The 111,815-nt window shown below is 41.6% G+C and overlaps 6 protein-coding genes across 10 annotated transcripts; 5 read left to right on the top strand and 1 right to left on the bottom strand.

The window, feature by feature from the left end:
* The first annotated feature begins 9,603 nt into the window (after positions 1-9,603).
* On the top strand, positions 9,604-12,014 carry LOC147332057 (uncharacterized). The gene is made up of 4 exons (XM_086288469.1): positions 9,604-9,766; positions 11,078-11,194; positions 11,351-11,640; positions 11,750-12,014. The coding sequence occupies exons 1-4, from the start codon at positions 9,719-9,721 to the stop codon at positions 11,934-11,936; spliced, it is 642 nt and encodes a 213-aa protein (XP_086144595.1). The 5' UTR covers positions 9,604-9,718; the 3' UTR covers positions 11,937-12,014.
* Positions 12,015-12,290: 276 nt separating this feature from the next.
* On the top strand, positions 12,291-17,376 carry LOC147332056 (WW domain-binding protein 11-like). 2 transcript variants are annotated; one of them, XM_086288465.1, is made up of 12 exons: positions 12,292-12,588; positions 13,117-13,203; positions 13,314-13,345; positions 13,453-13,546; positions 13,807-14,003; positions 14,313-14,446; positions 14,556-14,713; positions 14,809-15,042; positions 15,174-15,299; positions 15,405-15,686; positions 15,837-16,022; positions 16,116-17,376. In XM_086288465.1, the coding sequence occupies exons 2-12, from the start codon at positions 13,140-13,142 to the stop codon at positions 16,805-16,807; spliced, it is 2,199 nt and encodes a 732-aa protein (XP_086144591.1). In that variant the 5' UTR covers positions 12,292-12,588; positions 13,117-13,139; the 3' UTR covers positions 16,808-17,376. The 2 variants fall into 2 exon arrangements, with proteins under 2 accessions (XP_086144592.1, XP_086144591.1); XM_086288466.1 differs by having other exon boundaries at positions 12,291-13,203.
* A 136-nt stretch (positions 17,377-17,512) lies between these two features.
* Positions 17,513-22,967, top strand: LOC147332055 (putative ATP-dependent RNA helicase DDX47). The gene is made up of 12 exons (XM_086288467.1): positions 17,513-17,673; positions 17,886-17,979; positions 18,843-19,031; positions 19,112-19,183; positions 19,331-19,449; positions 19,919-19,990; positions 20,143-20,259; positions 20,367-20,513; positions 21,107-21,244; positions 21,338-21,408; positions 21,588-21,717; positions 22,607-22,967. Exons 1-12 carry the CDS (start codon positions 17,548-17,550, stop codon positions 22,772-22,774), a joined length of 1,443 nt encoding a protein of 480 aa, XP_086144593.1. The 5' UTR covers positions 17,513-17,547; the 3' UTR covers positions 22,775-22,967.
* A 392-nt stretch (positions 22,968-23,359) lies between these two features.
* Positions 23,360-90,754, top strand: LOC147332054 (myosin-10). Of its 3 annotated transcripts, none has more exons than XM_086288460.1 (42): positions 23,360-23,735; positions 25,401-25,778; positions 32,506-32,662; positions 60,279-60,306; positions 62,532-62,634; positions 64,112-64,141; positions 67,567-67,659; positions 69,697-69,760; positions 70,260-70,358; positions 71,623-71,766; positions 71,883-71,978; positions 72,154-72,272; positions 73,353-73,505; positions 73,692-73,865; positions 73,951-74,124; positions 75,429-75,543; positions 78,104-78,297; positions 78,649-78,770; positions 79,529-79,598; positions 79,759-79,919; positions 80,002-80,110; positions 80,224-80,355; positions 80,450-80,656; positions 80,811-80,948; positions 81,043-81,166; positions 81,279-81,450; positions 82,288-82,500; positions 82,575-82,719; positions 82,814-83,020; positions 83,578-83,682; positions 84,349-84,501; positions 84,580-84,828; positions 84,930-85,142; positions 85,251-85,463; positions 85,544-85,705; positions 85,788-85,916; positions 87,581-87,669; positions 87,838-87,961; positions 88,395-88,603; positions 88,694-88,802; positions 88,909-89,081; positions 89,251-90,754. In XM_086288460.1, exons 2-42 carry the CDS (start codon positions 25,434-25,436, stop codon positions 89,405-89,407), a joined length of 5,973 nt encoding a protein of 1,990 aa, XP_086144586.1. In that variant the 5' UTR covers positions 23,360-23,735; positions 25,401-25,433; the 3' UTR covers positions 89,408-90,754. The 3 variants fall into 3 exon arrangements, with proteins under 3 accessions (XP_086144586.1, XP_086144588.1, XP_086144587.1); XM_086288461.1 differs by lacking the exon at positions 23,360-23,735 and adding an exon at positions 23,822-24,024; XM_086288462.1 differs by lacking the exon at positions 64,112-64,141.
* A 1,352-nt stretch (positions 90,755-92,106) lies between these two features.
* Positions 92,107-94,430, top strand: LOC147332053 (serotonin N-acetyltransferase-like). The gene is made up of 4 exons (XM_086288463.1): positions 92,107-92,248; positions 92,691-92,933; positions 93,235-93,389; positions 93,483-94,430. Exons 2-4 carry the CDS (start codon positions 92,780-92,782, stop codon positions 93,849-93,851), a joined length of 678 nt encoding a protein of 225 aa, XP_086144589.1. The 5' UTR covers positions 92,107-92,248; positions 92,691-92,779; the 3' UTR covers positions 93,852-94,430.
* A 3,595-nt stretch (positions 94,431-98,025) lies between these two features.
* On the bottom strand, positions 98,026-111,337 carry LOC147332052 (envoplakin-like). Of its 2 annotated transcripts, XM_086288459.1 has the most exons (22): positions 111,184-111,337; positions 107,901-108,000; positions 107,553-107,707; positions 107,240-107,363; positions 107,012-107,143; positions 106,890-106,931; positions 106,630-106,791; positions 106,404-106,511; positions 106,215-106,310; positions 106,028-106,138; positions 105,214-105,360; positions 104,967-105,121; positions 104,777-104,874; positions 104,479-104,648; positions 104,207-104,385; positions 103,317-103,455; positions 103,020-103,213; positions 102,781-102,931; positions 102,589-102,672; positions 102,337-102,477; positions 101,966-102,058; positions 98,026-101,803 (listed from the first exon to the last, which is right to left on the bottom strand). In XM_086288459.1, the coding sequence occupies exons 1-22, from the start codon at positions 111,222-111,224 to the stop codon at positions 98,303-98,305; spliced, it is 6,123 nt and encodes a 2,040-aa protein (XP_086144585.1). In that variant the 5' UTR covers positions 111,225-111,337; the 3' UTR covers positions 98,026-98,302. The 2 variants fall into 2 exon arrangements, with proteins under 2 accessions (XP_086144585.1, XP_086144584.1); XM_086288458.1 differs by lacking the exon at positions 111,184-111,337 and having other exon boundaries at positions 107,901-108,098.
* Between the last annotated feature and the right edge of the window lie 478 nt (positions 111,338-111,815).

Here is a 111,815-nt window from a genome sequence, read left to right as displayed (position 1 = left end):
ATTGGGGGGTTGGTTTGTTCCAGCCAATAGTGGAGAAGGGCAGAGAAAGACCGCAAAGCGAGAGCCCAATCGCTTCTAGGCTGCATGTAGTGGGTGTGCAGTGCCTAGATATTTGTGGGATAGATCTTAAAAGGTATCCACCGCAGCATAATGCCCGACAGTGTATTCATTATTGCTGCCTTCATTAATGCCATTGAGGGGATTCTGACAGGCGTGAAGGCACGCACATAAAAATTTATTAGCGGCTGAATCCTGACAAGAGTGCGACAGTGTGGCGTATTGATCTGCGCGATCACTTTCTAGTGCGCACAGTCCACCGTAGGCGGGAGCAGCGGTGGTCAAGCCTGCTCTCTTTAGGAGGGGCCCCAGTGTGGAGGCAGCACTGTGCACTGTGGTGCATACCGAAGCCCAGATACATGCCTGCATTTCTCTTGTGGCTAGCAGCTGTATAGTTGCGTTCAGGGTCGAATCAGGGGGAGCTTTGTGAACAGGTTCTGACTGCTGCAGGTAAGTTTGCTCGCGCCAGCCGCGAGGGCGAAGAACGATGGGGCGCGTGGTGATTATTACGGCGTCAGTGAGTGAGCAGCCTCCGGGATAGGGGATGGAGGTCGCTCTGGAAACTTACTTTGGCTGTAGTCTTTATTTGAGTAGCGGGGTTCAAAATCCACCGCTCGGCGTCATAAGCGCTCTGGTTGACCTCGAGGACTCTTTCTCTTTTTTCTCTCACCATAGAAACGTGTTAATTGGTAACACCTGAACTCTTAATACGTAACAGAAAAAGTGCAGACTGTGGTAAGCTAGCTTTATGACTCTTTCTTTTGGCTCATGACAATAATTTTCCAGCAAGTACCAGTCCACAGGAGGGGTCTCCAATAACCATGGGGGAACCACAGAGAACACTACTGCAGGACATATTTTAAGTTCATACACCTGACACTCCTTAGCCCACTGATTCCCCACCTTTCCAAAATGAGCCTTCTGACTTCTTCCATACTCCCAGCATTCCAAAAGTACCTCCTTTGTGGGATGTGCGTCACCATGACCACCAAGATGAACCCAGTAATTCACCGACACTTGCTTCCTCCTAAGATTTAGGGGCATTTCTCCCATCTCCACCTGTAGGGCACCGACTGGAGACGTCTTAAAAGCTCCACAGCATACTCTAAGGGCTTTCAATTGCAGAACATCCAAACGTCTCAACACAGAAGGAGCTGCTGAACCATATGCCACACACCCATAATCAAAGACCGACCTAATTAATGCCTGGTAAAGTCTTTTCAAAGCAGAAGAGCTCGCTCCCCAACCCCTCCCAGCTACACACCTCATAACATTAATAACTTTGTTGCATTTGGTTTCAATCCGATCAATATGCTCCCACCATGTCAGTCTCGAATCAAACACAACACCTAAGTACTTAAAAGAGCTCACTTTCCCAATTACCTTGTCATACAGTGTCAATGTGAAAGTCTCACTCACTTTTCTTTTGGTAAAGAACATCACTTTTGTTTTTTCCACCGAAAACCTGAATCCCCAGTCAAATCCCCACTCAACCACCATATTCACAGCCTCCTGAACCTTGCCCACTAGGTGCTCAATATTTCTTCCTTTTTTCCATAACACACCATCATCAGCGAACAAAGACCTCCCAATTCCCTCAGGAACATCAGAAAAAACATCATTGATCATTATAACAAAAAGCAGGGGACTAATCGCACTGCCCTGTGGCGTTCCATTCTCAACCATGCACTGATTAGAAATTGTAGACCCAATTTGCACTTGGATCTTCCTACCAGATAAAAAGTCTTGGACCCAATTGAATGTCCTGCCACCAATACCCAACTTATGCAACTTGATTAAAAGCCCATCCCTCCACAACATATCATATGCCTTTTCTATGTCAAAAAACACTACCAAAACAGACTCTTTATTGGCCTGCGCTTTCCTAATGTAGAGAGTTGAGAATAGCTCTCTAGTAGAATCTGGTATCAGAAATAAACTGGGGAAAACAGCCCCCCCCCCCCCCCCCCCCCCCCCAAAGGTTTTTGTTGTGATTGTATTTTTGTACCTGTCATTTAAAATGCTATCCTACATCCAGCCGCTAGAGGGCGCATTACGCGCAGTGGTATCGAGTAGCGTTTTGGGGCACAGAGGAAGAATAAACCTTCCTGTTGTGAAACTGACATCAACTCAACCTGTGTCCCTTTTTCTATTCTTTATCACAGGTTAGTAAATGCATTTAAATGAATGTATACTGCAGACCTTACAAACGGACGATGTTGTTTATGTGGGTAATGAGCGCAACTCGCTAAAGAAATGGATTCGTTCTGAGTTGTGTCTGAATTGTGGGTTAAGGCTGCAGGCTAAATGATGCTAATGCTAGCGGACTTGGCTAATGTGGAATACTGAGTGTGTGTGTGGGGGAGCTAATCTGACCTGTGAGAGACTTCTGGACTGTGAACTAGTAATGTATTATGCACTCTGATAAATGGGTTTTATACTATGTTTTATTCTTCTGGTTGATGTTGTGGTTTAATACAAAGACATTTATAAAGTGTTATAAGGAAACTGTTTGATCAATGCTGACTGCATAGTAGTAGTGAACGCTGTTAAAGGAGCATTGCACTCTATATAGTTGTAGGTTGTATAAGAACAGTGAATATTAGGGGTGCAACGATACACAAAATTCACGGTTCGGTTCGATACTTTGGTGTCACGGTTCAATATTTTTTCGATACAAAAAAAATGTTCATGCCTTTTTAATTTGTCATTTATTAAAATTATAAATATATATTTTAACTCAAAAGTACAGTTTTTAAATTTAACCCTAACCCTTGTGCGTGTTTTTTATTTTGACAGCGAATGCGCACCTGCGGACCACTTATGTGCAGCCCCGGTTATATAGCTCGTCATATTGCAGCCACAGAAATTATTTTGTCCATGAAACCATAAAGCTGCACTTTCTTTTTGCCTTATAGTCTGATTTGTCATAACTTCTCCGTTTTGTGGTAAGCTTTTCTTTGGCTGTCACTTCTTCACCCTGACCTGTCTTATTTGGCTCAGCAGAACTAAAATATATATCCTGCCGCTTTTACACGCTCACTCACATAAGCTCAGCGATTCTCTGCGCGATCAACCTCTCACATGTTTAAGCTTGCTGCGGGAGATTTCACTTGTCATGTTTGCATAGTAAGCTAACGATTGATAAGACGATGTCAGAGGAATTGGTGCACAAATTATCATCACTCACGGATCAGTGCTGTCGCTCTCTATACACAGTTCGCACGATTGCAAAGTGAAAGCAAAAAAACAAGCGCAAATTCAAACGCGATTTCAATATGTCACATATTGACAGTGGCTCACCGATGCCAATGACATAATTACCCAGCTACATTTCTGAAAGAATGCAAAAGCATTGACATATATTTTCCCTTCCTACAATAGCCCGACGGGCAGGGAAGAGATAGATTTTGGTAGCCCGACTGAAAAAATCGCTAGCCCCGGGACGTCGGGCTAGCGATATTGCGAGCCCTGTATCTGATTGAGGAATCACTCATCTTTGGAAAAGAGAGTTTATTACAGAGAAATGTCTCTTTCCAAAATAAAAGCTATACTATCCACTTCTTCTGGGCTATATTCTCAGCAGCATATTAAACAGCTGTCTAAATGACTCGGCTAAAGTTAGTAGCATGCTTGCTTGTTTTTGTCTGCTTCCACTTGTCTTTGCACTAGGATGATGTCGGCGTAAATGTGCAGTCATATTCGTTGTGTTCCCACTAGTGCTTTCAGGTTAATCTCGTTGAAATGACCTTAACGCCACAACACGGCAAATCTCCGTTAACGAGCTACCGCCGATCGCCCCGTGCATGGGGCTAGACGGCCAACACGTTAACGAGCTAACTGCGCTAACACACTAGTTCCCACCCATGTAATTGAGCATTGCATGGCACATCCAACATACTGTTTTACTTTAGTCCATGACTCGCTTACCTTCAGGGTCATACGTCACATGAAAACCAAAATAATTCCAAACGCCAGATCTAAATGAGGGTGGCGGAGGTCCATGTTGCAAGGAGAGCTTAACTTCTGTCTCGCTAGCTTGCCCTGCGCTCTTCCTTCTGATGATGCTGTCTGTGTTGAGCGCTCAGTGGATCTGCGCTCGACAGTGCAGCCTAGGCGGAGTAGTCGAACGCAGATTCACTGAGCGCTCAACACAGACAGCATCGTCAGAAGGAAAGTTGATAAAATAAATTACAAATGTTGTATTGTTCGATACATATGCGTACCAAACCGAAAGCACTGTATCGAACGGTTCAATATCGATACGAATATCGTTGCACCCCTAGTGAATATGTTTGTTTTATGTCAAAGACATTATTTTCTTGTAAAGAGTAAAATAGCTATATTTTAAAAAACAGAAGTTACATTGTCAGTACAGTGGAAATACATTTCACATAAATAATTTAGTGCTGAACAAGAATTAAAATGTTTAAAAATGAGTTAATTTTATGATGTTTGTAAATGTAGTTAAAAATGAAGTACAGAGTACACTATTGTGTTTTGTTTATCTTTGTAAAACAAATGTGTTTATTGTGATACATTGTGGATCTGATATTATCAATGGATTTAAGCAACATTTTGTTTATGTTTTGTCAAAGTTGTATTGAGAGATTTATACAGTCTCTAGCTCAGGGAACTGTGGCCATGTATGGTAAACCGGACTGAAGCATAAGGCCATTTCTTTGCAGTTAGTATGGTGATATCTGAAGCTGTTCTAAGCTGTTGTGAAGAATAAACCTTCCTGTTGTGAAACTGACATCAGCTCAACGTGTGTCCCTTTTTCTATTCTTTATCACAGCACCACACATTGTTGAACAGGAAACCAGTTGCCCCTCTGGTCATCATCTTAGGGAGGCAACACAAGCAACGTGCCGTTATCGATCACATCCACCCCACTAAAAAGCTGAGGATCTGCAGTTTCTGCTACAAGAATATTAATGAAGAGAAGTTTCGCGACAGGGGAGACAGCGCCGGGAAAAGCAGCTCAGAGGAGGAAGAGTTTTGTCCTTCTGAGGAAAATGAGAAAGTGGAGGAAGGAGAGATAGGGATCTATTCTCCCAGCAACTGGCTGGACACCAAAAACGGGACTTGGGAACGGCTGAGCATTTATGATTACCCAAAGTCAATACCATCACAGTAGCCAATAAACTGCAACAAAGACGCTTTTGAATGGATTCAGATTACACAAAGTTGATTTTCTTACATGAAGTTACATAAATGTAAAGATAAATGTGACGACGTATTATTTGTTTGTGTCTATTTGTGTTTTAATCTTAGGCTGTACACGCAACAATTTGCACTGTAAATAACAAATCAGGAGTGAGTCGAAAAAATCATTTTAAAAAGACAAGAATATATCATCTTTGTACATATTCAGTGCCATTAACCATGCTAGTTAAATGAATAATGCTCCATCTGCCTGTCACTTTGCTGCTGGAACAGCTGAATTTCACAATAAAGGATATTTCTATTCCAAAAAGCACTGTCTTCTCCCTGTGCATGTGACTCTGAATGCACGTTTCTTTGTTTGAATGCATGTAAAGTATTTGCATCCAGTATCTGCTCTTTTGCTGCTCCTTAACCTCAACAATAAAGTGCAGATAATCAATTTGTGAGAGATGTTATTACAACACTGAAATCTCATCATTTAGTAATAAGTCCTCTGTTTAGCCCTCAGAGTCTTATTGGAGCATATTACAGTGTTTTCTTTTACTTCTGTGACTTTTTGGGGTTTTTATTGTGCAAGTCAAGGTCAGTGAAGTAACCGTATATAGTTCCTCACCCACTTAGGGTATACATTTTTCCAATAAGCATGTATATAAAAACCATTCGGGAAAACACACAGAACCTTTACAGCACCATTGATTTATCATCATTTTTCTTCTCACTGGCATTTTTCATAAATATAACATACAAACATACATATCAAACTGTAGCACGTCCTAGTGTTACAGTACTTGATGACGCTGCTATAATAATGCGGTAATAACAGAATGTGGCTAAACATTTACACTTCTTTTCAAAGATTTAAGTTCATTCTAGTTAACTCTCTGAATCGAGCACATCCTAATACAGTAGACAGCTCCAAAACAAAAGCGAGTACATTTTTGAGTCAGTCAGCCAGTTTTGAAAGAACAGTAAATCGACTGAAAGCAAAATACTGATGTAGAAATTGTAACTATGTAACAAGAAGTAGACAAATTGCCTTCTAACTAGTGGTGGTTTCGTCAGAAATTTACTGACGTTACTTTACTGACTGCTTATTTTCAAAAGTAGTTAGTTACTCAGTTACTTAGTTACTTTTTAAAAACATGATACACAACCTGAATAGGCAATAAAGCAATAGACCTTTCAGCCCAATTCTACTTTTTCTGCATAATACATCATACAAAATGTAATCAAATAAAAAAGTCTCTTTTCAAAACTTGTTTTATTAGTTTTAATCTTTTAACTTTGTGCACATTGCATCAAGCAAAAATTAAATTATATGCAACAGTCTTTGACAATTAAACCTATTTTCTGCATATTCCAGAATATAAAATAAGATATATTTTTTTCTGTTTACACTCACTCTTTCAAATAGATGCAAGTAAAACACTCCCTTACTTTACTCATTACTTGAAAAAAGTAATCGGATTACAATGATACATTACTTGTAATGTGTTACTGCCCATCTCTGATGATGACAAGTGTGTGAGTAGCTAAGGCCAAAAACACCCAGTTTCCTGAATTCTTGAAGAACGCTGAAGTTTGAAATACTTCAGGCTGATCGAGCTGATGCAGTGATCTCACTGCATTATCTGCCACATAACCTGATCTTTGCTGATTGACTGGAAGAAATTCACCTGGTTCTACGAAATCACAGTGAGTCATAACGAGGTCAATGTTGATGTCCATTTAAGTTACCAAAAATGGCTCCTTGTGCAGTGAAGGGTTTATTAGACTGAGAGGCAAACTGCTTCTCGCTCAGTCACGTGGAATGGTTTCCACAGAACCCATTTAATATCAGCACTAGTACTGATATACTGGTCAACACAGAGCATGAAGTACAAATAAATACTTGTTGGTTTAAGAAAAAATACACGAATCCCTTTTGAGAAGTTTAATAGAAGTACAGCCACAAAGACTAGAACACCTAGTGTTCAAAAGTAAAATTACCACATTGTCGGGATGCTTGGGGCTTCCCATGCTTTAATTACAATATGATCAGACACATAGAGCTATTTGTCTGTTTGTATATCTGTCAGCGAATTTCCTGAAAGTGGGTGAAGAGGTGGAGCATGAGGAAATGAAGATCTTGGTACAGATTCAGACTGCTTACTTGAAATATGAAAAATATGCCACTGGCTTTGGCAGATGATGTGCTGCTTTAACTGTTGAAAGCATATCCCCTAACCTGTCAGTATCTTGGATATATGGCCTGTCTGTCTGTCTGCGAGCCAACAATGATTAAATGATAAATGGTAAATGGACTGATTCTTATATAGCGCTTTTCTACTCAAAGCACTCTGTCATGTCATAACATGTCATAGTTTCAGGTTTCTAGTGTATTTGTTCTGTTTGATCCTTGTTACATTGGCTGTGTTTATGGTTTTTCCAGCCTCCGGCCTGAACGTTTGTCTTCATGTGTTAGTTTTTCATGTTTTTGTCATTTCCTGTTTTAGTCTGTAGGTTCGGTTTTTTTCTGTCTTTTTCAAGCCTTTTTCCTGCTTTTGTTCCTCTCATTTTTGACTGAAAGCCCCATCGTCATTACTCTCACCTGTGTTTCATCGTATAATTAGGCCCGCCAATTTAATGCAGTTTCCTTGTATTAAAATATCTCTGGGATTAAATGTTAAGTTAAAGGTAGTAACTTTCTTTAAGCTGACAGAAAGAGTCTGACCCCTTTGAGATCAGGTACGCTGTATGTGACCCACAGTGTAGTATAAGTTTGACATCCCTGGTTTAGATCCAGTTTGTAGTCTGGATGGGAGGAGTCATTTATGGTGTTGTGAGCCTTCTTCGAGCTGTTATTCCAGGGTATGTTGAGAGTGGAGGAGAGCTGGGCATACAAGATGCCCAGCTCTCTGTGATGTGGACTCATAGAAGCTTAAAGATAGCACTAACAGCTGATTGTTGTACATGTAGGACCAAAGAAATTTCACAAACTAACAAACTAACTTGTTGCAACTGTTGCATCCTATCACACTATCACACTCAAATTCAGTGAACTCTTAAGAACAACCCGTTCATTCACAAACAATATGTTATAAAGGCAGACTGCATGGCTTGGTACTACATTTTACACACCTATGGCCACAGGACTGAAAACATCTAAATTCAAAGATTTAAAGAGTTTGGCCTAATACTTTCTAACTAAATGGTGACACCGTCACATCTTTTGTAAACATCCAGCTCTTTCTTAGAATGAAGAGCAACCTGTTTATGACCACATGGTACAAGGAAATGTTGCCTCTTTTATACACTTACTGAAATCCACATTGCACATTCCAGTCATTGTTTCTCTCTTGTTATGTAATGCCATTCGATTTTTTTGTTTTTGTTTTTTAAACCATCTGGGTTCATGTTGCTTAAGCAAAAGTTATTTTAGTGATACAACAACAAAGCAGATACTGTATGCCATAAACAGTATAGAGTGAGAATGCATGTCAATGTTATTTAAAAAACACTACAAAAGGGTATGAATGTGTGTGTGAATGGGTGAATGAGGCATGTTTCATAAAGTGCTCTGAGTGTGCAAGTGGAGCAGAAAAGTGCTGTATAAAAACAGACATTTATGTATTATTATGTATTATATAATTGTCCCTTTTTGTTTTATTTAAAATCTTCTTTCAGATGTAACTGTTTTCTGTTTTCAAGACCGCAACAAAACGAATGTCAAAAACTGACCACAGGGTGATATATCAAACTAAAACGTCTTAAATCCATTTCTGAGGCTGGGACAGACAGTGCGTTGCATGTGGATTCATGAGCATGAGCCAGTAAAAATGTCACCACAGACTAAGGCACTGCAAACTGACAGAGCATAACAGAGATTTTTATACAGACACCTTTTGGAAAGAAGTTATTACTGCAACAGATCTCTCTAGCGATTGACTTTGGAGCTGTACATAGCTGGTTCCACGGTAAAAGGGTGACACCTATTGGTGAAAGTGGGTAGTGCAGCGGGTTCAGTACAGTGAGTAGAAAGAGAGAATTTGCTACTCTCCGGGCCATTTATAAAATAAGCACAACTTATGAAATCCAGTAGTTTTCAAATACAATGAGCTGCTGTGATATGCTGTGGCAAATAAAACCACTTTTGCTCTGTTTTGACGTATTTTCGTATGATCATTACGCACCACTTTGATGGAGTAATTATGTGGATGCCTAAATATTAAAAAAAGCCGCCATAACTGAGGTTGAACTGAGGGAAAAACTCACTAAAAACAATTATTACAGTGATTTTTAACAGTAGGTACAAAAATGCGTGATTTAAAATGACAGGTTGCGTGGTTGCTATGCGTCTCCAGGTTCTAGTTGCATTGCATCTTTTGGTATAGTTCAGACAGATTTCACTCGGCGTGTTGTGCAAAGCTACAAGGGATTTCTGAAAATTTCTGAAAAAGTAAGACAACTTTCTGCTCAAGACTTCTTGCAGCCTTACAAGTGTCCAACTCCCATGTCACGGAGGAAAGCGACCCAGCAACCATCATCCATCATGGAAAATGTGAGATTTTATGACCGTTTTCAATAAGTTTTGAATATTTACTCGACGGCCAGAAAGAGTTCACTTTGCAACAGGGCAACATGAAAATATAGACGACATAAATGTGGATAAAAAGCATTAAAAACGTGCCTGTGCACGTGGGAGTTATACCTGCATGTTAGACTGTTGCACTGTAGCTGTAAACGGGTAAACTGTGCATAAAGTCATTTATGCACAGTTATGTTACCTATAATAACGTTTTCTTTTGTGTGTATTAAATGATCTTGTGGCAGACATGTCACCAAAGATTGCAGCTGGGATAAAAATGTTCAGTTTTTGCTAATAAGTAGAGTATCTTACATCTCGAATTAACTCAAGTGCATAATGATCACCAGGCCTGTTTCTAGCTTTTTTTGGGGGGGGTGGGGGTGGGCTGTGCATGTTCCTGATTGGGGGCCTTTATTTTGTATTTAAAACTAAAATCAGGGAATAAAACAAGTAAACACTGAGACTTTATTCACTGTAGAAAAGCTAATCCCCAAAATGTTTATTTACAAATATGCAAGCCATGTTCTGCAGCATCATCTGAATTTTCAAATGTACACACACTGTCACATGTTTACAGGAGCCACATGTAACTGTGATCATCTTTAAAATCCTCAAAGCTTCTGCTTTTGGGCTTTTTTAACTAAAGTTTTAATCTCCTTCTTCATTGTGGCTTATGCTACAATTATTCACCTGACAAGACAGTCACCTCTGGGTAGAGGTCCCTCATTACACCACAGCCTAATGATGATCTTGAACTCATTACCCCCCACACACAAGGCAGGGCTCTCCTATTATTGCAGCTTGCTTTTCTTTATATCCTACACGTAATTTTAAACCATATAAGTGCCACACGTGACCAAGCTTAGCCAGTTACAAAGGTATTTTGTGCATCTGCATTGTTCAAAAACGGCAATAAGCAGCAATGATTATAACAGAAATTAGAGTTTAATACAACATGGACTTTGGTGTTTGTTTAGCTTATGCAAATTATTATTTGACATGTCATTTGGGGGTATGCAGCAGTGAAGCTCTAACACGACGAGCCCATAAGTTGACACGTCTTTTATTACACTGACCTTGATGCATTGTCCTGGTTTTAGTTCTTATGATTTTATGTGAACATGTTGGATATTTTTTGTCGTTACAATCACTGTGGACAAGTTATTCAACCATGCGAGTGGTTTAAGTAGTTTATGGACATATGAAAGGGTTTGTTATTTTTTAAATATTTCATGAACTACTAACTGATGTCTGCATTACTGTCATTTTTGTGTATACCTGCAGCTTACTGTGCCTCACCTCAAAGACCATAATTATTGTAAGAGAAACACTGCATGCCAGGCCCGTGATGCAATGAAACCCAGAGCCAGCAGGAAACAACCGTGCTGCAGCAAGGACCAGGTTGGATGTGTAAAATTTCAGGAACAGAATCATTTGAGGGTTTTGAAGTTTGGACTTCATTGTGGTTCATCAAATTTAGATTTTTGTCTTGTTTGAAAAAAATGAGGTCGCTATTAACTACTGACATTCCCTTGTGTGCTTCTGACCTTTCCCCAGGTTGTTAATTCAACCCAGAGGCCCCGGCGCCGTGACAGAACAGTCAGTCAGCCCCGGAAAAGGAAGCGAAGCCCAGCATCCAGTTCTTCCCGACCTCCAAAGACCTCAGTGCCTCCCTCTGCAATCTCCCATGATGACCTGCCAGTGTCAAAAAAATTGCCCCCCAGACCCGAGCCATGCAGTACCAACCACCAGCCAACCAGCTCCAGTGACAGCACTTTAAAAATCTACAACTTCTCAGTGGAAGATTATCAGCGAGTCTACCATGAGGTGGTAGATAGCATGCTGACGTACGTTTGTCTCCAAATGTCCTGTCACTTTTTAAAATCACCAGCTCTAAAATGGTTACAGTATGGTTTTTGACCACATGCATCATTTTGATTGAATTTCTTCTTGCAGGTCCAAGCATGGCCGCAAACGTCCCTACAGTTTAGAGATGGGGAGAAGCATTAAAAAAAAGCTGTGGGAGAGACTGAATCGTCCTATGGTGGAGACATCAACCAGCGAGGACGGACTTGAAGAAATTGACATTGTGTATGGGCAAAAAGTCAAAATCCCACAATATGATTTTGACATTTCGAGTTAGCCAAATCCTCAACATCCACCGAGCAAAAGAGCAAAGGAGAGGTGAATGTAGAGCAGCAGGAGCACTGCTACAAAACATATAACATATAACCCATTTTTAAACTCTGTTTACTGCAGCCTATTTAACAATATAAGCAACTATATAAAAACATAAAAAGAGATCTAGACATAAAAAAAACAGGCAAAAAGTGATTGGCATACGATCACTTTTTGGCACATCAGTGCAGCGAGGTTGTAATTGCTGCTTGTAACCATCAGGGGGCAGTATCGCTAGATTGCAGTCTTGGAACCTGTAACGAGAATCACCCTTCATTATCATTAGAGTTACATTGCGCCACACAATATGAATATGATAAAGTCCTAGTATATGTACAAATGCTATGAAGTGAAGTTTTAAATAATACCGTTCGCCCAGTTAGTTTTATTTTTCTTTCACTGCTCGCTTGTTTTGATGACGTCAAAATCGCCTTTCCGCTTTCATTCGCGGCAGTAAACATGGCGGACAGTTAGCGAAGCCACGGTGTGATATTCAATCCTGGGGGGTTTGGATTTCTCTTTCAGGACGTACGCAAAACGTGTTGCATTGCTTTTGGCACACGGAGGTGTGCGTGTGTGTAGGGCGTTGTGCCCTGTGAGTTTTTACTGAACAAAAGGTACAGTGAATTTTTCCCTCCTGTGCTGCTTTCGTTGCTAACGCGGGCCTAGCTATAAGTGCAAGCTAACGTTAGCCGCTAACCTGCCAGGCAAATGCTTTTGACCGGCATGATTTAACATATGTATGTATGTGTTACAAATGTTTGATTGGCTCTGTGGTGTTTATCAGCTCATTCAATAGTTTAATTGTGCAAAGAGCTTAGATAGTTTGACTCGTGCGTTGATTGTCAACTTTCTTATCTTCTTTGCTAATAATAGCTAACAGTAAAATTCTTTAAGGCGTGTATTGTAGATAGTTTGGTTAAACTGCCTTGATATCGAAGTTAGAATTAACAAAAAGGAGGCTGCAATTTGTCAAAAATGAATTCAAACATTGTTTAAAGTCTCAGTGATTCATAAATATGAGCTAAAAGTGTTATTTTTAGGTTGTGACAAAATCCGACTTATTCTTGAACGTACCACAAAATAACAACGTAAGGTTTCCTTTACAAGTCACTTCTCTTCTGTTTTGCTGTATTACATGGCAGCGTGAAGGAGACCTACCGTCACAATGGGGCGACGTTCAACCTCCTCCACCAAGAGTGGGAAGTTTATGAATCCCACCGACCAGGCCAGTAAGTGCTGATAACAAACTGACGCTAATTCAATCATGAATTGATCTGCTGGATATTGCTCAGTTGCTGATTAGATATAAAAATGGTCATTTCTTCCCCCCCTTCTACAGGAAAGGAGGCCAGAAAAAGGGAGTTAAAAAAGGTTAGAACCATTCACTTAAAAAAAAAAAGATATTTCTAAATATGCAATACAGGATAACAATACTGTGATAATATGATGGTAACATCGTTTTCATTTGGAAATATTAGAACAAGAAGCAGAGGATGATGGTGAGAGCAGCAGTCCTGAAGATGAAGGATCCCAGACAGATCATCAGAGACATGGAGAAGCTGGATGAGATGGGTGAGATGACAGGGCAGAGTTTATGCAATTTAGATGTTAGAGATATATTTAGTTGTAACTATTTAGTTGTATGTTTGCCACTTGTAGAGGACCTGAGCTTGTGGAACACATGTATCAGTAGATTAATGCTATATATAATTAGTGTGTGTATTTAAGTATTTCAGGCCTTTAGGTAACAGCAGAAAATCACAGTCAAAATCTGAATTCTACAATTAATTTGCTGCTTTTCTAATGAAAATAATTACTTTGTTTCTGAACAGAGTTCAACCCAGTTCAGCAGCCGTTGCTGAATGAGAAGGTGTTGCGGGACAAGAGGAAGAAGTTGCGTGAGACATTTGAGCGCATTGTTCGTCTGTACGAAAGAGAGAATCCTGAAACCTACAAAGAGCTACGCAAACTTGAACTGGACTATGAGACTAAAAGAGGGCAGCTGTCTCTTTATTTTGACTCAGTCAAGGTGTGTTGGAAACTACATGACAGTTTTGGGGGGCGGGGTTCCTCAGTTTATAATAATTCTTGCATAAATTGATGCAGGAATGAGAGGTATATTGTATGCACATTGTCCTACAGGCTTGTGTACGCCTTGTTGGGCTGCAAAAAAATCTTAAAAGTCAGGATTATGAATATTTTGGGGCAGACACCAAAACCCATTACTCGTCTTTTATTTGTCTTGAGCTTGATTGCTTCAGATGTGTGCTCCATTACCTTATTTATCCTTTGTTGTGCTCTCTGTTTACTCTGTTGTGTGACGTTTCCTCTTTTTCAGAATGCAGAGTTGGTGGAGGTTGACAGTATCCCTCTACCAGACATGCCTCATGCCCCATCCAGTATCCACATCCAGGACATCCCACTACCAGGGGCTCAGCCTCCCTCCATATTGAAGAAGAGCTCCACTTTTGGGTAAGACTCATTCAATGAGTAGTAAAAGTTTCAGCAGTTAAACTCCGTATGTGACATTTTAGAATTTTAATGGGCAGTTGAGTTAATTCTGTTTTTATGCATGTCTTAGTAAAGGACCATCGTCCTCCGGACCAGCATTGGCAACAGTGCCAGGTGTCCCACGCTTACCTCCAGGGAAGAAGCCCCCTGGGCCTCCACCTGGCCCCCCACCTCCTCAGGTCCTGGCACTGTATGGACCTGCTCGACGCGGTTACGGCACAGATGCAGGTGAGATACAGCCAGTTTCCCTCTGATAATCAAATGATTTTTTTCCACCTATAATTTAACATTTCTTCTTGTTACACTATTTCTCCTTTGAACAGAGCCTTCCATTCCTGGATTTGAAAAGGACTCTGCAATGGATTTGGGGAGAGATCGGGACAGCGGGAGTGAGAGCGACAGAGATCAGGACGATATTGATGACGACAGCGACTCTGAAGACATCAGTGAAGAAGAGAGAGATGAAGGGGGAGATGGTGAACAGAGAATGCGCTTGGACAGGCAGGACGATGAGAGAGAACGAGAAGAAGATAGAGACAGAAGTGAAAGACATGGTGGTGAGTGTTTCTGACTGCTTCAACACATTTAAGCCTCAACTCACGTCTTTGTTGCCTTTATTTATCTCTTGATCTTATAACTGTTTCTATTCTGTTGTATTCCTGAATTTGTTATTATTTAACTACTGCAGGTCGTAGCGTACGTTTCGCAGATATGCCTGCAGAGGCACCCCGTGAAGGAAAAAGGAAGAAGAAGAGGGTTGTGAAGAAGACCAAGGCCATTACACCTCTGCAAGCCATGATGTTAAGGATGGCAGGTACTGTTAGTGCTAAGCACTTACTAAGCTAGTGCTCCTCACAGTGTCTTTTCTTTGTATGATGATATGCTATGCCATTTTTATTTGTTCATTTTTTGTCTTCAGGTCAGTCAGTTCCTGACGAGGAGGAAGAAGAAGAGGTAGAGGAAGAATACACAGATGAATCAGACAGCTCTGACATCGAGGACAGAGGCCCTCCAGGGGACAACCAGTCCCATCTCATGGCCAATCAGCGACTACCCCCTCCAGCTGGGACCACGGGACAGCAAGGGCCTCCACACATGCAAGGGCCACCGATGACAGGACCTCCACCACTTGGTCCACCTCCGGCACCACCAATGAGGCCTCCTGGTCCACCATCTGGCCCACCTCCTGGCCCCCCACCAGGTTCGCATTCTGATTAGCTAAAAGATTGATTGCTTCAACTCTGAAGTCATACTAGAATAATTTCCTGTGCCTGTTCTGTGGGGGTCTTCTACTTCTCTAAGTGTGAGTGCTCTGCATCGTTTTTTCAAAGAGATCTTCTGTTATCTTCAGGTGCTCCTCCGTTCTTGAGGCCTCCTGGCATGCCTGCAGGAATGAGGGCTCCAATGCCTCGGCTTCTGCCTCCTGGGCCTCCACCAGGTCGACCACCTGGTCCTCCACCAGGCCCCCCTCCTGGCCTTCCACCAGGCCCTCCACCACGTGGTCCACCTCCCAGATTACCACCCCCAGCACCACCAGGTAGGCACGTGTGTGGAGGCAATCTAAAGATATAAAATAGTGAGAACTTCTGTTGAATGCATTTCTCATTTATGTTTTTTTTTCTCCTTGTAGGTATCCCGCCTCCTCCCCCAAGAGCTGGAGGGCCTCCGCGTCCTCTTGCACCACCTCTGTCTCTCTTCCCTCCACCTCTCAATTCCAATGTGCTGAGTGCTCCTCCAAACATTGTTCAGCGACAAAAAGGCTCAGGATCCAGCCAGGACGGTTTACAGACCAACCTGCAACCCCCTGCCATGCCCATGCGACCTGGTGTCATGCAGATGCCCCCTCCGCCTGGGACAGCTGCTGCCTCCACAGGCACCAATCCGGGCAGCAATCCCCCCAGCCATCACCACCCTCCCACCATCGAAAAACGCGCAAACATCACCTCTGTCGCAGCTGCAGGAGGCAACCTGGCAGCAGGTGCCGGTGCAGGCGGGGCTACCATCTCTGCCAAACCTCAAATTATCAATCCCAAGGCAGAGGTGACCCGCTTTGTGCCCACAGCGCTGAGGGTGCGTAGGGACAAGGTTGGAACAATGCCAGGAGCAGCACCTGGGCCCATGGAGAAAGCAGGGGGTTCTGTTGGAGGAAGGAGGGGAGATGAAGGTGTGGGAGGAGGCCAGTGGCAGAAACAGCACAGCACAGCAACAGCTCCTATGGGCGTGGCCAATCCATCACAGATGGGTGCTGTGTCTCAGCCCAACATGAAGACTAAAGACCAGGTGTATGAAGCCTTTATGAGGGAGATGGAGGGACTCCTCTAAGACTCGGGAGCGTACTGCCGATAATGATGATCAGTGTGGCAAGCTGAACAACAGCAGTGTGTTTGTTTTGTGTTTTCTGTGCAGAGTTCTAGAGGTAGCCGTCTTCAAACTTTCAGCTAGAATCAGTTTGTCTGTCACCTACCAGTGAAAGGCCACTACACCCTCACCTTTGTTCTCTACAGGCTCATATTCATTTGATCTGGGTTAGATTTTTGTTGCATCAACAAGAATGTGCATTTCAAAAAGAGTAAGAAATCTGTTTATTTTACTGGGTAACTTGCATAGTCAATTCAAGAGAAGAACACTATGCTCTGCACAGAAGTGCTTTTTCACATCCAGCATATTGTTTTGTTTTTTTGTCTTGTTTTTTAACTCTGAAATTGTTTTTCTTCCAACCACCTGTTTGCAACTTGACCTTAGAAGCAATCTTGTATTACTTTTTTCTGTTTTTTTTATTGCAGATCTCCTAACATAAAAATAGTTATAGAATGTTTTCCAACCACTGACAACAGTAAAAGTGTAAAACTGTTTGATCTTCAGCCAAATAAAAACTCAAAAAACTGGTTTAATCTTGTTTCAGTGTGAATCAATCCGCGACAGAAATTCCCATGTCGTATTTTTAGCCAATCACTGGCGTTTTCGGTCGTAAACACAAACTTCCATCATCCACTGCGGCTTAAGCTTGAACTCGTTTCCGCATCTGCGCAGTGCGGAACTGACGACACGTTGGGGCGAAAAGCATGGCGGACGAGGAGAGCGTGAAGCCAAACACATACGAAACACTCGAAATTTCGAGCAGCGATGAAGGAAGCGATCACGGTGATGGCGGAGAAAACGACGAGACGGTGAAGAGCTTCAAGGATCTGGTAGGTTTGCTTCAGCGAGTGAAGGAAAAGAGTCAGGCACATTAACACGGAGAGACCACTGCTGTTCGAGTTAGCTACAACTCCGCTGTGTTATGTAAACCTCATTTTATCCTTTTAAATATGAATGGGATATGTCTGTGAGACATATACGGCGCTAGTACACAATTACGATCGTGTTACAAAGATTTCTACCTTTTGTCTGCTTCCGACAGGGTGTTACTGATGTCCTATGCGAGGCTTGTGATCAGCTGGGATGGAAGAGCCCCACGAAGATCCAGATAGAAGCTATACCGGTGGCTCTGCAAGGTGAGAAATCACGCTTACCTCTTTCTGTCAGTTTTACTCAAGTAACAGTACATGATCACACGGAACAACCATACGCACATTTTTGGACATCAGGAAAAATACAACCCTTCTGGAATAAAATTCTTTTCGCTCTGCGGGAAATATTTAGTTATGTAATTCCAACGATTGTTTCAGATCCTCTATTTGGATCATCTTAGAGGCCATTTGCGTCCATGCTGTTTAAGTCCCCTAAGGTTTTAAACAATGAGCTGTAGACAATGGGTGGTTGTTGTTGAGGAGATCCTTGTGATGGACAAACTCGCATACAGACAGAAAAAGAAAGAAGAAAACTTTCTACAAGACTGGGACAAATGTTTATTATACAAAGTGAAGAAAGGACATGAATAAATTGAATTATTAAAAGAGGCAGATTTACTCCGACACTACCAGCCCCTGAATGTTCAAATATTCATGAACTTGTTTTTATATGTTTTTGTATGGCTACTTTTCAGCTTTGTTTTGGCATTAGCATAGCCACCATTTGTGCATCATTGTACTAGACCATCAAAAAAACAAGTTGAAGTAACAATGACAGCAAATATCCTGTTAATCAGAGATGATGGGCTAAATGCATGGCCCAGGGATTTGAAATCTGAAATCTCAGCAGAGGATTGGAAATCAGTTTGTGCTCAAATTCATACCGTGATTACACACCTCATATCTGTACGTGTAACATATGAAACTTCTCCATATTTCTCTGTGAATCATTACGATTTAACATGGACTGAAGCTAAAGGAGCAGCGCTTCAGTCTGAATCTCAGGACTTGTTTAAATCTCTAAAGGTTAAAGTGCGTAACATTTCTTGTCTCCTTGTGACCTGCAGGGAAGGATGTTATTGGCCTGGCGGAGACTGGTTCAGGAAAGACCGGTGCCTTCGCTCTGCCTATCCTCCAGTCGCTGCTGGCCTCCCCCCAGAGGCTTCACACACTTGTTCTCACCCCCACTAGAGAGTTGGCATTTCAGATCTCTGAGCAGTTTGAGGCCCTGGGCTCCAGTATCGGCGTTAAGTGCGGTACGTGTCCTTGAAAGGTGAGGCGGCTTGCAGTAGTGCGGGAGGCTCTGTGCTCTAAATCCGTCTGTCTTCCGTTGCAGCCGTGATAGTTGGTGGAATCGACATGATGTCCCAGTCCCTGGTGTTAGCGAAAAAGCCGCACATCGTTATTGGTAAGACTTTACCTTTAAGAGCGTTGCATATTTTTCACACTTCACACGTCTGCTTATGTTCACCCACTGTTGTAATGTTTGTATCCTTTATAAACTGATTTTGATGATATACTTTTAAGTAAAAAAATCGTTTTGTTTTTTTTCCAGCCACGCCCGGTCGTTTGATCGATCACCTCGAGAACACAAAGGGCTTCTCTCTACGAGCGCTGAAGTTCCTGGTCATGGATGAAGCAGACAGAATCCTCAACATGGACTTCGAAACTGAGGTCAGTAGCTTCCTATTGGTAGGAGACTCACTATAGCACCTCAGCCACATCCTCCTCAGTGTGCTGTTAAATGGCAGGCTCAAAGGTTATTGATGAAAGCATTTTAAAGTGAATGTGACAACCTTTATGGCAGTTTAAATCCAAAAAGTGAAATTTACCTAAACTTCGCATTACTGGCCGTAAGCTGGTAAAAACCCAAGTTGACGTATATTTTTTTGGTTGACAGTGGAGCATTTTGAAAGATTACAAATAGCTGATAGGCTGAGCTTTAAATTAAAAACCTGCTGGCTACGGGCTCCACACCTCCAACGCCTCAGGCTAGATTTGCGCCTGTGACGTGTCCATTTGTGAAGCTCTTTGCCTATAAACAGAGAAGGTTTTCGAGAATTTAACCTGTACAAATTTCAAGAAGCATGTAGCTCATGTAAACTGTCATTTTTATACCTATTATTATTTATTTTTTTACCAGGTGGATAAAATCTTGAAGGTGATCCCAAGAGAAAGACGCACTTTCTTGTTCTCGGCTACCATGACCAAAAAGGTATCTTTGTGTTCTTCTCTCTTTGTCGACTCTAGATGACGGAGAATGTTAGTCGCGTTTCTTTTAGCCGTCCTTGTCCTGCACATTATGGGGGACAGTAATAAGCAGCTGCCAGAGTAGCCTTTGCCTGACCTTCTGTCATATGTTTACAGGTCCAGAAACTAGAGAGAGCAGCTTTGAAAGATCCTGTGAAGTGCGCGGTGTCTACGAAATACTCCACAGTAGACAAACTGCAGCAGTACTACATCTTTATACCATCTAAGTACAAGGTAGGGTGCACACGTGTACATGTGCTGACCATGTGCTGACAGTTGTGTTTGTGACCTGCTGAAGCTGTTTTATATTCAGTAAGTTTAGCTCTTGGTTTTGCCAACAGGACTGCTACCTGGTTTCCATCCTGAACGAGCTGGCCGGGAACTCCTTTATTATTTTCTGCAGCACGTGTAACACAGCCCAGCGGGTGGCGCTGTTGTTGAGGAACCTCGGCATCACTGCTATCCCTCTACATGGGCAGATGAGTCAGGTAAAGCTTCAGAGACTCGGTTGAGTATAAGGATTTAACCTGAGATGTTAGCATTCATTATAGTGCCTGCTGCTCTGTCAGCATTACCTACGCATACTATAAAACCCTGTAAACAGTTTGGTTTACGATCACACTTGCAACACATGCTAAAGTCATGCTTAATTAACTTTACATGCAAGTTAGTGTACTTTTTGTACCATTTGGAAACATCTGGAAGTCATTGTCATGGTCTGCAGTTTACCATAAGCAGTCTACAATCAAATCTACATTCAAATCAGGCTGCAGTTCACTTAAATGTTTGAATAGAGCTCTTTGCACCATCTAAGATGCTGTTTTTGTAGACCAAGAAAAATTTCTTTCACTCATGAATGAAAGTGAATGTTGACCAGCTTTGGTCCCGTTTGGCTGGATGTCAGCCCTCTTTCTGGTTTTGTGGCATTACAGCAAATGTGACCTAATGTATGATATGAGTTGTGTGTAAATATGCACACAGACATTTATCAAATGGAGTTTTTAAGGAAGTGAAAGTTTTCCCTTTTTCTTTCTGGTGGATACTGTGATGTGGTCTGGATCTTCCTTCCTTCGCCGTGCAGAATAAACGTCTTGGAGCTCTGAACAAGTTCAAGTCCAAGTCTCGGTCGGTGCTGCTGGCGACTGACGTGGCATCCAGAGGACTGGATATTCCTCATGTCGACTGCGTCATCAACTATGACATTCCCACTCACTCTAAGGTACCGAGGCGCTGATAATCATGTTGGTGGTGCGTTTGATGATTTATTTCACTTCACCGATGAGCTGATCTGTGGATGTGTTTGATCCTACAGGACTATATTCACAGGGTTGGCCGAACAGCCAGAGCAGGACGATCTGGAAAATCCATCACTTTCGTCACTCAGTAAGAAGGGCCTTTTTATTGTCACCAGTCATTCCATATACAATAACATCTCTGCTTTGTTTCCACTTATTGCCATTTTTATACCATTTTGACATGGTTGAGTAAGTTGTGCAATACTGTGGTTTGGAGAGGAAGGTCACTGCAGCAAGTAAATGTGTCTGGTGTCCATATAACCATAGGTATGATGTGGAGCTTTTCCAGCGAATTGAAAGCTTGATTGGGAAGAAACTTCCAGCCTTTCCAACCCAAGAGGAGGAAGTGATGATGCTGGTGGAGAGGGTGAGCGAGGCCCAGAGATTTGCCAAAATAGTAAGTCATCCTGTCTTTATTGTGTCTTTTCTCTGTATTTGTCAGGTATAGCCTAAAATTTGAAGAAGAAAAAAACATGCTGTGTGAAAACAATGGTGCATAAACCCGTCTGAGCCTGCCTGGCCAATGCATCAGTATTTAGTGGTATGTTTCTACATGAGGTGATTTGAGCTTTGTGACACAGTGTGTTATCCTCTTGAAATCAGCCATCAGAAGATGGATACAGCGTGGTCATAAACAGATGGACATGATCAGACAGGCTGTGGTGTATGAACAGTAAACAGTTGGTGCTAAGGATCCCAAAGTGTGCTGGAAAAATATCCCCAAAACCATTACACCACCAGCAACCTGAGCTGTTGATAAAATGTCGTTTATGCCAACTGTTACCATCCTATCCAATTGTGGCAGCAGAAATCAACACTCATCACACAAGGCAACATTTTTCCAATCTTCTGTTGTCCTTCTGTTTCATGAGACCATGCAGCTTCTAGCTTCAGTTCCTTGTTTTTAGCTGACCGGAGCAGCACTCTGTGTGGTCTTCTGCTGCCGCAGGTCATCTGCTTCAAGTTTCGAAGCAGATGACCAGAGAACTGACCACACTGGATATTTGCATTAACAGGCAGGTGTAGGTGGTAAAGTTGTTGGGGAGTGTAATGATTTAAATGTAACCATATATTTAAAAGAGCAATGACTGCAAGCATAAACTAAAAGTTACGAACAAATGTTTGAAACTTGGCTAAACCTTGGCTAATTTCTTCAAAAATACATATTTAGAAATGTTTGATTTTTTAAAATTAAACTTGTTCCGTCTTGACCTAAAATGCCTGTATATAGAATATAGTCAGCTATTAGTGTAGATGAACATTAAGAAAACGTTTGTGTTCCCCAGGAAATGAAGGAGCAAGGCGACAAAAGGAAAAGGCCTAAAAGAGGGGACGGAGACGATGATGACACGGAACAGGCGACCGGCGTGAGGAAGAAGGTTAAAGGAGGAGGAGGAGGAGGAGGAGGAGGGAAGAAGAAGCGTGGCGGAGGAGCCTGGAGGGGCGGACGCTGAAGAGCCCCAACATTAACAGACTGTACAGAACTATGACATACAACGCCTTTACCGTCTTTTGAAACTTTCATTGTTATGACACGTTTTCCACTGCTTCCTTAGTAAAGTGAATGACTATTTAATTACAGAAAACACATGTTTTTCTCGCCCCTGGTGACATGTTTCCATTTGTAATAAAACTCAAGAAGTCGCACGATTGTGTGAGCTGGTGCCGCTGCTGATGTTGCTTTCAGACACAAGAGGGAGCTGTTTCAGTCAAAAGCCACATTATGTTTTATTAAGAAGTACTTAACCCTTCTTGTTTTCTAGCTTTTTTGTTTAGAAAACATGTGAGGTATTAGACAACAATAACAATGCGTGGCAAATTGAGGCGGTTTTATAATGCATGCAAGCAGCAGTTGCAATAGTTATTATGTTTTGGGGTTTTTTTATGCTTGTCAGTGGTTTGCAGCAAATTGGGGGGTTGGTTTGTTCCAGCCAATAGTGGAGAAGGGCAGAGAAAGACCGCAAAGCGAGAGCCCAATCGCTTCTAGGCTGCATGTAGTGGGTGTGCAGTGCCTAGATATTTGTGGGATAGATCTTAAAAGGTATCCACCGCAGCATAATGCCCGACAGTGTATTCATTATTGCTGCCTTCATTAATGCCATTGAGGGGATTCTGACAGGCGTGAAGGCACGCACATAAAAATTTATTAGCGGCTGAATCCTGACAAGAGTGCGACAGTGTGGCGTATTGATCTGCGCGATCACTTTCTAGTGCGCACAGTCCACCGTAGGCGGGAGCAGCGGTGGTCAAGCCTGCTCTCTTTAGGAGGGGCCCCAGTGTGGAGGCAGCACTGTGCACTGTGGTGCATACCGAAGCCCAGATACATGCCTGCATTTCTCTTGTGGCTAGCAGCTGTATAGTTGCGTTCAGGGTCGAATCAGGGGGAGCTTTGTGAACAGGTTCTGACTGCTGCAGGTAAGTTTGCTCGCGCCAGCCGCGAGGGCGAAGAACGATGGGGCGCGTGGTGATTATTACGGCGTCAGTGAGTGAGCAGCCTCCGGGATAGGGGATGGAGGTCGCTCTGGAAACTTACTTTGGCTGTAGTCTTTATTTGAGTAGCGGGGTTCAAAATCCACCGCTCGGCGTCATAAGCGCTCTGGTTGACCTCGAGGACTCTTTCTCTCTCTTTTTTCTCTCACCATAGAAACGTGTTAATTGGTAACACCTGAACTCTTAATACGTAACAGAAAAAGTGCAGACTGTGGTAAGCTAGCTTTATGACTCTTTCTTTTGGCTCATGAAAATAATTTTCTCCGACAGTAACCTTATTTTTGTTTATCCTAATGGTTGTTCTCCAGACAATAACTTTTAGCCGCTGTTACTCGTTCTTTTAAATTAACCGTGTCGTGACTTATTCCCGTTACCCACTTATGTAGCTAGCTCCGTCAGTTGCGCAGGTTTATTACGCAGTTATTAGCCTAATATTTGGAAGGGCGACTTCAGCTGCATGTTTCAGGCGTTTATAGTTTCCAGAGCTACCTGGATAGGTGTTAAAATTCGGGTTATTTTGTATACAGCGAGCTCCCTGGAGAACGAGAGCGACTTATTGTATGTGACACTCACAGTACGTCGTCCATCTGTCCCGTTTGGTTTTCTGGCAGAGCGGTGTAGTCTCCGCAGTACGCGCATTATTGTTGTGCAGTGCCAGGCTGCCAAACCTACACTGAAGTCTGACTCGCAACTTTTATTTGATTGTCTGACATATGAGTTCCCTTCTTCACTGTATTACTTTATTATACCAGCTATGAATCAAGAGACATACTTAAATTCATGCATATCTATGTGATGTATAATGATCAGTGAATTCTACTAAATTCATAAGTATTAGTGTCACTGGACGTTTCTGCCATTATTGGATCTATAGTGATGACTACAAGTGGGAATCACCAGACACTAAGTTCATAATGCGATGTTATTTTAACAGAACTACTTTGCCATCTGCTGAGAATTGCAGTAGTATATATCACATTCTTTCAACTGCAAATCATGCCCTCAAAGTTGAAGTTTTTATCTCACTTCAGTTATTTATTTATTCATTTATTCACTAAAACCTAACATACGACAGATTCAGTCTGCTATTGAATGGGGTGAAATTGGCATCTACATGCAGTCCTTTTCTGATAATACACCAGTTAATTGTAATATATCTTCAAACATCACCGTTGCTGTCTACATAGACAGAAATTAACATTTAACAGAAATGTATATTTAACTGTTGCACTAAGCAGTGTTCCTGTTTTATAGGAATATAACTAGAATATAACCAGCTGGCAGCCAGTTGTGTGGAGTACCTTTGAGTTGTGCTCGCTGACAATGACTCATTCAGACTGATGGCAGCATGTTAGCAATCCGTCTGTATTTATAAATTAGCTAGTTATCTGCAAACCTCCATCACTCACTCTGAGAGTGACTACAGTCAGAGTGCAGCTGTTTGCAGAAAGGTTACTTCCTATGAAGTGACCAGTGCAATCCCATTGCGATCAAACACACACACACTCCTGTTGATCACATAGGGTGAGATGTAAAATTTGACTAAATTTCACGTTTTGCTACTTATCGCTGCACCCCCTTTTCTTCTAGGTGGCCATATTGTGGTGATCATTCCCAGTTAAAATGTCTCATCGGAGTGGGCAAGAGGACCCAGAGCGCTACCTGTTTGTGGACCGGGCTGTGGTTTACAACCCAGCCACACAGGCTGACTGGACGGCCAAGAAGCTAGTGTGGGTCCCCTCCGAGCGCCATGGCTTTGAGGCGGCGGGTATCCGAGAAGAGCGTGGCGAGGAAGTGCTAGTGGAGTTGGCAGAGAATGGTAAAAAGGTGGTGATCAACAAGGATGACATCCAGAAGATGAACCCACCCAAATTTAGCAAGGTGGAAGACATGGCTGAACTCACCTGCCTGAATGAGGCGTCTGTGCTGCACAACCTGAAGGACCGCTACTACTCTGGACTCATATATGTGAGTGACTTAGACCTGGAGCCTTCAAAAGGTTCTTTTTTTTTTTCTAACAGTTTACTGTAAACTCAACACACTGGTGGATGGTTGACCTCAAAATTATTTCTCTGGCTGTTCTGCTCGTTGCAGGCAGTTGTTTCGTGTTTAGTCACCTGTCTTACAGTCTTGGTTAAAAGTGAGATCTGATATTTATCCATCTTTGTTTAGGGAAAAAAGCAGCTCATCTGAGTGACTCATGACCACACAAACACACTCACATATTTGCACACAGAATGACTGACAGAGCTCTATGGTCTTAAATGCCATAACTTCTCTCTCACCTTGGCTAAAGACAGACCTTTGCCATAAACCTTGCTGGTGTCACCCTAACCCCCACATTCCTTTATTTTAGCTGTTTCTCAGATCACAAAACAACCCTATCAGTTCAGTTTTTCTCATCCACATGGCCATTTTTTAAAATATATTACACATGTAGACCAGTCAGGAAAATCTCTGGTGTCTGTATATCTAAATGTTTTGTAGTAGTGAATTTTTACGCAGTGTCTGGAGTGGTCTCTATCACTGCATCGCTTCTGTCCCCATAATCCAGTTTCACCACAGATGAAGCAGCTCTGTGACGCGATCTTGACCCATTTAGTGACATGTTTACCAGGAATAGAATGTGGGTTAGTTTTTACCTGAGAGACTGTGGTTCGGGCGCTGCTGGGTGACTCGTTGCACTTATAAATGAGCCTTTCATCCAACAAGATGTGATAAAGTGAATGCAGCAACGCATTGCAATCGTCAAATGCTTAAAAGTATTATTATAATTTGCCGCTACCAAAATGGAAGAAAGCGTTTCAGCAATTTCCCATATGGCTTGAATTTCCATGTCATTCCACCAGCTCCCTCTTCAGTTTCTTCCTAATACCATGGTGTCATGGTTTCAGTTTTTTTCTGGGTTCAGAATTGGCTTTGGTGCTTGTTAATTGTCCCCTTGCCTAAGAGAAATTGAAAACATATGTCTGACTGTGTTGGTTTTCTAAAAGGAAGAGAATTTTCTCCTGTTTAGCTCACTGTTAGAAAAAGAAACCCCCTGTGCTTGAAACTTCTTTCCAGTGCGTTTGACTTACCCCCCAGAGCTCTGATATATCTACTGCAGACATAATATAATGCCTACCCCAAGGCTGTGCTTTGAATTGAGATAATTGGAAAGACCTCTGTATCTGAGTCATAATATGATTCTGCAAGTCTTTTACAAGTTGAGGTCTGTACTAACTGTTTTTCTAAACCTGTAAAATATTTTCATAGGTTTGCCTTTAGGACACAATTACTGTTTTCAATAACCTAATATTAAAGGGACTCTGTAGTTTGGTCTAACTGTACTTAGAAGACCTATGTTGATAATCCCCAATATCACAATCCACATTCTAGCAGACAATGCAGGTTGTTGTGTATGTTTATACAGTACAGGACTTACTGTACCATGTCTTTATGTATCAGGTACTTAGAAACTAGGGGTGCAACGATACACAAAATTCACGGTTCGGTTCGATACTTTGGTGTCACGTTTCGATATTTTTTTGATACAAAAAAAAAATGTTCATGCCTATTTAATTTGTCATTTATTAAAATTATAAATATATATTTTAACTCAAAAGTACAGTTTTGAAATCACTCATCTTTGGAAAAGAGAGTTTATTACAGAGAAATGTCTCTTTCCAAAATAAAAGCTATACTACACGCTTCTTCTGGGCTATATTCTCAGCAGCATATTAAACATATCAGGTCCCCATAAGGAGAATCATGTGCTAACGGCTGTCTAAATGACTCGGGTAAAGTTTGTAGCATGCCTGCTTGTTGTTTTTGTCTGCTTCCACTTGTCTTTGCACTAGGATGATGTCGGAGTAAATGTCCAGTCATATTCGTTGTGTTCCCACTAGTGCTGTCAGCGTTAATCCCGTTGAAATGACGTTAACGCCACAACACGGCAAATCTCGGTTAACGAGTTACCGCAGATCGCCCCGTGCTTGGGGCTGGACGGCGTCAACACGTTAACGAGCTAACTGCGCTAACGCACTAGTTCCCACCAATGTAATTGAGCATTGCGTGGCACATCCAACAAACTGTTTTACTTTTGTCCATGACGCCCTTACCTTCAGGGTCATACGTTACATGAAAACCAAAATAGTTCCAAAGGCCAGATCTGAATGAGGGTGGGGGAGGTTCAATTTGCCATGTTGCAACGAGAGCTTAACTTCTGTCTTGCTAGCTTGCCCTGCGCTCAGTGAATCTGCGTTCGACTACTCCGCCTAGGCTGCACTGTCGAGCGCAAATCCACTGAGCGCTCAACACAGACAGCATCGTCAGTAGAAAAGTTGATAAAATAAAAATTTTGTATTGTTCGATACATATGCGTACCGAACCGAAAGCACTGTTTCGAACGGTTCAATATTGATACGAGTATTGTTGCACCCCTATTAGAAACTGTATTGCTTTGAGAGAATGCCTCACACTGGTGTCCCTTGTGATGTTATATTATTTCATTTTCAATTGTGTAAGCTTTGAAAATTCAAGTTAAGTGGAGTAGACTGAGCTCCTGCTGAGCTAGATGAGTCAGTAGGTCAGTAATGCACATTCTGTATGTTAAGGTTACTGTGAAGAAAACAAATCTTATATATTGTTGCCGAAACATGCAGAAAAGTCAACTGTGGGCGTCCAGTAATTTTCCAGTGTGTATCTTTACTGTTAATTACAATCACACATCTGTTACTGGTCAGTGAAATCCTAGTTTCTGTGTGATTTTTCTATCCTGTACAGCCTCTTTTGTATGGCCCTTTGTAGAGCTGACGGCTTGTTTCGTGTAAAGTCAGGCCGCCTGTCAAGCTGGCTCACTAAATTTGGCACCTTTCTATCTGTACGGTGGTGAGTCACAGGCTAGCCACCATGCTACTCACTAGCTGGGCTACAAGCAAGCCTTTGTGTTGTTAGATAAGCCTCAGCTGTCAGAAAGCCTCAGCATTCTTCCACGGCAAAAAGACCATCCGTCTGTCTGTCTCCTGCCGCCTACTTCAGCTCTTCTGCTGCTCAGTGTCTGTCCTATCTTCATCAACTCAGTTCCTTTTCCCACACTCACTCTGCCTCTCCGCTCTGACGTACTTGTCCTGGAGAATAATGACATAGATTTTCTTTCTTTCTTTGTTTTATGGCATGCATTGGTTTTCTATAAGTATCAGCTGATATTCACTCTGTTGACTGATCATCAACTTCATATATCGCAGTTTTGCACTAAAAATGTGTATGAAAACTCTTACTTTAAACATCAGTATTGACCCACAATCCATTTCTTTCTTATTGATTTCAAATATTTGCGTAGTTCCTACACTATGGCCCTGCTCAGAATGATTACATTATAATAGTGGATCTGCCTGCAGGTCTAGAGCAGGCGCAACCTAAGAAAGAGAAGAAAACCTGCATGGCCAGGCTCATCCTTATAACTTTGTAGAGAAAATGTTTTAATATGATTAGATTAAAGTCATCGGTTGACTTCTATTTCTGGAGGAACTTAGGTTGGTTATGATGTAACCTGTTGCTGTGCTATGATTGTTCTTCATTTTGCCTCTTAGATTTCTACAGAAATAAAATGTGTGGTGGATGTAATGCCATAGATTCATACAGCTTTTCTGATAGCATATAGTATGTTTTATATAATGGGCTCCACTGCCTCAAAGCTTATACATTTGATCGTTCTGCTGCTGCTGTTAAACTGATTGGATACCACACATACCAGTGTTTTACTTCAAAAGCCAAGTCTGAAGTATTTATTAGCTTTGCTATGAAATCAGTGAAGCAGAGCCCCGTTGGGGAACTGGTCAAAGTCTACTGTAGTCCACACAGATTAGTGGCGCCGAGCAAGTCTCTGCACTCAGAGTGCCCTTAACGGCTTTTGGAGTGGAGAAAGTCCCGTCAACGTAGGCCTGCTGTCTGACTGATCAGAGGTGGCAGATGGGGTCGGCTGTTGTGTCTGCTGTTGGCTATGTGTTGCTCAGCTGTTACTAGGCCACGGCATCCCCTCCCCTGGATCTGATTTCACAGTGGAAATATCACCTTCTCTTTGCTGGACTGGGCCAGGCATGGCTTCTTGTCAGGCGGTGTTAAGTTAGCTGTGTCCTCTGCTAGTTGGCAATAGCAGTTGTTAATGGTCTTCGTACTGGATTTATCCTGCAGGATATTTCACAATAAGAATATCCTTATTTTATTTTTCTCATATTTGCATATGTTTGAGGAATAATAACCACTTAATATTCTGGCATCATATTTTTTTTTCACTGTGACAAACCATTATGAATAAGAGAGGAGCTGAAAATAGTGTTTTATGACAAAAGACATTTTACTTGACCCTCAAAATGAACAAGAAATCTATAGATAAGGGCGGGTCTGCTCTGTGCAGTTTTAACCAAATAAAACATGAACATAGAATGTGATACAGCAAACTTCAAGTCCAGGTATCTCTCTGCAGCCACACCAGCTGCTTTTGCACTAAATGCTGCAGAACTAAACCATGGAAACAGAACAGACTCTCCATTTATAGTGGCTCCAGTTTTCAGATACGGGGGAATTAAATTTTCATTAGCCTTCGAAAAGGAGAGTGGAGAGTTAGAGTTTCAGCAGCTCTCTCCCCCTCATGTAGGGAGCAATTTACAGAAAGAATGAGAGCATGGCTAGGTGTTTTTTTACGCCTCTGCTTCTCCATTGGATTGGACCACAGGGAGCTCCGTCAGCTGGATCATTGCTCTGCTCTTCATCCTCGTCTGCCTCTCTCTACTTCATCGCCTTCTTTCTTCTGTATCAGCAGCACAGCATCAGTTGCTCAGTGCTGACTTAGGCCCCTGACTGAGCTGTTATGTAACAGCTACAGTACGCTGTGTGCTCTCCGGGTCCTTTGTGATCGTCTGCTGAGTCACTCAGGTAGACGTCCCAGTGCTGTACTCAGCCTTAGGTGCAGCGTTAATAATGAAGCAGGTGTCATGATGTGTGATGCTTTGATACAAAAAGATCCCAGAAGGAGATTGCTTTTCCAAATATTGTAGCTTTGTTTACTAGTTGTACTATATTAATGGCTGAGGAAGCGATAGAATAAATAGCTTTTTAAATATTTACGGCTCTTCAAAACAAAGGCTCTTATTATGGACAACAGTTCATGGAGCATTTGCCTTTTAAATTTATTTATTTCTGAACTGCATTTGTCATGTTGACAGTCAAAAGAGGAACCTGATCGTCAAAATAATTTCAGTTTCATAGATCAGATTTCTATTTCCGGACTTCTCCTCTGCTCGAGAGGTTTTAGTGATTGGTTTGTTGCCTATTTTTTTTGCAGGATTACTCAAAAGGCAACTGCTTGAAAATTTAACCAGAAGTGAAGTTGGGCCCAAAATAGAAGTTATTAACTCTTGGAATTGATCCAGATTGAATCTGGATCATCAACACTTAAGAGAGTGCACGATTGGGCATTTTGTGTAATATTTTTCACAAAACCACATCAAGTTGAAATAAAAATGAAATGAGGATTGTTCTGATGTTCTCAAGAAAATGGAGCAGACTCATCCAGACTCTGATATCCTTCTGGAACCCATGAGCTTAATTCAAGCATGGTCTCAAGTGAATTTTTTATCATTGGTGGAGATATGCACCTCTGGAATTATGTTCATGTTTTTGTAAGTAGTGTTAAGTAACACTGCACAAACATATCTGTAACTCCAAGTAGCTAGCAGAGAGGTGCCCGACTCTGGTGCCCAGGGTGTTTAGCCATCTCGGCCTCACAGATTTATAATATCCATCTATCTTTTGTTCAACATCTGGCTCTAATTTTTTTAGTTATATATGAGGTATTAACTCACTGAAAGAGGCATAACTCAAGGTATGCGTTATTATTACTTTCTTAAGGTTCAGTCACTATAGCTGTACTTTATATTCTGTAAATACAATGGAGATTTGTGTGGGCTCCTGGAATAAGCCTAGCATGTCAGTGTGAAGGTCATACTACCGTGAAGCAGCCTTTTCTCTGTGTCATCCATAGGGGAAATGTGAAGCCCCTATAGCATCTGCAGAATGAGCGAGAGCCACTGCCCCACCAGGGCCCCTCACGCCGTCTGCCTTGCTCTCTGGTTGAGTCAGATTCAGCCTACAGCACAGCTCAGAAGCCTTCGCACACACTCTCTAGGGAGACATTGTCAAGCTAATGGCATAGCCAAATGCAACACCGCAAGTCAGAAAGTAGGCTAAACATTTGCAGTGCACACTGTTTGCTCTAACATGAGTCTTTATAATATTCCATAAACTCATTATTCATATTAATGCGGTGCTGTTTTGGCTTAAAAAGGCTCTCTGGGTATTGCACACAGACAAGTGTCTGCTCAGTGTTTCATTTATCAGCATTCCCTCAGATCTGCTCTGCTCTGCGTCTATCACTGTCTTGCATGCCAGCTATGATGATGTAAGCTACCAAAATGTGGGTAATGACAAGTCTTCCTGCACTGATAAAATGCAAGCTAGATGATTTATAAAACCAGAAATGTACATGCTCCTTTCAATCCTGTTTGTATCCACTTATGGTTCCATTGAGCCTTTATGTGATCATTGTGAGCAAACTTGAGAAACATCCACAACAGACCTAATCATATGTTCTTTTAGTTCTTAGAGAACTCTTTGATATTAACCTCCATGTTTGTTTGTTTCATATCTTTAAATACAGACATACTCTGGGCTTTTCTGCGTGGTCATCAACCCCTACAAGAACCTGCCCATCTATTCAGAGAACATCATTGAGATGTACAGAGGGAAGAAGAGGCATGAGATGCCTCCGCACATTTATGCCATCTCTGAATCAGCATACCGCTGCATGCTTCAAGGTATGTTACACATCTGCTCTTTGGAAATGGACCTTTTGCTATGATTACTTGAAAACTACAGTATGTAAAATAAGTGATAAACACATTTAAAGGTAACTTAACTTATTAGCAAACAGGTATAATGGAAGCTGAAGAATTTTGGTGTTTATCTCACTTGCGAGCAGGATTGGGTTTGCCTGTATAGTGTTGGAGATTAGTGTGTGAATATAGTTGTGTAATGTATGTGGAAGGTCACAAGGTCAGAGAGGTGTCTGTTATCACTGAAGGGGTCAAGTAGCAGATTAACTATGTGGCAGGTTTTCCAGGTGTATGGCTGGGGTCAGTCAGTTAATTGGTAATTGCAGGGTAATGCAAGGCTGTTCAACACAGTCTTTATCCTTTAAACACCAGGCAAAGAGTTTTACATCAAAGCTTTAAGTTGCATCGTTTATTCTTAGCTTGTTCTCACAAATACTGGCCAGAGGTCTGCTAATGTAATGTTTTTGGCTCTCTACATAATTATTTCTCCAAACCATGAACTGATTTGCCTTTTAAACCACTGCAGTATTTTTTCCAAGCTGAAATGAAGACAGAAGTTTACTTTATAATGGTGGCATTTTTAGGAGAGCCTTAGACTGGATGTCTCAGATTAGGAAGGGGACATAAAATGGCATTTTCAGCCCCATGGTAGCTGAGAGCCGTAGCATTTCAACTTTCTAACTCAAGGCTTGGTAGTGCCAAAAGCCAAGGCTTGTTCCTCTGTCTCACTCTTATGGTGAACCATCGTACCATCTGCAATACCGCAGAACCACATGCAGGTTTGAAAGGAAAAAATGTGGTGCTTCAGCTTCCACTGAAATCACAGAACCACTGAGCCATAATCAAACACAGGGCAAAAATAGCGTAAGCTCCTGTATATGTTTGATATATGATGTAATGTAGTCCCAAAGAGTTGAGCTAAAAATCTCATCACTGGGGATGTTTTATAATTTAGGTAGAAATTTCAGTATTGACATCATAGTACAGTGGTATCTTTTACTATGCAGCACATAAGCACGTTTAAGTCTGCACTATGTCTTTAAAAGGTTAGATTTGTGCAGCCAAAACTTCTTACTTTGAATTTTCAGATACTGATTTAGTTTTTTATAGAAACACCGTAGTTCTGAGATCCTCTCCTTTTTGTTCAGTTTGAAAAACATGATTGTTTTGGAAATTTAAGCCAGGTCAGCTAAAAGGTTTAGTATATCATTGCTTTGTTTCAACAGAAAGAGACAGTAGTCTCTTTCTGTGTTTCAGATGAGCGTAATGTGCTGTGAGTTGCGAGAGTGAAGCCTCTAAGCTCCTAATAATGTGTGTAGCGAGAGGCTCGCCTGGTAGACCTGATGCCCTGTGACAAAGGAATTTATAGCAAAAGTAAAGGAGATACAGAAAGGCAGGGCAGACACCGAAGGAGGCAAAGTGAGAAAGCAGGTTTTAAAAACATCAGTCTTCAAGTTGTCATTAACTTGACCTGCAGCACAGATTGGTTTTCATCTTGCAAATACACTGCATAGTTGGTTCATGTCTTGAGCTACAGCTGTTGCATACTTGAACTTACGGTGTAGCTGGAGCTCATCAAAATCCACCCGGCCTGCTGTAGGATAGACAGCAGGAAAAGGTTAATAGAGCATGCATTATTGGAAAAGAGTTGCACAACTTGTTTTGATGGTCTTTTATTGAAGCCCACACTAGTCTCCTTTTTGTAATTCTAAAAATGTCATCATGTGAGCATGATTACAATATAAAGACCCACAAGACACAAGGCCATGACCCAGTTTGAATACCAACTAATTGTTTTTGAATTTCTGATGTAGAAGGACTGCTGTGATAAGCAGAACCTTTATTAGAGTTTATCAGTGTTTAGACAGCTTTAGCCTGTCTGCTCTGAGCCATCGCGGTCACTAGAACAACAGTGTTCATGTCTCCCTGTTGTTTCTCTTGAGTCTTCTTTCACATCTGAGGGTTTTGATTCTTTAAATAGTGTGTTTATTTGTACCTGTTTCAGCTTTATGCGACAGTAAGAGGCCTTTCCCACTAGTACCTGCTCATGTTAACTTGGCAAGGCTCGACTCAGTTTTTAGGGTTTTTCATTAGGTGGTAATACCTGGTACCTGGTACTTTTTTTGGAGTACCTATTCGGCCAGGGCTCCAAGTGATCTGAGCTGATGTGGCTTCACTCAATGAGTCATGAGAGCATCACCTCCACAAAATCAAATTAAAATTCAAAACCTGGCAACGAGGGAAATGGCTACACAAAAAAACAACGCTGTGGTCCCTGAGTTTGACCTATATCCATAGACAAAGCAGAAGGCATACCATCACCATACCATGGCATTCGTGTCACATGCAAATGACATCACGGGACTTTCGGCAGTATCACTATAAAAACACTACACGCGTTAGGTGGTGCTGGGTTGTGATGGAAAATGTCCAAAGTCGAGTAGATATAAGTGAAAAAGGGCTATAACTGTCTGGTGGACCTGCTGCAGCTGTAAAGCTTCAGGGTTTGTGTGTCTGACTGATGTGCTGAAGGCTTCCTGTCATGACCTCAGGCTGTTCTCTGGTCTCTGCTTTCAGCGACTCTCGCCACTCCAGGGAAGTCATAACTGGCCAAAAGTCACATTCAGTTATTTAAAAAATAAGAAAATCGCCCACGTTTAGACCATGTGAAGAGGCCCAGCCAGTATATTGAGATATATATCTGCTTGTAGAGGTACATTTGTTTCAACAGAAACATGTCTTTTAATGGATCAAAGTACTAACACATACTAAATAAATCATATCAAATCCGAAGTACCTCCAAATGGGACTTTAACTAACTTCCTCTGAGGCAAGTTGTGAACTCTCTGCCAGCTTTACCACATGGTTGTTGCTGAAAGATTTCAGGCCTAAATTGACCTTGGATCTGATTTTTAAAGTTTGGTTTTGGAACTTTTAAGGTGGCTCGTGTAGAGTTAGATCCCAAAGTTCTGGGAAAACAAATTTATATAACATGAGGTTAATGTTGCACCTTAATTATATAGCTCCTGTCTTTGTATATTTTCTTCAATGTGGTTTTCAAAACTTTGAATACACACACACACACACACACTCAGTCTTACCGGCCTGTTGTGCCTTCAGAATGTGTTTGTCTCGATATAGGATACCTCTCTGGTGCCATCATTCTTCTTTCTGACCCCCTTTCTCTCTGTTCATTCTTTCGGACCCCTCACAACAGGCAGGGCAAACCAGGCAGTGGAATGAGGTCATCGCTGCTCCAGCTCTCCATACCTCACTGTGTTAAATTATGCGAGCTGAGTCATTGTCAAGTTCTCATAGCTGTCCAAGCAGCCTGTTGCCCACTGCTGGGCTGCTGTGAGCAGAGGTAGATCACCGTGGATACCGATGTGTTTATCTGTATATGCAACTAAAATAACCTACCCCTGGGATCTTGAATGGAGGTGTCACTCTGAGTGGCACTATTTAGCTGGCTGCTTCTGTATGAATCTACTTCAGCCTTTTTAATATTTCTGCAGTCTTGTTCAGGATGTCTTTTGTAGCTCCATCTCAAACTATTTGGGATCTCCTACTGATTTCTTTCTCCTCTCAGCAAGTAGAGCAGCTGGCCTCTCTTATTTCTACCCCTTTACTGTTTCACTTACTAGTTTGTCCAGTCCCTTTCTTCCTTTCAACCAGAATGTTTTGGCTCTGAAGACACTGAAGAGGAAAAATTCCCCAAGTCCTTAAAAGCATTTTGGTCGCCTTTCACTTAACATGAAAAATACAAACCGCAGCTCTGCTGGAAACTCTGTGGCAGCGCAGTTTTCTTTGTTCCTTCTGTCTCAGGCTTTGATTAGGAAACACAGGAGAACAAGTGTGGGGAATGTCCACATTCTCATCCCTTCTCCGTGTCAGGATGAAGCCAGGGTTAGACCCCTGTTTAATTGACAACACCGTGTCTCAGTTTTCTCTTATTTCACCTCTCAACTGCTCAGGCCACAAGGCTCAGTTCATGACAGATTTGTCCGTAAGTATTGTAAGTATGCATTTGTGTTTTGTGTTCAGCAGTTTTCATCCATATTTTTTATCCTTTTATGAGTTAGTTGTCTGTTTCTTACTGCTGCTTCACTCTATGAGAAGAGTGCGCCTCACACTCAGGTTGGAACTGTATAATATAGTCATGTTACTGCCACTCGACTCACTTACAGGACTGGTAAGTGAATGCCACAGATAGTCACATATACTGACTGCACTCCATAGGAGTAATTTGCTTGTCAAAAAAGGGCAATATGAGTGCATCCATTTATGAGTCTTTCTTTTTTCTGTATGCAACACAGCCTGGTTTGCAGCCTCACATCAACAAATTTGAAAAGCAGATTTTACAGTGAGATTATTTTTATTCTGATCTCCATCACATGGTAGAGATCCAGCACATCTGAGAACACAGATGGTACTGTAGACACAACCTGTTTAGAAATAACTAAAAAAAGAAAAGCAAACCTACTGTCTCCTTCTACTGTAAAGACATTTTCTTTGCTTAGGTATTGTAGATCTCATTCCATATTTATTCTATATACTCATCCTGACGTCAGTGTGATGAGCATCTGTCAGTATAAGGGAAATCTACTGTTAATGTTAGGTGTAAATTCACACAAAACCCATTGTGATTTGAATGGGAGGTGAGCCTTTATAGAGTGAATGCAACCTCAGAAATTAAAGTAATGCTATCACAAAACTTTTTCTTAAACATGAGAACTACAAGTCCCTCACTAAAGAATGCAGTGCATTTCCCTTAGTATAGGTCAGGGGTCGGCAATCCTGGGCACGCGTGCCAGGGTTAACTGATGGCACGACCATAGCTGGACTGGCCATCAGGTATACCGGGCATTTGCCCGGTCGGTCGAAGCGCTTTGGGGTCCTTAGGGACTAGAAAAGCGCTATACAAATGCAGGCCATGGTGATTTTTAGTTTTTATGGGCCGATGATTTTTTTTTCTTGTAACGGCATGAACAATTAAAGGTGGTGGATTGGCCAGATGCTGGCAGATATGTAAAAATGTCAGTTGTTTGCTGGTGGCTATGGCGGAGCTCCCACAGAGGGCAGCAGGTGGGTGAGGGAAAGGGGAGGCAGGAGGAGGAGAGACACGAGGCGGCCACCGGTCCGAGTGTCAGGTGAACTGAACTTCAGGTGATAAGTTATGACCTGCAGTCTGTCTGGGTCAGATATAAACCAAGTTTATGTGGAGTTTATTTTAGTTCTGCTGACTTTTTACAGTCAGTTAGAATAACTCGTACTGCGTACTAGCTAGCATGATGGAGTTTCTATGCAGCTGGGTGGGTGCTTTGATGTTACTGATGTTGAACTTTATTTAATTCACAAAGTTTGTTAGTAGAGTTTCCAACCGTCCCGTAAAAAATGGAATGATCCCTCATTCAGAGAAAATATTACGCGTTTCGTATTGAGCTGAAAAGGAACACAGTTTGTCCCGTACTTCAGCTACAATGGGGAAAAAAGGCACAAAGCTGGACTTTTTCTGCGTCTTTACACTGTCAGCTGCTTCTTCTTCTCTCATTCTCTCCCCCTCCCTCCCCTGTTGTTACTTCAATCATGAAACTGATCAATGATCAGCTGATCGGCTTTTCTCTCTTGTTTGTTTATCGCCCACTTTGCGCCAGAAAGAGGAAACCAGCGGAGGTCGCGTTAAACAACAGCAGCATGTTTAAGCTTGATCAGCTGTTGTTAGAATTTATTGAATATTAATTTCTAGTATCAGATGATGTTTGCTGGAGCCACAGCTGTAAAAGCTGCTGGTCCTGATATCAGTTTGGATATGTGGTGAGAGGGAAACATGAAACCAGGAGATGTCCTTACTGAATCATCAGAGCTGAACAGGTGATGGAGAAACAGGTTTACCTTTTAGGTCACATGAATGAGTTGAAGGGAAGTTATGAACTGTTTCTGAGAGACAAATAACACCAAGATCCTTTGTAGCTGACAGCTGGTAACTTGTGCAGGGGCGGGTCTAGCAAGGTTTTGCCAGGGGGCTAGGTAGGGCATCAACAGGGAAAGGGGGCACAAAGAAATACTTTTCTTTCTTATTCTCATTTAAAATGTCTAGCTTTTAATAAATAATTATCTGAATCTTACAATCAAAGTTTTTATCTGATGTAAAATGTATAGAAATCATATATATACCAATAAGACTGTACATCACTGTCACAACAGCATTTGTCTTCATTCAAAGGCTTTATGGCTTTTCTTGTAATACCTGGTGGGCCGGTCTCTAGTCAAAATGCCTGGGCAGATTTTTTTTGTCCCAGTCCAGCCGTTGGCATGACACGCAGTGAGTTAATCTGAGAATGTGGATTAAAAAATAAATGGCCGGGCCAGCGATGCACATCACAAATTAGCTCGCATAGACAGACTAGTTCTGCAGGTTCTTAATGACGGTATCTTAGCTAACAACCCCAACTACCAGATTCAACTTGTAATTGCCTAAAAATAACTTACCAGTGAGAGGGACATTGCTAGCTGGCAGTTTTTTCAAGCGATGTTGAAATTTCCACATTCCGACACTTCAAATGCTTCAGGAGCACCGCGGAAATACACGTATACATCTGTAGACTCGAGACAGAATTCACAATGCGTTTTCGGGACTTTCAGGCATATGGACCAGTTTTTTCTTTACTGACCAAACCAGAAAGCTTTAATGAGCAGCTGGATTTGTTTCGCATTAACTGGCTAAGTTAATGCCAATTAATGTGACTTCGAAATGCAGCTGATTAAAATGAAAAGCTCGACTCTGTGGGGGTCCAAGTTTGCAGAACTACGAACGCAGCTGGGATGCATAGCTGTGCGTGTTCATGGAGCTTGCATTTTCACCTGCTGGACATCACTAACTGACTAGTTTAACTGTCTTCAAAACATTGCAGAGGCCTTATTGACAGTATTTGGCTCTAAATATCTGCGTGAGCAGATTTTCTCTCACATGAGTGTCCTCAGGTAGCCGTCTGAATGCTGGACACTCGGAGACCTGTGTCTCTGAGTGGGAGACCAGAGATCACATTAACATGTGTATCTCTGTATTAACAAACATGTCATATTGGCCCAGTTCATTTTTCTTATCATTGTTGTGAGATCTGTTGTATAGTTCATTTGCTGTTACGGGGTTCTTGTTATGGATAAAAAGTCTTTTTTTGTTTCAAAATAGCTGATAACTATTCGCTGATAGCTGCAAACATCTGCAAACAAATGTAATTCTATAAAGTTGTTCTATATAGTGTGTAACTGTTATTATAGAGCATTATTAAATTATTGCTAATGCAGTTATATGGCACATTGACTTCTGAGGAAATTTTAGATGGCACTCATCATCGGAAAGGTTGCCACCCATGGTATAGGTTATTTTTATCCAAATACAAATCACATATTAAAAGCAGGCGACACTGAGTCAGATAGACTGGAATGTCTCCATCACAATGTCGTGTAGATAACTGAGGGAGGAAGAGGAGACATATTTAGCTTTTTTCACTATTGGTTGCTGACGTCCTCCTATTTTTAGTTTATAGCTATTATACTTATACTTATATCAAATCTGTCAATTAAAACTGCAGATAAATGTTCTTAATTAAATATGCCATTTAGGTGCATTACCCTTTATTTAACCTTTTTAGGAGGAATTTTCCCTTTACTTGATGAGGCACAGCTGCAGATGTATTGGTTTTAAGCTCTGTAAGACAAACTGTGGGACATCTAAATATAGCTGCACTGCGATGTATACACATGCACTGCAGCCCTGAACTTGCCTAGTCATTTCCCAGCAGAGGTGCAAGTGAGAACACAAATGTCTGAAGTCATAGTAGACATTAATTAGGTTTTTAATCTGCCATCTTTCCAGTACAATACATCTGTGTGATGTTATATTGCACTGATTTGTGCTGATGTTATAACAACGCTGGAAAAAGTCTAATCAGTTTGTCCAATTAATGAGAACACAGAGGATGAGAACCATCTCCTGCTGTGTGATAATGTCTTAACCTTATCGCCCCAGTGTGTTTTACTTTTTGTTTTGAAATGTGTATCCAAAGCACATGTAGTGTTGTTAAAAACAGGTCTGCAGATACTGGGAAAAACGCTGTTGTGGTATATGTTTAGTTTCTCTTCCTCCCCAGAGTTGCAGATACACCTATATATGAAATATCTCCCCAGCAAAGCAGAGAAGGAAGATTCAGAGGTAACAAAACAGTCACAGAAGTGGAAAATGTCTTGGAACACAGAGATGTGAAGGAGGTGGGCTGTGCTGAAAGAGTTTGGGGGGGGGGCATAGAGACGTTAATTTTGAAGGGGATCCTTGGAAAGGGTTGCACAAGAATAAAAGATGGCAGAGCCCAACAGACAGGATCAAAGTTTAAGGAGGAATAACTACGAGGGAAGAGGAAAGACGGCAAAGACTGAAAAGGAGTCAGTGATGGAGATGGGTAAAAAGGAAGAAGGGGCAGAAGCGACACAGTTTATGGGGAAATGGAGTAGAGGGTACAGGGGAAAGGCAGAGGGGGTGGCTAGCATTGTGCCTCACAATGGGGGCTTTGTGCAGTCTGGAGGGGGCTGGGACCAAGGCCCTGTGAGTGTGGGTGCAGGCAGGGAGGCCTGGAGTACAGAGTGCTTCCCTGGGAAATGGGGCCACTTGTTGGGGCAGTGAGGGCTCGAGTGGCGTGCTGGTGAGGGGCACACCCAAGATCTGACTGACAAGACAGGTGTGTGTGTGTGTGTGTGTGTGTGTGTGTGTGTGTGTGTGTGTGTGTGTGTGTGTGTGTGTATTGAGGAGGGGGGGCAGTCAAAATGACTGTCTATACTCCGAACATACTGAAGCTATAACTTCCAGGGAAAGGGTGAAGCTTGTTCAAACAGCATACTTGGATGAGTGTACTGCAAATATACTCCGACTCATACAAGCACACACACACAAATATATGTGAGGGGATGAGTCTTTAATGACAGGCAGCTGCGGAGTTCGTGGAGGATAAAATCATTTTTCTGTTTGGGGGTCATACATCATTTCTGATTTATGGTTACAGTCCTCTCCATGTGTAAACACTTATAGTTTTCTCCTACCTAACCTGGACAGGGGCAAGGTCCAGAAAGCTGTTCTCTGTCAGTTATCTTGGTATCCTTGGTGTCTGACATGGCTTCTTTTTTTTTTTAACTACACGTTGATGGACTTCAGAGTCTTGGTAGAAATGTAAAAATTCCTTAACTGTGTATGTTAAGAAGAATAAATGTATTATTTCTGCTTAGTTCACTGATTTGACTTTATCGCCCTTTATTGTCATTGTACATGTACAACAAAATTGTGGATTGTGTTTTATTGCCCAGTGCCATAGTGTCACTTTTCTAAAAGGATATTTTTTGAGCTTTTTAGCCTTTATTTGGCAGGAATGTAGATGCATCATATGCCTGAATAAATGGATCCCTACTTAAAATGGTTCAAATATTTTTTTATTACAGTTTTGTGGATTTCCTTTTAGGGATACCAAAACCTCTTGGGTTTGATAATCTTTTCCTAAACCTAACCAAATAGATTTGCTGACTAAACATAACCAAAGAGCATCTGGAAAACATTGACACAATTACTACCTCGGTCTGGGTGAAAGTCCTGTTTTTGGCCTACCTATGCATCTCTAGTTTTTATAGCTCTGTATTTATTTCAAGCCCCAAATGTATAACTATCTGCGTGAGATAGGCATTAGTCTACTATGTGTAGATAACACTCTCAGCCCGAACACGGTGCCAATGTTTGAAAAGAGTGGTGAGGAGATGATTTAAGGTGGAGTCACTGTCATATATTCCCCTCGTTCTTCGATAGTGTTGTCATCAGAGAAGCATAGCACTGATGCCAGAAGCCTCAGCAGTACAGATACGATTACCCGCCGTCACTGCTCTCTCTCTGACAAACTCATAACCCTCTGAAGGCAAGAGAGAAAAGCAGATGACTGCTCCATCACTGGGTTTAATGAGCAACTGATTACATGTGCATATTTACTGATTTGTAAGGTAAATATATGCACAGCAGTGTAGCTACAGTACAAGGCTGCAAATCACTTTTTCCATTTTTGAGTTAACAATTACTCTCATAATTTCTCTTTTGAGAATTTACTCCACTTCTACTTGTTGCTGTTGCACAACATTAAGTTTGACTTATATTAGTTACACCCACTAGATTTTTGCTTAACCTTGTTACATTTTCAGATTTATTGTATTTTTTTAAACATCTTCTTTCACTCGTTTTATCAGAGTCAGTCATCATCACACTGATACATTTTTCTCCCTATGATTGAATCCCTTTTCCCCCCTGTGTGTATGGAATTCCTGTGGGGCTGCAGAGCTTAGCGCTATGATATCAGAGGTACCAGCATAAACACACACACAAACACGTGAAAACCGCCTTGTCCTGTTGGATTATGGCAGGCCTAGCCATCACAAAGAACCACTGTGGACCAAACAAGCCCCCCCGATGGCTGCCATCTGCAATCGATTACATTGCCAAACGCTTGCTGCCATATCTTCCGCAACTGCATTCTCTCCCCTTTCATTTGGTGTAAAGGCAACACCCAACAGGACGAGGCTAATTTTATGCTCACTGTAGGCAAACTGTTATGCAGCACTTAAGCTCTGTTGGGAAAAACAAACCTGGGCGTATGTCACATCTATAGTTATGCAGCTCAGTGCGTCCACTGTCTTGAAAATTTGTCTTAGGGATAATGTGGATAGTATTTTGAGGGATTTTTGACAGTTGGTAGCCATGATGATCATGAAGGAGTTGTCCCTGATGTTCCACAGAAGAAGTAGAACAAGAAAGGTTTCAAACGTCTTAGTTATTTTATATTATGTTCCCTACTATGCGATAGAGGTTTTAATAGTAAACAGGCAGGTTGGTCCACTAAAAACATTATCTTTGGACTTCAGAGAAATCGCAGGTTTCTCATTTGTACTCTGCACTAGAACAGCGATAATCTTGTTTTAGTCAATGATGATCTAAATAGTGACTGAGCATATCAGAAGAGGAGACTGAATCCCACCCTCATTTGCTATTGTTGGAAATGGGAACATGACTGTGTGTTTCTGCTATTTGACAGCGCTAGTACTTTGTCTGGTATGGCCACTGTGTTCACTGAACCAAAAAAGTAGATTAAGTCTCAGCGTTGCTATGTCTCTCTACTCCATGTAGTATCCCATGTGTATGGATTTAGTGTTAATGTATTGTGTTTCTTTTGTCAACCCGCTTGGACAATTTTTTTCCAAAATGGAATTTTCAGGCAGTGTTTGAATATGAATATCTTGAAAAGCATGAAATTTTCACTGGCCTTTCTTACCGTCAAAATGAGTCATGATATATATCTCAAGTACTGGCTACTTAAAAAATGAAATACAAATTTAAGCAGTTCTACAAAGTATCAGTATTTATTTATAGTTCAGGAAGTATAAATAAAAGAAAAAATAAATTAAACGAATGACAAAACAAACTGATTTTCTCAGTTATAGTTAAAGATCTTTTACATTTTTATTCCAATTAAGCTATCTATTGTTATTTTAGTTTTAGCCAGTACTGAAACATTTTTTGATGTATTTGTCCCAAATTACAGATTCTGATTCATTCTGATAGCAATAAAGGCCAATGAAAATTTCAGGCTTTTATCTTTAATAGTTTTCAAAATATTCATGCCTCAGAGTTCAGTGTACAAAAAAAGGCCTGAAAGTGGGTCAACAGACCATTTTTCAAAAAATATCTTTTTAATAGTATTGATATATAATTCATAAATTTATACCAATAATTGTAAATGTTCAAACTTTGTAACCAAAAATTTTTTATGCAAAATGGAGATGGTCAAGCAGAAGGCCCGTGGAATGGCTCATATGTTAAACTGACCAGACTCACGAAAATAGCATGTTTACTCTTTTCTCTTGTCATAGTAACTGAACAAGGGATACTTTTTAAAATAATTTATCCTTTTCAAATTTGTTAAAGCCTAATGTTTTACATATTATTATGGGCCTACAACTTTAAGCCTGGTTGACAGGTGACTAGTTTTGGTTAAGTGAAACTTTATTATCCTAACAGGTTGTTACTTAGCACTCCACCCACTAAACTTAACATGGCCACTCCTGTTTCCAAAACCAACATGGCAGCAGCCAAAATACCAAAGCAGAGGCTTCAGGATGCAGACTCCATTCACCAATAGGCAGGTAGTTCATGTTTCATAGACATTCTATGCCCCACAAAGTTGATTCTGTTCATGTGGACGTAGCGTTTTCAGTCTAAGACTGAGGAAGAAACTTGGATGAGTTTCCCCCACTGAAAAGTCTACATCCAGATGAACAGGATCAACTTTTTGAGATTTACCCGCCTGAATGATTGGGCATGCATCAACACATACTATGGTTGCAATCATTCTCCAAAACATATTTAGGTGAATTCATGTAAGCACAGGATTAGCTGTGTCCATGGATGCTGAGATGCAGTGCTTCTCATTTCAACTCAATTTGGTTAATGGTTCAATTTACAGATGTCTTCATCCTGTTTATGTTCTGATACCATTACAAAAGGATGTTGATCTGTAAACTGCTGTTCCTCGTTCGTCATGGTCTGTTTGGACAGCGCTGTTCTTTATTTAATAATCTGAATGGTTACTCTTCAAAGCTGATGCCAAATTTAGATCATAGAAGATCATCAGATCGCCCACAGATGTGCTCCACACCACTCCAGCACCTCTTCATGAGAAACATGTGGGAACTGGGTGTAAACTCCTTTCCCTCTCACATTGTCTCTATCTCTGTGTCTATCTCGATACCCCTCATTTTCTCTTCTTTGAAAAATGTGCTTTGTGGGACTCAACATAGGAAAGACTCCAGAAGCCTACTCCCTGTGGAGTCCAGCTCAGACAGAATAACACAGGCTCTACATGTCGAACCCAAGCCGACGGGACGTGGGGCCGAGAATATTAATTTGACATGCAGAAGTCTCTACATTCCAATCATATGCAACACTTTCTCAGACTTCCTCTAACCTTTTTTTCACAGACAGCCATGCAGTGTTACAAATGTTTTTGGGGTTAAGGTTGTCTTGGCTCTTAGTATGAGCGCACACTGATACTGTCTGTTGATACAGTCTAAAATGCTTTAGATATATCAGTCTTAATATGCCTGCTAGGTAATCTAATAAATAATAATAGTGTATATTTTATAGGTTGATATATTGGTGAAGTGGTTAGCCTTACAGCAAGAAGATCCTCGGTTTGAATCTGCTGGCTGGAACCTTTTGTTGTGGAGTTCTCCGACTTCCTCCCACAGTCAAAAGGCATGGATGTTAGGTGAACTGGCAGTTCTAAATTGGCAGCAGGTGCAAATGTGAGTGTGTCTCTGTTAGATAGACTGGTGAATAATACAAGGTGTACCCTGCCTCCTGCCACATGACAGCTGGGATAGGCTCCAGTAACCTGGAACTGAATAAGCTGAGGTGGATGGATAGATTTTATATTGCCATGAAAAAGGCTTTCTATGAGATTAGCTTAAGTGGGTATTATTCCTAAGAATCTTGTTTACAAAGGGTTGTAGATTTTCTGTCCTTCCGTTTCCAGTAGTGTGTTTGAAAAACGGTATAATTGTTAGTAGGGCTGCTCGATTATGGCAAAAATGATAATCACGATTATTTTCACTGAAATTGAGATCACGATTATTTGACGATATTTATTTAACCCTTTAAGACCTACCATAGAACCAAGTCCGCCAGAGCTTATATTATTTTTTTACATGCTGTAGTGCCATTTGTGGGAGCATTTCAAGTTGCTATACATCAATACAACTGTTATAGCCCAAATTTTAATAATATGTCTGCATTAAGTCCATAGTAATTACATTAATTGCAAAAAAGCGCAATAAACTACAAAAAAAATTGAAAATCGTTTTTGGTTTTTTTTTTTACATATATTTCTACTTGGAGAAATTTAAGAGGTTTATCCCTCAAAACTAAATACAAAAAAGTTGCAAAAAATAGTTTACAACAACAGGAAATTTATTTTGATCCTATGATGCAAATTTGCAAAGAAAACAGCAGGTGCATCAAAATAAACTATTTCCAGCAGTGCAATTTGAGTTCTAAGCATCACGGAATCTATTCAGAAAAGTCAAACATGACTTATAAAAACACCAGTATAGGTATAGGCCTACAAGTAAAAAACTACATTTTCCGCGAAAATGACGTCACTTCCGGTTTCGGGCAGGAAATGCGACAATGTGGGAAGTGTTAAGAACAGCTGATCAGATCGGCAAAGTGTTTCTGGAATATTATGTTTTTGTTCCTGCAAGTGCTTTTTATGCAATTTTTGCAAAGCTTTATGTGGAAGCAAACCGTGACTTAGGACAAGCTGATGGCATAAGATGTAAGTACAACTCCTCTGGTTTCATATGCAAAACAAATTATTGCGCTAGCTTACACGGTTCAGGTTCTACAGGGATTTAAAAATAGTTACGCAAAACGGAGCGTGCTGCTCTGACTGGCTTTAAAGGGTTAATAATAACAATGTATTGAATAATGACTTTAAAAAATAATATAAAATAGTGTGCAAATACTGATAACAGTGCAAATGTTTGCAATATAAGAAATAAATGAAAAATGTAAACATCTATGTTTAGTGAACTTTGCAGTGTTGCTTTGTGGTGCAGCTACTACACCATAGCAAAGTTTACACACTGTGTCTACTTGATCCACGTCTGACTCCGCAAACCCATAATGTTTCCACACCACTTAAGTTTTTTTTTTACCTCTCTTTTCAACCAACGGCAGTCACTCTCCTGTCCAAATAACTTCTGCTTAGCTTTCCGAGCTTTCCTCGGGTCCTCTTAATTGTTGTGATGCGTGTTCGAAATGCAGAGAGGTGCGCTCGATTTACCACACGAAGCAGCGCGAGAGTAAAGCACGAGGGAGGGAGGGGCTAATAATCGGCTCAGTCATTTTTAATGATCGTTGAAAGCCCAGATCGTAATCGTGATTAAAATTCGATTAATTGAGCAGCCCTAATTGTTAGCTGCAGCTTTGTCTCATCTTAAAACTGTGGCTGTTGTGAAAATCCAAATTCCTCCTTTCATGCCAAAGACAGTTGAATACACTTCTTATCAGCCGGTATCCCAAATGTAGTTACATACTCCACTCTTTCCCATTGTGTCCTCACACTCCTAACTATATGTATGTCTAATAAGGGAAAAATGCCAAAGGTAATGGTGAAAAGGGTCAGATTTAGCATTTTATAAAAAATAAAAATTCATCCTTGTGGTTTAAAATGTGTGTGAGAAAGAAAGATATGGAGAGAGAGAGAGAGAGAGAGAGGAAAGCCTAACATGCTCCAGAAAGGGAAGCTGAAGGTGTAAATGATGATAAAACCACCTCCTCTGCCACTCCCAGGTGGTCCCTCACACACTGGTGTTATTTCCAAGAGGGTGGAGACAATCTATTTCTGTCTGTGATCTCAGCTGCCAACTGTCATCACTATCCCACGAGTGACACAGAAACATCCTTAGGATTTCGTTTGCAAGCGAGTCAGTATTTAAAGCTGGAAAGCTCCCGTTTCAGTACTGTTTTCTTTCTGTCTGCCTCCTATCTCAGTTTACTCCTCTTCATTCTGCTATCTGGTCGCGTCGCATCACACCCTCCTCTTTCTTACTACTCTCTTCCCTCTCATGGGAAGTATTCGCCTATGCCAGATGCACAGGGGAATGTCCTGTGACTGTCAATGGGATCTAGTATAGTCTCCACCCTTTTGTTCATTTGTTGATGGTGTGAAAATGATGCGTCTCACTGGCACATTTTAAATTGTTTTTTCCTGGCATGGAGAAGGGTTTGATTATTGTGTTTAGTTGATGATGGAGCACATCAGTTTCCGAGTAGGAAAGCAGGCCTCATTTCCCTTTAATGCCACCTCTGTTGCACCACCAGCCTGCTAAAAACAACGCCTGTTCCACACCCAAGAGGCCCCAGTGCTGGAATCAAGGGAAACCAGGAGCAATCAAATTCCAGGACACACACTCTCACACTGACTGTTACTTGCAAAGGGCTTGGCATCTCGATGGGGCTTTCTGCCCTTCTGTTCTTGTGAATGCCTAACTGGCAGCTGGTTCAACAGCATTACATTGAGAAATGCACTTGAGCTGTTTAGTCACTCAGCAGTTACAAATGGCCATATGTAAAGAAACGAACAGTACAAACGAACGTCCTACGAACGACAGTAGCTCAAATATAAGCTGGAATGTCTTTAAATGTTGCATTTTTTGTCCTTAGCTGAGAGTCATAAAGCTTTTCAGTGCCTGTTAACAATTTGGTTTTATGCCAAATAGTAACAGAGCTCACAATTTTACTACATCAATGTCTTAACAACGTTAGTGGGATGTTGTTAAACCATCATCCATTCACTGCAGCTTACTCTGCTCTATACCCATCCAGGGAAACAATGCTGTCAATAAACACTCAACGGACACTTTGTTAGGTATATCTTGATTGTACTGTGTACTAGTACTACTTATTGCACTTATTGTACTGGGTACTAGTACTGCCTTATTTGCTTGTGAAATAGGAATATGCCAGAATTCAGAGGAATCATTCCTCTGAAATTTTGGTCCATGATATGGTAGCATCACAGCTGCTGCAGTTTTGTCAGCCATTTGTGTGCAGTGAACTCAGTCTCGTGTTTAACAAACCAGTTTGTTGTGCTTTGAGCTTGGTGACATGATTTGTTGTGTTATCCTGTTTGAAGCAGCCGTCAGATGGATACACTGCATCAACCATCCCTTTATGACAATGTAGTCATAAAGGGAGGAACACAGTAAGCAGCAATACTCGGATAGATTTGTGAGTCTAAACAATGCTCAGTTGATACTAAGGGGTGGAAAGTGTACCAGGAAAATATCCCCAACACCATTATAGCTACCACCAGCCTAAACAGTTGATACAAGGCCGTTTAGGCCGCATTTGGCAACAACATGCTTTTCATTTACCATCTGAATGTTGCATCATACCAGGGAATGTTTTTCCAACCTTCTGTTGTCCACTTTTGGTGAGCCTCTTGAATTATAGCCTCAGTTTCTTGTTATTAGCTGACAGGAGCAGCACCTAGTGTGGTCTTCTGCTGCTGTGGTCCATCTGCTCCAAAGCTCAAGGTGTATTCAGAGATGCTCTTCTGTTACCTTGGTTGTAACCAGTGAATGTTTGAGTTACTGTTGCCTTCTTATCAATTCAAAGCGGTCTGTACATTCTCTTTTGACTTCTGGCAAAAACAAGGTGTTTTCTCTAGAAACCCTAGAAATGGTTAAGTGGAAAAATCTCAGTAGGTCAGCAGTTTCTCAAGTACTCAGGCCAGGCCATCCGGCTCCAACAACCACGCCACATTCAAAGTCCCTTCACCATGCTGGATTTGAACTTTAGCTAGATGTGTTGACCATTTCTTCATGCCTAAATACATTGAGTTGTTTGGTTGATTAGATATTTATATTAACGAACAGTTGAACAGTTGTAACAGTAAAGTGAGCATTTGGTGAAGAAATTCTTATAATTCCTTTAAATCTTGAGGAAGTCGGGATTAAATCTTGTGTTTACTTCCTATCTTATTGTTCTGTGCTCTTAAGTTTTGTCATTATGTTAAAAAAAGAGTAGGTGAACATTTGCACAAAGTTGAGGTGAAAACTGCCGCGCTAAACATTCAAATTAAACCATTAAACATAAAAATATAAAATTTAAATGCTTGACATGTATACAGAAATAAAAGGAATTAAGATGGAAAAACCTTATAATTTGATATAAGCCAGAGTCTAAAGTGCCCTGAACACAGTCCAGTTCTCCTTCACACACAAACACACTGTTGGTGCGTCTGTCTCTAGCTACTTTATAGCTAACATTTGTACATTTGGTTTATTGGTTGTCTTGGATCAATCCACACAGACTTCAAAAAGGTTCGGCGCTCTTTTTGGCTCAAAACGAACATTCACTTCGCTTTCTGTCCAAACACACGTTTAGAGGGAATATGTGATAACGTAACCCTGATGATTTCATGTATTTTCTTGGCTTGTCTTTGTGGCCTAGTGTGGGGTTTTTTTTTCTTTCTTTTTTCTTCTTTACTCCATTCCACACCAGAGATTGTGTTAAGTGAGTGTTTTTACTACCTTAACTGCCTTTTAGATAATATATAATGTCTAAATGTGTCTGTTTTATCGAAGTTGCTGTTTGAGGATGTGGCACATTACATATTACTCTTCCTTAATCATCTACTTAACTGTGTTAAGTGTGCTTCTCATAATCGTTAGGAAGCTTCCAAGTGACAGTTACACACTGCAGGTACCCACAGACACTACCCAGATCACACTGACTGTTTGCTACTTCCACTGTCTGGGAATGTGAATGAGCGCTCACTCTCTCTCCCACACACACACACACACACACACACACACACACACACACACACACACACACACACACACACACACACACACACACACACACACAGCCAGAGCCTTTCTTTTGTTTCAAGTAGCTCTGGATTCTCTCTCTGCTCCTTTATGAGTAATCAGAGCTCCATTTTTATATTACCTTCATATCTGTGTTGTGAGCAGGGAGTTGAGTGTGCATGAGTAATCCCCACAACATATAACAGTTTATGAGAGAGCAGCTCACTGGCCGTCACTCAGGATTTCTAATGTGTGTGAAGTGGTTGCCATGGTGCTATGATTTTCACTGTGTGCAGTTGCGTTTTACGACTTCTTTTATGAAGCAAATTGTGGGAGCTTGTGCTTCAGGGTGGAAAAAATGTGTTACATCCAATTGCAAAGACCCCCTGTTTTAATACTCTTTCCGTTGCTTTTTATTCATAACCAGAAAGTTGTGATTTGTGTCAAAATGCGTGTGAAAGCATTGAGTGCAAAGAGGTGTCAACTTTTCCTGTTTTGTCAACGTGATGACCGCAAGTATTGGATTATTGAAAATGAACACAAGTGTGCAGTGTTTGATAGCTGTCTGATTCATGTGCATAAACGTAAAACATCAGCTTGCAGCAGTTGTAAGCACATTATGTTGATTTAGACTTGAGCTGCATTGGACTGAAGCCACAATGCTGAGGACCATTGACAATAAATGGGCACAATTATGATTCTTGCACTAAGAATGTTTTTGTACACTAAGGTCTGGTTTCAGCTTGGGATGTGGAGTGTTTTTGGTGGCTGCGGTGAGAAGATTGGAGTTTAAATGAGAAATTTTCTTCTGCCCTCGGAGTAATGCTCATGGCTTCCCAGTATTTTAAGAAAACCCATTTCACTCACAGCTTTAAACGAGAGTCTCATTGTTTATCTTTTCATTCGAACTACAAGTCATCATTTTAGGTGATGACTGCAAGGGTTTTTTTTAAGGTTATATAATGTTTTATGTGTTCCAAGCAGGGCTGTTATGGAGCTATGAGAACAAAAGATATTTGACTCTTTTAATCTTTTAACCAAAGTAACATGGGGTCAAAAAAAATATTTCACAGTTTGAAAACTGAACTGAAAACTTGACCCAGGAGAGGAGCGCTAAGGCTGCATAGGGTTAAATAAGGTTGATAATAGAGGGGTTATGATAATGACTGAGGCTTTTGTGGAGACGGGGGGAAAGGGGGGCAAAGCTTTGGAATGTGTGGAATGAGGGTTTGTTTAATCCTCATGGGGGATAAATTATTAGCAGCAAAGGGAAACCCTGCTGTGCAAGACAGGAACGTTAAGGGACATTCTTGCATACAAGTGCCAGCATTATATGTCCTCAGTTTGCACTGTGGACATATTTAAATTAACTGGAGTGCAAAATAGTCTTAAGAAATGTTTCATTGTGTGCGTGAAAACAACAATAAATTTTTTATAGTGCGGTCAAGCATTTGTTTTTCTAGCTTTCTTCTTTCTACCTTTGTATTGAAGCGTTCCACCTCTCAGTAAACTACCATATGTCATTGTAGTAATACTGATAAAAATCAGCTTTTTTTGACTCGTTATTTACCTTAGCTGAGCTGAATGAACAGCCGTTTTTATTTCCGACTCACATTAACATCAACTAATGACCTTTGAGTTGTGGTGGAGGAAATAACTAAAGAAACTAAAAGCTAAGTTGATGAGGTGTTTAAATGAAAAACATCTGTTACTGTGAAAAAGTGATTTTGTCTCCAGCAAGTTCCCCCCTCTTTTGTGGTGTGAGTGATCTGGCTTTGCCGCATTCGTGGGGGGTAAAAGGGGAAATGAGAGCAACCGAGAGAAAATGAAGCACAAAGGGGGTGAAGATTTAGTGAGACAGTAATGAGCTACTGGAAAGGAAGCGCATGTTCAGTTTGACTGGTCCACCTACGCCTAGCCAGCATGGCATCCTGGGTAAATATGACCCTGCTGTTGGTTGCTGTGGTGATTTAGGAAACAGGAGCTGCCAAGAAGGCCAAGGTGGCAGCAGAGGCAGGGTGAATGCACCCACTAATTCATTCAGATAGCACAGGTCACAGTAAACTGATTTTTATAGAAGACCACAACAAAAATGTAACAAAAGCGCAAAAATGTCATTTACAGTGAAACAATGAACATACGTTATAACAAATAGACTACTAAACAGTATGCACATAATGTCAGGGCTCTGTGTGCGGGCAGACAGGGATGAGGATCCAAATGCAGGACTCGAAGACAGAATGCAACTCAAAACCAAAGCTTTATTGCAGGCATGAAAACAAAACATGAAGAAACACACAGGCATAATCTAATGGTACGACGCGACACTGAGCATGGGAAAACACAGGGCTTATATACACAGGTTGCTAATCAGGGAATGGGCAACAGGAGGAAGACACAGCTGGGAGGGATTGGACTAACGAGACATGGGGAGCAAAGCTGCACACACTAACATAAGACATAGACTTTCACAATAAAACAGGAAACAAGAAACCATTAAACAAAGCCGCAGACATGACACTGAGAGACAGACTAGACCAGACTAAACATGGGAGCACAAAACGTAAGAACTAATCCCGAAACAAGAATAACTGAAACATAGATTCATAATAATAATCATCATCATCACCAACAAGAGCACCACAAGAGAATAAGAAAACAATCCATGATGCCAAAAACACACCAAAACGTAACTCAAAATACTGGGTCAAACTGACCCAGAACTGTGACACATAATCTTTCTAACAGTTTACTACATGCAGTCTTAACACTCAGTGCAGCCCAAACTCGCACAGGCCTAGACAGCAGTCAGCGAATATCTGGCAACTACCAGTTGCTAGGTTACAAGGCATACTTCCTCACCTGGTTAGAGAATGGTTACTGGCAGTCGAAGGTGAAAATTGGTTGCAAAGAGGTATACAGTGGTTCAGTGGAAACCTCCTTGTGATTGCTTTGGTCGTTGACACATTGTATCCTGTAGTTTGCATGGAAAACACCAACTTGACTGCAGACTACATTATGAGCAGAAGAACACAGAATGTTCAACTTCAAAGTAAAAGTTTCACCTTTTGAAATGTGCTGGTTACAGCATTGAGGCACACGTTTTAGAGGGACATTCTCCATTTGTAGTTTGATTCTGCACTAGAGGTGGATAAACAATGGAAATATAGATAAAATTATCAACACACCAGCACTACATGCAAGCTTTATCACTCGTTAGACTTCCAGGAGTCTAGGCACTTACCAGATTAGTTGGACAAGGTGAGCAGTTTAGTTTAGTTTATTAAGATCCCCATTAGCTGCAGCAGTCCAGCAGCTGTTCTTCCTGGGGTCACACATTTTTAGATTTTGACGGTGCGCCCTAAAACCTAAAACAAATCCAAACAACAAAAACAACTCCTTAAGATCAATCCAGGCTCATCTTAACAATTTCTAACTGTTATCAAAAATTCAGACCAAATAAATATTGTTTTAAAAGTTTTCTAAATACAGTTTTGCTGGTTTCTTGACAGGAAAACGGTGGCCTGTGAGAGATGGCTAATAAATATAACTGACACTAAAAGTGAATAATAATGGTGATACACACAAAATGTATCTAGTGTCACTGAGTAGCCGTATTGTTATACCATCGTTAATGCAGCAGATATATTGTTGCATACTCTCTACTTGATGGATCACTGTGTGCTTGAACATGAGGCTTTGTGCAAAACTCCCCTCTGGCAGGTGAAGTCAGTGTTACCTTTATTTTGTGTGGCCTCACAGGGGAAAGAAATCAGAAAGAGGACACTAGATTAAAGGAATGATTGTCAATCAGTGGAAAAGCTGAAAGGTGTAGGATGTTGACTGAAAAATACATGGCTGGATAAAAATCACAGGAGAGCATCAAAGGTGTGATGGGTAAATAGATGTCTGATAAGCAGAGAATGAAGTGACTGCGACTCCAGTGGAAGTCCAAGGTTGTGTGTGTTTGTGTGTGTCTGCCAATCCCTGTTTTTTCCAGTACAAACAAGATTCGTTATTTTTATCCCCTTTCCATCTGACAGAACTGATAGCTTGTGTATATGTTGCTTGTCCACAAACACACTCACACATCTAAACACCACTTCCATCAGCCCCATCTGTTACCTTATAAAGACACAGTGCAGAAAAAAAGCCTGTCTGCCTTTTTGTGTTGGATCACATCAGTTGACACTTGCAGAGTTTGCTTTATTCTTTTTCTTTTTGTAACGTTAGCAGACACATACAGCAATATCTTAAAATATCCGGGTCTGATTGTATTACTACTGACTACCAGAGATGGGCAGTAACGCGTTACTTGTAACTGAATTAACTACGGTAATCCGATTACTTTTTTCAAGTAATGAGTAAAGTAAGGGATTACTATTGCAAAAACAGTGCGAGAGTGTCTCATGACAATGACGTAAGCGAGTGCGACGTTCGTGGAAACAGCTGTGTGCAGATCAACAATGGATCATAAATCGATTGTAGGAGAGGTTGAGCGTGCAGCGTTTAAAGCGTGGAAGTACTGACCTTACTTTGAGTTTGATTACGTAAAAAAATGACAAAAACATTAGCGTCCGCTGTTCACTGCGTGGGAAGAAAACTTATTTTTACAGCGAAAAAAACCCCTAAACTTCCGAGCAAGCACCGAGTGCGCTACGACGTAATGTGAAATTCACAGAGAAACTCGCGGATTCTTCAACTGACCGCTGCGGCACACCTGCACCAGGGCAAACCTCCGCCTACCCTACTCCTGCTTTACAGGTGAAAATAGAGCAACAGGGCCGCTAGTTTTTTATTTTATTTATTTTCTGCTGTGTTTCACTTGCATTTATTTGAAAGAGTGAGTGTAAACACAAAAAATATTTTATTTTATGTGCTGGAATGTGCAGAAAATAGGTTCAAATGTTAAACAAATTTCTTCCAGTCAGAGAATGTTGCAGATAATTTAATTTTTGCTTGATGCATAAAGTTAAAAGATTAAAACTAATAAAACAAGTTTTAAAAAGAGACTTTTCCATTTGATTACATTTTGTATGATGGATTATGTAGAAAAAGTAGAATTGGGCTGAAAGATCTATCGCTTTATCACCTATTCAGGTTGTAAATCGTGTTTTTAAAAACTAACTAAGTAATTAATTACTTTTGAAAATAAGTAATCAGTAAAGTAATGGGATTACTTTTTGGGGGAAGTAATAAGTAATTAGTTACTGTTTACTTTTTTCAAGTAACTTGACCAACACTGCTGACTACTGACAAGCTGCTGCCAGAAGAACAAAACATAATTTCTGTGTATCAGAACCTATGTTTCTGGGAACTAACCCGGCACATGGTGTTTAGGTCATAAACTGCCATTTGGGCTTGTCACAGTTGTACTGTATGCATCATTTAAACACAAAAATCCAAAATCACGCTGAATTTTTTGGGATTGTTCTGTTCGAATTGCCATCAGGTGTTAATTTCAGAAACATGAGGTCATGCGCCTCCCCTGTTTAAACCTGTAAACACCTGATGTTGTTCAGAAGCTGTGTAGTTAGTATGTGTTTGGTTTTAATTTTCATGAGGGGTTACGTGCTGTTGCGTGAGTGTCCGATAGGACTTTTGGGCCTGTTTAAACCAATATTGGGTAAATCAGATGAGCATCAGGTCTCAGACTATAAAACACAGGCAGGATGAGTTATCAAACTTTGACCCGAGTTTAAATTCAATTCAATTCAATTTTATTTATATAGCGCCAAATCACAACAAAAGTCACCTCAAGGCAGCCTGATTGTCAGGGGAGATGATGCCAGTTATATTTGCATACATTAGGCTTGAATCTTTGTGTTGTATCTTATCTGCCCTACATTTACATCCGTGATTCTTTTTTTTTAATCAAACAAAGCTGATTTTCCGTGGAGAGAAAAGAGAATCCCTTTTAATGTTTTCACATGAACACACTCGCACAAACTCATTTGTCACCTGCTTTTTGTCACTTAAAGGAAGTTTCCGCTTTAGTACACAACAAAAGGACATTTCTCTAGGGAAATATAACACCTTAAAGACTGTTTGAGCCACCTGTGAAAACTGAGCCATGTCAACAAGGTGTGAGTAAATTTCTGTGCCAAGTCCTTTAAGCTGAACTATCATCTCTGCGGAGCGGATGGCTTTTAGAGAGACCACTGTAATTATCCATTAGAGCTTTTAGTTAATCGCCATGTTTTTGTGAACCAGCTTTATTCACACATAAAAAAGAACCACTCAACAAGATTACTTTAAACATGTGAGAAAAACAGGACTTTACCTGCAAGCATCTAATGTAGCCACAGCAAAACAGACCCTCTGTGATGTCTAACAGTAAACCTGCTGCTGTTTCCCCAGCACTGATTTGTAGTTGTGATACGTTCCTTTCAGTTTCACTTTTAAAAACATAATTTATTCAGATGCTTCCTTGATCAAGTCATATGTCAAAACAATAAATAAGAAAAAAAATAACATGTTTTGTCCCCGTGTCATCATTAAATGTGTGTTATAGATATTTTGTTAGCAGTAAGGCATTCACCCTTATGCTGCAGCTGCTCCTCGGCTCAGTGCACGTTTTTACCCCCTGGCCTTTGTCATAGGCACATGTGATGAGGTAATTTCTTCTGTGTTTTCTGTCTCCTAAAGGGCAAAGCGATGATGTCAGGCTTCATTCTTCACATGGTACACAAGCAGATGGTTTTAGGTTTAGTTTTAGGTTATGACTGCAGGTATTAGTCACAGTAAACAGCTACTTAGAGAGCATGGTTTTTATTAAGTGGCTGCTCTCGTGTGAACTAGTAAATGGAATGGTGAGTGATCTTTGTATATTTGAAGTTGTACTTGAGGCTCTAAATAAGTGTCAGGAAAAATTATGGTTTGCTATCATTTTAAAACAACAAGAAAAATATTTTTTAACTGCAAATTGTTTGTTTCTTCAGAGATGACTGCGGTTTTTGAAGTTCTTTTCTCATCATTTCTTGTTCTCAGTCTCTTGAGATGAAGTATGCTTCTTGGCCTGTAGTCACGAAGGCCTCAATTTCACCAAACCAGGTGTCTGTAGCTTAGAAAACCTCAGGGAAGATTCCTAGAAAGTGTAGTATGCTATGAAACTGATAAATGTTTCAAGTAGATACATTACATACATTAGATACTAGGGATGGGTACCGGTGTCCGGTGCCATGATGGCACCGGTTCTGACATAAACGGTAGTAACCAGACCGAAAAGCAGCGCACATTTCGGTGCTTTATTTCGGTGCTTTTTTTTTCCTGAGCTGTGATACACTTTTAGCCAATCGTTTTACGTTTCCAAGGATAGTAGGCGGGGCCAGGTACGTACGTTCTGTTAGCGCAGAGCTACAGATTAAAAATGTCCAAGGCGAAGCGGTCAAAAGTCTGGCTGTACTTCACAGCAAAATATGCAAACTCAGCAGCAACAAGTGCTTTAAGCTGATACTGTGATACTGTCAAAGGAGGTAACACCTCGAATCTCATGAAACACCTGGCGACGCATAGCGTTTTTTTAAAAGCCGAGAAATGCGCCGTATTTGATGGCAGCAGCAGCAGCCGTTCTTCTCTGCGTGAGTAGCTTAATGTTGTTCTTGTGTGATTTACGTTGAGTAGGCTAACCACGTTATTACATTAATGCATGTAAGGTGAACTAGCAAACATCATCATAGCTACATGCGGCTGTCTTCTTGTTTGATGGCAGATACTCCCTTCACCCTGGCCAAAAAGGCTAAAATGACCAAAGAAGAAGTGGAAAACAGTTAAACATGAGAGGTTTTTGGACAAAGTTTGTGTTTTTTTTCCATTGTTTAAGCACTGCTTCCAGCCAAGAGTGATACCATATATGACCCATAGCTGCAGAAAAGGCTAACATTGTTATCTTTTTACAAAAACCAGCTGAACATGAGAGGTTTTTGGACAAAGTTTGTGTTCTCCATTCTTTAAGCACCGGTTTGAGCACCGTTTGAGCACCGGCACCATTTCAAAAGTACCGATTTGGCACCGGTATCGGATAAAACCTAAATGATACCCATCCCTATTAGATACCTAAAGTAATTATTTAAACTAGGTGAAATGGCTAAAAATAATACAACGTACATCAGTTTTGAGTTTAAATAGATTCAGCTTCTGTAGTTCACTAAACCATTTTAGTTTTTGACACTATGAAAGGTTCACAATAAATTCAGTTGTTTTAAAAATTGTATTTTGGAGAAAGGCAAAAACTTCTGAATTTGTCAAGACTTGGGGGAACAAGTTAATGTATATAAAGATAACATATACTCATTGCTTAGGTTTAGGGTTAGGTTATGACTTAAATGTCAGAAAATTGAAAAAATATCTGAAAAAACATGAGTAACCCTGTAAGACCCAACCTATCAAATGAGATTTTTATTAACCCTTATAACAAAATCTGCTTTTTTTGCTGTATCATGTTGTGTATGATATATTTTAATTATATATTTATTATATGTTTTTCTATCACATTTGATACATTGGGCATTTTTGGTAACTTCTTTTTTAACAACAATGTTAATTTTAGGCAGCGTTTTGTCCATAACATTTTGAAATCATGGCAAATATTGATCATGTTGATGAGATAGAGGTCTCAAAAACTCATGTATCAAATATGATACAAAGGGTATTGTAGGGTTAATTGTTAGTGTTAGTTAACATCTCTTAAAAATTTTAAATCTCTTCCCAAGATCATATTAAAAAAGTCTGGATTTGCTGCCTGGTCTGGAAGATTAAACCTGCCATATTACCAAACATGTCGTGTTTTCAAACATATTTTTAAGTCTCTAAATTAGCCCAGAGTTTCTGTTTGATGATAAGCATGTCAGTTCCCTGCTGGCTGTGGTGAAAAATGCATTCCTAACACACCTCCTTTATAAACTTCAGTGTTCACGGAGCAGTATGTTTCTCCTGTTATTCTCAGGAAATTCTCAGGAAAATGCAAGCTGTGTTTATGTACGTGTATGTACTCACAGCTCCAGTATTAGCCTGGTGAAAACTATTAAACTGTTATGTTCCATTGTATGTGACAGCTTAGCCATTGAATGCTATCTCTGTACGTCAAAATGAATGACTAAACAAGAGATGCTTTCTTTCTTTTTCTGTTTTCTCTGAACAGACCGTGAGGACCAATCAATTCTTTGCACGTGAGTACTGCAACTCTTAACTTCTCTTTTCTACTTTTGTCTTAATTTCTTTCTTAGGGCAGATGGTTGAACTGGTCTTTAAGGTGGTTCTAGAGATCAACCAGCTTGATGGACTGGAAAATGAAACTGTCTCAACACAAGGATTATATCGCTTCACCTTAATAGAGTTACATTATATAAAGACCGCTTGTCCTTGAAATGCCTTTAAATATAAGTATCTTTTATAGTTATGAGTACTTTACAAGGATTATTTATAGTATTTTTTTCCCGTGTCTTTTTATCTTCATTTGGCCAGCTCCCTTTATCCTGCCATGTTCTATTTAAAAGTTGGTTTCAAATAGCTTTTTGCGGATGCTGGGCTTTTACAGCGGCTCTACCCAATACCGAGGGAGTTATGAGTGTGGTTTGGTGGCCGGCCTTCATCTTCTTTGGCAGAGGGTAATTAAGTGCCACTGTCTTTCTTGGGGTTTGATGCTGCCAATGAACAGATGAGAAGCAGTTGCAATAATATGCCCTAAATTCAGAAAACTGCACCCCCTGTTGGGGAAAAGGCACCCTTTTAAGAGTTTAGCCCCACAGTTTAGATCAGGTGTCGAATTCCAGGCCTCGAGGGCCGGTGTCCTGCAGGTTTTAGATCTCCCCCTCGATCAACACACCTGAATCAAATGATTACTTCATTACCAGGCTTCTGGAGAACTTCAAGACATGTTGAGGAGGTATTTTAGCCATTTAAATCAGCTGTGTTGGATCAAGGACACATCGAAAACCTGCAGGACACCGGCCCTCAAGGCCTGGAGTTCGACACCTGCGGTTTAGATGGTCAACCAGTTTAGAGAAATGTCTCCTCCTCATCCTGCTCTAAGGAAAATTACTCCTGAAGAAACAGATGAAAAAGGTTGCTTATGACCTACATTTATGCAGCTCTGTTGTAATATAGATCACTTTGATTCAGTTGAAAGGCCACCATGCCATTAAGCATAACAGTGCATAGCACAGAATTATATAGTGCATAGTTTAGAATAACATTTAGAGATCCAGGCCTTGTGTGAGCAGTCAGCGTCTGGTATGTAATGATGCATAGTGTTGTATAAATGGTCAAATGTGGCAAGAAACCATGCATTAACTATGTATGATGTTTTCCAGTCATTGGAGTTGACTGTAAAAGTAGGGTCTAACTGCATGAAAACAAGCCACAGAAATGTTCTTTTAATTGGATTCATCTTTAGGTAGCGCCAATTCAAAAGCCGCTGTGTTACAAAATGTCCATATGGTACATATCATAGGACAGGAGAGGGAATATCCAGGAAGACTGAGACCTTGAAGAATCTCTCATTTAAGTTTTCAGAATCTAGTTCGACTCTCTAGCACTGAGATCTGTGAGAAAAGGAGAGGCTAGACATAAAAATAGTTCCCAAAGTCAAAGGTCTTTTAAACCACATGCTTGGCGAAAGAGAGAATATACGAGAAAACCAATGAATGATTTCTGGGAGACTTATTCAAAGAGGATTCATGTCTTCATAGTAAAACAATGAAGACATCAAACCACACTTGGATGAGTACCTGTTTGACCTATATTCCTATGTTCGTACACTGCACTCGAGGACTCGCCCGTGCAGTTCTAGTGTTGCAGCTAAAACTGCAGTGCACAGCTAATAGTGAGTTAGACTAAAGCCACTGGTATGTAGATGGATGTAGTGTCACTGGCTTCTTTTCACTGCTGGCCCTGGTTTTCTGAGCTCCAGGACCCGACTGTGGGAGTTGCGGATGGCCGTGCCTGAACACAGCTATCATTAAGGACAGCCCAAAAGTGGGGTCTGGAAACTTTGGAGCCTGGCTCTCCAAACCACAGGGTTCTCTAGCAAAACAGACTGACAAACAAATGGATTGATTTTTACAAAAACAACAAGATAGCCTGATGTTTAGTCACTCTCTCTGTTTTCTTTTTTGTTTCTATTAATTGTGTCCTTGGAGTTCATCCAATCACTCTTAACCACAATAACGATGAGTGAAAGTTATCTTGGTTAAGGTTTTAGGGTTGTTTTTTCTGTATCTTGGTAAACTGTGAACAACTCATACATAATATTTCCTGTTATGTGGCTGTGCTTCACAAGGGAAACCTTGTAATTCAGGTCAGAAACAAAACCTGTTTGTTTCTCCCTTGTCATGTATTGGCTCACATTTTCTCACTCTATTCATGTGTATTTGTCTTTACTCTTTCTTTTCAGAGGTGAATCAGGCGCTGGCAAGACAGAGAACACGAAGAAGGTCATCCAGTACCTGGCCCACGTTGCCTCCTCACACAAAGGACGCAAAGATCACAACATTCCTGTGAGAGCCGTACTGCCTACGTTTCTCCTACACTAAACATGGCCCCATCTCCTCTAAAATTCATATTTCATTGAAAAACTGGCTGGCTTTATCACTGTGTGAATTATTTCTAAGTATTATTGCTGTGTTTTAAAAAATGTCAGAAAGCTTGAGAAGGTTGATTTCTGTCATACAGTGATTTTATCTTACAACCCATTAGTTTAGCTTGGCACAAATCAGGAAACGGCAACAGCCTGACTCTCATTTATTTAATCCATGCAAAAACTAAAGTGTAATTGAGTTATTTATGTGTAACACTTTTCTTGGCTGTTACCACCAACCTGCATGAACCTCTGCTGGTTTCTACTCAGAGGCAAATGATAGTCTAGCATGTAATGCTCCATAAAAAGGTGAAAAGTCATTATATTGTGGTTTCTGCGTGGATTAACACACCTGAGTAGTTCATTTGTGAGGTACAGTCACACTAGAGAAAACAGTGGAGACCGCGGCACCAAAGTAATTGTGTCTGGGTGCAATGAAATTTGTGATCTCACTGCCTTTGAAATGGTTGCTTCAATGTAGGGCACTGGGGGGTGAACATGTACAGTCAGCTGCTGTATAAAAAGTTACTTTGGTGGATCAAGACAGCAATAAAGCAGCAATAAGATGGCAATAAAGCACCCTGCCGTCAGTTTATGTTAACTGGGTGTATTTAGCAATTACAGGAAATCTGTTTGTGATAATACACAGTAATTAACAGTCAGTGGTAAATTGGCAAAAAATTAAGTGGTAGTGTACATAGACAGAAATTCACGCTATTTGCATTCAGAATCTGGGCACAACATCATAGATGTGAATCTCAGAAATTCCTCCACAAATAGTGACATAGTTGCTGCAGGATGGTGCTTTAATTGCAAAATGACAAACATACTCAACAACCTTTCTTTTCTGTTGGAGTACAACCAGTTTGCAACCAGCTGAGTCTAGTCCTCTAAAGCAAAGAAGCAAGTTGCAGTTTCTGCAACTACTGACTCAGATTGATTGTAATGTGTTGGAGACATGTTGCCTCCCACCAGACGACAAATGCAGTCACCTAGCAGTCAACTTTGGTTGCCATATCTTCTTGCATTTAGTTGTCGAATGTGAAAAATGTAATGCAGTTGTCAACACAGATTGCTATCCTGTTTTTACTCTAGTGTGACTAGCCATTTGTTTTAGCTTTAGCCAATGCTAAGCTAACTGTTTTCTTGTTCAAGAAGCTAAGCTAGCTTCAGGAGACATGAAACTAGCTTAGCGCTCAGCTGTAAAGTAAACTTTTTTAATGCTGTTGTGTTCTACCTAATCCTAAAGTGCCTACCTCAGTAAAAGTTAACCTAAAATGTTAGCTCTTGCTCGAGCGTTGGGCTAAGTTTGCACTGGTGTTCTCTTTCTCATGGCTTTTGTCTGACATAAGAGCTTCAGGTTTTAACACTTGTATTTGTTTATCCATAACAAACAGCCCGATTCTCCCAAAGCATTCAAACTACAGGCAAGTGTATCTCCAGCTTTTTCCAAAATCAGTGTGCCGTCCGTTTTGTCTATGTTTGTGTATATTTGCATGCCCTTCTCTCTAAATCTCTGCTACTTCTGTAATGATGATGACGGACTAATCTAAGCTTCTTTCTTTATGAGGTATTTGTTTGTGCTGGCTCGGTGTTTTCACATGATTATTTGAAACCAAGTGAATCTGTCCGCCGGCGTGCAGGCTCACGATATTAAACACTTTGTTTTATCAGTTGGTTTGGGTTTATTAGAACTGAGGAAAACTGAGAGGTCTTATTAGAAACATCTGTCAGTCAAATACCTGCTGTTAAAGCTGTTCATTGAGTGCTACGGGAGCTTAAATGAACCCTTTCTGGCACAGTTTTGTGTTCTTATTCACAAAGAGCGGTGTGAAAATCAGATGACGGCCACCCTAAACATCTCTCCTCAAACTTCGTCTTTCATATTTTGTCAGAGCAAATGTTTTTATTTCAAATATCAATGTGTAAATGTTGCATATATATATTTCTGCATGTTTTCCTTTCGTGATGCATGTTTGTAGTTTAAATAGCATGATCACTGTTGTGATTGAATGTTACAGCCTCACATGGATTTTCAAATATTAAGTCACAGATAAGTTTGAAAAGTACAGAAAACTCCCAAATTCCATCTTCTGTTTGTTGTGGTTTCTCCAAAACTATTTTCTGGCTCTCCTTGTCTCTGGTTGATTTATTTGGTAGCTATTTATCTTTCCCCCTAAACCAATATCTGATGTTTCTTTGTCTTCAGAAAATCTAATAACTGTAGAAAAAGAGGCCCTCGTAGAAGTCCAATAACCCGCTTGTGCAAAGGCAATCTGAGTAAATGCCTGTTTAATATACTTTCAGTCGCAGAGAGTGAGTAGCTGTAACTAAGTGCCTCAGTGCTCCCTTGCCAGTGTACACCATCCACGCTTACCTCCTTAATGCCGCTTTACCGCTGCGTTGCATTAGAGTGACCTCTGAGCGCAGGAATGTAGAGCCAGGGATTGAGGGGGAGCAAAAATATGAAGCAGGACAGGAGACTGTAAGAGGAGTGAAGATGGAGGTGGTGAAGAGGTAAAGCAGACCTGAAGGGAGGAGACTATATGAATTCTCTCTGTAAGAAATATGAATGGAAATGCCATTTGTAGACGAATGTATGTACTGGTTGGAATCGGTTACTCCCAGCTTTTCTCAGTGAACCTCATGCCTGTCAGGATACTTGAATGGAGAACAGTTCCAGACAGCTCATTAGGCAGACATATGTAGCAGACTGCACACGCATACTGAAGCGGCATATGAAGATTCAAGCAGTTCATGATATTTGTATGTTTTTGCACATATTATATTTCCATGTGTCGCCCATATGTCTGCTCAGAGGGTTTAAACTTTAGTATTAACTCTACTCGAGCTCAGTATTTTTGTTCATAAACCTTTTTTCTCCTTTTTGGTATCATATGGAGCGACAAGCTTAAAAGATGGTCCGCTAGAAATGCTTTTTTTCCCACATTTTGACTTATTTGTCTCATTCTGCTCATAATTTTTGCAACACTGAGACTGCTTTTTGTGGAATATAGGATAGAGGATCAGGTTGCTCTTGTTCAGTCACCCAGCTCAGATCTTTTTTGATTTACCTTATTTGTTCTGTTTTACTCTTTGCTTCCTCCATCCGTGCTATAAGATAAAGTACTATTACCTCTTTGTCTTTGAAATATCTTTGTGGGGCATTTTGTTTAAATTAGGTAATGTCGCTAAGATGCAGACAGGAAATGAGGAGAGACATGCGGCAAGTGAACATGGGTCATGAGTCAAGCCGTGCCTGTTAAAGTTATGTGGTATCCGCCTTTAAACAGTAAGCTGCTGGCTCCCTGTTGTCTCTCTTTGCGTCGGTTTCATTTTTCTATTTAAAGTAGACCTACTGTGCTTGTCCTTGTTTTCAGTAGATTGCTCGAGTGGTGAATGGTCATAGTTTCTAACGAGGTCAGCAATTTCATAAGTAATGGCTTTGAGCCAAAGGCTCAGGCGTCTGACTGCTCTTGGTTTTATTCACTTTTTTCAAACACCGGGCTCTGTATGATGTCACGGAGCTGGGATGTCCTGAATTTGGTCATCTCAGGCACACGGCTCTAGCTGTGAGCGCAGAAGCCCCACCCAGTTGGCTTCATTAAAAATTAAATTAAATTATTTGAAATAAGTGGTCAAAAATTAATTTAATTATAAATTCAATTAGTTGAAAATTCTAAATTTTATTAATTAATTGTAAGATATGAGTTTGAGGTTCTTTTTTCCTTCTTTTTTGTGATTTTCTTTTTCAAAACTTTTCATTTTTATGTCAAAAATCAACTTCAGTGCACTTACTATGAGGTTATGGTTTAGGCTGGGCTCTTAGATGCCTTAAAGTCACGATCTGTAACATAGCCTGATTGCTGATTGGCTGGCAAAAATCCATGTCGTTCCAAGACCTCATGGAAAGGGGAGAGAGGCCAGGTTGGATGTCTGCTGAATTTAGTGAATGTGGTTTGCTAGAAATCATGTTTGGTAGACAAAGTAAAATAGAAAAGCTACTCTACTAGAGTCCAAGAATGAAATTATGGCTCTTGAAATAAGCATAATAACTTCAGTTTAAAGATGGCTACAGGTGGACCCATATTTTCTTTATATGCCATTATAGGCCATTACTGACCAGCTTACAACAAGAGCCAGCTTGGCAGCAAATTAGAGTTAAGGCATAACTTAATCTGTTCCCCATGAGTTATCAAAGTCCAGAGGAATATCCTCAGTAGATTTTAACAACTCTCTGATTTGCAGTAGAGGCTATTTTTGGACTGTCATGCCCTGGACATAGGAGGTTATCTCATTTCTCCGGGAGTAAAAGGTTTCATAGGAATGTCTTTTTCCAAAACTGAGAGGAAGCCATCATTATCACAGTGTTGGCAGACTTTTCAGACATACGTTACAGGGTATATTATAACAACGAGAGGAATGCGAAGGCCGGAGGAAGCATCTCATTCATCAACCCAAGATAATCACTCACTTTGGGATATGTGACGAAACACCGTCTCTGTAGTGCCTTTGTGGTTTCACAAGTTCTCTAAAACCGTTTGGTTGTTTTGGCCCCCTAAAATCCTTTCGAGTTCCCCAGAGAAAATTCACATTGTACTGCAATTGACTAAAGTAAAGCCAGCAGAGTCATGGTAAAGAGCTTGTGAGTGGACTTGGTTGTCTAAAGACTGGTTTAGCATATTGACTTTGCTACATTTTCTCTCTCTGCTTTTCGAGAAGATTTGATTTTGCCTTGCCAATTTGTGGATATTTTGGAAGACACAAAAAATAGCGATAACAAGAAAATATTCAGTTGCATAATGCACACGTTTGACAGCTAGTTGGCTTACCTCCCTTTCTTTCTCCACAGGGTGAGTTGGAACGCCAGCTCCTGCAAGCCAACCCCATCCTTGAATCTTTTGGCAATGCCAAGACGGTGAAAAATGACAACTCATCTCGCTTTGTGAGTTCACATTTCTTGTTTAAATGATCATTTTCCAGATTTAAACACATGAGCAAGAACAGATATCCAGAAGGGAAAAACATTGAGTCTCTTATGAGGTTATAAAAACATTGTGTCTTCATGTTAAACAGCTTTAGCATGCAATGTTTGATCCCACTCTAGGTTTGACATATATTTAGTTACAGAATCTATTCAAAATGTTTCATGCAAAAACATCAAACATTTGAATCTTCCTTTTTTCCCTCCCTGAGATAAATTGCTCTTATTTGGAGGTAAAACTAACCATTTCTGGTCTTTCCGACATACTCTCGGTCATGAGTGTTCCTCAAGACGTCATTTAAACATTTCTGCAGGATTGTCAGAACAAGCCACAGTACTCATTCAATCAGTTACAGCACTTTGCAAACATTTTGAGTCATTTATTTTTATTTTGCTTCAACTAAGTGGTCTCAAGCAATAGTTCTCTGGGCTTTCTAACGGTCTTTCAAAGGTTTTCTTTTGACATTGACTTCAGTCCAGTCCTTGTACCTGATCATTTAAGAGGAATGTTTTTGTTTGCTGAGCTACTTAACGCTCACCTGTAAATCATTCAAGCATAAAAGAGTCACCTAACTCCACGTGGAATGAGCCAATGTTGAGTCTGCACAATTTCAAATTATATCTTTAGGCACTTTGATATTAATAGCAGCTTTTGGTTAAAAATGCCATCAGCATGTACAGAGGAGGTGAAGGGAGAAGTACATCAGTGAGTGTGTGTAGCCATCTGTAAAGCACAGTGGAGGCTCTGTTGTGGTTTCACCATCCAGTACCGTCTGGAAAGTGGCACTGGCTTTATTTTTCAGCATGACAATAATCCCAAACACAGTGCCAATGCAGTAAAAGCATACTTGGATAGAAAAAGACAAAATGTAACTGTATTAGTCAACAAGAGCTTTAAATGTCAGTCAAGAAGCCTGCAGAACTGTTCCTGAAACTTCAGGAGTAAATTACGGCAATAGAAATTACAAAGAAGCTGCCTAAGAGAGTTGAGGTTGTGTTGAAGAATAAATGTAGTCATGCCAAAACTGACTCTGCATATTGCTAGAATTTTACACATTCTGGCTTAAGACTTTTGCACAATACTGTACTGCTTCTCAATTTGACAGTATATAAAGGTCCAGTGACTTTACAGACTTGTACTGTGTTGAAAGCAATATGTAAACATTACTAGATCCAGATTGTTCAGAAAATTTACCAAAGAGCACATTCACACATGTTCAGGCTCTGTCAGGTTAAATGGGAGGGGTGCATTTCTGAATGAGGTTTTTGTGAGATTTTGACGGGCATGGTGGGTGGAATATTCTTACCTTTGCAGAGTACTGCAAAGTTTTCTTCATATTCCCCCATCTAGATGAGAGCAGTCCCGGTCTTCTAATCCAACGCACAAAACTGTTTAATACATTTTTGGGGCTTTTTGGTTTGACTAATGCAACTTTGGAAGATTTTATAAAAATAAAAAGGTTGTTTCGTAAGTGGACTGATGTCATGCTTCTAATATTCGCTTATTTCAGATCATGTTGAGATGAGTTACAGTAATCGCAACAATTTTCACTCTAAACATTTGACATTTTTTTGTGACTAAGTAAACCATGTGGTCAAGATTAACCACTATGGAGCCTGGGTCCTCGTGAATCACCCTCTGTCTGGGATGCAGAGCAGTGAATACCAGAAGACAGATGGGCACAAATATTCATGCACGCTTGCTCACAATCACTGTCAGGAAACCGCACACATGCCTGAGATTCTTTCTGACCTGTCAACCTAGTATTTCCTAATATAGACATTTTGTTCTTCACCACATTTCTGTAATCTGCAAGGACCTACAAGGTGGTACTTAAAACGCAGCTGTGCCCAGAGGGAGAAAAAATAAAGAGAGGACAGCTGCAAATACACATATACATAATAACGTATAAACACTCATGCATCACAGGCTTCGTGATTATCTGCGGAGTTCAACAAATGTCTTAATTTCTCTTAACAGTGTTTTGTTTCTTGCAGGGAAAGTTCATCAGAATCAACTTTGACGTCACAGGCTACATTGTTGGGGCCAATATTGAAACCTGTATCCTTATTATTTGCAAGGACTAAAGAAGCAAAGGCATAAATCAATGTTTAAAAATAAAACGACACAGAGCAGGGCTAAAGGAGAGGATGCTCACTGGGATAAGAGAGCAGTGAAGGTTGTATGTATCACCAGAGCTTGGGCTTAGCCACAAGAATGTAATTTCCCAGAATAAACACGAGGACACTGAGCTATAGAGAAGCAACACTGTTATTGTTACTCCTCATTTTTATGTGTTGTTATTCACGGTGAGAAATCAAATACACAAGTCAAATTTTTTAGGTGAAATTTGTGTGTTCTAACACAAAAAAAAGTTAAAGATAGTTTCCCAACTTATTCATAGGCCTCCACTGGAAACAAAGGATTACCAAAAATTGCAAGAGGTAAACCTTTCCAGTCAAACTGCATGTGGCAAAACAGGAGCTTCCTCATTAGTGGGACCACAGAGTCATATTTTAGTTTTGTGATTTCCTTGTAAGGACTTAACTTTTGTTCTCAGATCTTCTGGAGAAGTCAAGAGCGATTAGACAGGCCAAAGATGAGAGGACCTTTCACATTTTCTATCGGCTGCTGGCAGGGGCTGGAGAGCATCTTCGAAGTGAGTGTCTGTGCACTGCTTTCAAAGCACGGGCAGTGAGAGTGAACTGATTTAATTGGCAAGCTGTTAAAATTGTAGACAAACAAGGAGTTTGTCAGAGTTTCATTCTAAGTCTGACTTCATTTAATATATATTTATATGTATACAAATGAACTTGCTATTCAGCTGGATCATTGTGCTGTTCCTGGCTTTTCCCCCTTAGATTAAGAGATGAAATCTTTGTTTTATTCTGATCGCCTTGTTCTTCTGTCTCCTACTGAACAAAGATTACAGCCACAGTCTGACACATAAATTGTGTCAGAACTGGGACCTCGCAGTAAATATTTAAAAAACTAATATAAACAGATTCACCATAAATAATCAAATCACTTAACACAGGATAAGCTGTACCTGCCTTGATACTGCAATAAGAGCATTAGGAAGCTCAAGATATTAGTGAATGTCATAAAAATAAAACATCTGAGACAAATGTTAGAACTTTCAAATTCCAAGTAAAATCTTCTTTAACTCTTTTCCGCTTGAAAGCCAACTATGAGTAACCCTTGAAGCTCTTTTCTGAACTGAGAGCTTCTGTCATATTTTACGCCTGCTTATATAACAGAATGACTGGGTATCAGAAGTTAACGAAGATGCCCACGCAGCTACTCTTGGAAAAACACGGAAACTATTCTAATACCAAAGCTTCAAAACTTGCCATTAAGTGTAGAGTGGAGGTCATCACATGTGTTTATGGGGAAAAGAGATGAAATGTTTGATAGTATCATCCTGCCCTGGATCACCATCCAATAGAATTTCCATGCAGAGTTCTGCAGATGCATTTTAGATGTACACAGTAAAACACCAACAAATGCCTATTGTGCAAAATTAAGCAGATACCCACTGATCATTAATATTCAGAAAGGAGCACTTAGATGTTTTTAATCACCTTAAGTCCAGCCCCAACACGCTCACTGCTCCAGAGCCCTCCAAACTCCAGAAAAAACAATTAAAGTTGCTTTTACCATCATCCTTAATTTAACCTCCTAAGACCTGAACTCTTCCAGAGCATGCATTTTTGATTTCTCTTTGATATTTGGGCATATTGGGGCCCAATTAATGTAAAAACAAAGAATTACCAGATTTTGTTTTTACCTTATTTTTGTTTTTAAGAAAAATGAGAGCCACGTATGAGGATATTCGTTTAAAATTTTGATAGAACAGTGGCGTATAAGGAAAATATGTTCTACGGTATAAAGAACAACTCTTTTTTCCTTTCCTTCTTTAGCGGATCTGCTCCTCGAAGGCTTTAACAACTACCGTTTCCTGTCAAATGGTAACATTCCCATTCCGGGCCAGCAGGACAAGGAGAATTTCCAGGAGACGATGGAGGCCATGCACATCATGAGCTTCTCCCATGACGAGATTGTCTGTGAGTTATAGTTCCATCTGTGCTCCATTCCTTTGGAAATCCAGGTTCCTCAGACACTGCTTTTCCTCAGGCATTGTCTGGCACTCAGTAAGGTTTTTATCTCCTGTTTTTGTCAGGCATGTTGAAGGTGGTCTCTGCAGTGCTGCAGTTTGGAAACATTGTTTTTAAAAAGGAGAGAAACACCGATCAAGCTTCAATGCCTGAGAATACAGGTAAACGACATCCAGTCGAAATAAACAAACATAACTCTTCTCACAGTTTCTGATTTTAAAAAGCTTTTAAATACAGCAGGTTTATGTAAAAATAAAACTTTCACTGTATTCTTTATGATTTGATTTCTGTTGTATATAAATTAGTGGCATGGTTTGTTTTCCCTACTTCTCCCAGCGGCACAGAAGCTCTGCCACCTGCTTGGAATGAATGTTATGGAGTTTACCAGAGCTATCCTCACCCCGAGGATCAAAGTGGGGCGAGACTATGTGCAGAAGGCACAGACCAAAGAACAGGTAAGGTGCCATCTATGGCCAGGTCTTACTAGCCTACCAGGAAGTCCACCTGGAGGATATATTTGTAGTTCTAGCCTTGTAGTGTATGGACTAGATCAGCGGTCCCCAACCCCCGGGTCTCCGACCGGTACCGGTCCGTGAGTTGTTTGGTACCAGGCCGCAAGAGTTGAGGCTCAGGTGTGAAATGTATGGTTTTCAGGGTTTTTATCGGTTTTCAGCGTTATTTTGTTATCATCTTTATCGTTAACTCTGTTTTCCTGGGTCTTTTCACGTGTGTTATGAATAAATCTTCTTTTTTTCAGTACTAGTACTAGTTTTATTTTGTTGTATTTATCCGCGACACCTTAAAGGCCGGTCCGTGAAAATATTATCGGGCACAAACCGGTCCGTGGCGCAAAAAAGGTTGGGGACCGCTGGGCTAGATCACCAGACCAAAGCAAAATGGAGAAGATGCAGACATCCACACAGAGCTTCACGTTTAACCTCTGATGACATTTTTGTCACTTTGTCCCAAGCGGACCGTTGCATCTTCCCAGAAGATTAGTGTAAAACTGTGAGAATAATTAAGCAAATCTTCTCATTATTTAATTGAATGTCAGGAAATCATGACAGATTTTCTTAAAAATGTTTTAAATCTCAAACTTTTCAAGTAGTTTTTATTGCACGAGCAGCATTGTTAAAATCCTCAGAGCTGGAAACCAAAGTCTGGAAACTTTTTAGATTCCCGATTACAAAAAATCCAAATCAGTAATCAGTTTAGTTGAATTTTAAATTGTTTTTATAAGAACTTAATAAACTAAATGTTTTATAATAGCTATGTTTGTATTCCGTTTTTGTCTTTTTGTTTGCAGCTGAAAAGGTTAATTTCCAGAGTGCTTAAGGGTACACTTCGTTTTTGCGAACTCAAACCATATGTTTGAACTGGTCCACCAGCTGGCTAATGGATTGTCCTAATTGTGGCCCACTGTTTGACGTCATGCCCCAACACTCCAAACTAAAACAACAACACGAGTCTGTGTGTGTCTCATGTATAATTCATGTTGCTCTCCGCACTTTTCTGCTCTCTTTGTTTTACCTCAGGCTGACTTTGCTGTTGAAGCCTTGGCTAAGGCGACGTATGAGCGGCTGTTCCGCTGGCTGGTCCATCGCATCAACAAGGCGCTGGATAGGACCAAACGGCAGGGGGCGTCCTTCATTGGCATCCTGGACATTGCTGGCTTTGAGATCTTTGAGGTGCTCGTGGTGCTTTTAATAGTGACAGATGCTTTTCTACAACATACAAAGTGACGTCTGGCAGATGTAGTTTTGTTCCCTTGTAAGAGTATAAAAACAGACAGGACAGATGATCCAGCGAAAGGATAAATCACATGTAAAAAAAATATGCCAAAGATTTCCTTCTGCTATTCACTTTCCTACCAGCTGAACTCATTTGAGCAGCTGTGCATCAACTACACCAACGAGAAGCTGCAGCAGCTCTTCAACCACACCATGTTCATCCTGGAGCAAGAGGAGTACCAGAGGGAGGGCATCGAGTGGAGCTTCATCGACTTCGGCCTTGACCTGCAGCCCTGCATCGACCTCATCGAGAGACCGGTCAGTGTGCTTGTGTGCATGTATGACAGTGTGTATACGTGTCTGCTTTTAAATACACGGTTATTCGCTAAATATATCTCCTCAGAATAACCCCCCTGGCATTCTCGCCCTGCTGGATGAGGAGTGCTGGTTTCCCAAGGCCACTGACAAGACGTTTGTAGACAAAGTGCTGCAGGAGCTGGGCACACATAGCAAGTTTCAGAAGCCACGTCAACTCAAAGACAAAGCTGACTTCTGCATCATCCACTATGCAGGAAGGGTACGTATATCAGGCTTGGAAGACAAAAATCAAAACGAAAGCAATTATCTTTGTTTCCTTTATAGCTTTAAATCTTTCTGGGAGCTCTGTGCATTCCTTGTCCAACGACTTTGCTGCTTTTCTCTGTGGCACAGACTTGTGGTTGCGTAGTTTAACCAGGTCATTGCATTAAAACAATAGCGCTGTTGTTGTGCTGCTGCCGCTGCTGTTGGAACCCCACATCTGGTTCACATTGGTGTGAGATTGAGTGCCTGATGCCTTGCGGTTGCATAACTGAGATGTGAACTTTCACCTTTGTGTGGTATTCTGCCATCTGTACGGAAAAAATGATCCTCCGCGGCATTCCAAAGGGGGCGCTTGACATCTGATATCACAGCTACCCTGATGTGTTGAATACTATTTACCTGCTTCTTTTTCTGAATTGCACATATTTTTACAAGCTCATTGAAGACCACCAGTCAGTTTAACATTAGTCCGTATGAGAAACGGGTGATTCAGATAAATATTTCACATCCAGCTCACAAAACTGGATCCAACACTAAATCTGAACTTGGGCAAACAAATCCTCTGTGACAGAGTGATACCGAAGAGGAAAATAAGTACAAACATAGCAAGTTTGCTGTTCCTGGACTTTGATTAAACCCATATGCGGCTCTTACATTCTTCATGTTAGGTTGCCGGGCGTGTAATTTGCTTGTTATGTTCCACTCTCGTCCAGCACTGTTCGTAGTATGTCACATTTCTGAAAAACACATACAGGTCATTATCCTGTTTCAGACACTTAATCCAACCCAACTGTGCCGCCGCGATTCTTCACTGTGCTGCCAGTCAAATATAATATCCAACTGTGAATCTCATCATATACAGTATTATATCAGTTTGTGGTTTGAAATAGACTCACACAGCACATCTGGTGCTGCCTGTAAGTTAAAACAACTGCTGCGTGGTATCTGGAAACAGCGCCAGACCTAGCTGTCACTTAAGACAGGTGAAGCAACAGAGCAGAGGCAGTTAATCAGAGCCTGAAAACCATTCCTCTGAGAGTGGATTTTTCACACATGTTCTTTTTATTATTTATACAGTTACACTGGGGTATAAGATAAAAGACAGGAAAGAGAATGAATGGCCTAGAGCCAAATTTGCATAAATAAAGCCTGATTTGATGCTGTTTTTCCTGTGTGGGTTTTAGGTGGAGGTCACAGCCCTCATGGTGTTCTCATCTTTGATTTTTGTTTTTTGCACATATAAAAACACATGAAAGCATTTTTTGTGCTTAAACAATGGCGATCTCTGTTTTTGCTTAGGTGGACTATAAAGCTGATGAATGGCTTATGAAGAACATGGATCCTCTGAATGACAATGTAGCCACGCTGTTGCACCAATCAACTGACAAGTTTGTGGCCGAGCTCTGGAAAGATGGTAAGTCATTTAGAAGTTTGTAGTGGCCTGAAAAAGCCCACTGAGTCTTCACCTGTGTGTATTTATATGTATTTTCCTGCTCTCTGCACCATTTCAGACTGACATTACACACCACAAGTTCCAATGTGACATGCTATAACTGAGTGAATGTCATATTTCATGGAGGGAAGTATACTTCCTCTCCTCTCACACTTTCTCTCAGAGCTAGAGGTGTGTTTTATGGTTTTACTAATGAGGGGAAAGGCTTTGCCAGCAGAAACATTAAGGGTAAGTGAGTTAAACCACAGCCCACTCCGTTCAGTCGAATGAGCTGAATGACATTTGGTGCTAAAACTGCCAATTATACCAGTAAACACCTTATTAGTTTTTCAGGTGCTAACTGTGGCCCTTAACATTGTTGTTCTGATTTTGTGGAATTAACAATCTGATTAATGAGAAGCTTAATAACATGGTAATAACACTGATATTTACTCTTCTGTCTTCTTTAATAACAGCTAATCAGTGTTGTGAAAGTGTGTGTGTGTGTGTGTGTGTGTGTGTGTGTGTGTGTGTGTGTGTGTGTGTGTGTGTGTGTGTGTTGCATCCTTGCTGTCTTTCTTTTTCTCTCTTACTGTCCTGTCTTCTGTCTGTGTCTCTGTTGCTGTAGACATTCAGACGTTTCAGAGAGCCTCTTTCTATGACAATGTGTCTGGGCTCCATGAAGCTCCAGGTGAATGATAGTAACACTTAACCTTTGTAAACCACTGGCTGCTTCTCCTGCTCTGCACTGGCGGTCTCATTGGTTTCCTGTCCTGTCATGACTGCACCGTGCATCTGTCCAAAAAGTTCTCCTCCAGCTTTGCATGGCTTTAAAACCTCTCATACGTATTTCTATTGGTGCTGGTGGTTTACTGCCACTCTTAATACATCTATTGTTTGTGAAGTCTTCTTTTACAAATTGTGAAAATCTTAAACACTAAATCGGAGTGTGCCTGATCAGGGGGATGCATTTTAAAGTTGATTCAGGCTCTAGTGTACAAATGAAGGATTTAAAAAAAAAAAAAGCTCACTGAATTAATGGGCTGCATATTCAGAATCAGGGTCAACAATTCAAAAGGAAAAACAACTACATCCTGTCAATCCTTATTACTCATAGGAGGCTGTGATTAACAATCTACTGTTTAACAAAAAGTGTTTAGTTTACTTAGACATTAAGCAAATATGATGAAAACTAACAAGAAATAGCTCTTCAACATGAGGGTGTTATTATTATTTTTTTGAAATAGCACAGAAAGAGAAAACGCCAAACCCAACGACCCCCTTTGAGTAAGCGCTCGGCGACAGTGGGAGGGGTAAACTAACTTTTAACAGGAAGAAACTTCCAGCAGAACCAGGCTCAGGGAGGGGCAGCGATTTGCTGTGACCACTTGGGGGTGACGAAGAAAGTGAGAAAAGGATTAATAATAACTAATGATTAAATGCAGAGAGAGGTAAAAAAGAAACAGCCACAAGTAAGCCAGCATCCTGAGAACAAAGTGATGTTTTATAAAAATTCATGAATTTGTGGCGAAATCTTTTTTTGTTTCATTTTGCTTGTTTACATTTTGAATATGATTTCTAGCACTGATAATTCCTCTGGTGATGTTTATACCACAGTTTGTAAACATGTGAATAAAGATGTTTAAATGGGGTCTGTTTCTGAAGTTTTATGCAACCTTTGGTGATCATGTGCACATAGTGCCTAATCTAAAAGCGGAGTGAAGAACAGAAACTGCTAGTAAGTAACTACAGATGTAAGAAAATGTTTCTTAAAAATCTGCTTTGCAAATGTCTTATGCACAAGGAAGTGTGTGTGGGATTCATCCAGCAGAAATATTGTGTAGCATTTATGAGCACCTTGATCTTTTTGTTTATTATATGGAATTTTCCTTTCTTAGATGACATCAGCGTGCCACCACATATTAAAATTTTGGTTTACTAAACCACCGAGCTACACCCAGAGCAAGAAATGTGATTGCATATTGATTTATTTTGGCCAAATTTACAGAAAAAATTTGCAGAAAATTATAAAAGACATTCATATCCAGATCTTACCCGACAGAAAAAAAGGAATAGCGATCCTAGTTTTTCTTATTCTCTACCACACCCCCATTTTTTAGCTAATTTTCATGTGTGTACGGCGTTTAGAAGATCATCTGAAAAACATTACTCCTGCTTTGTGGACTCAAATCCATTAGATTAAAAGCTTTAAAAGCATTTAAGAGTAAAAGACAATTAAGTAGTGTGCTAACTGAGATGGTCATCGCTCACAGCTGGTCTGGTAACAGTGTTGTCTGTCTTCATGCTGTACTATAAAAATAGAAAAGAGCAAACCCAGCTGAGTTTAACACGTCAGCCATTATTGGCAGCGTCTCATGATAAACATTCACATTAGATTTAAAATACACATCAAAGAAAAATTGCCGGCTTTTCTCTTTTCTTTTCATGTAAATAGCAGATCATATCAATCATATCTGCATCTGTGGTTTCCTCCTTTAATCTAGTTATCTGTAATCCTCTTTAACTAATTTTTCTTTACCAGTTGACCGGATAGTGGGACTGGACCAGGTTGCGGGCATGAATGAGACAGCGTTTGGTGCTGCCTACAAGACCAAGAAGGGCATGTTTCGCACCGTGGGGCAGCTGTACAAGGAGCAACTGTCTAAGCTCATGGCCACACTGAGGAACACCAACCCCAACTTTGTCCGCTGCATCATCCCCAACCATGAAAAAAGGGTGAGTCTTAAAATCTAACCATCAGCAAAATGTCCTGCTTCAGTGTAGATTCTGAGTTCGTCACTACAAACAAATGTGCAAATTCTGTGGGAATTTTAAATGCCTTCACTTATTTATGCTTGCACTGAGATGGGAAACATTTGCACTGATCGTCGTGAGTACAGGCAAGAAGCACTGATGTCTTTGGCTGAGAGGATGACACGTGCAGTGTCATGGAAACAGATCTCATTAAACCCTTTTTTTTTTTTTTTTTTTTTTAAGGGCTATTTATACAGAAGCTTTACATAATGTTTTTCATGGTCTCATGTTTTTTTGTTGATCTCATTATTTTTCCTCTTCCTGCTTTGCCAGGCTGGTAAACTGGACCCCCACCTGGTTCTGGACCAGCTGAGGTGTAATGGTGTGCTTGAGGGGATCCGTATCTGCAGACAGGGCTTCCCCAACCGCATCGTCTTCCAGGAGTTTAGACAAAGGTCATTTTTAATCTATGTCTCAGTTTGTCACCTTAATGTTTTCCTACTAAGGTTTGGAATAAGCTAAATGTATTTATTACTTTGGGGAAAAAACGTGTAAGGCTCTTTTCGGAATTAAACTTGTCATATATGAATCCATCCATCTGTGCATTTTCTTAAACGCTAATCCAGTTCAAGGTTTTGGGGGTGCTGGAGTCTATCCCAGCTGTCACTGGGTCAGAGGTGGGGTACACGCTGAACTGGTTGCCATTCTGTCACAGGGTTAATACAGAGAGACAGACAGCTATAAAAAGTGTGATTTACATGTTAAAATACACACTCACTGGACATTTTATTAGGTACAGCTTGTTAGTAATGAGCGGGAGCACCTTTTGTCTTCAGAACAGCCTTAATTCTTCATCAAGGTGCTGGAAACATCTGTATTGACGTGATAGTATCGCACAGCTGCAGATTTGTCGGCTGCACATCCATGACATGCATCTTCAGTTCCACCACATCCAAAAGATGCTCTACTGGACTGAGATCTGGTGACTGTGGAGGCCTCTGCTCAAATAAGTCACGTTATTCTTGGGCTGATTAAATATTTGTATTAACGAGAAGTTGAACAGATGTAACTAAAAAAAGGGATTCATGTGTGCAGCTTCTACCTGACGGGAAACAAAGGACTCGGTCCTGTCTTTCATTCTGTTTTATATAATATTAGCAAGGACATTTTGTCACTCAGTGATGGTGCTTGTTTCTTTCTGCTTTTTAACAAGGTATGAGATCCTCACTCCTAACGCCATTCCCAAGGGCTTCATGGATGGCAAGCAGGCCTGTGAGAGAATGGTAAGGACCCGTCCAAACTCCGGTGATTTATCTTTACATGGAGGAGTCTAAGAAGTAAAGGTCACCTTGTTATTAAAATGATTATAAATAAATTATGAATAGACAACAGTATTATTTCCGTTTCAACCACATCTTCACCTCATCTCCCTCTAAATGATAGATTCAAGCCCTAGAGCTGGATGGCAACCTTTTCCGAATTGGCCAGAGTAAGATCTTCTTCAGGGCCGGAGTCCTCGCCCACTTAGAGGAAGAGAGGGACCTGAAAATCACGGACATCATCATTTACTTCCAGGCTGTTTGTCGAGGATATCTGGCACGCAAGTAAGTATAAACAGAGTTGTTTCTATATATTTGATCACAAAAATCTCACTGTTGTCTCTCTTTTCTTCTCTGTTTGCTTCAGGGCCTTCGCTAAGAAACAACAGCAGCTCAGTGCGCTAAAGGTTCTCCAGAGAAACTGTGCCGCTTACTTAAAGCTGCGTCACTGGCAGTGGTGGAGACTCTTCACTAAGGTGTGTAACTCTCATTTCTCGGTGCTGATAATTATTAAGAGTTTGTAGTAGTCAGTGTTGTGCAAAAGCAGAGTCCCTCTGGTTTTGCTGCTACTGTTCATTTGTACCCACAGGTGAAGCCCCTGCTGCAGGTGACCAGGCAGGAAGAAGAGTTGCAGGCTAAGGATGAAGAGCTGGTCAAAGTGAAGGAGAAGCAGATGAAGGTGGAGGGAGAACTGGTGGAGATGGAGAGAAAACATCAGCAGGTTGGTTACAACTACAGCAATAACATCAAATGTTCGCTTTAATGTTGAACTCTCTGAGGTGCACAATCGACACAGTAACATTATCGATGTGTAGCTAATGGAAGAGAAGAACATCTTAGCCGAGCAGCTGCAAGCGGAGACAGAGCTGTTCGCAGAGGCCGAGGAGATGAGAGCTCGTCTTGCTTCCAAAAAACAAGAGCTGGAGGAGATCCTCCACGACCTGGAGTCCAGGCTGGAGGAAGAAGAAGAGCGGAGCCAAGAGCTGCAGAACGAGAAGAAAAAGATGCAGTCCCATATCCAGGTATCAGGGCATTAATGCTGGGAGAAATAGATTCTTTGTCTCTCAATTACTTATGTAACAGCTGGGAATGTTAAAAAAACAAGTATATTTTAAAATATAACTGACTTACTCAGTGCAAAATATGTTTGCTCATTATGTTTGTTGCTGTGCGTAGGACCTGGAAGAACAGTTGGATGAGGAGGAGGCTGCCAGGCAGAAGCTGCAGCTGGAGAAAGTGACGACTGAAGCTAAAATGAAGAAATACGAAGAGGACATTTTGCTGCTGGAGGACCAGAACTCCAAGTTCCTCAAGGTGAGAGGAAGATGCCTCTAAAAGGGTGGACGCATTCATGTTTGAGTTGGGAAGTTAGCTGTGCATTAAGGGGTCTGTCTCTTTTCATGTTTAGGAAAAGAAGCTGCTTGAGGACAGAATCAATGAGGTGACCTCGATGCTAGCTGAAGAGGAAGAGAAGGCCAAGAACCTGGGCAAGGTCAAAAACAAGCAGGAAATGATGATGGTCGACCTGGAGGGTAAACAAGTATAAAATAGCATACGGAGAATAGTAAACTATCGCTTCTACAGCACAGTTGTTAAAAGAACTGTCTTATATTAAACTGATGTTTTATTGTGTTTTATAATCAGAGAGGCTGAAAAAAGAGGAGAAGACCCGACAGGAGCTAGAGAAGGCTAAGAGGAAGCTGGATGGGGAGACGTCCGACTTTCAGGACCAGATTTCAGAGCTTCAGTCCCAGATAGAAGAACTTAAAATGCAGCTGAGCAAGAAAGACGACGAGCAGCAGATGATGCAGGCGAGGTAGGAGATGGTAGCCCGACTACGGAGGAGAATGAGTCCTGATCAGTTCAACAGACTGAGCTAAATATGGGCTTCAGAGTCATAGAAATTCTAAAGTGATTAGAGCAGGAGTGAGATAAGTGTTGCATAGCATTACGAAGCAGTCAGCGCACTGGAAACATTCACACTAGCCATTTTATATGGAGCGTTTTATTAGACTTGCAGGCCGGTTGTACAACAGTGATCCTGCCTCTGCTGCCACCCACTGGACCAGTGGTTTCATTACATGCACGGCATTTTTGGAGAAGCAAATCTGAACAAGCACTGGCACTTATTGAGTTCGTGGCTCAAGAGTTGGGAGTTCGCCTTGTAATCGTAAGGTTGCCGGTTCGAGCCCCGGCTTGGACAGTCTCGGTCGTTGTGTCCTTGGGCAAGACACTTCACCCGTTGCCTACTGGTGGTGGTCAGAGGGCCCGGTGGCGCCAGTGTTCGACAGCCTCGCCTCTGTCAGTGCGCCCCAGGGTGGCTGTGGCTACAATGTAGCTTGCCATCACCTGTGTGTGAATGTGTGTGTGAATGGGTGGATGACTGGATGTGTAAAGTGCTTTGGGGTCCTTAGGGACTAGTAAAGCGCTATATAAATACAGGCCATTTACCATTTACTTTTATTCAAGTCTAAACCGTCTTACATTCAACCAATGGTTTTTCTGTTTTATAATTAGACGGGCTGAAGGAAGAAGAGAGGAAATGACTGAAAAAGTTTCTAGTGCTTATTTTTAGTGGAACATTGAGGTTGTCCTATATCTCCAGAGGCATTGTGTTTTTTTTATTATAGCCACTTTTATACGTTGATTTCAGGAGCGAGGAAGAAGTCAGCCATAAGAACAATGCTCTGAAGCAGATTCGGGAGCTGCAGGCGCAGCTGTCTGAGCTGCAGGAGGACCTCGAGTCCGAAAAACAGGCCAGGAACAAGGCTGAGAAACTCAAGAGGGACTTGAGTGAAGAGCTTGAGGCCTTGAAGACTGAACTGGAGGACACCCTCGACACAACTGCAGCCCAGCAGGAGCTTAGGTACTGTATGCTACATTTCTCATCCATATTTTAAAGAGTGGTGCATTTAGGAGAGCTTGTTATGTTCTCTGTAGGACCAAGCGTGAACAGGAGGTTGCAGAGCTGAAGAAAGCCATTGAGGAGGAGACTAAAAACCACGAGGCTCAGATCCAGGAGATGCGACAGAGGCATGCCACAGCCCTAGAAGAGCTGTCCGAACAGCTCGAACAGGCAAAGAGGGTAACTGACCTTTTTCCAATCAGCAGATTCACAAGTTACTATAGGTGCTACTCTGTCATTTATACTACTAATGTTTATTATGGATTATACGTAGTTCAAGGCTAACCTGGAAAAGACCAAACAGAGCCAAGAGACTGCCAACAAGGAGTTGGCCAGCGAGGTCAAGAGCCTGCAGCAGGCAAAGCAAGAGTCCGAACACAAGAGGAAGAAGCTGGAGGCTCAGCTGCAAGAATTCATGGCCAGGGTCACTGAAGGAGAGAGGGCTAAGGGAGAACTGGCTGAGCGCTCACACAAACTGCAGGTGAGGTGGTGTTGGGTGGTGGTGAAACTGGTTTAAGGTACCAGAGCAGAGGAAAAACACATTTTTATTAAATGTGCTAGCTTATCAAAAATATCTGGATTCTTCTAGAAGTAAAATCCTCTTGTTCGTGTACATAAGCTTAAAGTAAATGAACTGGTTCTTCTTTAGTGCTTTCTATCTATCATTCACACTCCGAAGGATACTTTGGCATATAGACTCGAGTAGCCAGGGATCGAACCACCAACCTTTTTTAACCTTTTTCATTGTAGTGTAACTTCATTTTTTTCACTGTTCAGTTGTATTTCTTTGTGTGACTCTTTATCTTTTCTCTTGACGATAAGTCGACGTTGTAAGAATTCTTTTGTAGCTGTTTAGTCTTTACTTTGGACAACAGCTGCTTCATTTAATGAGTTTATAGTACATACTGACTGCTAAAGGACAGATTCTTGAAAAAACTGTAAATATAAGCTCGCAGAGATTTTGTTTCGCCACTTGTCATTTTTGTATTCAAATCTGTTGGACCAAAGCAGATAATCTGGTTTAAAATCTTCACACAGACTGAGCTGGACAATGTGTCTACCATGCTGGAAGATGCAGAGAGGAAGGGGATCAAGTTGGCCAAAGATGTCGCTGGGCTAGAGAGTCAACTGCAAGACACACAGGTAGCGTAAAGTTAACTGTGATATTAAAGGGAACCTCCTATGCTCATTTCCAGCTCAGTATTTCTATTCTTATTCTATTTCTATTCTTATTCAAGTACAAAATGTTTCTTTGTCTTATACTGGGCCTTGGTGCACACCCTTATAACTTTTCCAGTGCCCATTTCCAGTCTCTATTACTGGAGAGTGTATATAAGATAAGATAAGATAAGATAACCTTTATTAGTCCCACACGTGGGAAATTTGTTTTGTCACAGCAGGAAGTGGACAGTGCAAAAGTTATGAGGCAAAAATTAGAATACAATAAGAATAAATACAGTACACAGCTGTACAGAATAGAATAAAATACTATATACAGTAGAATAAAATAAAATAAATATACAATAAGATAAAAATAGAATACAAATACAAATACTATATACAACTGAGTAAAAATACAACGATGACAGAAAGGATTATTGCACTTAGTATTATTGCATATGTATGGATGTGTGTGCTTGATCAGTTAAAGTCTTTATTATGGAGTCTGACAGCAGTGGGGAGGAAAGACCTGCGAAATCTCTCCGTCCCACACCATATACACGCTGTAACGGGTCCTCTTTTAGCCTCAAAATCATTTAAGTGAAACTGTTCTTTTAAAATAACTGTATCCATATTCATTGTTATTAGGAGCTACTCCAGGAGGAGACCCGCCAGAAACTAAACCTCAGCAGTCGAATTCGCCAGCTGGAAGAGGAGAAAAACACTCTGCAGGAGCAGCAGGAGGAGGATGAGGAGGCACGCAAGAATCTGGAGAAACAGATGTTTACCTTACAGGCTCAGGTAGGACATGATTTCTGCTGTAGGAAACAAAGTTTAAGTAATGTGACTGTCCTTTAAAGTTTCTTTTCTGTGGTGCAGCTGTCAGAGAGCAAGAAGAAGCTTGAAGACGATGTTGGAACAATTGAAGGTCTGGAGGAGACGAAGAAGAAGCTGCAGAAGGACCTGGAACTGGCCAACCAGCGTCTGGAGGAGAAGACGATCGCTTTTGAAAAAATGGAGAAGACCAAGACTCGTCTGCAGCAGGAGCTAGATGATCTAACTGTGGACTTGGACCACCAGAGACAGATCGTCTCCAACCTGGAGAAGAAACAGAAGAAGTTTGACCAGGTGAGAACATGTCAGTGGATGCATTTCAGGTCAAGTTTGTTGTACATACAATTTTTTGTTTTAAGCTAAGACTATAGAGAGCAACTCTGTTCTCTTGATAGATGCTGGCTGAGGAGAAGAGCATCTCTGCTCGTTATGCTGAGGAGCGTGACCGTGCTGAAGCTGAGGCCAGAGAGAAGGAGACCAAAGCTTTGTCCATGGCCAGAGCCTTGGACGAGGCACTGGAAGCCAAAGAGGAGCTAGAGAGGATTAACAAGCAGCTCCGCGCTGAAATGGAGGATCTGATGAGCTCGAAGGACGACGTGGGCAAGAATGTGAGCGGCACAGTGTTTTAGAAGGGGACCTTTGAAGTTTGTATCCAAGTGTTTCTTCTTCTTTTTTTCATTCACTCCTCTTTTTCATATCTCACACACACATATCAGGTCCATGAGCTGGAGAAGTCGAAGCGCACGCTGGAGCAGCAGCTGGAGGAGATGAAGACTCAGCTGGAGGAGCTGGAGGACGAGCTGCAGGCCACAGAGGACGCCAAGCTGCGCCTGGAGGTCAACATGCAGGCCATGAAGGCCCAGTATGAGAGAGACCTGCAGGGCCGGGACGACCAGAACGATGAGAAGAAGAGAGCACTGGTCAAGCAGGTGGAAATTAAATCTAATTATGTTGCATTGGTTCATTCCCCATAATTTCCACACTGATGACTTGTGATGTCTCCTTCCAGGTGCGAGAGATGGAGGCGGAGTTGGAGGATGAGAGGAAGCAGAGAGCTTTGGCTGTGGCTGCTAGAAAGAAGCTGGAGATGGACCTGAAGGATATAGAGGGTCACATAGAAGGAGCCAACAAGGCTCGAGACGAAGCCATCAAACAGCTGCGCAAGTTACAGGTGCAGATTTTATTCACGTGTTTGCATCAGCCGAATTTTTTTACTTTATTCTCCAGTCATGCCTTGTTGTTGCTTCCTTCAGGCCCAAATGAAAGACTACCAGAGGGAGCTGGAAGACACTCGAGCTTCCAGAGACGATATTTTTGCCCTATCCAAGGAAAACGAGAAGAAGCTCAAGAGCCTGGAGGCAGAGATTGTACAGCTACACGAGGTCAGGACAGTCTGAAGCTCAGACGTTTTGTGATGTTTGTTGCTATGCAGGGTGTCGGTAATTCACAGTTAACAGCAGTTTATACATTCAAGAGTCCCTCTTAATGTTCGATGAAGTGCTGATCAATGTTCCCTCTAAGCTGCACACGTGCGCAATTGCGCACTGCTGGCACGGTCTCTGCGCACAGAAAATCTTCGTTGCGCACAAAAAAAAGGTAACCTGAATTGAAATTAAAATTAAAATTTTAACAATTCTGTTTTGCAGTGTTAGTCAGTAAGTGACTGGCTGCTCCCGTATGGGATTAGAACGATGCCACCTTATCCCATAGTCCAGCCAATAATGCGATTCACATTCGTATATACGCAGCTAATCAATGTCGCTGACAGGCTATGACAGCGTCCTTATGTGCCGACACCGGTGTTTTAGCTAGCAAAGCGGTGTAGCTGATGTGGCGTGAAACCACGTTAATGACAACGTGTACAACCATTGGAGATGTGAGCAGGACAGACGGAACAACTAACGGAAAAAGTGTGGACTTTATACCAGTTTTTAAATTGTGTTGATTGGCCACGTAAAACCAGAGTTATGATAAAAATATCTGCAATGTTTGGTTTTCTTCCTGAATACTATCGTTGTTTATATTTACTGCGGGAAGAAACGTTCTATAAGAAAAAACGCTCGAAAGCACTCTCTGCCTGTGAGCAAAAACAAAACCAAAAAAACCCCCACTCTTTCCTATTGGTCGAAAAATTCCATGTCGACCAATCAAAAAATGATATGGCAAGTTGTTAAGAAACGGGGGGAAGTTTTAGGAGTGACGGCGGTGTTTTGAGATGTAAGAGATTTGCACCATAGCGCAAATCTTATGTAGTTAGTGTGTAGTGTAGTAAATAGTCTTGTTGTGTGTGTCAGAACAATGAGGCGACTGCTGAGTGTTACAGGTGTTACAGCAGTGATGCATCTCCTGTTGTCAGGCTTGCAGGTATCAGGCTGTTGTTCTCCTTTATGTGGACAGAAATTATTTTTGGAGTGGCACAAATAATTTGTATGGAATCAAATTTGATGCAGAACAGCTGATTGTGCTGTAAATAGTTTGAAATGTTTATTAAAAAAACACCTTGGCTGCATTTAAAAAAAAAAAAATAGCTGCAAAAAACTTTGTTGTTTGCCAAACTGAGGTACTTTTTTGAAGAAGTAACTATATAATTAATTGCCCAACATTGGTCATTATATACTGTATTTTGCAGACAGAGTTACAGGACTCTCTCCCAGACCACAGACTCATAATACAAGTCAGAGCTTTATAAAAAAGAAAAAAGAAGAAAGTTGTGTTTTCAAAATTTGAGTTCAAGTTATTTTTACTTCCAATAGTGTTACCATACTACACAGGTCAATGACTACATTTTTGTTTTACATTTTCATTGTAAGTGGGCTAAAGCAGTTAATTAAAAGTAGTCTAACATACATGTAAATGCTGTAATTTGATTATCTTAATAAACCATGTAACTTGGATGGATTCAATGCTGGCGTGACCACAGTGCACACGTCTGATGTCACTCACAGTGGTCCAAGGGATCGCTCAGGGAGTTTGTGTGTTCGCTCAGACACATGGAAAATTAGAGGGAACATTGGTGCTGATAGATTTTTTTTTTTCTGCCCTGCAGGACTTAGCAGCGTCTGAGAGGGGACGACGCCACGCGGAGCAGGAGCGCGATGAGCTGCAAGATGAAATCTCAAACAGCACCTCTGGGAAGTAAGTTCACCTGCTCTAGGAAATGACATTACGAGAAAAGTGCAAAAGTCAAAACAAATGACTCTCAAAAACCAAACCAATAATTTACAGAAAAACTAAAATGACCCTGACAGTCGTATTTCGGCTGCTCTGTTCATCGAGGACATCTTATTTTTCTCGTTGTGTCAGGACTGCTCTGATGGATGAGAAGAGAAGGCTGGAGGCTCGCATCGCCCAGCTGGAGGAGGAGCTGGAAGAGGAGCAGGGCAACATGGAGCTACTCAATGACCGCTTCAGAAAGACAACCATGCAGGTTTGATTTCATACCGCAATGTCAGTATGAGCGTATTCAGTGTCTTTAATCATCCGAGTCTTCATTGGACTAAAACATTTACTGAGCTCCAAGAAGCTGTAAGAATGTAAGAAAGATGGATGGGCCCTTGTTTCATTTCAGAGGTGTATCAGTTTGTCTTGAGTTGACTGCAGCTTTTTAAGGAAACGTAAAAAGCCAACAAATCCATGTGAAACCAAATATCAACTGATGTCATCTCCAAATGAAAATATCTGGGGGGGGTTTTGTCAACCTCAGTCTGGCAGCACTGATGAGGAGGGCAGGTTTTTACCCATCTCGGCTATCGGAGAGGAACCATAACCTGTGTCGTGCACCATCCCTGTCCACTTGGATTCTCTCTGTTTCTCCGTGACAATTTTTTTTTTTTTACTCCACCTTTCTCGCCCTCCATCAGGTGGACACTCTGACTACAGAGCTGAGCGCAGAGCGCAGCACAGCCCAGAAAAGCGAAAATGCTCGCCAGCAACTGGAGCGTCAAAACAAGGAGCTGCGGGCCAAGCTGGGCGAGCTGGAGGGTTCTGTGAAGAACAGGTTCAAGGCCTCCATCACTGCCCTGGAGGCCAAAATAGCACAGCTGGAGGAACAGCTGGAGCAGGAGGCAAGGTAGGAATTTACTACACCGCTCTTCGTGCTCTAGCTAATGAACAAAACCAGTCAAAAAACTTTAAACGTGGAACATCTTCTCCACTCAAGGGAGCGAGCGGCAGCCAACAAGATCGTCAGAAGGACCGAGAAGAAGCTAAAAGAAGTCTGCATGCAAGTGGAGGATGAGCGTCGCCATGCCGACCAGTTTAAAGAGCAAGTATGTCTACTGCTGCTGTAAATAAGCTGCATTTATCACTCACTGCGCGTGTTCTCAGCTTCAGCTTAACAACAGCTCTATGTCTCGCGTCTCCGTGTGTGTGAAGGTGGAAAAGGCCAACTCCCGTATGAAGCAGCTGAAGCGGCAGCTGGAGGAGGCTGAAGAGGAGGCCACGAGGGCCAACGCTTCACGTAGGAAGCTGCAGAGAGAACTGGATGACGCCACCGAGGCCAGCGAGGGCCTGAGCCGTGAGGTCCACACTCTCAAGAACCGCCTCAGGTGAGGAGGGAGAAAGTGGCTGCAGTCACAGGATCCTCATTTACTTGATCTTTTTTTTTAAAGTGACATTGCTACTTTAACCATTTGTCGCTAACAGCAGCAGACATTTTCCATTTTAATTTGTGTCTTCCTGTTTTTTACCTCCTCTCTGCTCCTCTCCCTCTTACAGGCGTGGTGGCCCCATCACCTTCTCCTCCAGTCGCTCAGGCAGACGTCCGCTGCAGGTCGAGGGAACTTCTTCTTTGGACCTCCTGTCCGACGATGAGCTGGAAAACAAGATCACTGACAACAATGCCAATGAGACCCCAGCGCCACAAACAGAGTAGAAGAAAAGCCTTTACCCTCCCTCAGTCAGCCCTAACAGACACAGCGGGACTCTCACAGCTTAAACAGGGACCCTCTTCTGGCCACTTTAGCACATAAAGTCCAAAACATCCCCAGTTTGACTAGATTTCCCTCTTCAAACCACAGGCAGCATGACCTAAGCCATCCTGACTTTCCTTTTCAACCTTAGCAGACACCAGCAGTTGGACCCCCAATGCTCTCACCACCGCCCCACTAAAGACTGTAAGAAACGCCTTACTACTCCAGCTCTGTGCTCAGCTCCTCTAGTTGATTTTCTTCTGCTGGACCACCGTTTAGCTCACAGGTGTCGAACTCCAGGCCCCGAGGGCCAGTGTCCTGCAGGTTTTAGATGTTTCCTTGATCCAACACAGCTGGTTTAAATGGCTAAATTACCTCCTCAACATGTCCTGAAGTTCTCCAGAGGCCTGGTAATGAACTGATCACTTGATTCAGGTGTGTTGACCCAGGATGAGATCTAAAACCTGCAGGACACCGGCCCTCAAGGCCTGGAGTTCGACACCCCTGCTCAAAATGCTTCCAAATGCTAAAACGATAGCACTGCAATATTTGAAAGGAGCGCATCATAATGAAAACAGATGCTATTTTTTTTCACCGATCTACAATACATGCACCATGTGACTCAGTTTAGTTATATTAGTTATGAACTGGAACTGATATTGTTTGCTTTTCCAGTCCTATGCTAGGATTGCTTGCTTGCGTATGAGTATAAAATGTGAGTGTAAGCTGCTTCTTGCATTGGTTTCTCTTACGTTCGACAGTAGGTCAGTGTTGACTTGTAATTATTTGGCGTGAGCGCTAAATCGCACTCATGTCCTCTCGCTTCATTCTTCTTCTTCTGTGCCTTTTTTCGCTCTCTTTAAACTCTAAACCCATTTATGCCACATATACTGTTCATATATTGAAACATGCTTAATTTCATGAAGGTATTTTCATAAAGCAAAAATCATAAATTTACATTTGTAACAGATTATATTAGTGGAAACCTGATTTACTTTGGCGTGTATGTCCTCCTGCAGCGTGTATGTTGCCACGATGATTGATATGTCAGCCGTGTGGGGTTCTTTGTAGATGGGTGCTATGACTTTTCTTATCAGTAACTTTTATACTTTTTGAGTTATTAAGAGTTAAAAACAATCCAATAGACATCAACTGTATTTATATCTCTGCTATTGTATACGAGACAAACTCCATTCATATTTCAAAATGCTCAGTATTGCACATTGCTCAACTGTACCTTTGCTCATGACACGTACAGTTTATGAGTCTTTAGAAGTTCTATAATGCATTAAAGTCTATGGAGCCCAATACTCTCCTGGTTTCCTCAGCAGTCACTGATGTTTTTGTCTATTTTTTGTCTTTTGACTAAAGAGCATTTAGCTGAACTCAAAGATGAGATGCTACAGATGTCTTCTTCACTGCCAGAGGCATCAAACTTCTATTAGTTTGGGAGTCACACATAGCCCAGGAAAATAACTGCATAATAACTAATAACACATCCATGTTTTTATCTTACAGCTAATATAAAAACAAGAAGATTTACTTTCATGAACGATCTGTTTAAAGATCGGATGATAAACAGCTTTAGATGTCTCAAGAAAAGAAAAATGATGTGTCCGTTTTTCACCCTCCACTCATTGCTGTTAAGAACCTTGCCAGTGTTTCCTCAGTTTAACCAATTTACTTGTGTTTGGGGTGAGAACCTGTGAGGGTTGAGTGTTACAAAATACAGTCATGAACCAGTTCAAAGGTCAGATAAAAAGGGTGAATGCCAACGGAGATAACAGAGTTAACAGAACCAAAATGTATCTACGTTTTTAAGAAAAAGAAAGAAGAACATCGTGTGGTGAGTTTGTGAATGCTAGTTTGTAGTGACGGATCCTTAAAAAAAGAAAATCTAAACCAGAACAAACCCATACACACCTGCCTGCTGGGATCTTTTAACACAAAACCAGAAAGACAAAGAAGGTAAAGTATGATGAATGTCCTCAGAAAGCCAAAATGGGAGCACTTCTAACACTTCGGCAGCCCAGCAGAAGGTTTTTATAAAATTGTCTTGCTGATCTTACACCTTTTTTGTAAGCCCTCCAGTCCTAGAAGGTAATTTAATGTCAGTCCGTCTTTTTGAGCACAGGAACCTTTTTTAAAGTCACAGAAACCAAACTGTGAACACCAACAGTGTCCAGTAAGTTTACTCCAGTGCTGTACCTTAACAGTGTTTAAAGGGGATCCATTATGTTCTCAGTTATTTGGTTTTGAGGCTCTAATAAAGTGTCTTAGTAGTTCAACATAATCTTTATTTATCCCACACTGGGTGATAAGTTGCTTCCTCTCAGATCATCCTCTGTGTGAAACAAGTTCCTCCCGCTTTCATGCCAACTTTGTTCTGATTGGCTGCCCCTTGACAATGAACATTTGAACTAACATATGTCCCCAGAGCAGCCTTCTCCCTCAGACGAGCTGAGACATTTCACCCCTAAACATTTTTAGGTGATTCAATCAACAGCCCAAACATAACATTATGGAGCGTTGGGAACCACTTACATACAGTGCTTCCCTTTTTATCCAAAACACACTGTGGAGTCTGTGTGCGTGTGTGTGTGTTCAGTGAGAGAGGAGATAAAGTGCCTGTAATGCGCCGAGTTGTGGAAACAACTTCTGTAATCCTTCACCATGTGACTCATAGTAATAATCACTCCATAATGAAGAGAGCTGTGCAGCAGGTGAGACGCAAACAGAGAGACGCAGAGCTGCTTCAGCAGTCACTCCGCAAACTTAACGGACTTACACGTCAACACCTTCCGGTAAGTATCGCTCACAGCCTGGTTGTTGCTTTGGAAAGTGTACAAGTGATGGATGACAGAGGTTTGTTTCGTTATAATCTGCTTCTTATCAGACTTGACCGCACTGGATAGTTTGATCAAATGCAATAAAAGCACTTAAGCAAACTTTTACCACCTGCAGCTGCTCCAGGGGCATCATGGCTCCCTGTACACAAGCCAAGAAAAAAAAAAGCCAGCAGTGGTGACTCAGTGAGTCATCAATCATTGTCTGTCGGTTTTAATGGTAAATACCAACAATGGCTTCTGTTGATTACAGGGTTCAGAAAATGGCCCTACACTGTTGTGACCTTTTTTTTATTCATTCATTGACAGCCAAAATATTCAAATGCAAATCAGCCTGTGAATCACAGCTAGGAGATCTATTCTATAAATACGGATCCAAACCCCCCTGTTGTCCTCGCAGGGCCCGACAGAGGTGATCCTGCGAAGCAGGAAGGAGAGCAGGAGAGCGCAGAAACACTTTTTTCCGGGAGGAGAGCGCAGTGTCGTATAATGTCAGTTGTGGGCGCGCAGCCTTTCATCAAGCCAATGCAGTCCCCACCTTCAGTTTCGCCCGGTATCCAAAGGAGACACACGCTTCCCGCGAGTGAAGTCCGACCGCTCAACACGCAGGATGCCATAAGCGTCTTTGAAATCGAGCGAGAGGGTAAGTGATCCTTCCTGTGGGTCTTATGCTGACGCAGAAATCCGCTCTGGACTTTTTGCTGAGTGGAAATAATGATTTTGTTAAAGTGTGGTTTCATGTGGGGATTTGATTTATTTAACGAAGTCACGTGATGCATTTTCCTTTGGTGTATGAACTAAAGATGTCGTGATTGCTCCACAGTCGATTAATTGATCGATTTGGTCCGTTTAAATGTGTGCGTAAAAGTTGTGCCAAACCGCTATTGCGCACGGACCACCAATCTCTCTCTCTCTCTCGCTCTCTCTCTCTCTCTCTCTCTCAGCATTTATCTCAGTGTCAGGTGAGTGCCCCCTCCACCTGGATGAAGTACGTCACTTCCTCACACTGTGTCCAGAGCTATCCATGGGCTGGTTTGAGGAGGGTCGGTTGGTGGCTTTTATCATCGGCTCTCTGTGGGACCAGGACAGGCTCACCACAGTAAGACATCCTGCATTTTTTTTTCTCTCTCTGTCCTTTCACAGTTAAAAATCATCACTAATTATTAAACCTCCCATTTCCGCTCCCCTCCAGGAAGCGCTGACGCTCCACAAGCCCTGCGGCTCCACCGTGCACATCCACGTCTTGGCTGTCCATCGCACTTTCAGGCAGCAGGGCAAAGGTCCCATCCTCATGTGGCGCTACCTGCAGTATCTCCGCTGCCTGCCCAACGTGCGCCGAGCGGTGCTGATGTGCGAAGACTTCCTCATCCCCTTCTACCGCAAGTCGGGCTTCAAGGTGCTGGGGCGATGCGCCATCACCGTGGCCAACCTGACCTTCACCGAGATGTGGTACCCAATCAGCGGCCACGCGTACATGCGCCGCAACAGCGAAGCGATCCGCTTCCCTCAGCACCCTCTGACTGTGCCCCTGACAAAGACTGACGAACGCGTTGATGTATGAAGTGCTTACTGAGGGCCGAGCAGGCTGTCTTTAATCTAAGAGGAAGGAATTCAGTGTTGTTCTCTGTAGCATCTTTCAGGGTTTGTCTCAAGTTTCCAGCCGTTTCTCTGATTTGTTGGACTTTTGATCCCATGTGAAATGATTTTAATATGTATAATAAAACAAAGGATGTACTATATACTGTACTGTGACGTGTTATAAATATGCGAGAAGAGTCAAGTAGTGAGTAACTGGAGTTAAATGTCGCATTTGTGGTAGACTTTGCGCTTGGGTGTAAAGCTGTCTTCTGCTAAGCACCTTCCTGGGCTTCCTACAACTGTGGTCTGACGTCAGTAAACCGGGCTTTAGCAGCTCAGTCACAGCTCCACCATCCTCCAGCTCCTCCTCAGCTCCATTAGGGGGCTTTAGCTATTGTAACCACCGAGTGGGGATTAGTTAACCTGTAGAACCAATGACCTTTACCTAGAGAAGCACAAACAGAGCAGGTTGGCGTTAGTTGTGACGACAGTTTGACAAACCATGTAATTTTTTTTAAGTTCTTTTCTGTGACAGTGTTTCAATAAAATGTTTTATACTGTTTTTTAAGATGAAAAAGTTTCATTTTTAATGTAATTTGTTCTCTCAGACATTTGATATTCTCTTTGCCGTAAGATTGCACTAACCATAGCTTACACAAGCACCCACTGTCTTTAGCTGTCCCTGCACTCCATGCTGTAGACAGTGTGCTGTGCAGGTGAAGCTGTAATCCATGACACAGTCACCGACTCAGGTGTAATCCCCTAACGTACCAGGACGAGCTGCTCCCACCCCTCTGAAGGACAAACCTGGTAGTGGTCACCTCATAAATGACCCAGAACTGTCACATCAACACTACCTCAGAGTGGAAGTCTGAATGTAAGCGCATTTATGGATATTTCTTAAAAAGCTATGGGGAGAAAAATCATCACAGGATTAAAATTGCTCTCTCTTGGATGTGAGAGACGAGCTGGATTCTATCTTTACACTTTGTACCTTAAAGATCAGGTACTTATTTAGACCCCTGTATTTCCTACGTCATGAAGGCCAAACCTTAACCTCTGGTGATTTGGTACTTCCCTGTAATGGTCCAAAAATGATGATTATGGTCCAAAAGTAGGGAATTTGAATCTGCACCTGTAGCCACTAAACACAGAGGGATTTAAACTCATCAGAAATGGAAATAAAACTTTAAAACCATTAAAATATAATCCAACCATTTTCTTCCACTTACCCAGCTGCAGTCTGTCCGAGCTATCAGTGACCGAACACGGTTCAGTGGAATGTAAGTATGTGCATACAGTAGTTTTGTGAAGTATGAAGACATAATGACGCAAGACTCAGACTGTGAAAAATCAGTCAGTGCCTCTCATCTGATCACCTTAGGATCAGCTGGGGTTTTTTTTGTTAATTAGAAGAAGAAAAAATTGTAAATAAATGTAAAACTGATTGGGGTGCAGTTATACACTCAATAGTCTCTCCATTAGGTACACCTGATCAGCTGTGCGTTAATGCAAATATCTGATCAGCCAATCACATTGCAACATTTCAGTGCATTTAGGCGTGTAGACATTGACGAGGTGACCTGCTGAAGTTCAAACTGAGCATCTGAGTGAGAATGAACTGGGATTTAAGTAACTTTGAAGGTGGCATGGTTGTTGGTGCCAGGCAGGCTGGTCTGAGTGTTTCAGAAACTGCTCATCTGCTGGGATTTTCCAACACAGCCATCTGTAGGCTTTACAGAAAATGGTCTGAAGAAGAGAAAACATCCAGTGAGCAGTAGTGTTCTGGCTGAAAGGCGATGGTAAGCCAACTCATCTCCTGATTTATTACAACCACAGAAGAGCATCTCTCAGTGCACATTGAACATGGAGCTGCAGAAGAGCACACTGGGTGGTGCTTGTGCCAGCTAAATAGGAAACTAAGGCTACAATTAGTACAAGCTCACCAAATTGGACAATAGAAGAAGTTTTATTAGCTAGAGTCGGTTAAACATTGCCTGATCTGATGAGTCTCGATTTCTTCTGTGACATTCAGATAGTGGGTGTCAGAATTTGGCATAAACATGGGTCCATCCTACCTGGTATCAGGCGGATGCTGCTGGTGTAAAGGTGTCGGGGACATTTTCTTGGTTAACCATGGGTCTCGTAGCACCAAATGAGCATCATTTAAACATCACACCTACTAGAGTATTGTTGCTGACCATGTTCATTCCTGTATGACCGTAGTGTACCCATCCTCTGATGTCCCCCTCAGATTCAACCAATCTAACTTGTTGAATCTGTGCCGCAAAGAATTAAAGCAGTTCTGAAGGTAAAAGGCTGTCCGAGCAAAAGCCACCTACCTAATAAAGCAGCTGGTAAGTGAAAGTTTTGTCTCTCTCTTTTACTGTATAAAAATGCTCTCTTTAAATATGATTTTTTCCAGGAAACTGAACTATTTCAATTTGTGACTCCTTTTAAAAATCTTGTAGACTTTGGGAAGGATGATTGCATCAAAGATTTTTTCACATTCTTTCAGTTAAATTTTTCTCTTCCAGCAGAAATCTGCAGAGTGAAGTTGGCTCGCAGCGATATTGTCTTATGGCTGATTCCAGCCAGCTGGCACCTTTGCATATTTTGCTCGATGGGAGTTTCTTCCTCCTGGCAGAAAGTTTTATTTTAGTCTTGTGATACTGAGGTCTTCATAAGGCCATGCATGCTGTTTATTTAAGGATTTGTCAGTGTGTGGATGACTGTGATGAGAACTCATATAGTTTGCAGCTTTATATTTAAATGCTTTCAGTAATGATCAATTTCAAGTAGCAACAATAGACTGAAAATTTGCTGCCTATATTTATTTAAAGAGTGCAAATACTGGACGGGCTGCCTGAATGAGAGCGCTCCAAATGGTAGCTGATATGTTGTTGGCATGATTGCAGGGCAGGCATATGTGAGGCTTTGCCGTCTTCATTCACAGAGTCCAAATCAATTCAGAGACCCATTGTCAATGTTTAACCGATAGCGCCGTAGTCTAGAATTATAACTGCAATAATCAAACAAAACAAAGAGGAGCTTCCAATTATCACATACGTCACTCGGGCAATAATCGGTGAGTCCAAAGGGACCACTTTTGCTGCTACGCACTAGTGATGCTGCCATATAGCAGGCTTTTTAATAGGCAGGCGGTTATTAGACACGCATTATGGGGTTAGACACAAAAACATCTGAAATCCACAATTTAACTCCAATTTTCACTTTGAAAAAATGAGAAATTACATCATTATGTGAGCCAACTACATTAAGTGAGATGACCCAACCAAATCAGGGGACATCCTTCATCCCCCCGGCTTTGGACACAGAATGGGGCTACTGCAGTCTCCAGACAGGCTCACGTGCAATAATCCCACAAAGTCCTTACAGTCACCGGGTAATCTGGCAGGCAGACATCCCAGCATGGAGGCCACACATTCCCAACACCGTTTTCTATCACCACCGCAGTGTTAGACCATAACCAATATCACAACTTAGGCCCATGTAGACAAATCAGCTTCTGCACGCTCCTTTGCTCATCGGCCTGGAGACAAGAAGGCGTGCACGTCGCTGGGGCAGTCTGTTATTAGACGCACGCCTCAACGAGTTCGACCTTGTTAACCTTAACGCACTACAGTGCTCTTATGTGACTCATGTTTAATCTGTATCCGTAATCCACCATTTCCAAACATATGACTCGCTGGGGTTGGCAGCTTTGTACAACTATTTTCATGAGAGGGGTATTTGTAGTTGCAACACAAGCGTCACTTATGAAGAACACTGTTTCTGGTAATGCCAGATTCCTCATATTAATGTTGAAAACTAGGAGTCCGCGGTCATCATGGACTGTATATAAAACATGGACAAAGCTGGCAAACTAAAAAGTGAAGGCCGGAGAACTGGAGAAGTGGCTTGAACCTGCAATGTCCAGCAGGGGGCAGCAAATGCAGCTGCATAAAGTTGTACAGAAGTCTGCTTTATGACCTGAGTAAACGCTTTCCAGATGAGTTTATAGGTTCTATTGCTACTTTCAGATCATACCGACTCAGTTCTGCAGCACTTTGATGTCCAGGTTACACCCGTGACTGGTCAAAAGCCTATCACAGGCTGCAGCTGGTTGTATTTTAAATAACAAGGCAGAAAAAAAATCAAAGTGAAGCATTTTAATAAGCCCCTATGCAGCACATACATAACAAAAAATAACTGTTTTCACAGCAGACCAACAATAGAACTGGAAAAAATGAAACAGATAAAAGTGTGCAGCTCTACCAGACACTTTTTTTTCAGTGTTTTCAAAACATATGAACACCTGTCTTTCTCTTTTTCTTTCCCCCCTAAATATGTTAAATAGACTTTTCATGCACCCTCTAGCACCACAGTCTGTAGAAAATTAAATCTTTAGCTAAATTTAGACTTTAAAACTTCCTAGAAACGGAAGTTTGAGTATGATGGAGCATTGGCAACGTCAGTGGAGGTTGCAGGAAGAAGCAAGAGGCCTGTGCTGAAATCTTTTCTACACAGATCCATCGCCTGTTTGTATGATATCTTCCCTTTACTGATGGGGTCCACCAGCTCCTTTGTGTGGGAAGCCTCATCTTGCAGATCTTTTGCCGTTGTGCTGTCAATCAGACCGGTGGCGAGAGCTTCCTTGATAGTGAGGCGGCCTGCTTTGGTGGGATCTACCAACCCGCCGGTCAAATACTGCGCCTCTAAGTACCTCCTGGCATTTTCTTGGGGAATGAACCCTTTCTGTGCTGCCTGTCCTACAGCGAGACGCTGTTTGGTCACAGGATCCTCGACTCCGGTGAAGGCCTTCTGGGCATTCAGAAGCTTATACTTTTGGTTTGTGTCAATGAGGCTCTGTTCAGCTGCTTTGTGGACAGACAGCTTGTCCTTTTTGCCCAGATCAACTATTCCACCGGTGGCTGCTTGTGCCTCCAGCAGCTTTAGAGCAGTGTCGGCATCAATGAGACCGCGGGTGAGGGCACTTCTCACAGACATGCGGCTTTCGGTGGTGGTGTCAAAAATGCCAGAGATTGGGAAAAACTCATCACCTGGTAAAGCGCTGAAGTTGGTCAGACTGCCGAGACTGCCGCTGTATTGAGTGTTCAGGTTAGTGTAGGAGGACCTCAGAGATGAAGACATGGAGCTCAAGGGAGAGGTTGAGATGGGTTTGGTAGGAGCGGTTGGGATTGTTTTGGTGGGAGATTTTGGCATTAATGGAGGAACGTAGGGCTTGCTTCTTTCGCCTGCAACGAGGAGAGCAAACTCAGAAATGGGCATTTTCCCTTCCTTGTAGCGGCTCACGTCACGTTGAGTCAAACGGCCCTCCCTCAGAGCATCCCTCACAGAGTACTGATTCCCACTTTTTCGATCGTGCAAAATGATTGTATCTCCACCTGGACCACTTGAAGTGATTTCCTCCCAGTCACACTCCAGCTCTGACAGTTTGATGTACTGGTTTCGATCGATTAGTCCCTGTAAGTAGGCATCGTAGGGTGACAGATCTTTACCAGTTTCTGGATCCAAGATGGTGATCTTGGTGGAAAGATTTGCCTCTCTGGTTTTAGTCTCAGAATGGTCCTCATGCTTTATTTTGTCCAGCATCTCGATGATGAGTTTGTCTTTCTCGTGTATTTTGTCCTTCTCTTTTAGGATCTCTTTTTCAAGCCTCTGTATTTCAGAGGACGTCTTAAGACTTCTCTGCCGCACCGTCAGGTTCCTCTCACTCATCAACTTGGACTGTTGCTGGAAGGTGATGCTGATACTCTGTCTTTGGGACTCTAAGGTTTTGAACTGCTTCAGGAGATCTTCCTTATCTCTCTGCAGAGCATCTCTGATGGAAATGAGAGTGGTCTCCTCCTGAGAAGTCACAGACCTTGACGTCTGCAGATGGGTCATTTTGAGGTGCGTGCTTTGAATGTTATCTTCTTGGTTCCGCCTGAGATTTCTCTCCTTTGTTACTAGCTCTCTGAGTTGTTCCCTTTCAGCTTCAACTGCTGGGTCTTTCTCCACACGGACAACTTCTCGGTAAACAACCTTCTCAATCGATTTTTCCTTTTGCAGAGTTTCAAGCTTGAGCTTTATGTTGCGGATTTCTCTCTCTAAACGATTGATTTCATTGCCCTCTGTCTCCAAGTTGTCATGTATACTACCAATAAGTTTGTCCAGCTGAGGATCCTTCTCCACTTTCAAGACCTCCTCGACAATTATTCTTTCCTCAATGGGTGGTGGGGTATTCTCCAGTTCAAGAATACGAGCTTTGATCTGTCTCAGCTCTGACTCTACTTGGATCTTCTTCTGACGATCATCCAGCTGAGCCAGCATAATCTCTTTATCTTGAATCAGAGCTCTGAGTTGTCGGACTTCCAGTTCAAGTTTTCTGCGGGTTTTCGTTTCATCATCCAGTTTCTTGTTTAATTTCTCATGCTCCAGGATCTGCTTAGGGTCCTTCTGAAGCCGAACCACTTCTTGTGTTAGAATTTTCTCCTGTGGCTTCTGCCTTTCGAGGGTGATGTGTTGGTTCTGCAGGTCAAAGAGACATTCCTCTAAAGATCGGCGCTGCTGAATCTCGTCTCTGAGGTTCCGTCGAAGCCTGTCAGCTTCTTTCTCCAGAAGAGGATCATTCTCATATTTAATGACTTCTTTATTCACTAGCTGTGTCTCCACTTTAGTTTTTTCAGCTTTCAGCTCATCCCTTTCTTTGCGCAGGTGGGTCAGAAGCTCTATGGTGGTGTGATAGTTGACTTGCAGACGGTTCATTTGGTTGTTTAGTCTTTGTAATTCCCTGATGACTTCTGGACTCTTTTCTTCTTTGATCACCTCTTGGGTCACCTCCTTGTACTCCACCTTGGGCTTCTGAGCCCGCAGTGTAACCAGAGTTTTTGTCACTGTGTCAATTTCTTTCTCCGTGTCCGTGCGGTTTTGGCTTGAATCCTGCAGCTCTTTTCTCAGACGTATCATCTCGACCTCTGTCTCAGGATCGACTCTGTAAATCTCGTTGATGATTTCCTTCACCTCCACCTTTGGCCTGAGATTCTCCAGTTCACTGTAACGTAACTGAAGGGTGGTCAGGTCTTTCATCAAGATAACGTTTTCATCCTTCTCTTCTTCCAAAGTCATCCGCAGCTTGTTTGACTCTTCAACCGTTTCCGGATCTTGTCGTACCTGGCTCACAACCTTCGTAATAACCTTGGGCTGGATGGTGGGGATGACCCTCTCCAGTGTGTTTATTTGGCTCCTTGTGCTAAAAATGTGATCATTGAGGGCCTTGCATCGGTACTCCTCCTCTGCAATATCACTCTGGAACAGAAGAACAGCTTTCAGCATCTCTGGATCTTTCTCAAGTCTCACCACTTCCTTTTTAACAACTTTCTCTATGATTTTTGGTTTCTGCTGAGCCAAAACGGTTATCTCTTTTTTCACTTGAACTGCCTCTGTGTTCCTCGTTTGGAGTTCCAGGCGCAACCTCTGTATCTCGTCTCGAAGCTTAGCTGCTTCTTTATCAAGCTGGGGGTCCTTCTCGTATTCGGTGAGGATCTTAGTCACTAGTTTAGGCTCGACTTTGGTTAGCTGCAGCTCCAGTTTGATAATCTTCTCATTGTTGATTTCAATCTCTGTTTTGGTGCCTGACCTTTTCAGTTCTTCATCCTCGATCCGACTTTTCAGCGACTTCAGTTCCATCTCCAGTTTGGGATCGCGGTAATATTGCACCACCTCCTTCTCCTCCAACCTCTCCACTCCTCTCCTGTTCTTCAGAGACATAAACCTCTTGCGGTATGTATCCAGGTTGTTTTCAGCATGAAGACGCCTGTTGACCTCCTCACTTAATTCCTTTTTCAGACTATCGCTTTGCTCCTGGTCTTTCATTTGGCTCTGGAGCTGCAGCTGCTGAGTGACAGCCACCTGACTGATTTTCTCTTCATTCTGCACATAAATAAAAGGACACAAAGGAGGTCAGAGAAGGCAGGTGAGGTGAGGTGGTGAGTATTATTTAATGTAAAAAAAACAGAAAACAAAAAACACAGACACACAGTGAAATAACAACAACAATGCTGCTGGGTTTATTTTGATTCCATGATATCCTACCATAGCCATGATGTTCTTTGTTGTACCCAACTGATTTAGTAGCTGGTTGTTCTCTGCAGACACCTCAGCGAAGTGGTTCAACAGATCTTTCTCCTGTAGTAAAAGAAGAAGATTCTTATTTCCATCTACAATAATTTAAAATTTGGTTATACAGAAATGGCAAGACCGCAACAGAGAAAAAAGCAGGGAACTGTGAATTATGACAGTAAATAAGTCAAATACAGCATGACAAAAAGGTGGGTTGCAAAGCTGCTTGCAGAGTCACTTATTGACTCTGTTGAGCCAATGGTGTGCTTGAAGTAATGATTGACAAAGAAAAATATCTTTTTGTAGCTACTTTATTGTCTTTGTGTAGCTGTGTGAAACCATACCGTTCTCTGTATCGCCTGAGACAGAGTTGAAGTTTGACGTTTCAGTGAAACTGGTTCCTCGTCAACGTCTTCTTCACTCTCGTCAGCACCATCATCATCCGTCAGAATGGCACTGTAAGTGTTTGACTTGATCTCATAGTCCTGAAAAGAAATAGAAATACATTTAAACATTTAAGAATGGCATCATTTTGAGGCTATGCCTAATATACAGTAAATATTTCGCTAGGTTTAGGTCTTCTTCTCAGAACTCACATTTAAGACATTTTGCAGATTGCGGGAAAGGTCCTTGACGCGGTTAAGATCACCTGACTTCTTCTTGATGTCCTCTACCACTCTCTAAAAAATAACCAAAAGCAGACTTGAGCTATTTTATTTATAGACATCAGAGTCTTGTTAATGCATGTAAATAAAATGAAAATTACAAAACAAAATACTTCCACTCACCTTCTGAGAATTCTCCTTGCTTGTAATTTGTGCCACTCCGTCCGTAGGTTTGATCTTATTATCTGGCAAATTGACCAAGAAGAAGTCCAGCGACTGAACGGCACTCTGGAAATCCTGGTTTTTATTGACTGCTTGCTGCACAAGAGCAGACCTAAAGCAAAAACATACACGCGAGTTACAACAACACCCATGTGCAATGGTTACCACAATGCCTGATTTTGTCTTTACTTTTCTCTCACCTCTCCTGAAGCTGGCTATTGACCCTTGTGTAACGGTTTTTCAGGTTCTTCACCTGGTCCTCCTGGCGGCGGATGTCGGGACAATACTCATTGAGATTCTGTTGCAGAGAGTTGCACGCCTGCTCTGTCAGGTCCAATTCTTTGCCTAATTTCTTCAGCTCATCTTTCTTTGAGGCCACATCTTTACTCATTGCCTGTTTGACAACATAACGACAAAGAAAAGGCATGAGAAAAGACACATTTGCACGATTCCAGTTATCTATATTGTTGTGTACGTTTTAGATTTATTTACAACACCTGAAGCTTCTGGTTGCGGCTCTGAAGAGAGTTTGGTTGGTCAAGAATGGTGCCGTCTTTAGCCAGTTCTTTCTCAAACCCAGAGACAACGCCCTCTACGTTCTTTATCTCTTTCTCCAAGTACATGGAAGCTGTTGCTCTGATGAAAGCAGAGAAGTAGCAAAGTTAAATAAAATAAAGAAAACGCCACAAGAACACGCACATAGATATGCTACTCTACTATATCTGAACTGACACGTTGCTAAATGCTCAATTTAATGGTAAAATCCATTGAAACAATTGGCTATTTTTGTCCACTGTTTACCACAGCTGTCAATGTTGGGTGAGATGTGTCCATCTTTATTTACTACAGAGGCTGTAAAACCTTTTGAAATAAATCCAATACAGGTCATTCAGTCAGAGAAGTTCACTTCTGACTGTTGTCTCTTTCTTTATGTTTCTGGGGTGAAGGGGACCCCTCCTCTGTCAATAAAACATGTGCATGATGCCTTTTATCTTGAGTCTAAAGGTCCAAGAATGGACTGAAATGTCCATCCACAGCACGCGAACGCCTACAAATTCTCTTCTCCTCCACCTCTGGTGTAATCCATATGTAGCTGGTCTCTAGCCACATATATAAAACACGATCAGGTGGAAGGGAGATAATTGTATTCAATTATGGTGGGGGAACATGACGGTTTCCACAAACCTGCTTATTTTTAATGGCTTAATTATACGTTTATGACGTATCATTTTTCATTCAAGGCATAATTACACGCTAGTCTATGTATATTTATGAGTGAACTAGGCTTTTTTTCTATTAAAACACTTCCATTATAATGACTGCACTTTAAGGAAGATTTCATTCTAGATTTGAGATTTTATTTAGAATTTCATTCTAATGTTCGTACTTTTTATTATAAAGGTCGATGAGAGCATTGATGTCATCAAACTTTTTGTTGGTGGCGCTGAGTTTAGGTGGTAGGGCAGAGGCGGTGGGACCCAGAGGTTTCTTAGCCAGAATAGGATCCACTTCTCTCTGGATGGCAGATTTCTCTGACTCTAGCTTCTTCACAGCGAGAGCCGATTTCTGGAGGGCAAAGGAACACGTTTAGATAGGACATAATTCAATTACGTTGTGACCTGCGTGGTGCCATTGAAGTATAATGCTCGTCATGTTTACCTCATGCTCTTGCAATCTGTTTGCCAGGTCCTGAGTTGGGTTACGGTTGTCTAACGGGGTCCTCGCTCGCCTCAGGATCTCCTTTTCCAGCGCCTCCAGGGCTTTATTGATTTTGCCTAATTCACTGAGGAGCTCTGCAACTCTGGGATTCTCTGGACTTTTAACAGCAACTGAGGAGAAAGGAAAACGTCTCTACAATGAAAAGACAGACTAGCCCAATCGTTTCAGAAAAGACTTCTGTCCTGGTCTGAAAGTCCAAGGAGATGAGAAGAAGTGAAGTGACTGCTTTTGTTCTCACCTCTTTTCTGAGTCTGAATCACTTCTACAGCAGGGCTCTTTAAGGAGGCTATGAGAGCAGATCTACGACGCTTTAGATCAGCCAGCTGTCTGTCCAGACTGAACACACACACACACAGTGCTGGTTTAAAATCAGCTTCAGGTTGAATTATAATCACCAATAAAGTATGCTGAAGGAGTCGTGATTATACCTATTCACTGTCTCCAAGGCCTCAGGATCGGGTGGTGGGATCATAAAACATGCTGCAGAGAGGGTTTTGGTTTTCCCACTGCTGTCCTGAAGCTTCCAGTTGTTATTATCAGAGCTGGACTTCAGGGTTAGCTTCTCACCACGTCGTACGGCACCCTAAAACAGATAGAGAAGGAAAGAGTAATCCCTAAATTTACTATCTCCAACATAAGGTGGCTGCCTGTAAATGACAGCTGTTGACATCGTACCTCTTCATCGATCCAGTCACACAGGGATATTACAGTGGTCGGTTTGCTGAGCTGCATTCTGCGCAACTTCAGAGGCACGACGCTATCGCTAAGTTCCCTGAGGGCAGCCAGGCGCTGCTCATTCCTCTTCACTGCTGGTTCATCTCCCTGAAAGTGAATTTCAAAACAGTTTCAAAGTATGTTTTCCCACTGTTCAAGTAGTTAGAGGTACAAACTGATTCCTTGAGTATATCCTTAAATGGGGACAATGGGTTTATTTTGCACCATAACACAACAAAGTCACCATTGTTCAGCAAGGAAATGAACACTTTAATGAGCAGAATTAAGTATAAAGTCAATAAAGGCCGAACTGGTGGTTCTAAATGGGCCAAAGGTGCGAATGGTTATCTGTACACAGTATTATTAGGAGGAGACAGACATTTGAACTTTGTCATAAATCCCACACACTTAACAACTACAGTAGCACTGCTGTAATAACCATTTTAACATCCCTGATCTTGAACATTGGCCTAAAATCATTCCTTTCTACGGCAGTCTCAGTCATCACAGCAGTTTGTTGTTGTTACAGTCCAGCTGAGTCTCCTAATTTCATGGGTATGGAAGTCTGTGCATTTAAAATTGTAACAGACTGAATTCCCAAACTGTTGTCTGGTTTGGTTTGGTGTTAATTTTTGGTAGAATTTTCCATGTACCACCTTTGACTAGTTGTCGGTCCCTCTTGTGTCAGCCATGAAAACATGGCTTTTCTATGCTTGTTAAGACTCCTAGAAGTTGCACAGAAATCACAACATATTTTTAAAAAACTGTGTCTTACCTCGAGTGCCAACAGGATCTCGGGGTTCGTCTTGTTCTCCATGGACTTTGAGTCCAGAGTCGAGCTGAGTCTCTCCAGAGATTCTGACAACCTTTCTGCATCCAATTGGAACTGCATTGAACAGTCAGCTGTTAGCAGCAGGCTCTTAGTCAACTGGAAACTTTTAATTTTCCTCACAGCTCTTTACCTTTTTGTAGTTGTCAATATTGTCCAGGTGTACTTCCTGTGCCAGACACAGGTTGAGAAAGGCTTGCCATTCAGCTTGTACCGTATCTCTGTGTGCCTGACAACGACATCAACGATCATGTTTAATTAATGCTACAACCATACAGCCATACGGGACAGTAGGATGATTTATCACAGATGTAAAATGTACTTTTATGGTTGGGCTGCCGGGGTGTTTCATCTTAATGAGGTTATCTCCTTCCTCCTGCAGCTGGTTGACTTCTTGCTCGTGTGCTAACAGTCCGTTAGCTTTGAATTTCTGTGCAAAAATGAAACGTGCAAGTGCTCAATTCAAAGTTGCCTTTGCACCGATAAAATCACAAACTGGGACTTTAACTAATAATAATCACTCAGCATGCGTGATGCTGGATTCTCACCTCATACTCCATGCGGACGCTCGGCGGGTCAACCATGCGATCACTCCAGTCTCTCTGGAGGATCCTATCCTGCTGGTTCGACAGGTAGATCAGCTCCTTGCTGCAGCTTTGCATGTACTCGTATAAAGAAGCCAGGTGGTTGCGCCGTCGCTCGGAGCTCTCCTGCAGAACACGCAAGGTGCAAACAACATATGAACACCACACACAACACTCCTCAAGTTTAACTCCAAGTGGCAAATTTACTAATTAAATCGACTTACAAAAAGTTCAGCATATTTCTCTTTGACGGCAGCGTACTGCTCCTGTGAACAAACAAGAAGCACGTTAATGATCCATCTTGCACGCAGGAACTGTACATACATGTGAAGCTTTGCTCTGCTACCTGTGAGAGGGTAGTGCTGGGCTTCAGCTGGTCTTGATAGGCCTTGATCTCCTGATGGCGAAGGTTATGAGCTGCTATCTGCCTCTCTACATCAGAAAGCTTAGGGCCGTATGCCTCCGCTCTCAGCTGTTTCTGTGAAACACAACAGAGAACCATTCAAGATTCAAGCGGCTACTAAAAATCTCTGAAGGACTTTAAGGTTGCAGAAATTTTGGTCGTTCAACTGACCAGCCTCTCATCAAACAGAGGACCCCAGCCAATCTTTTGGGTCAGGTCCACATCTTGTACCGATTCGTACACTTCCCTGAAGGTAGCACAGTCCTTGGCCCAGCGATAGTGGAGATTTACCACACTGAGAGACAAAATGTTTAAGTTAGAAGTGAGAAGATGGGTGGAGAGCAAGGAAAGGGATTGTGGAAATGATTGTTTGTGGCGAGTGTGCCTCCGTGGCATGTAACAGATCAAGTTCTGTCTGCTTGGCATGCATGCTAGCGTTTGTGCGTGTTTGAATTTTGGCCATGACACCCCTAAACACACTCACTCCTTCTCAATCTCTTTAGCCTGAGGGTGTTGAAGCTTCTTGGCTCCGCCCACGTCCATGAAAAGATCCTTGAGCAGTTCCTCGGCCTGGGCCAGGTTGTCTGTATTCTCCTTCTTGTGGAGCAGTTGCTCGTTATTCCCCTTTCGCTCTTTGTCCTGCACAGGAGAACCGCAAATGCAACAAAGTAGCATTTTTGTTTTTTTTAAATCTCTAGATTTTTTTGCTAAACTTCTTGTGGAAAGGAAGTGCCTCAGAGATTCACTTTAACACTTATGGCAGAATGATAAGTTAAGTAAAGGAAATGCTGGCATACAGTGCCTCCACCTATGATTCATCAGGACTTCTTACCACAGCCAGCAGTTTCTCTGCTTGCAGGATATTCTTCTCCACTTGGTCTGCATTCTTTTGCATGCGAGAAATCAGCACAGCCAGTTCTTGGGCCTGAGTCCTGGGTAGGAACAGAGACAGATGATGGTGAAAATGCTCCCAATTAATCACTATCCTTATCTCCTCTGATTGGGTGTGCCTCATAAATACAAGTGGGCGTGTCTGGAGACGAGTTCCTGCCCCAAGTGGAGGAGTTCAAGTATCTCGGGGTCTTGTTCGCGAGTGATGGGAGAAGGGAGCTGGAGATCGACAGACGGATTGGGGCTGCAGCCGCAGTGATGCGGACACTGCACCGGTCCATCAAGATGAAGAGAGAGCTGAGTGTAAAAGCGAAGCTCTCAATTTACCGGTCGATCTATGTCCCTACCCTCACCTATGGTCACGAACTGTGGGTAGTGACCGAAAGAACAAGATCGCGGATACAAGCGGCAGAAATGAGCTTCCTCCGAAGGGTGGCTGGCCTCTCCCTTAGAGATAGGGTGAGATGTTCAGCCATCTGGGAGGGGCTCAGAGTAGAGCCACTGCTCCTCCACATCGAAAGGAGCCAGCTGAGGTGGTTCGGGCATCTGACAAGGATGCCCCCTGGGCGCCTCTTGGGTGAGGTGTTCCAGGCATGTCCCACCAGGAGGAGGCCCCGGGGCAGACCCAGGACACGCTAGAGAGATTATATCTCCCGGCTGGCCTGGGAACGCCTTGTGTTCCCCCAGACAAGCCAAAGGAGGTGGCTGGGAGGTCTGGGCTTCTCTGCTTAGGCTGCTGCCCCCACGACCCAGCCCCGGATAAAGTGGAAGAAGATGGATGGATGGATGGATGTGTCTGGAGAGGATATCCCTTCTCTGGTGCATCATACAGAGCCAAGAGTTTAAAACAAACCCTGCCACATATGCTGACTTTACTTTAGTCAATTTAACATGAGCATCCATTATTTTAAATCTGTGACAGAAAATAGTGAAAAGCATAAAAGCCCAGTTTAAATATTTCCAGATGAACATGAAGAAAAAGAACATCCTAATTGTGAAAGTGGTTAAAGCTAAATGATGGTGTTATTTACCTTTCACACAAAGAAATCTGTTCAGCTGTGAACATAAAAACCAGCTCGGTGGCTCTTCGTGTTTCTTCACTTTAATGTCACTCATCAAACACTTTCCACGCAGCTCTTTGTTCTCATTAAATGTGTTTTTTTCTGTCATTCCTTCTTGGCTGTAGTATGAAAGACAACTATGTATCCTGACACACCCCAGATGAGGGGACGCACATTCCAGGGTAGAGGGGAGTGTCCCCCTGTCGCCTCCCTTTAGCAGTCAGGAATGCTGTCTGTGATGAGCTCAGACATCCCTGTTGCACCTTTAATCATATGATTAACCATTGATTGACATTTGTAGTCAGACATGATGGCTTCCAAAGGAGCACTGATGCAGGAGGGTAAGATCTAGGAGGGTGTTGTTTTCATGTCTTGCAGGGTAAAAAGGGTTTGGATTAATTTGCTCTGTCACGTCTTTAATCTATATTTAATTCATGTAGTAAAAAGAAGAGCAATTTCAACAGTGTGTGTCAATTTTTATTTTTTATTTTTTTTGGGGGGGGGGGGGGGGGATTTTTCTTGGCCAGTGCTTGACAGCCCTGCCATAGCTGCTCGCTTTATATTAAAAAGCGCTTCATATTTCATGGTTTCTTTTGATTATTTTATTATATTTGAAATTAGTAAGAATTAGTAAGAATTTATCCCTTTTTGTTTTTAAATTGCCAGCTCTTTATCAAATAGGGTACGTAGTTATGTTATTGGTCCATGATTAAAATAAATAAACTGCAGTCCTGTTTAAAACAGCCACAGCTTAATTAACACTTGTCTTAACTAAAATTACATAAATATATACAACAACGATTTCATATAAAATAGTATTTTAAAATGTCAATTTTTTGCACTATAAAGTAAACTATAAATGTGTGTGTGTGTGTGTGTGTGTGTGTGTGTGTGTGTGTGTGTGTGTGTGTGTGTGTGTGTGTGTGTAATTAAATGACACACACATTTTCATTTCACAATTTGTAATTCTGACGTACTTTTAGGGAAAAACAGGATATAAATAGAATACTTCCTCGAGCACTGATTTCTCCTTTACTCAAACTGATTTTTACTACAAACATCTAAGATGCGGGTCACGTGCTTCATTCCTGAGAACCGCAGAAGAAATACGCAGCGCTGCTGGAGCTCGTGACCCCCATGAATCGCGAATGTTCAGCTCTGTGCATCAGAAATGATGTGAATGCCCACAACACAATTCAATTAAGTTTTATTTATATAGTGCCAAATCAAATCACCAGTCACCTCTACAAGGTAAAGACCCTAAAATAGCACAGACAAAATCCAGATAATCAGACGACCCCCTTGATGACCAGGAACCTCCAGCACGACCATGGTTAGGGGAGGAAGACAAGGACAGAAGACGATGAAAATGCACAGTGGTGTATAAACTCAGTGCATCATGGGACGCGCCCACCACCGTGAGCCTGTCGCAGGCATGCAGGCGGAATAAACATTCACTTCATGTGTCACTGCGCTGATTATGAAAGCAGCAGGAAAACCCTGCCCTGCCGCTCCTTCATGCCTTCTTTCCAGTCACACTTTCAAGTCTTTGGTTTCAGGTCACGCCCCACTGTAACAGTATGAGTGTGTTTGCCTGTGTCCCCTCACACCAGGATGAGATAAAACCCCTGCTTAATCGCTTCAAGAGTCCACACATTTAACATCGTCAGGAGTCAACTCACTTTTCCCCCTCGAACAACTGCAAAGCAAGTACTGCAAGCTGCACACTATACACGCTGTCGGATGAAACGACAGGGACGTTGTTGACATATCGGCTGAGTGAGTCAGAACTTCAGCCTATTGAGTGGCACCAGAAATGGATAAAGTGAGTCAGTGAACTCTGGTGATACACCCCTTGGGCAAAGAAACAATTAAAAATGTGTGTGGTTAAGTGAAGGAGTTGGGCGAGGTGACAAACAAACTGACTTTAAAGTTAGTGACATGGAGACGAGAATGAATGAGACAGAAAGTCTGTTTGCACGTAAAAACACAGGCTGTACTTTAACACTCAGTGTGATTGTCGGGGGAAAGTGAAACAGCCTGTGCAAACATAAATGGGATCATGGCACAAAAAAAACACCATCAGGCATTTAAAAGAGAGAAACCAAGACAATACAGTAACACACACAGACAGAGGGAGAGAGAGAGTAAATCCCAACTCACTTGTTTAACTTCACAGTGCTGGGATCCTGTTTCTTCGACATCTTGGGACGTCGCTTGTGTGTATAATCTGAGTCCAAGTGTATTTCTTCCTAACGCTCTCTTCTTCCTCTTGCTCCCTTCTTACCTCCCGTGGCGTCTCCCTCTCAGTTAAGGGAGCGTTCACCTGTCTCAGCTCCTCCCCGGGCCAGCAGGTGTGTCGCCAGGAAAAGCAGAGAGAGCGGCAGACCGGGCGGACCTGTTCCACGTTCCCGCAACCTCACATTCTAGGAGAATAATTGTGTTTACCCTTGTAATTTTGTGCGCTTGTGCTTTCTCAGAAGTGTGAGTGTGCTTCTTCTTTTTTCTCTCTTTTTTAATCCCTTTGCAGGAAACTCGAGAGGAAAATCTGACAGAACATCATTTTGCTCCTGAGGTTACACCAGAATCATTGATTAGCTCATATGTGACTTACAGTCAGCTCAGTGGGATTTGTTTTCCTTTTTTTTTGATCATTTTACAGAATTTCATCATAGTAACGGGCTCTAAAGTTGCTTCTCACAAAGCACTCGTGGTCCCCTCAGAGATGATTACAGGGGAATGTAGAAAAACTAGCCACTTGACTGGATATCAGGCTCATCTTTACTCTCTTTGTT

This window comes from Aulonocara sp. 'chitande type north' Nkhata Bay, linkage group LG4, assembly GCF_057382095.1.
Source record: "Aulonocara sp. 'chitande type north' Nkhata Bay isolate Kocher_YH1m ecotype deep benthic linkage group LG4, A_spYH_male_GT1.1, whole genome shotgun sequence".
Taxonomy (NCBI): Eukaryota; Metazoa; Chordata; class Actinopteri; order Cichliformes; family Cichlidae; genus Aulonocara; species Aulonocara sp. 'chitande type north' Nkhata Bay.
The sequence above is the reverse complement of the archived record's forward strand: the minus strand, read 5'-3'. Positions and strand labels throughout refer to the sequence as shown.

Excerpts from the sequence above, each read along its gene's own strand:
- LOC147332057 (XM_086288469.1), top strand. The coding sequence starts at position 9,719 with ATGTCACGGAGGAAAGCGACCCAGCAACCATCATCCATCATGGAAAAT. Across the intron at positions 11,195-11,350 it reads CGTGCTGCAGCAAGGACCAG|GTTGTTAATTCAACCCAGAG; the intron begins GTTGGATGTGTA and ends ACCTTTCCCCAG. Across the intron at positions 11,641-11,749 it reads GTGGTAGATAGCATGCTGAC|GTCCAAGCATGGCCGCAAAC; the intron begins GTACGTTTGTCT and ends TTCTTCTTGCAG.
- LOC147332056 (XM_086288466.1), top strand. The coding sequence starts at position 13,140 with ATGGGGCGACGTTCAACCTCCTCCACCAAGAGTGGGAAGTTTATGAAT. Across the intron at positions 14,004-14,312 it reads TTTATTTTGACTCAGTCAAG|AATGCAGAGTTGGTGGAGGT; the intron begins GTGTGTTGGAAA and ends CCTCTTTTTCAG. Across the intron at positions 15,300-15,404 it reads CATGATGTTAAGGATGGCAG|GTCAGTCAGTTCCTGACGAG; the intron begins GTACTGTTAGTG and ends TTTTGTCTTCAG.
- LOC147332055 (XM_086288467.1), top strand. The coding sequence starts at position 17,548 with ATGGCGGACGAGGAGAGCGTGAAGCCAAACACATACGAAACACTCGAA. Across the intron at positions 19,991-20,142 it reads CGGCTACCATGACCAAAAAG|GTCCAGAAACTAGAGAGAGC; the intron begins GTATCTTTGTGT and ends ATATGTTTACAG. Across the intron at positions 21,245-21,337 it reads ACATTCCCACTCACTCTAAG|GACTATATTCACAGGGTTGG; the intron begins GTACCGAGGCGC and ends TTGATCCTACAG.
- LOC147332054 (XM_086288460.1), top strand. The coding sequence starts at position 25,434 with ATGTCTCATCGGAGTGGGCAAGAGGACCCAGAGCGCTACCTGTTTGTG. Across the intron at positions 62,635-64,111 it reads GCAAAGATCACAACATTCCT|CCCGATTCTCCCAAAGCATT; the intron begins GTGAGAGCCGTA and ends CATAACAAACAG. Across the intron at positions 80,657-80,810 it reads AGATGCAGTCCCATATCCAG|GACCTGGAAGAACAGTTGGA; the intron begins GTATCAGGGCAT and ends TGCTGTGCGTAG.
- LOC147332053 (XM_086288463.1), top strand. The coding sequence starts at position 92,780 with ATGTCAGTTGTGGGCGCGCAGCCTTTCATCAAGCCAATGCAGTCCCCA. Across the intron at positions 92,934-93,234 it reads CTTTGAAATCGAGCGAGAGG|CATTTATCTCAGTGTCAGGT; the intron begins GTAAGTGATCCT and ends TCTCTCTCTCAG. Across the intron at positions 93,390-93,482 it reads ACCAGGACAGGCTCACCACA|GAAGCGCTGACGCTCCACAA; the intron begins GTAAGACATCCT and ends GCTCCCCTCCAG.
- LOC147332052 (XM_086288458.1), bottom strand. The coding sequence starts at position 108,083 with ATGAGGCACACCCAATCAGAGGAGATAAGGATAGTGATTAATTGGGAG. Across the intron at positions 106,311-106,403 it reads CCGGCAGCCCAACCATAAAA|GCACACAGAGATACGGTACA; the intron begins GTACATTTTACA and ends TGTCGTTGTCAG. Across the intron at positions 102,059-102,336 it reads CTCAGGCGATACAGAGAACG|GAGAAAGATCTGTTGAACCA; the intron begins GTATGGTTTCAC and ends CTTTTACTACAG.